Below are 144179 nucleotides of genomic sequence, written 5' to 3' on the forward strand. Positions count from 1 at the left end.
GTCGTGGGTTTTTGTCCCGCGGTGCGGCCCAACCCGGTCTGACCCGGCCCGGCCCAGCTCGGCCCGGCCTTAGCCCGCGCACCCCTGGCGCCCTGCCCCTCCCCATGCGCGCCCCCTCCCCTTGTCTCTCTTTCCCTCATTCAATTCTCCCGCGCACAACTCCCTCTCTCTCCCATCTCTCTCTCTTCCCTGTTGTGCCCTAGGTTTTGGAGACGGTGATCGCCGGATTTGGACCCCGAGGTGAGCTCCCCTTCCCTCTCCCTCCCTCTCCTTCTCTCTCCCTCCCCCTCCCCTTTCTTCTTCCCTACGGCCCCCTGCTGCCCCGTCGCGCCCCCCGCGTCCCTGCACCCGCTCCCCGGTGGCTCGCCCGCGCCTCCAGCGACCCTGCGGCCAGGCGGCTCGCCCACGTCCCAGCGGCCACGCGACCCCGGTGGCCGTGCCCGCGCCCCCAGCGGCTCACGCCTCGGTGGTCGTGCCCTCTCCCCCGGCGTGGCTCGCGTGCCCCCGGCGCGCGCCGCGCATTCCCGCGCGCGTGACCGTAGCTGCGTGATGTTTAACTTTGGTTTATTCAATTTTAAATTTGGTTTAGTCGATGTATTGCATCGTGCGCTTCGCCGCGCGACGATTCATTTTAAATTCACCTTTACTCATGTGCTGTGTCGAACGCTTTGTCGCGTGACGATCCATTTTAATTTCGGATTATTTAATGTGTGGCATCGCGCGTCCAGTCGCGCGACGTTTCGTTTTAAATTCAGTTTGGATGACATATGCTGTCGTGCGCTTTGTCGCGCGACGGTTGATGTTATTTTCATAATTAGTTCAAGTGTCTCGTGGCGCGCTCCATCACGCGACGAGTCGATTTATTCTTAATTCAGTCTAAATGTTGTGTCGCGCGTTTCGTCGCGCGACAATCCTTTTAAAATTTACTTTGATTTGTTTATAATGATTAAACATGGAACATGATTTTACGCTATGCATAACGCGATGGCCAAATTAATACTATTCCGTTTAGACGAGTACTTTGATTTATAATCGCGTAACGTGATCGCTTCTCGACTGTAGCCCCGACCATTACTTTCTATTTGTCGCTTAGTCGTAGGTGGGAGTCCTGCGCCGAGCGTCTGTTTATTTATGATATTTTATTGGATGGTGTACTGTTCTTTTATATTAAATTTGTGGAATGTATGTTTGGACTCGTATAGATAACGGTCAATTGGTGGAGACCGAAGGAGTTGCAGGTGAAGACCCTGAGCAGCAGTCGGTTGGTGAAGGCAAGTGTCCCTTGACCCATCTATATCCTACTCATTCTTATAATTCACTCCCCACATTTACACAGTTATACCTAAGGATTGACTAGCTTTTGTTTATCTTGTCCTTGTTTACCTATTTTGGTTGGGTTATTCTGGTTTAGCTATATGCTAGTGCTTCACATTAATCAATGAACATGATGAGATTATCTATGATACGTTGTTTTCCCTTTTGATTATGATGATGGTACTGTGACATTTAAGGGGACTTGAGCTATTTCTCGAGTGCCTCTCCGTAAGGACTGGTTCGTTGGATGACCGCCTAGGAAAACAGTGCAACCATAAGGGTGGAATGGGACGCCCTTAGTTGAATAATTAGAGGAACTGAGGTGTAGTTCGCTTCGCCGTCGTGCCATCAATGGGGCTCGGTGTATGCGGCTCGCTCTGCCAAGGGTGGTTTGCCCCTTGGGGAGGAGTGCGGTACATTTAGGAAACCTAACAGGCGGCTACATCCTTAGGGAATCTTTGTAAAGGCTACATAGTGAAACCCTGCCTATTCACCTCGGTAGTGTTTAAGGGTTTGATCAACCCGAGGCAAGAGGGAATCACGGCTTGTGGGTAAAGTGTGCAACCTCTGCACAGTGTTATGAAACTGATATATCAGTCGTGCTCACGGTTATGAGCGGCCAAGGGAGCTCCATTGATTAGAGATACTTTGATTAGAGATACTTTGATCAGAGATGTTTGGTTTACAGGTGGTGATGAGGATGTTGGTTATGATTATGTTTATGGTAATGGTAAGTGGTATTCTTTCCGTTTGGAAAGGGTACTTTGGCTTAATAACTTGGGTTAATGCTAAAACCTGGCTTTTTACTAGTAATAATAACCTGACCAACTAAAAGCAACTGCTTGACTTAACCCCTGTCACACCCGGTTTTTAGAAGGCAAACCGAATGCGAACCATGTACGTGCCAGGATCAGTTATTCACGTACACAGCAGTTACATAACATGGACATCATCACACAGTGCTCAAAATGGTATTAAAAAGGGAAATAATAGTCGATTACATCATACGTCTGAGACGTCCATATAGTCCTTACAATAAATCAAAGTGCGGAAAAGAAACGTAGATAAACGCGGCCTTCATAGGCAACCGACTGGGGGTTGCCGCTAACCCACGCCTAGAACTCGTCGTAGTCTTGGAACTCCTGGAAGTCTCCTTCCACGGCTTCATCTTCTCCTGAGCAGTGGTTGCAATGCTGACAACCTGGGGAGGGGGGGTTTGGTGTGTAGAGCAAGGGTGAGTACACATCAACATACTCAGCAAGTATCCTATTTGGCTGTAGTGGACTAGCTTTATGTGGGGATAAGTCAAGCAGTTGCTTTTAGTTGGTCAGATTATTATTTACTAATAGAAAGCCAGGTTTTAGCATTAACCCAAGTTATTAGCCCGATGTACCCTTTCCAAATGGAAAGAATACCACTTACCAGTACCATAGTCATAACCAAAACCATCGATCTCATAACCATCTGTACCATAATGTCTCTGATCAAGTACCACTAATCACTGGAGCTCCCTTGGCCGCTCATAACCGCGAGCACGGCTGATATATCAGTTTTCAAACACTCTGCAGAGGTTGTGCACTTTACCAACAAGCCGTGATTCCCTTTCTGCCCGGAGATCATGACTCTCCATTGATCACTACCAAGGTGACCCAGCAGGGCATCACTACGTAGCCTTTACAAAGATTCCCCGGGGCTGTAGCCACCCGTTAGGTTTCCTAAATGCACCGCACTCCTCCCCAAGGGGCGAACCCAAACTTGGCAGAGCGAGCCGCATACACCGAGCCCCATTGACGGCACGACGGCTAAGTGATCTACACCCCGGATCCTCTAATTATTCAGCTAAGGGCATCCCATTCCACCCTCATGGTTGCACCGTTTTCCCGGGCGGTCATCCATAGAACAGGTCCTTACGGAGAGGCACTCGAGAAACCGCTCGAGCCCCCTTAAAGGCCACAAGTACAACATCATAATAAGAGAAGGAAAAACAGTGTATCATAGATAATCTCATCATGTTCATTGATTAGAGTTTGAGAAATAGCATAAAGCTAAACAATAATAATCCAACCCAAATAGGTAAACAAGGATATGGATAACAAAAACTAGTCAATCCTTAGGCATAAAAGTGTAATGCGGGAGGTGAATTAGAGAATGTATAGGATAGAGATAGGTCAAGGGACACTTGCCTCCACCAACCGACTGCTGCTCAGGGGCTTCTCCTGCGAGTTCCTCGGGCTCTTCAACCGGATCGTTCTCTATGCGATTGCAAGCATACATACATTCATCCATTCAAATTAGGAAATAAACAGTACACCATACAAGGGAACAAATAAAGTGAACCCGCATAGAATATCACATACGATAATGAACTCACCATGGTTAGAAAGAAATGGGAAAAGGTCTCGCGAGAGTTAAAGCTTATGCCCGAGACGCACTACGGGTAAACGAATAACTAAACGCTACGTGCTCTAGTTCCAATTGGTTCTAACAAAAGAATTAGCTACATGCACTAATGTAAACGTGACCACTTTTAGTAGATTAACATTGAATGAGATAGATGATTAGTTATATAAATTAACCAACGTAACCAATTTCCAAATTGAGACTCCTATCTTATTAATATAAACATGTGATTAGCGCGCATAGGACACGGGGGGGGGGGGGTAGATGGGGACACGACGGGTCGTGCCAAGGCACTGCGCACTACGCGAGCACGCGCGCAAGGCCGCACGCACATGCCACGAACTAGCTGTGCGCACGTCGGGGCCGAGCGCTAGCCGAGCTCAAAGCCGCGCGACATAGGCACGCTGGGCCGAGCTCGAGGCCATGCCGGGGCCGTCACGACGCGAGCAAGGCACGGCGGGGCGAGCGGGCAAGCACGCCGGGGCGAAGACACGGTCGACCACCACGCCGGGGCGAGGACGGCGCGGCTGAGTCGGGCACGGGGCGGCCGGGGCGAGGCCGGGGCGCGGCCGGCGCGAGGCCGGGGCGGCGAGCTCGAGGCGGCGAGGCCGGGCGCGACCGGGCGCGGGACGGGGGCGGGGGCTCGTCGGAGCGACCGAGGCGGGGCGGGCGCGGGGAGGGGCGAGGCGGGCGCGGCCGGGCTCGGCCGGGCGCGGGCGGCCGAAGGGCGGCGCGCCAAGGCCGGGCGGGGAACGCCGCGCCGGGGAGCGGCACCGGTGGGCGGGGGAGGGGGGAAGGGAGGAGAGGGGGGCTCACCGGAGGGGGCGGCGCGGCGGCGGCGGCGCCGGGGGAAGGGGCGGCGGCGGCTAGGGTTAGGGGAGAGAGAGAGTTGGGGGAGGGGGAGGGGATGACGGGCGGGGCCCGCGGGGAGGGAATTTTGGAAAAAGAAAAAAGGGGGGAAGGGGTGGTTGGGCCGACTGGGCCCAAAAGGGGGGAAAGGGGGTGGGCCAGCCGGAACGGCCCACGGCGGGGGGGGGGGGGGGAGGGGACGGATGGGCCGCCGCGGGGCCCACGCGGGAAGGGGGAAAGGGGGGGCGGCTGGGCCGCCAACTGGGCCGGCGCGAAGGGGAAGGGGGCGGCTGGGCCAAAAGAGAGAAAAAGGGGGGAGAGAAAAAGAAAAGGCTTTTCTTTTTCTAATTTCCCTAATCCCTTATATGCCTAACTCTTCAATTCACTCAACCACAAACAAAAGAGTGCATAATCCGGCATGATGCAACAACCAAAAATAGTTCTAGGTTTTGGTTACACAAGACGTCGAGCTAATTCTCACTATAACTTTTAGAAAAGATCAAGGCTTAGCGAGAAGAAAAGGGAAAAAGGAAAGAGTAACACCTGAATTTGGTGAGAGAAAAGAAGAAAAAAATTCTACCCCCAAATTCAGGGCGTTACAACCCCACATAAAGCTAGTCCACTACAGCCAAATGGGACATATTGCTGAGTATGTTGATGTGTACTCACCCTTGCTTTACACACCAAACCCCCCCAGGTTGTCCTCGTTGCAACCACTGCTCAGGAGAAGATGAAGTCGTGGAGGAAGACTTCCAGGAGTTCCAAGAGTACGACGAGTTTTAGGCGTGGGTAAGCGGAAAACCCCCAGTCGGCTGTCTGTGTAGGCCATGTGTATCTACATTTCTTTTCTGCACTTTGATAATTGTTAAATACTATGTGGATGTCTCGGACATCATGATGTAATCGACTATTATACCTTCTTTTATGTTATTATTTGAGCACTGTGTGATGATGTCCAGTTATGTAACTGCTATATATGTACGTGAATTGCTGATCCTGGCACGTACATGGTTCGCATTCGGTTTGCCTTCTAAAACCGGGTGTGACACCAATGAAGGAGAAAGATCTCAAGAGATGTTTGATAGATTGATGGTGCTAATTGACAAGATTTGAGGCTTAGGTGGTGATGATTTGGATGGACATCATGTAGTGAAGATCATGCTGTGAGCATTTTCTCCAAGAAATCTAGCACTTGCAACACTTATTAGAGAGAAGATTTGAAAAATTGACCCCTACTAGTAATGTCTTTGGAAGGATACTTACTCTTGAGCTCATGGATGTTGTCATCATGGTGTGACACTAGGGTACGTGAGTACCCAAAAGATGAGGGGTCGTATATCAAAAAGAGTGGGGGCATAGGACACTATGTGTTGAACCTTGATGCAACCGAGTATTAGCATGAGGGCAATTTGGAAGGGTTTGGGTCGCAATGTGTGTAATACCCTATGCCTCTTGTGTGTGATAGATTGATAAACACAAAGATAAAAAAAGATTACAAGCTCAAGTATCAATTGAGTGCCATGACCTCCTAGTTCTCCCTTCCCACTTGGTTCTAGTGTGAGTTCTAGCCAAACGATCCTTTCTTCACCTTTATGCATGCCTTAGGATATTGTGGGTCTAACTCGTTTTAGTCTCCAATTGTTCTAGGTAATGCCTCACAATTATTGGAATCCTCCCCTTATATGCTTCTCTACATCCCCATCTTATAGGCCAAGTGGGGGGAGAGGCTTACATTTTAGATGCATGTGAGCCTTCATCGGATGTGGCCCAACAACTCCCATCATGTTATGGTCAGGGAGTCATACGTAAGACCATGTCTTTGGTCATGGCACAACATCAAGGATGTCCTACTGTAGTGGTAGACATACCTTCCATAGGGATATATATGTTATGTCATTTTAACGAACACCACAGTCTATGTTGTTGGGTACGGCATAGTTAGTAAATGGTGTAGCAATCTATACCTTATAATACTTCTTGGTACATTGTCATGTCCATGTGTGGATACATGGTCACTACACGTATCAAAAAGTGGTCTTAAGTATGCGTACTGCCTAAGTCCTAGAAATAGTGTATCGATTAGACTATAATATCAAAACATCACATTTTATGTGATGTCTAGGAACCCTTTAAAAGTGCTAGTTCTATGTGACTTCTAGGAGTAGACCCCAAATATAGCATCGTGCCATCAAAGTCTGCCATGCCCTTAGTGGAGGCCTGCTACATTCTTTTGACTTATGAGTGTCTTTATACTTAGCCATTGTAGGAGTCTCTTTGTCCCCTTAGGATGTTCCAAGCACTAGGGGGCTTGACAGACCAAGGCTTAACATCTTAAATTATCTGAGGCTAGGACCTTACATGTTCGGGGAGTGATAAAGGGCCCAGAATGACTAATAGAATGTATAAGTATTCTACTATCAGGAGTGTCCCAAAATATTTGGGGGCCCTATGTCTTAGATCATTCTTGTAAAAAGTGGTGGATACAACTTAAGTGGGAGCATCTCAAAGTCTAAAGCACCCTAGGGCCCTTGGGGTCTGGGGTCTTACATCATTCCATCGAGACCTATTGGCAAGAATATTTCATTCCTTTGTCCCACAAAATCAAGCACTTTGGAATGGTGAGCCCTAGCTTTGCTATAGAAAGGCAGCACCTCTAGGCATGGAGCCCCGAGAGCGAGGGTTTGATAGTAGCCGAGGATTCTGATATGTCATTAGGATCCTTAAAGGCACTTGGTAGCATCTAGGGGTATGTCCTTCCCCAAGCGCTATCCGAGGTAGAAATTCAACAAAGGAGAACATTTGAAGAGCTAGAGACTGAGTTTGCTAGAGAACATGAAGATCAAAGATGTAGCTCTCAAGGCCAACAAGTCAAAAAAGCTACTACCTCAAGCAAATCATCAAAATCAAGGTCAAGGTCAAGTGAATTGATTGAGGAATCTTCATCAAGTGAGGATGGGGATGATGAAGGTGAATACATTTCATTAAATAAGGAAGGCTACAAGTTTCCAAGAAGAAGATTTCCAAACAAGCAAAAGAGAGTGCGACAATTGTGGTAGCATAGAGCACTTCATTGTCGAATGTCCTTTTGAGAATAAATAGGACAATAAAGGCAAGAAGAAGAATCCCCATAAGAAGGATAATAGTACCCCAATACAAGAATAAGAAATATTTGGGTCAAGCGCACATTGGTCATGAATGAGATTCTAATGCTATAAGATCAAGTGGAGAAGAATATAAGGTTGCCATTATTGCTATCAAGAAGCACTCTTCTCTACCAAGGATCTTCACTAACATGACCGAGATTAATGGAGCACCACTCTCTTTTGTATTATGGGAAAAGGAGAAAAGGAAAACCCAAGGCTTGAACCAAACTCATCCTACACCTAAAGAAGAAATAAGTGAAGAATCTAGTAATGAATCAAGCATACACACTAGTGAAGATGGTTCTAGTGATAAAAAACTTGGTAATTGAAATTATCAACTTGCATACATGAACTAGTATCTCTTTCTCCAACTTCTCCACTGTCTCTTTCCTTATTTCCTTAGCACAAAGTAGTCTATAGAAATAACTTAGCTCAGCTAGAGCATTCCAAACATCATCATGAAGGTATTCATGAAATATTATAGGAAGGAGTCTTTCCTTGATTATGTGGTAATCATGACTCTTCAAGATAGTTAGCATCCTATTCTCTGAATCCAACACCATAACCATTGGTGAATTTCAACTGTTTCATCGATATCATCACTTCTTTCTTCTGTCTCTAGGCTTTAGGAAAAATGGAGCACATGTCTTCCTATCGTATTCCTTGAGCTCAAGTGTTGGTTGATGCAAAAGCAGTGTTAAGTCTCATCTAGCCTTTAGATTGCCCTTCATACTATCTTGGAAATCTATACATGTGCTTATGATGCTTTCAATAGTGTTATGTTCTTAATGCATTATATCAATATTGTGTATAAAAAGAAACTCCTTTGCATAAAGGAGCTCCCATAGTCCACATATGTGAGTCCAATTATGCTCCACTCCAAAACCTTTGAACTGTTTTCCATCTGTAATTGGGACCAGTTTACTCACCACGACAACAATTTATAGTCTGCTTGAACGCTTTGTTGGCCCCTTTGTGACAATAGTGTCCTTCCTAAATGTGCTCCTTTTCCTCCTAAAGATGTGATTGTTGGGTAGGAAACATCTATGGTAGTCAAAATAACAAATTTTCCCACCAAATTCTAACAAAAAATAATTTGTTTCCTTACCACAAATCGAACATGTTAAAGTGTTGCGGTAGCTCCATCCAGAAAAGACATCGTATGCCATAAAACCATGCATCAACCACAAACAAACAACACGGAGGATGAATTTCTCCTTGTAACTACCATATGCTTCGACTCCATCCCATAAGTTCTTTAGCTCTTTGATTAATGGTTGCATCATCACATGGATATTCTTTCTAGGATGTTCTGGGGCAGGTATGATGAGACATACAAACATGAATACATATTTCATACAAAAATAAGGTGGAAGATTGTATGGAATAGCAAATACATGTAAACATGAGTACAAAATTGTAGTTACATTAAAAGTCATGAAACCATATGCCACCAATCGAATGCGAATATTTCATGGGTCAGTGGGGAAGTTTGGGTCAAAGTTGTCCATAGCTTTCCATGCATCACCATCGGATGGGTTCACCAACATTGCCCTTCTCTCGAACACCTTCTTTGTGTCTCTCATATGCTTGGTCGTATAACTGGAGACAAGAAACTATTTAATATGATATTCAAGGGACATCATTCAAAGTACCTTAAGTAGAACCTTGGTCATCACATTATCAACATACCTTGATTTTCCACACACATGTTACACTTCTCCTCTTCTCATTATCTTCTTAGAAATCATGCAACCATCTTTACACACAGCAACCTTCTCATAAGGCATGTTGAGACCTTTTAGAAACTTCTTTGAATGGTGCACGTCTTTAGGCATCTAGTGATTTTCTAGAAGGACATCACTAATCAAATCTATAAGCTCCTTGTAATATTTACTTGAGAATGTAAACTTGGACTTGATGTTCATAAGTCAGGTCACAAAAATGAGGGTGGACACTGTTGTGTGTTCATGTAGTGGCTCTTCCAAAGCTCTAAGGACCTCTTAGAACCTTTTAACCTCCTATGGCATTGAATCCTCCGAAATTGGGTCATACTCTAGTTGTATAGTATTAAACATCTGGTATGTCCCATCATCATCAGCCATATCATCCTCTACCACTTCTATTGCCACTTGTGTTATCGATTGTTCCTTATGTTAACATGTGACTCGTCGTGGTGTGACTACACCTTGTAGAAACCATAGGTACAAAGGTGAAGTGTCGTCATTCTTTTGTCCATGTATTTGTAGTTGTGATAATTTGTACATGGGCATAACACATCGTTACTCGTTGTGGTGTTGTAAAGGCGTGGTCAACAAATTTCTGAGTCTTCACCATCCACTCATGAGAGTAAGCCCCACTCTTATTTCGACCACATCAACCATCATCACTCATAATCATGTTATAGTCATAAGCAAGAGTTATTCATGTATAACCTCCATCAGTCCTCATGCATAAACTATGTTGGATGACTGATAGGTATTAAACATCTATATGCACGTAGGGTGTGTTTGGTTTGAGGAATCACTCCATCCAAAATGTGGTGGTGCATCATGGGTCCATTCCTCAAATTTGGTGGGATGACTTAATTCCTCATATTAGTACTAACTAAATAACTATAAGGAATGAGGTGATGATAGATCAACTCAATCCATTCTACAAACCAAACAAAAAAAGTGAGGAGTGAGAAGATGATGGACTAACTTATTCCTCAAACCAAACAGCTTAGTAATGTAGGAGTGGAGAGCATGTGCTACCTTATTAGTAGAATGAGTTACTTTAGGTTTTTTATAACGAGAGGCTAGATAATTTAACTATAAATATAAGGTATTACTCTAGGTTATTTTCATAACATAAGAGGTCGATAATGTTTGAAAAATGAAAGGGATATAATGTCTATTATTTTTCTCTAATAATTCGATGCTATTGGTTTAATGGATGCATATCGGATTCTTGCGATATTTTCTAAGATTTGTTTAGTATCATGCGAGGATGGACTTGTAGAGGATTCGAAAGTAGTTTTAAATTAGTTATAGTAAAGTATATATGGATATTGTGTTATAAAATAAAAAGAACAATGATAGATGATCTAATTTAGAGGATTTCTTCTAAAATAGAAGCTTCCTAATGTTGATCTACTAGTTAAGCTCAAACTTGTGTCATCCCTCAATATTTTGAGCAATTGCAATGGGAATTTAAGGAAAAGTAACTCTTGTTGACATGTTTATATCACTAGATGACCGGAACATGTTGTACAATGGTCGAATATGTTAACAAGTTTGTACAAATGAACTTATCATTGCACAAAAACACCGATGAACCCCGATATGAAATTAATCACAAAGAAAAGAACTTATCATTGCAAACATAACATCTCAGTATCTTATTCCTTTATGAAGATGATGAATAAGTAATTGTAACCTTACAATAACGAAGATGGCGAAGTTCAAATAAAATTACAAACATAAGATCTGGTTGATCATATGTACTAGCATTCATCTACATCAGAAAATGTCCACAAGCTCATAACTTCATTACCAATGACCACCACCAATGCCACCGCCACCACCGAACCCGCCGCCGCCGCCGAAGCCAGCACCACCTCCTGCACCACCACCAAACCCTCCTCCTACACCACCTCCACTGCCCAAGCCAGCACCACCACCGCCGCCAAACCCACCACCGCTACCTCCACCAAGACCTCCGCCGAAACCTTTGCCTCCTCCGAAGCCACCACCTATTCCAGAACCGCTGCCACCTCCAAGACCACCACCCAAACCACCGCCGCCACCGGCACCTCCGCCAAGACCACCTCCAACTCCACCACCTGTACCGCCACCGAGGCCACCTCCGGCACCACCACCACCTCCAAACCCTCCTCCTGCGCCACCAAGACCTTCACCAGCACCACCGCCGAGACCACCGCCAAGCCCACCTCCAGCGCCACTGCCTAGTCCACCACCTGCTCCTCCACCTAGGCCGCCTCCATCACCAAAACCTCCGCCACCTCCAAGGCCACCGCCATTCCCAAGGCCACCACCGAGCCCACCTCCTGCTCCACCACCCGCGCCAAACCCGCCCCCTCCACCAAGACCACTGCCCGCACCGAGACCTCCACCTTTTCCACCTCCAAACCCGCCACCAAGACCTCCACCATGCCCGAGCCCACCAAGCCCAGCACCACCACCGAAGCCAGCGCCTCCGCCGAAACCGCCACCGCCACCCAAGTTCTGCGTCTCAAGGAACCGCGCCTCAACGGACACTCCGAGAGCCAGCACCAAGGCCAATGCCGCGAGCTCCAAGGCCCTCCCACCCCTCGCCGCCCTCCCCATGGCCATGAGACAGTGGAGTAAATTGAGCTGTGTTGCTGCGGCTGTGATGCTTGCGGCGAAGAAGAACGCTGCATGCTTATATAGCGGAGCCAGGCTAGCCCGGCCGATGGATCAATTGGAACGAGTGGGCAGTGTGGAAAAGCCAGCAGGCTGCATGTGTACGTGGAGTTAATGCAGGTAGTTGCAGACCAGGCTAGCTATCAAAAGTCACGTTTCAACTGTCAGCGCCTCAAAGGCAAGCCGCGCGCCAGATACAGCCTACAGCCAGCGAGGAGACACGCTGAGCGGGATGGAAGAAACCTGCCGTGCCGCTGCCGTCGTCGATTCGGGGCAGCGAGGCGAGGAACTGATGCAGCAGAGCATGACACGGGCGAGCAGAGACGGGCCCGGCTGTCTCGCGGTAGTATTTGCCAAGGGATATACTACCCCCAGGCCTCGGCACGGAGACTGTGTGCAATCTGTGTCGACGATGATACCAGAGAGGAAGCGGAGCAACCATGCATGGGCGTTCGCAGTCGGTTGGTGAGCCGTGACTCTCTGGGCAGACGAGGCGCGCGGAGACGCCGGTGCATTTATTGTTGACGCGCTTGACCGGGTGGACCGCGGCCGCTCAACCAACCGGCCGGCGAGCCAGAGCGCGCGCCGGCCGGCGCAAAGACTCGGACGGCGCATGCGGCATGCTACCCTGTTGGACAAACAAACGGGCATGGTTACGGATGCACCCATGCCACCGTGACACACGGTGCCGCGGCGCTTTTCGTTTCCTACCGCCGGCTGCGGTCGCACCGGTACGGTCGTATACACGGACGGCTGCAGTTCGTGGTCGTATTTTTACCTGGCAGCTGTACGTGCGCGCGGCTGGCCGGCACGCGGGACGTGCTGCTTGTGCTGACGCCTGAGGCTGAGCCGCCGGTACGGTGTGAGACTTGCCGCGTGACTCTGGGGGCAAAATTTACTTTCTCGTAGTGTCATTATGTACCGCCGGCAGTATAGATAGCCGGTGACACCAAATAATTATGCAACAACATCGCATAAAAACATATATATATTTACCAACATGACATACACTCACAAATATATATAGTATATATATATATATATTATAAGACGTGGACTTGTAATAATTAGAGGAAGCTCGGTGTCATCTAGTTCAGCCACACCAAGTTCGGGCGGCTATAAAAACACCATAGGGACGGCGACGGTTCTCTCGAGCGTGAGTGGTGGCGATCCCGGGGCCAGCGGCAGCGCCGCCCCGAGACGAGCGACCGACGGCGGAGCTCTCCTAGGATTGAGCGACGACGACGCTCCCGAGGCGGCTACACAAGCGGCGACGGCGCTCCCGAAGCCGACGAGCGGCGGCGGTGCATCTCAGGCTCGGTGGCGATGGCGGTTGCGTGATAGGCTTCGGAAGCGACAATGGTGGCCATGTGAGAAGCGGGTCGCTCTGGCGGTCGCGCGAGGCGCGGTCGTCTCCGGCGATGACGGCCACGCGAGGTGGGTGGCTATGGCATCCTTCGATGTCCAACTCCTAGGATCTAGTGGCTTCCGCGGCTTCCTTTGATCTAGCAGCCTCAGGATCATTCTTCGGCGACAAACTATCCGATCTATGTTTTTGTCATCGATGATTATATTTTATGCCTTCTATTTACACTATTTATGCATTCGAGTGATGATTTTTATGACGATGAATACGATTTTTACGTCTGCCATAAAATTGTGCCTAATTCCTGCGGGGGCTGTTAGTTGGACCGATATTAGGTTTTTTTATCATATATGCTACATGGTGTATGTATTATACGACTTTGTATAAGAATTTATGCTCTGCGTGAATCATGTCATCCTATTTTTTTGCATGCGTGCAGTAGAAACAAAAATATCATCCAAAATTTACACGCATGCAATGTAAACTCCCACGATCTGCCATAATTTTTGGATCTGCATAAAAATATAAACCGCATGCATTCGACTCCCATAATTTTTGGGTCTATCATAAAAATAGGATTGTGAATACAACGCACTAGAGTTATCAACCTCTCTCACATGACTCGGTATTTACGTACATAACTGAGGGGTTTTACACTCAAAACTTAAGGTTTTTACGCTCGAATCTGGAGATGTGTCTACCAGAGTACCACATACATCGTTCCGTATTGCATGAATACCAAGACCGTGTAGCATAATTAGTATCAGTATATATCATAAATTGGTTATAACGAGCCTAACTGCATGGCTGTTAGAGCGATCCTATATTTATGCAGGAAATGCAACATTTAAATAAGATTTTATTGTTTTCATGCATGCCAATCAATTTCTATTTATCGCACGTTCCTATCATCCTAAATTTATGATCATGTAGTGAAAAAAACATTTTTACGAGTGTACCGAATTGCATAAATATCTACACCATGTAGCACAATTAGTATAAGCAAATATCATAAACTGATTCTAATGATCCTAGTTGCATGGCTGTTGGAGTGATCCTATATTTATGGTGCCATCCAATTTTTGCGTCCATGCAATGAAAACCAAAATGTGATCCAAAATTTGCGTACATGCAATGAAAACTCCCACGATCTTTCATAATTATCGGATCTACCATAAAAATAGGGTTTGCATTTATACACTGTGCATGTGCACGTGGTCCAGTGGCTGGGCGAAGTTTTTATGCTATCTTTGTGAACTATTTATGCTATTTCTGTGGACTATTTATACTATTCGCGTAAAAAATAGAACCACAATTTATTGCTTGCGTCCCACGCGGGAGATTGGTTGTTGGACCGGAAGTTTGACTGACGGACGTGGGAGGTTGACCTAGTGCATGGACGGGGGACGCACCTGATAGTCTGGCGTGGGGTGTAGGGGCGCGCGCTGGTGCGGTCCAGCCAAGTGGGGTGGTCGGTCATAGCTTTCTCTAACATTTGGAGCCCAGGCTCCCAATGTACCAATATATATAAAGAGAGATATCATCCATATCATCCACGTCACACAATTCATCTATATTATCATATTTATGAATTCATTAGAAATCTTAAGTATCACCAGTTGTTTGAGTCTAAACCATTTGAAACAATATAACAAAAGCTAATATTCATATCGCCAATCAGTTTGAACTCGGATTCATTCGTCGAATGGTTAGATTTCTCACCTCTACATTGTAGTTGAAAGTGGTTAACGGACGAGTTCGATAGAGTTCAACTAAATTGGTTAATTTTGCTAGAATTTGAGCTATATTTACTAAATTATGCTACAATGACTAAGTTTCGCTATAGTTGAATTAGATTGACTAACTTTTCCTATAATTGAGCCAAGACGACTATTTTTGCTAAATTAACTAAGTTTAGATAAATTAAGACAAGTTATTTGATTTTTTTAGAATTAATCTTAGTTAGCTAATTTTTATTACAATTGAGCTAAGTTGGCTAAAGGTGTGATTAACTGAGGTCGAAGCACTAATGAAGAAACGGTTTGGACTTGAGTAGGTTGAAAAAAGACATCCAACCTTGGCAAGAACGACGTTCAGCAGAATATATGACCCATGCTCCTTTAGGCTCTTTAAATTCCATGGGTGGCGTAGCTACCAAGATCAATGCTGTTAATTATGTCTCCCCTAGAAGTTGGTTAGCGACCTCCCATTTTGTTCTAGGATTCTTTTTTGTGGGCCATTTGTGGCATGCAGGAAGAGCCCGAGCTGCTGCAACAGACTTTGAAAAGGGAATTGATCGCGATTTGGAAACTGTTCTTTGCATGACCCCTCTTAACTAAGATTTTTATTTTATATCTGTTCTAGTTTTTTTCTGTTCTGGCTCGGTTATTCCATCTAGCCGAACCTTCTCCCACTCCGGATTTGTGTATTCCCTCCGGAAAATGGGGTAGGCTACTTTTGAGTGAGATGCGGTTTTCTCAAAAGCAATCCATCGTTTCGAGGGTGCTGGGCTATGGTTCAGTTCGAGTCTAGTTTCCTGAAAATATTCTGTGGTTTTAGCCCAAGGAAAAGAGTAGTGACGGAGTTCATTCATTAGAAAGGATTGGACCCATTCCAGCTTAGAACTTACCACTAGACTCTTGGAATAGGAAATTGGCTTTCCCTTAATTATAGGGGTGGCTATGGTTGTAACATCTAGAACGCGAGAAAAGTGATATTTGTCCTTATCTACTACAACACTATCTCTTGAATCTTAAACAACTCCTCTTGTGATTTGCTTTGAAGACGGCTAACTCCAAAGCTTTGTGACAAGAACGCTCCCTTCTAAGCTCTCACTTGTTTAGGCTTAGGGTGTGTTTGGTTTGGCTTTTGGCTTTGACTTTTGCCCCCCCTAAAAGCCAAAAGCCAACCGAAGGACTGGATCCAGGAAGCAGCTTTTTCTAAAAGCCGACTTTCTCGCAGTACAAAACTGAAAGCACCCCTGGACCTGCTTTTAGTGGCTTTCGGATGGAACTGTGAAAACATATATCGAAGAACTTTTAACGACTATTAGTGGTTTACACGAAACGATTTTAGCTTTTTAAAAGCTCACAACCTACATCAGCTTTTTCTACAGCTCATAGCCCACAACAACTTTTTTCGCAGCCACAGCCCAACCAAACAGACCCTTAATCACTCTATTAAACACAGAGTACCTACCATAAATATTACGAGCTGAGTTAAGTTTTGTATTAGTGAAAGGGAAATGTGTCCTTGGGCCATTTCTAAGTATTTTGGTGATTAAGTGTCCAACACAAATGGTTATGTGTTAAACTATGCCAAATGGTGGACAAAGTGCAAATCAATACAAAGGTATGATTCTAGACTTAGTACATTGGTTTTTGTGTACTAACATACTTGTCTAAGTGCTAGAATCAGAGAAAAGACAAATGGAAAAGACTTGGCTCGAGCAGCCAAGACTCTGCTCAGTCTGAGTGCACCAGAATGTCCGGTGGTGCACCGAACAGTGTCCGGTGCGCCAGACTGGCGTCTGGTGAACTGCCTGCTCTCGGGTCTCGACGACGGCGTACGGATATAAATCAACGGACTGTCCGGTGAGTAGGCTGCGCCGAAGTCGCTGCTCTCGGGAATCAAGTCAACAGCGTACGGCTAAAATTCACCGGACTGTCTGGTGGTGCACCGGACTGTCCGGTGAGCCAACGGTCGGCCGAGTCAACGGTCGGCCGCGCAATCCGCGCATGACGCGTGGCCAGGCCAACGGTCTGATGGGGGCACCGGACTGTCCGGTGTGCACCGGACTGTCCGGTGTGCACCGGACAGTGTCCGGTGCGCCAACAGCTCCAAATCGTCAACGGTCGGCTGCGCCAGAACAGGAAAGAAATCTGCACCGGACAGTGTCCGGTGGTGCACCGGACTGTCCGGTGCACCAGTCGACAGAAGGCAAGAATTGCCTTCCTGGATTGCTCTCAACGACTCCTAGCTGCCTTGGGGCTATAAAAGGGACCCCTAGGCGCATGAAGGAGTACACCAAGCATTCTTTGATCATCTCTTAGCACCAAGACATCTCTCTAGCGCATTTGATTCGTTGTGATAGCAATTTGAGCTCCTCTTGAATTGAGAACTCCGTGTGTAATCCTAGAGCTCAAGTTGTGACTTGTGTGCGTGTTTGTGCTCGTGCTTTGAGGCTTGTGTGTGTTGCTCTTCCCACTCTTACATCTGTGCTTCTTTGTGATCATCTCATTGTAAGGGCGAGAGGCTCCAAGTTGTGGAGATTCCTCGCAAATGGGAAAGAGTAAAGGAAAAAGAACACCGTGGTATTCAAGTTGATCAATGGATCACTTGAAAGGAGTTGAGTGCAACTCTAGTCCATTGGGACGCCACAACGTGGACTAGGCAAGTGTTGTACTTGGCCGAACCACGGGATAAATCTCTGTGTCTCTTGTGCTTGTTTTCACTGTGTCAATTGTGGTTCACAAGAGCTCTCCTTAGTCACTTGATTTCATTGTGCTAACACTTAATCAAGTTTGTGGCTTTAAGTTTCAAGTTTTTACAGGATCACCTATTCACCCCCCCCCTCTAGGTGCTCTCAATTGGTATCAGAGTTGTTCTCTTCAAGAAAGGGACTAATCGCCCGAAGAGATGGATCCTAAGGGAAAGGGGATGGTGGTCAACGACAATGAGAAGGAGTCCATCTTCAACGAGCCAAGGGACGACAAAACCAATGACTCCGGCTCGAGTCAAAAGAAGAAGGATGGAAAGAAGAAGAGGCGCATCAAGAAGATTGTCTACTACGACAGCGACGAATCTTCCTCTTCTCAAAAGGACGATGAGTACGAGGAGAAAAAGAAAACGGTTAACTCGAACTTTTCTTTCGATTATTTTCGTATCCCGCATAATTCCAATGCTCATTTGCTTTCCATTCCACTTGGTGAATCTCCCCACTTTGATGGAGAGGACTACGGATTTTGGAGTCACAAAATGTGTAGCCACTTGTTTTCTCTTCATCCAAGTATATGGGAGATAGTAGAAAATGGGATGCGATTTGATAGTTCGGATAACTCCATGTTTATCAATGAACAAATCCATAAAAATGCACAAGCTACTACTGTTCTTTTAGCATCCTTGTGCAGGGAAGAGTACAATAAGGTGAGCGGCTTGGACAACGCCAAGCAGATTTGGGACACCCTCAAGATCTCGCATGAGGGGAACGACGTCACCATGCTCACCAAGATGGAGTCGGTGGAAGGCGAACTAGGAAGGTTCGCAATGATCAGGGGAGAGGAGCCAACTCAAACGTATAATAGGCTCAAGACCCTGGTCAACAAGATAAGAAGCTATGGAAGCACGAGATGGACGGACCACGACGTCGTCCGACTTATGCTAAGGTCCTTCACTATCCTTGATCCTCATCTTGTAAACTCTATTCGTGAGAATCCTAGGTACATCAAGATGACGCCCGAGGAAATACTCGGGAAGTTTGTAAGCGGGCGAATGATGATCAAGGAGGCTAGATACGTTGATGAGGCGTTGAATGGCCCAATCTACGAGCCTCAAATCGTTGCTCTCAAAGCAACAAGTAGCAGGGAGGCGCTACCTAGCAAGGTGGCGCAAGTTGAGGCGGCCGGGCTAAATGAAGATGAAATGGCCCTCATCATCAAGCGCTTCAAGACTTCGCTCAAAGGTCGCAAGGGGCATCCCAACAAGAGCAAGACGAAGGGGAAGCGCTCCTGCTTCAAGTGTGGTAAGGTTGGTCACTTTATTGCTAATTGTCCTGATAATGATAGTGACTAGGATCAAGAAAAGAAGAGGGAAAAGAAGAAGACTTACAAGAAAGCGAAGGGCGAGGCACACCTTGGCAAAGAGTGGGACTCGGATTGCTCTTCATCCGACGACGAAGGACTTGCCGCCTCGGCCTTCAACAAATCATCCATTTTCCCCAACGAGCATCACACCTGCCTCATGGCAAAGGAAAAGAAGGTATGCACTAGGAATACTATTACATATGCTTCTTCAAGTGATGATGAATCTAGCGATGATGAAATAGACTATGTGAAAGTCGCCTAGAGGGGGGGTGAATAGGGCGAAACTGAAATTCTCAAAAATAATCACAACTACAAGCTGTGTTAGCGTTAGAAATATAATAGAGTCCACGAGAGAGGGTGCAAAACAAATCGCAAGCGAATAATGAAGTGAGACACGCGGATTTGTTTTACCGAGGTTCGGTTCTCTCAAACCTACTCCCCGTTGAGGAGGCCACAAAGGCCGGGTCTCTTTCAACCCTTACCCTCTCTCAAACGGTCCCTCGGACCGAGTGAGCTTTCTCTTCTCAATCACTTGGAACACAAAGTTCCCACAAGGACCACCACAAGTTTGGTGTCTCTTGCCTCAATTACAAGTGAGTTTGATTGCAATGAAAGAATCAAGAAAGAAGAAAGCAATCCAAGCGCAAGAGCTCGAAAGAACACAAGCAAATCTCTCTCTCTAATCACTAGGGCGTTGTGTGGAATTTGGAGAGGATTTGATCTCTTTGGTGTGTCTAGAATTGAATGCTAGAGCTCTTGTAAGTAGTTGGGAAGTGGAAAACTTGGATACTTGAATGTGGGGTGGTTGGGGGTATTTATAGCCCCAACCACCAAACTAGCCGTTTGGAGAGGCTGTCTGTTCGATGGCGCACCGGACAGTCCGGTGCGACAGCCACGTCACCAAAGCCGTTGGGTTCCGACCGTTGGAGCTCTGACCTCTGGGCCCGCCTGGATGTCCGGTGGCGCACCGGACATGCACTGTAGATTGTCTGGTGCGCCAGTATGGGCGTGCCTGACCTCTGCGCGCACAGCGCGCGCATTTAATGCGTCGCAGGTAGCCGTTGGCGCCGAAATAGCCGTTGCCCCGCTGTTACACCGGACAGTCCGGTGTACACCGGACAGTCCGGTGAATTATAGCGGAGCAGCTGAAGTGAATTCCCGAGGCTGACGAGTTCCGGAGGCCACCCTTCCTTGGAGCACCGGACAGTCCGGTGAATTATAGCGGAGTCGCCTCTGGAATTTCCCGAAGGTGACGAGTTTGGAGTCGGAGTCCTCTGGTGCACCGGACATGTCCGGTGGCACACCGGACAGTCCGGTGCGCCAGACCAGAGGTGCCTTCGGTTGACCCTTGCTCCTTTATTTGAACCCAATACTTGGTCTTTTTATTGGCTAAGTGTGAACCTTTGGCACCTGTATAACTTATGCACTAGAGCAAACTAGTTAGTCCAATATTTGTGTTGGGCAATTCAACCACCAAAATTAATTCGGGACTAGGTGTAAGCCTAATTCCCTTTCAATCTCCCCCTTTTTGGTGATTGATGCCAACACAAACCAAAGCAAATATAAATGTGCATAAATGAACTAGTTTGCATAATGTAAGTGCAAAGGTTACTTAGAGTTGAGCCAATATAAATACTTACATGATATGCATGGATTGTTTCTTTATTTTTAATATATCGGACCACGCTTGCACCACAAGTTTTGTTTTTGCAAACTCTTTTGTAAATTCTTTTCAAAGTCCTTTTGCAAGATAGTCAAAGGTAAATGAATAAGATTCTTGCAAAGCATTTTCAAGAAATGAAATTTGTCCCCTTGTTCAAATGCTTTTCCTTTGACTGAACAAAACTCCCCCTCAAATAAATTCTCCTCTTAGTGTTCAAGAGGGTTTTAAGATATCGAGTTTTGAAAATACTAGTTGCTCCCCCTTTAGAACACAAAGAGATACTAATTTGAAGTATTCAATTGAAAACCATTTAATTTTAAAATTAGGGTGGTGGTGCGGTCCTTTTGCTTTGGGCTCATACTTTCTCCCCCTTTGGCATGAATCGCCAAAAACGGATACTTTGAGTGAGATATAAGCCCTTTCCTAACTATTTTCTCCCCTTTGGCAAATAAAACATATGAGTGAGGATCATACCAAAGATGGAGAGTGATGCGGAGCGACGGCGAAGGATGAGTAGTAGAGTGGAGTGGAAGCCTTTGTCTTCGCCGAAGACTCCAATTCCCTTTCAATATACCTATGACTTGGTTTGAAATACACTTGAAAACACATTAGTCATAGCATATATCAAAGAGACATGATCAAAGGTATATTTATAAGCTATGTGTGCAAGTTTTAGCAAAAGAAATTCCTAGAATCAAGAATATTGAGCTCATGCCTAAGTTTGGTAAAAGTTTGTTCATCAAGAGGCTTGGTAAAGATATCGGCTAATTGATCTTTAGTGTTAATGTATGAAATCTCGATATCCCCCTTTTGTTGGTGATCCCGAAGAAAATGATACCGAATGGCTATGTGTTTAGTGCGGCTATGCTCAACGGGATTATCCGCCATGCGGATTGCACTCTCATTATCACATAGAAGAGGAACTTTGGTTAGTTTGTAACCGTAGTCCCGCAGGGTTTGCCTCATCCAAAGCAATTGCGCGCAACAATGGCCTGCGGCAATATACTCGGCTTCGGCGGTAGAAAGAGCGACCGAATTTTGCTTCTTTGAAGCCCAAGACACCAAGGATCTTCCCAAGAACTGGCAAGTCCCTGATGTGCTCTTCCTATTAATCTTACACCCCGTCCAATCGGCATCCGAATAACCAATCAAATCAAATGTGGATCCCTGAGGGTACCAAAGCCCAAACTTAGGAGTATAAGCCAAATATCTCAAGATTCGTTTTACGGCCGTAAGGTGGGATTCCTTAGGGTCGGATTGGAATCTTGCACACATGCAAACGGAAAGCATAATGTCCGGTAGATATGCACATAAATAAAGCAATGATCCAATCATCGACCGGTATACCTTTTGATCCACGGACTTACCTCCCGTGTCAAGGTCGAGATGCCCATTTGTTCCCATGGGAGTCTTGATGGGCTTGGCATCCTTCATTCCAAACTTGCTTAGAATGTCTTGAGTATACTTCGTTTGGCTAATGAAGGTGCCCTCTTGGAGTTTTTGGCCAAACTTGGAATCCTAGAAAATACTTCAACTCCCCCATCATAGACATCTCGAATTTTTGTGTCATGATCCTACTAAATTCTTCACAAGTAGATTCGTTAGTAGACCCAAATATGATATCATCAACATAAATTTGGCATACAAACAAATCATTGTCAAGAGTTTTAGTGAATAAAGTAGGATCGGCCTTGCCGACTTTGAAGCCATTAGCAATAAGGAAATCTCTAAGGCATTCATACCATGCTCTTGGGGCTTGCTTGAGCCCATAAAGCGCCTTAGAGAGTCTATAGACATGGTTAGGGTACTCACTATCTTCAAAGCCGGGAGGTTGCTCAACATAGACCTCCTCCTTGATTGGTCCGTTGAGGAAGGCACTCTTCACGTCCATTTGGTAAAGCTTGAAGCCATGGTAAGTAGCATAGGCCAATAATATACGAATTGACTCAAGCCTAGCTACGGGTGCATAGGTTTCACCAAAATCCAAACCTTCGACTTGTGAATACCCCTTGGCCATGAGTCGAGCTTTGTTCCTTGTCACCACACCATGCTCGTCTTGCTTGTTGCGGAAGACCCACTTGGTTCCTACAACATTTTGACTAGGACGTGGAACTAAATGCCATACCTCGTTCCTCGTGAAGTTGTTGAGCTCCTCTTGCATCGCCATCACCCAATCCGAATCTTGTAGTGCTTCCTCTACCCTGTGTGGCTCAATAGAGGAAACAAAAGAGTAATGCTCACAAAAATGTGCAACACGAGATCGAGTAGTTACCCCCTTATGAATGTCGCCGAGGATGGTGTCGACGGGGTGATCTCGTTGGATTGCTTGGTGGACTCTTGGGTGTGGCGGCCTTGGTTCTTCATCCTCCTTGTCTTCATCATTTGCATCTCCCCCTTGATCATTGCCGTCATCTTGAGGTGGCTTATCTCTTGGATTTTCTCCTTCATCAACTTGAGCCTCGTCCTCATTTTGGGTTGGTGGAGATGTTTGCGTGGAGGAGGATGGTTGATCTTGTGCATGTGGAGGCTCTTTGGATTCCTTAGGACACACATCCCCAATGGACATGTTCCTTAGCGCTATGCATGGAGCCTGTTCTTCACCTATCTCATCAAGATCAACTTGCTCTACTTGAGAGCCGTTAGTCTCATCAAACACAACGTCACAAGAAACTTCAACAAGTCCTGAGGACTTGTTAAAGACTCTATATGCCCTTGTGTTTGAGTCATATCCTAGTAAAAAGCCTTCTACAGTTTTAGGAGCAAATTTAGATTTTCTACCTCTTTTGACAAGAATAAAACATTTGGTACCAAAAACTCTAAAATATGAAATGTTTGGCTTTTTACCGATTAGGAGTTCATAGGATGTCTTCTTGAGGATTCGGTGGAGATATAACCGGTTGATGGCGTAGCAGGCGGTGTTGACCGCCTCGGCCCAAAACCGATCCGGTGTCTTGTATTCATCAAGCATGGTTCTTGCCATGTCCAAGAGAGTTCGATTCTTCCTCTCCACTACACCATTTTGTTGTGGAGTGTAGGGAGAAGAGAACTCATGCTTGATGCCCTCTTCCTCAAGAAAGCCTTCAATTTGAGAGTTCTTGAACTCCGTCCCGTTGTCGCTTCTAATTTTCTTGATCCTTAAGCCGAACTCATTTTGAGCCCGTCTCAAGAATCCCTTTAAGGTCTCTTGGGTATGAGATTTTTCCTGCAAAAAGAACACCCAAGTGAAGCGAGAATAATCATCCACAATAACTAGACAGTACTTACTCCCGCCGATGCTTATGTAAGCGATCGGGCCGAATAGGTCCATGTGTAGGAGTTCCAGTGGCCTGTCACTAGTCATGATGTTCTTGTGTGGATGATGAGTGCCAACCTGCTTCCCGGCTTGACATGCGCTACAAACCCTGTCTTTCTCAAAATGAACATTGGTTAATCCTAAAATGTGCTCTCCCTTTAGAAGCTTATGAAGATTCTTCATCCCAACGTGGGCTAGTCGGCGATGCCAGAGCCAACCCATGTTAGTCTTAGCAATTAAGCATGTGTTGAGTTCAGCTCTATCAAAATCTACCAAGTATAGCTGACCCTCTAACACACCCTTAAATGCTATTGAATCATCACTTCTTCTAAAGACAGTGACACCTACATCAGTAAAGAGACAGTTGTAGCCTATTTGACATAATTGAGATACAGAAAGCAAATTGTAATCTAAAGAATCTACAAGAAAAACATTGGAAATAGTATGGTCAGGTGATATAGCAATTTTACCCAATCCTTTGACCAAACCTTGATTTCCATCCCCGAATGTGATAGCTCGTTGGGGATCTTGGTTTTTCTCATATAAGGAGAACATCTTATTCTCTCCTGTCATGTGGTTTGTGCACCCGCTGTCGAGTATCCAACTTGAGCCCCCGGATGCATAAACCTACAAAACAATTTTAGTTCTTGACTTTAGGTACCCAAATGGTTTTGGGTCCTTTGGCATTAGAAACAAGAACTTTGGGTACCCAAACACAAGTCTTGGAACCCTTGTGTTTGCCCCCAACAAACTTGGCAACTACCTTGCCGGATTTGTTAGTAAGCACATAAGATGCATCAAAAGTTTTAAATGAAATGCTATGATCATTTGATGCAATAAGAGTTTTCTTTTTAGGCAACTTGGCACGGGTTGGTTGCCTAGAGCTAGATGTCTCACCCTTATACATAAAAGCATGGTTAGGGCCAGAGTGAGACTTCCTAGAATGAATTTTCTTAATTTTGCTCTCGGGATAGCCGGCAGGGTACAAAATGTAACCCTCGTTATCCTGAGGCATAGGAGCCTTGCCCTTAACAAAGTTAGACAAGTTTTTAGGAGGGGCATCAAGTTTGACATTGTCTCTCCTTTGGAAGCCAATGCCATCCTTGATGTCAGGGCGTCTCCCATTATAGAGCATACTTCTAGCAAATTTAAACTTTTCATTTTCTAAGTTATGCTCGGCAATTTTAGCATCTAATAACGCTATATGATCATTTTGTTGTTTAATTAAAGCCATGTGATCATGAATAGCATTGATATCAACATCTCTACATCTATCACAAAAAGACACATGCTCATTAGTAGATGTAGAGGGTTTGCAAGAATTAAGTTCAACAATCTTAGCATGCAAAATATCATTGTTATCTCTAAGATTGGAAATTGTAACATTGCAAACATCTAATTCTTTAGCCTTAGCAATTAATTTCTCATTCTCATTTCTAAGGCTAGCAATAGAGACATTCAATTCATCAATCCTAGCAAGTAAATCAACATTATCATTTCTAGGATTGGAAGTTGAATCAATACAAACATGAGAATCAACCTTAGCAATTAATTTAGCATTTTCATTTCTAAGGTTGTTAATGGTCTCATGGCAAGTGCTTAGCTCACTAGACAATTTTTCACATTTTTCTACCTCTAGAGCATAAGCATTCTTAACCTTAACATGTTTCTTATTTTCTTTAATTAGAAAATCCTCTTGGGAATCCAAAAGGTCATCTTTTTCATGAATGGCACTAATCAATTCATTCAACTTTTCTTTTTGTTCCATGTTAAGGTTGGCAAAAAGGGTACGCAAATTATTTTCCTCATCACTAGCATTATCATCACTAGAGGACTCATATTTAGTGGAGGATTTAGATTTAACCTTCTTCCTTTTGCCGTCCTTTGCCATGAGGCACTTGTGGCCGACGTTGGGGAAGAGGAGTCCCTTGGTGACGGCGATGTTGGCGGCGTCCTCGTCGGAGGAGGAGGAGTCGGTGGAGCTCTCGTCGGAGTTCCACTCGCGGCACACGTGGGCATCGCCGCCCCTCTTCTTGTGGTACCTCTTTTTTTCTCTCCTCTTGCCCTTCTTGTCGTTATCCCTGTCACTATCACTTGATAATGGACATTTAGCAATAAAGTGACCGGGCTTACCACACTTGTAGCAAACCTTCTTGGAACGGGATTTGTAGTCCTTCCCCTTCTGTTGCTTGAGGATTTGGCGAAAGCTTTTGATGATTAAAGCCATCTCCTCATTGTCGAGCTTCGAGGCGTCAATTGGTTGTCTACTCGGTGTAGACTCCTCCTTCTCCTCCGTCGCCTTAAATGCCACCGGTTGTGCTTCGGACGTGGAGGGTTTGTCAAGCTCGTTGATCTTCTTTGATCCTTTAATCATACATTCAAAGCTCACAAAATTCCCGATTACTTCCTCGGGAGTCATTAGTGTATATCTTGGGTTACCACGAATTAATTGAACTTGAGTGGGGTTAAGGAAAATAAGTGATCTCAAAATAACCTTAACCACCTCGTGGTCATCCCATTTCTTGCTCCCGAGGTTGCGCACTTGGTTCACCAAGGTTTTGAGCCAGTTGTACATATCTTGTGGCTCCTCCCCTTGGCGAAGATGGAAGCGACCGAGCTCCCCCTCGATCGTTTCCCGCTTGGTGATCTTGGTGAGTTCATCACCCTCGTGCGCGGTCTTGAGTAGGTCTCAAATCTCCTTTGCATTCTTCAACCCTTGCACCTTGTTGTACTCCTCCTTGCTTAGAGAGGCGAGGAGTATGGTTGTAGCTTGAGAGTTGAAGTGCTCGATTTGGGCCACTTCGTCCGTATCGTAGTCTTCATCCCCTACGGATGGTATCTGTGCTCCAAACTCAACAACATTCCATATACTTTTGTGGAGTGAGGTTAGATGAAATTTCATTAAATCACTCCACCTAGCATAATCTTCGCCATCAAAAGTTGGCGGTTTGCCTAATGGAACGGAAAGTAATGGAGTATGTCTAGATGTACGAGGATAGTGTAAGGGGATCTTACTAAACTTCTTGCGCTCTTGGCGCTTAGAAGTTACGGACGGCGCATCGGAGTCAGAGGTCGATGTTGATGAAGTGTCGGTCTCGTAGTAGACCACCTTCCTCATCCTCTTGTGCTTGTCGCCTTTCCGATGCGACTTGTGGGAAGAAGATTTTTCCTTCTTCTCTTTGTGGTGTGAGGAAGAAGATCTTTTCTCCTTCCGTTTGGAGGAATCCTTCTTCTTCTCCTTCCTCTTGGTGCGGGACTCTTCCGATGAAGTGCTCCCTTGGCTCGTAGTGGGCTTGTCGCCGGTCTCCATCTCCCTCTTGGTGTGATCTCCCGACATCACTTCGAGCGGTTAGGCTCTAATGAAGCACCGGGCTCTGATACCAATTGAAAGTCGCCTAGAGGGGGGTGAATAGGGCAAAACTGAAATTCTCAAAAATAATCACAACTACAAGCCGTGTTAGCGTTAGAAATATAATAGAGTCCACGAGAGAGGGTGCAAAACAAATCGCAAGCGAATAATGAAGTGAGACACGCGGATTTGTTTTACCGAGGTTCGGTTCTCTCAAACCTACTCCCCGTTGAGGAGGCCACAAAGGCCGGGTCTCTTTCAACCCTTACCCTCTCTCAAACGGTCCCTCGGACCGAGTGAGCTTTCTCTTCTCAATCACTTGGAACACAAAGTTCCCACAAGGACCACCACAAGTTTGGTGTCTCTTGCCTCAATTACAAGTGAGTTTGATTGCAGTGAAAGAATCAAGAAAGAAGAAAGCAATCCAAGCGCAAGAGCTCGAAAGAACACAAGCAAATCTCTCTCTCTAATCACTAGGGCGTTGTGTGGAATTTGGAGAGGATTTGATCTCTTTGGTGTGTCTAGAATTGAATGCTAGAGCTCTTGTAAGTAGTTGGGAAGTGGAAAACTTGGATACTTGAATGTGGGGTGGTTGGGTGTATTTATAGCCCCAACCACCAAACTAGCCGTTTGGAGAGGCTGTCTGTTCGATGGCGCACCGGACAGTCCGGTGCACACCGGACATGTCCGGTGCGACAGCCACGTCACCAAAGCCGTTGGGTTCTGACCGTTGGAGCTCTGACCTCTGGGCCCGCCTGGATGTCCGGTGGCGCACCGGACATGCACTGTAGATTGTCTGGTGCGCCAGTATGGGCGTGCCTGACCTCTGCGCGCGCAGCGCGCGCATTTAATGCGTCGCAGGTAGCCGTTGGCGCCGAAATAGTCGTTGCCCCGCTGTTACACTGGACAGTCCGGTGTACACCGGACAGTCCGGTGAATTATAGCGGAGCAGCTGAAGTGAATTCTCGAGGCTGACGAGTTCCGGAGGCCACCCTTCCTTGGAGCACCGGACAGTCCGGTGAATTATAGCGGGGTCGCCTCTGGAATTTCCCGAAGCTGACGAGTTTGGAGTCAGAGTCCTCTGGTGCACCGGACATGTCCGGTGGCACACCGGACAGTCCGGTGCGCCAGACCAGAGGTGCCTTCGGTTGACCCTTGCTCCTTTATTTGAACCCAATACTTGGTCTTTTTATTGGCTAAGTGTGAACCTTTGGCACCTGTATAACTTATGCACTAGAGCAAACTAGTTAGTCCAATATTTGTGTTGGGCAATTCAACCACCAAAATTAATTAGGGACTAGGTGTAAGCCTAATTCCCTTTCACTATGCAAGTTTATTCAAAGGTTTAGATAGAACTAAAATTGATAAAATCAATGAATTAATTGACGTTTTGAATGACAAGAATAGATTGTTAGAAAAGCAAAAGGATCTTTTGTATGAAGAGCATGATAAATTTGTTGTGAATTAAAAGGAATGAAATGCTTTCTTGTGAATTATCTACTTGCCATGAGACTATTTCTAGTTTAAAAAGTGTTAATGATGATTTAAATGCTAAGCTAGAAGTAGCAAATAGATCTAGTTCTTGTGTAGAAAATTTAGTGATTTGCAATAGGTGTAAGGACTTTAATGTTGATGCATGTGTTGAGCACCTTACTTCTATTGCAAAACTAAATGATGAAGTGGCTAGTCTTAATGCCCAACTTAAGACTAGCAAAAATGAATTTGATAAACTAAAATTTGCAAGGGATGCCTACACTGTTGGTAGACACCCCTCGATTAAGGATGGGCTTGGCTTTAAGAGGGAAGCCAAGAACTTAACAAGTCATAAGGCTCCCATCTCCACCAAGGAGAAAGGGAAGGCCCCTATGGCTAATAGTGTTCAAAAGAATCATGCTTTCATTTATAGTGATAGAAAATTCTCTAGAAATGCTTATAGGAATTATTCTTATGATTCATATGCTATGCCTGCTTCTAGTTCTTCTATTGCGCATGATATGCCTAGAAAAAAATGTTATTCATCATATGCCTAGGAGAAATGTTGTTCATGTACCTAGGAAAGCAAGTAATGAACCTTCTACAATTTATCATGCTTGCAATGCTTCCTTTGCAATTTGTAGAAAGGATAAGAAGGTGATTGCTAAGAAATTAGGGGCAAAATGCAAGGGAGATAAAACTTGCATTTGGGTCCCTAAGACCATTGTTACTAACCTTGTAGGACCCAACAAGAGTTGGGTACCTAAGACCCAAGCCTAAATTCGCCTTGCAGGTTTATGCATCCGGGGGCTCAAGCTGGATTATCGACAGCGGATGCACAAACCACATGATGGGGGAGAAGAAGATGTTCACCTCCAACGTCAAGAACAAGGATTCCCAAGATTCAATCATATTCGGTGATGGGAACCAAGGCAAGGTTAAAGGACTAGGAAAAATAGCAATTTCATCCGAGCATTCCCTTTCTAATGTGTTTTTAGTAGAATCGCTCGGATATAACTTGTTGTCCGTTAGTCAATTATGTAATATGGGGTATAATTGCTTATTTACAAATGTAGATGTGTATGTCTTTAGAAGGAGTGATGGTTCATTAGCTTTTAAGGGTGTACTAGACGACAAACTCTGTTTAGTTGATTTTGCAAAGGAGGAGGTCGGTCTAGATGCATGTTTAATTGCTAAGACTAGCATGGGATGGCTGTGGCATCGCCGTCTAGCACATGTGGGGATGAAGAACCCACAAACTTCTAAAGGGAGAACATGTGTTAGGACTAACAAATGTGACTTTCGAAAAAGATAGACCATGTGCAGCTTGTCAAGCAGGTAAACAGGTGGGAAGTGCTCATCAGCAAGAATGTAATGACCACATCAAGACCTCTGGAGTTACTTCATATGGACCTCTTCGGACCCGTCGCCTACCTAAGCATAGGAGGAAGTAAGTATGGTATTGTTATAGTTGATGATTTTTCCCGCTTCACTTGGGTATTCTTTTTGCAGGATAAAACAGAAACCCAAGGGACCCTCAAGCGCTTCCTAAGGAGAGCTCAAAATGAGTTTGAGCTCAAGGTGAAGAAGATAAGGAGCGACAACGGGTCCGAGTTCAAGAACCTTCAAGTGGAGGAGTACCTTGAGGAGGAAGGAATCAAGCATGAGTTCTCCGCTCCCTGCACACCACAGCAAAATGGTGTGGTAGAGAGGAAGAACAGGACGCTCATTGACATGGCGAGGACGATGCTTGGAGAGTTCAAGACCCCCGAGCGCTTTTGGTCGGAAGCCGTGAACACGGCTTGCCACGCCATAAACCGGGTCTACCTTCATCGCCTCCTCAAGAAGACGTCGTACGAACTCCTAACCGGTAACAAACCCAATGTGTCATACTTTCGTGTTTTTGGGAGCAAATGTTATATTCTAGTGAAGAAAGGTAGAAATTCTAAGTTTGCTCCCAAAGCTGTAGAAGGGTTTTTGTTAGGTTATGACTCAAATACAAAGTCGTATAGGGTCTTCAACAAATCATCAGGTTTGGTTGAAGTCTCTAGCGACGTTGTATTTGATGAGACTAATGGCTCTCCAAGAGAGCAAGTTGTTGATCTTGATGATGTAGATGAAGAAGACGTTCCAACGACCGCAATACGCACCATGGCAATTGGAGATGTGCGGCCACAGGAACAAAAGGAGCAAGATCAACCTTCTTCCTCAACAATGGTGCAACCCCCAACTCAAGACGATGAACAGGTTCATCAAGAAGAGGCGTGTGATCAAGGGGGAGCACAAGATGATCATGTTATGGAGGAAGAAGCACATCATGCCCCTCCAACTCAAGTTCGAGCGACGATTCAAAGGAATCATCCCATCGACCAGATATTGGGTGATATCAGCAAGGGAGTAACTACTCGCTCTAGATTAGTTAATTTTTGTGAGCATTACTCTTTTGTCTCTTCTATTGAGCCTTTCAGGGTAGAAGAGGCCTTGCTAGATCCGGACTGGGTGTTGGCCATGCAGGAGGAGCTCAACAATTTCAAGAGAAATGAAGTTTGGACACTGGTGCGATGTCCCAAGCAAAACGTTGTGGGAACCAAGTGGGTGTTTCGCAACAAACAGGACGAGCACGGGGTGGTGACAAGGAACAAGGCACGACTTGTGGCAAAAGGTTATGCCCAAGTCGCAGGTTTGGACTTTGAGGAGACTTTTGCTCCTATGGCTAGGCTAGAATCAATTCGCATATTGTTAGCCTATGCCGCTCACCATTCTTTCAGGTTGTTCCAAATGGATGTGAAGAGCGCTTTCCTCAACGGGCCAATCAAGGAGAAGGTGTACGTAGAGCAACCCCCTGGCTTTGAGGATGAACGGTAGCCCGACCACGTGTGTAAGCTTTCTAAGGCGCTCTATGGACTTAAGCAAGCCACAAGAGCATGGTATGAATGCCTTAGAGACTTTTTAATTGCTAATGCTTTCAAGGTTGGGAAAGCCGATCCAACTTTATTCACTAAGACGTGTGATGGTGACTTATTTGTGTGCCAAATTTATGCCGATGACATAATATTTGGTTCTACTAACCAAAAGTCTTGTGAAGAGTTTAGCAGGGTGATGACTCAAAAGTTTGAAATGACAATGATGGGTGAGTTGAACTACTTCCTTGGGTTCCAAGTGAAGCAACTCAAGGACGACACTTTCATCTCCCAAACGAAGTACACGCAAGACTTGATCAAGTGGTTTGGGATGAAGGATGCCAAGCCCACAAAGACTGCAATGGGAACTGACGGACACGTCGACCTCAACAAAGGAGGTAAGTCCGTTGATCAAAAAGCATACCGGTCGATGATAGGTTCCTTGCTTTACTTATGTGCTAGTAGACCGGATCTTATGCTTAGTGTATGCATGTGTGCTAGATTTCAATCCGATCTAAGGGAGTGTCACTTAGTGGCCGTGAAGCGAATTCTTAGATATTTAGTCGCTACGCCTTGCTTCGGGATCTGGTATCCAAAGGGGTCTACCTTTGACTTAATTGGATATTCAGACTCCGATTATGCTAGATGTAAGGTTGATAGGAAGAGTACATCAGGGACGTGCCAATTCTTAGGAAGGTCCCTGGTGTCCTAGAGTTCTAAGAAACAAACTTCTGTTGCCCTATCCACCGCCGAGGCCGAGTATGTTGCCACAGGACAGTGTTGCGCGCAACTACTTTGGATGAGGCAAACCCTCCGGGACTTTGTCTACAATCTGAGTAAAGTCCCACTCCTATGTGATAATGAGAGTGCTATCCGCATGGCGGATAATCCTGTTGAACACAGCCGCACAAAGCACATAGACATCCGGCACCACTTTTTTAGAGACCACCAGCAAAAGGGAGATATCGAAGTGTTTTATGTTAGCACCGAGAACCAGCTAGCCGATATCTTTACCAATCCTCTAGATGAGTCAACCTTTTGCAGGTTGCGTAGTGAGCTAAATGTCTTAGATTCGCGGAACTTGGATTGATCTATAGCATACATGTGTCTTATGCCTTTGATCATGTTCCTTTATGCATATTGTTGTTATTTATGGTGTTCAAGTTGTACAAGCACTCCCCGGACCTCAAAAGTCCATGTGTGAGTGATGCACATATTTAGGGGGAGATGTGCTACAACTTGACCCTTTGAGACTAACCGTGTGCTTGAGTTTACTTGATTGAGTCTCAAAGGTGGATTGAAAGGAAAATGTGAACTTGGACCATGAAAGACTTCCACTGCACTCCGATGAGAGGGTAACTTACTCCAAGTTCATATCCATACTCTTATTGCCTTTTACTCTTATTTGAAGATTTTGGTGAGGCAATGTGGTTTAAGGGCCAAATATGATCCCGTTTTGGTGCTTGATGCCAAAGGGGGAGAAGTTAAGGCCAAAGCAAGAAATGGATCAGCTACCACTTGAGAATTTTGAAAATATTAGAGTTAGAGTTTTTGTTTTGTCAAAATACTCTTATGGTCTCTTATTGTCAAAAATTGGTCTCTTGTGGGGAGAATGTTTGATTATGGGAAAAGGGGGAGTTTTTGAATCTTTGATCAATTTCTCTTGGAATACCTTTCTCTATGCCTCAACAAGTGAATTTGACTTAGAGATAGGAAATTGAGTTTGATTTGCAAAAACAAACCAAGTGGTGGCAAAGAATGATCCAAATATGCCAAATTTGAATCAAAACAAATTCTTGTTCTCACTTGCATTGATGTTGCACTTCTATATGTTGCTTTTTGTTGTGTTGGCATAAATCACCAAAAAGGGGGAGATTGAAAGGGAAATGTGCCCTTGGGCCATTTCTAAGTATTTTGGTGATTAAGTGTCCAACACAAATGGTTATGTGTTAAACTATGCCAAATGGTGGACAAAGTGCAAATCAATACAAAGGTATGATTCTAGACTTAGTACATTGGTTTTTGTGTACTAACATACTTGTCTAAGTGCTAGAATCAGAGAAAAGACAAATGGAAAAGACTTGGCTCGAGCAGCCAAGACTCTGCTCAGTCTGAGTGCACCGGATTGTCCGGTGGTGCACCAGACAGTGTCCGGTGCGCCAGACTGGCGTCTGGTGAACTGCCTGCTCTCGGTTCTCGACGGCGGCGTATGGATATAAATCACCGGACTGTCCGGTGGTGCACCAGACTGTCCGGTGAGTCGGCTGCGGCGAAGTCGCCGCTCTCGGGAATCAAGTCAACAGCGTACGGCTAAAATTCACTGGACTGTCCGGTGAGCCAACGTCGTCCGAGCCAACGGTCGGCCGCGCAATCCGTGCGTGACGTGTGGCCAGGACAACAGTCTGATGGGGGCACCGGACTGTCTGATGTGCACCGGACTGTCCGGTGTGCACCGGATAGTGTCCGGTGCGCCAACGACTCCAAATCGTCAACGGTCGGCTACACCAGAACAGGAAAGAAATCTGCACCGGACAGTGTCCGGTGGTGCACCGGACCGTCCGGTGCACCAGTCGACAGAAGGCAAGAATTGCCTTCCTGGATTGCTCTCAACGACTCCTAGCTGCCTTGGGGCTATAAAAGGGACCCCTAGGCGCATGAAGGAGTACACCAAACATTATTTGATCATCTCTTAGCACCAAGACATCTCTCTAGCGCATTTGATTCGTTGTGATAGCACTTTGAGCTCCTCTTGAGTTGAGAACTCTGTGTGTAATCCTAGAGCTCAAGTTGTGACTTGTGTGCATGTTTGTGCTCGTGCTTTGAGGCTTGTGTGTGTTGCTCTTCCCACTCTTACATCTGTGCTTCTTTGTGGTCATCTCATTGTAAGGGCGAGAGGCTCCAAGTTGTGGAGATTCCTCGCAAACGGGAAAGAGTAAAGGAAAAAGAACACTGTGGTATTCAAGTTGATCAATGGAACACTTGAAAGGAGTTGAGTGCAACTCTCGTCCATTGGGATGCCACAACGTGGACTAGGCAAATGTTGTACTTGGCCGAACCACGGGATAAATCTCTGTGTCTCTTGTGCTTGTTTTCACTGTGTCAATTGTGGTTCACAAGAGCTCTCCTTAGTCACTTGATTTCATTGTGCTAACACTTAATCAAGTTTGTGGCTTTAAGTTTCAAGTTTTTACAGGATCACCTATTCACCCCCCCCTCTAGGTGCTCTCAATTAGTTTTCACAAAAAATTGTGAGATATTGAGGTCAATAATAATATATGTATTGTTCGTTTCATGTAAACGTTGTGCCTTATTATTTTATCGAATATTTATGTGTTGTCGAAACATACAAACATTGTACTAGTAGAAATCAAATAACCTCTATCAATGTGCCTTTTATGGATTAAACTAAGAGCCAACAAAAATTGTTTTAGTCTATGAAACTTTACCATTTTGTCGTTATGTACCCACAGATATGTGAACCCATTAGGATTTCACAATCATGAAACTAGGACCCGCTACAGGTTGAGCTACACCTTAGATTGCAGGATTCACATGCTCATGACTTCGCAATGATAGATCCACAAATTGCTAGTCTTGTGTAAATAATTTTCGCCTATAAACGTCGTTGATACTAGGTCGTCTAAAATTATGCCTCTGGATGGAATATTACAGTCATGCTCTTGTGTCCTCTAGTAAGTTTATTAGAGATTACCCAAATCTCATAGACTGCGACCTCACAGTCAAAATAACATAGATGTATTTTTACAAATGTACCATGCATGACTTTACAGACCTCAGAGTGCATTAAGACAAAAAATCAGCCTCCATTGCACTACCGAGAGTACATATCTTTTAGCAGAAAACGAGTAAAATAATGTATTCTCCTATATACAAAACAAATTGTTCTTCCCAAAGTCTAATTCATAGAATCTCCAATCATATAGATTGGGTTACCACTGTATGATAACATCACATGGGCTTTAATCCTATTTCTTTTGATGCTTCATCCATCACATCACGTGTTAATCCCTTGATAGAAGGGTCTGCCAAGTTTCGAGTAGTATTAATATACTCTAAGGCAGTCTCTCTAGTGTTTTTCAAATGTCTTACTGATTTAATTCACTATTCATATGTCTTGAGAACTTTGCATTGCCTATAATAGTGATCATGCTATGATTATCACAATGCAAAAAGAATGGTCGGTATCAGTTTAGCAACCATTGGTAGGTCCATCAAGGGCTCTTTCAGTCACTCTGCCTCAGTAGTGGTTGACTTAAATACTACAAGTTTCACCTTCATATTAAACTTTGTTAAGATAGTCTATTTACAAGACCTTCAAGAAATTGCAGCCCCATCAATGGTGAATATATATCTACTTGTGGTATTGATCTTAGTTGCATTTAAGATCTAACTAGAATAACTATATCATTTGAGTACAATAGGGTACCCAGTATAGTGAAGTATATTAGAAGTACCTTTTAAGTATCTCATTACATATTCTAGTGCACATCAGTGGTCACTTCCTAGGTTAGAAGTGAATCTACTCAATTTGCTCACAGTAAATGAGATATCAGGCCTAATTATACCAGCAAGAAATATGACGGAACCAATAATTTGGGGGTACCTCAAATGATTAATTCCTTGTCCTTTGTTCTTGTGAAGCTTTAGACTAGGATCAAATGTCATTCGAGAAGATTTAGAGTTAGAAAACTCAAAGTGATTCAGAATGTTCTCCACATAATGAGATTGTTTTAGTGTAATTTTATTCTCACCCTTAAACAGTTTTATGCTTAGTATAACAACTATCTCTCCCAAATCCTTCATATCGAATTTTTGATACAAAAATGATTTCACATCATTTATCATCCTAAACCCTAAACCCTAAAAATCAGTATGTCATCCACATACAACCACAATGTTATTTCCCTTACCACCAACAAATCGTTAGTTCACACAAAGTTGTCTTCGTTTACCACAAAGCTTACTGAAGTCAAAGTTCTATCGAACTTCTCATGTCATTGCTTTGGCGACTGCTTGAGGACATATAGGGATTTTCTTAATCTACACACAAGCACAACATGACATCTTCTTGGCGTCTGCTTTGGTCTTGATGTGTCAATTTATCAAAGGGTGAAACATAGAAAGTTAAAGAATAAGAAAGCCGAAAACAAATTGGAGAATGTTATTACATTCTCTAGCTTGGTCAAAGACATCGGGTCTGATCCTATCCTAACTTATTTACACCCAGATCGGGGGGTGCAACCCTATCCTTGTTTGTGGCCAATGGTCATAGGCGCTATAACAACTTGGCATGGGCCAACATGAAAGCCAACACTTCTCGCTATGCTAACCCTAGTCGTCATAGTTCCTAAGGACATGATCTCCTTTCTAGCGTCGAGTGACCGAAATCGCCCAATCCCATGGCACCGATAGACCCTAACACCCTTATCGCGTCGACCATCGATGCACCGCCTCGGTTGCCTAACCCGCAAGGAGAAGAATCAGAAGGAGGTCAGGACGTCGGCGCACCAACATACAACACCATGACAACTTCTAGCGCCACCATCCACCTTGGCCCTGAAGATATGAACATCTGTTCATCTCCTTCTCTCATCCTCACTACAGTATTAGATCACACGCGAATACATCTATAGGACTATAGCTAAGATTTTGGATGGTAAGAAAGAAAAGGGCAGCTAGATCCTAGAAAAAATAGACCTAAACAACCATCATACCTCGTAGCCACCGATAATGAGGACCAAGACATGAGAGACGGGGATGATCATACCGTTAGTTCCCATGCCCACCGACGAGGATTGGCGGGACGTGAGAAGATTTGCCACCGTGGACAATGACTCAATGAACAGGGCAATACTAGATTAAATATCCCCCTACCTCCCTTCTATGCTCTCGCTCAGGATCATACGCCTTCCTTCACATAATCTTACATGTGGGGTCCACAGAGGTAGAACTAGAGGGTAATCTAGGTAGACCTCCGACTACCTTCAAATTTGACCTAGAAACAAACTACTTCTCAGTGTTTAGGTTCAAAAACAATAAATCTATACAACTTGCAATCTAATTTGATGAATTAAATACATTATCGGATATTTTGATTGTTTTTTGCTCATGTACTAAATTGATAGAAATTATATATGTGTGATCCCAAATTATACATGGTATTATATACTAATTTTTTTGTCCTCGGCTACCCTAAATTAAAATCTTAGGTCCGCCACTTGGGGGTCAATCGCAACTATGCACAGCCAGGAGACCGCGCCTTTGGCTGCCTGCAAATTGCACAAAGTCACGAGACCTGTTCAAACAGCACGGGTTCCACAACACGTTGAACACCGATTTTTCTTTCTTTAGGTTTAGGGTGCAGTCGATCTGGAAATGCCTGCAAAATAACAACCGTGCGAGTTGAAACAACTCCTTATGCGGAGTACATAACATATTATCTCTACTAACTATTAAGGGCTAAATGTAGACCGCCCCCGCTCGCCAACCCGCCCTACCTCTCCGCGCCGCTGCAAACCGTCCGCCATCCCCGCTTGCCCGACCGCCGGATTCACCGCCAGCAAACAACCGCCGCCAGCTCGCGTGGATGGCGGACGCACAACCGCCCGCAACCGGCGCCAGCTCGCGTGGCTCCCGCACGCACAACCGCCCGCTCTCCCCTCACTCCCGTGGCTCCCGCGCGCACAACCGCCGAGGATCTCGCAGCCGCAAACAACAGCCGCCAGCCCGCCCCCGCTCCCGCGCGCACAACCGCCGAGGATCCCGCAGCCGCAAACAACCGCCGCCCGCTCGCCCGCCCGCCCGCCCAACGCCGCGATTCGCGGGTGCCATCCGCGAGTCCTCGTCGCCCGCCAACCATACGCCGCCGAGGATCTCGCGCGCGCGCGCGAGCCACGATTCCCCGCCCAACGCGCGCGAGTCACGCGCACGTCGCGCACATCGCGCACGCCAGGCCGTCCGCCGGGATTCCCCTCAAATGCCGCTCTCTACGCGCGCGCGTGCCGCTCCCTACGCGCACGCCCGTCGAGCACGGCCCCGAGCTATCCGCCAACCAACGCCACGGATCCTTCATCAATTAAATTCCCCTGCTCAAACCCCTTTTCAGTCCCCTGCTCAATCCCGCACCTCTTCATTCCCCCGCCCTGCCCCCTAAGATTCCCCGCCTCCCCACCTTCATTCCAACGTCAGTGTGCCGCTGGAGAGGAATGAAGTGTTCCGCTGGAGAGGAAGGCCGAATCTGAATGTGGCAGAACCTCCCAAGTTATTGGGCCCACATGCACCTGTCCTTGTCTCAAAGACCTCAGACAGCTATGCATGTGCACCAGATAATTTAACAGGATCCGTCCGATTGCCCAAGGACATCGGATAAACCACTTACAACCAGAACCGCGGGATTAAGTAACACAAATCACACACACAACATTTTTGCAGCGGAAATCTTATTACCAAATTTTACAGGTTATATAAAAAAATTTACATTATTTTATCGGAGTGATTACAAAAGTATAAGTTTGAAATATATGCTAGCTCAAGTGACCATCCTCAATAAGAAGTATAGAAGAAGTACTTAGACTTATAAGAAGGCCGAGCCCACCGGCACTTAACACCATCAACAACAGCACAAAGTTAGAACCTGAAAAACAACAGGGAATAAAACCCTGAGTATGGAATTACTCAGCAAGTCTTACCCGACTAAGGAAAAGACTCTCAAGGGTATGCTGGATAAATAGGAGTCAAGGAGAGGCTTTAGCAAAAATCAACTTATACTTTTGCAGAAGTAGCTTACTAAAGTGAGTCCTTACTTTCAATCTTTTAACGCCATATTAAGTATTAATAGACTCTATTTGCATCTAGTCTAATTTCAACATCTCATCAATACAACATCATTTTTATCCATAGTGTTCACATCCTGACTTTAGGTTGTAGAAAAGTGACCAAGTCTTCATAACCGCGAAGGTACGGCGATCCGAATCGATTATACTCAGCTGAGGATCTCCAATCACACGACATATGTAGCACTTAACCCTTGCATATGTCAACCCGCCACCGGGGTTCTTAAGACCAGATCAGGTTCACGCAAACCGAGAGCACAGATACACCACCGTCCAGCCTCTTGCCACGGAGGGTACACGCTACTCTCGCCACCGCTCCACGCCCATTTCGTGTTATCTTATTCTGGCCTTAGTCTGCCCGAGGCAAGGCTTACCCATGACGAGGCATGTGACCAGTTAAAGGGTCCTCGGTCAGCACGCCTACATACGCATTAATCCTTAACCAACCTGGGTAGAACATCACCTGTTCCTAACCCAAGTCTCAATTTAAGTATTTCCATCCTTAGGATTGTGTCTGTTCCTTAGGATGAAAGAGCATCACAGGGAACTTTGCAGTAAGATCCCACTATTGCTCCAAATGAAAATATTCTTGCAGGTAGAAGCCATCCTCTCCCGGGTTAGACTGAGGACAACCTCTATCCACAAGATCTAAGCAAGGCTAAGCATTTTTGTAAATCATATTTTGATACTTCACAGAAGTATCTAAAAAGGTATGGATATCAAGGAAAGCAATGCATCAAAGGGTTTCAAGCAATTCCTATGAACCTAATGCACATTTCACTAGACTTAAAGTGTGCGAAAAGTATTTAAAAACACAAGGAAAGGGGTTGCATGCACCGGGGCTTGCCTGGGTAACACTAGGTTAGTGTTTGTTAGACGATGTCCACTTGACGATCATCCTTGTCCTAGCACTTGATCAGGCAGGTTCGTTCATCAGCATCACCATGCGGAGTAGCCCACTCTTGGGGTCGACTTGAGTCATCTTCCACATCACGCGACTAATTAACGTACCTGAATGGAATGCATTATGCACATGAATGCATATCGACAAGAATATTACACACCTAAATAGTGCTACGCGATAGCGAATTAAACACCTAGTGACGAGGCGTTGTACAAGTTCATACGGACGCACTAGTTATCGACGTACGACTAAGCGCAATAATTACGCTTCTCGAACCTAACATAAACATCACGAACAATAAACTATACACACGAAATACAATTAGCCTAATCATAATTTATCAGTTAATTAATTTAATTCTGAACTAATCCCTTACCTTATAAATTATACTACATCTTTATAAGTGATTAAATTATTTCATCAACACACATGCCTACTAAAATTCTACCCGATCCACTAATTCAGCTAAGTGACCGGAATAGCGAAATAATTCGCTATACCTGAATCTGGCTCGATAATCGCAAGAACTGCGAAGTCGACGAGAGTTTCGTGACTCACGCAATTTATCGAGCACCTTAATAAGCCTCGCACTAACACATTAATTTATTCAACGATCGAACTATCCTGAATAATTTATCAGCTTACCGTTTCCACAGCTGACACGAATCCGCGAGATCGGTAGCGATTTTCCGATCCAAGCAATTTGTCGAGCGCTTGGGGAAATATCGCGTTGTTAACTTCGTCTTCACCTGACGCTTGGGATTTCTTGACGACACACGAAAACGACGACAAGATCGTGTTTGGAGTGAGCTGGTGAGGTGGGGTCGAACAGGGGATGACAGCTTTGACGACGATATAGGAGAGTGGCATATATAGAGCTGCACACACGACACGACGAACTAAGTCACGAGGTCGGCCGACAAGGGATTTCAAGGAACACGACGGTCGGTCGGCGAGCTGGTAAGTTCGGATAGGGACGGCCAAAATACGATTGGTGAGTTGAGCAACTCCGATGATTTGACGACATTTAAAAATATGGCGAGCCCAGCAAACTCCATAGTGAGCTGGGAACAGCGCCCGATGACCTGGTGGGACAGAATTTTATCGTGACCAGAGGAAAACAAGGATGGTGGGGCTAATCGACGAGATCCAAATACCACGCGAGCAGTATTAGAGACAAGCGCGCGCGGCAGCGAACATGGTTGATTAGCCTAACGACACAGGACCAAGCGACAACGTATTTAGCGAGGTCGACGACGAATGACGCGACGACGAGCTGGAATACCAGGGAGACCCGACTGAGCTGGGGCCGACGAGGAAAAGCTCCGTGAGCTGTGCGCGAGCGAGCAGAGAGAGACGCGCAGGGGAGTCACTCGGCGGAGCGCCATGGAGAGAAGAGGCCGAGAAGGGGCGCGGCCAGCTTCCACGGTAAGCACACAGGGAGACGTACGCTCACAGGAACGCAGAGAAAAAGCAAGCGGGCAGGTCAACGAAGGAAGAGAAAGTGGAAGACGAACGGCCAGCTGCCTGAACACGGTGACCGGATCCAAACGTCATGGGGCGGAGCTTCAGTTGGTTGCCGGAAAGGAACCGAACCGAGCAGGACGCTGGACAGGGCGCAAGGAGGTGCTGACGAACTGCAGCAGGAAGCCAAGGCAAGGTCGGGGAGCGCGACCATCGTCGCCTGCGAGCTCCTAGCCGGCGCGCGCGCGATGGTCAGTAGCTGGGCGACGGCGCAGTGGAGCAGGCAACCATGGGAGATGGGAGCTCGGCTGCAAGGGCGCTGGGGTGGGACGACCGAGCAGAGGAGCGCAGCAGGGAAGAAGCGCGTGAGAAACTCCATGGCAAGACGCGGCGGTCATGGGAGATGACGGCTGGAGAGGAGGAAATGAAGTTGGGCACACCAGAGGCTACGGCCAGCGACCAAAGAAGCGAGCTCCAGGGCGCAATTGGATAGGGCCGATGGCCTACAGCCATGACGGGATGAGGCTGGAAAAATCAGGCTAAGAAAAGATCAAGGTGTCCACGCATGAAGATAAGGGAAGGAGAGAGCCTGACGCGTAGCAGTGAGCTGGAACCAAGTGACGTGTGGGAGATATGAAAATTGGTTGCTCTATCTCTCTTCTGTTCACTTGGGCTGAGCACACAAAAAAAAGATCGTTTCCAGGGACTCAGTGTTTCTAGATGAGGAGAATATACGTACATGCACGAGACAAAGTTAAGCATGTCAAATGAATAGAGAGGGCAGTGCGGAAGAAATATCTAGATATAAGAACTATGTCGGATGAATTTGTACCGTTAATTCACTTTTTAAAGATTTAGATTGAGGTGAGAAGCAACGGACCGAATTAAACGGATTTCGGCTTCGATAATTTACTCCGCGTGATTGACTAAAATTAGCCGAAACCAGATCCGCTAAAGTATACGCGATTTTGTCGTCAAAACAGCGTGTGGACGGAGACATTAGATCCTAACCTCGCGCACGATTTCTGTTAGACAACACGCGATACAAATTATTGCCCCGAACATTTTAGTTGTCGAGTTCAAATTAATTTGTCCGGAATAAAACCATCCGAGTGAGTCGGGCTTCCGAATTCGTATTCACGCGAGCGATGAATTTTAAATAATCACCGGACGCACCGATTTTCGAAACAGCTATGTTCCGAACATCACGAAAATTTAGGAAGAGCCCGGATAGATAAAAACAATGTCGAACTCACGACCGCCGAAGCAGATGCGATATTAAAATCACGATAGGCGAAGATGTTTAAAATTTAGCATCTGTGTTATCCACTGATATTACGTGCTTAAATCCATACTCGTTGTCGAGCAGAATATAAACACCAGGGGTGTTACAGCCCTCCCCCCTTAAAAGAATCTCGTCCCGAGATTCGGAGCGAAAGAGTTCTAAGGGTAGAGAAGCATGTAAACCATATCTATATCAGCGATAACCCTAAGACAGTCCGGAGCGAAGGCGAGTGCCTCAGGATGTCGTTTCTCTAGTGGACATAGCATGTATCGCTACAAGCTAATTTAAAGATGTCCATTGATAGAGACGATGTCTGCCAGAGAAACACATAAGGTTTCATGTGTGCAGTTTGCTTTTTCTGATGACACTGCACTATCTGAGTCTGTTGAGCGAGCGGCAAATACGGGATCTTACCCAAATAGAATCAGATGCACCATCTTGGATAAAACACACAGAAAGAGGTTTACCAACAAGCGGTCACGGTAAGTTCATAGCACACGAGATGGGTGTGAATGTCGAATACATCACAGTTAACTCGTGTTAGCTAGAAAATCCAAGTCCAAGAAAATGATAGACTCGAAAAAATCACCAGCGAAGGGATCTGTAGATGCTGCCTTCATAACCAATCCATTTTATCCATCACTAGGCATGGCTCGACTTGATCACACATGCTGGAAAAGCACACGTGAGGCGATCAAGGCACGACTAGAGCGATAATTAGGTGGTTATCAGTCGATTTAACTTAATTTTTTTAAGTTCTTTCTAAGGATGGGTTGAACCAAAGTGAGTTTAGGCAAATCGATAAAACGATCTCTAAACTCAACCTTCGTTCATTGAGCAGTTACAAGTTAGTAAAACCAACTTGTTGAACTACTTTTGACATTGAGCAAGTTCTCTCAGTACCATCGGTAAGCCAAGGGTTGAGAGTTCACATTTGCTAGCAAAAGATCATGTATTTAGGTAGAATTCCATTTGGTCATGTTGTTCATCCTTTTCTGCATGCGAGATGAATTATCCACTTGATTAGAGAATATAAGAGAGCGAATGAACAAACTCCTGCATCTCAACAGCAGGGAAAACAGATCTCCATATTGAGAGCTAATCGGTTGTCTCTTGACACTAAAAAGCTCCAAGGCTTCACCTCTACACAAAGGATGTAAAGGGAACTTGTATGAGTAGTCACTACCAAGATCAAAATAAAAGAGACCACACATAAAAGTGGTATGTCCTTTTGATCTGACAAAGTTGATAGTTGTTGCTTGATAACTTGACAAACAACATAGAAATTATTCCAAGGGAGGAGTCCACAGAAGATCACACATCAGTGTAGTTCCACAATGGATCATGACCAGAGACCTTGGTACCAGCATGCGCCAAGCAGCAAAATCCTGTGTGCGCATTCACAGGAGGCCCTCAGTTTCGCCGCGGTACCATAAGTCCTTAACCATGACGCCATTACAAAACTAGCACCAATAATGAATCTCACGTGGTACAAACAATTCGTGCAAAGATAACATATTGATATAATCTCATAATGGATTATGACTACCAACTGTGATAGTAGCGTGTACCGAGCAGCACAACCGTGTGTGCGCACACACGGAAGGCCCCCGGTTTCGTCGCGGTATCATCAATTTTAGTCATAACGCCAATACCAGACGTAATCAATAAGAAATCTCACACGACACCAATAGACTGGACAAGGATGGCAATATACGAAAAAACTCTACCTGTCAAAACGGTTACAAGTAGAGAGTCAAATAGATCATGGCCCGATGAAATAAACACAATATGGCCAAAACCTAAACTTGATAAAAGGAGTACGATGGGAGACTGTTAATTCAGCCCCAAGCATATTTCTATGCCCATCAAATGGATTACAAGTCAAGGATTAGTATCTGACTAGATACGTAGGGAAAACAATCACAAGGTTAAGTGGGTATGCCTTCGAGAGACATGAGGTAACCAAAGGCATCACACTTTAAGAAAATGGTCGGACATGTCTTTCCTAAGTTAGGTTGATAAAACAACGGTAGGATCCTCAAGAAGAAGCAAACTGAAATTAGGGGTATCAGCTTGCACCAACTGATTAAGGATATGGTTTAGGATGGGGACATGACTCGAGATTCTTGGTTTAAGCCTAGATACAATTTATGTCCAACAAGTAAGTTATCTAGGCATTTATTTTTATGTGTTTGGTCATGGAGGGATAATGGTAAATTCAAATTTGGGTCTCGGTTCACCAACTAAGAACATGGCCTAATTCTAGATTTAGGCAAACAGGTCACTAACCTTCTATCGACACATCAAGCACAAGGGCAAGCACATAAAGCACCCTAAGAGGTCACCTAAAGAATGGAGGACACCTATTTCATCGAAGTTCATAATTCAGCATTTCACCACATTATCTACAATCAATGGTTACTGGAATAAAGATAAGAGAAGCATTTTGGATGTCTAGGTGACAAACATGATGCAACAATAAGGATGCATGCTCGTCCTACACGTCCTCACTGATTTTGCCAACATAATATGGCAATAACGTTCTATACCGGTGGCATACGTATGATTCTCACGGTATTTTGCTAGTCGTCAGCTACACATACGTTTTCGAGGTTAGTGTACCTGCAGAAAATCCATCACAGCCCAATTCCCAATGATGCAGTTCACACATGGCAGTTTATCACAGTTTATACTCCATATATTTCTATATGGAGGCCAGCTCATCATTAAGCGCCGAGCCACGCATAGGCGCCGTTGCCACACTTTAACCATAGGGCAACTCATTATGGTAACTCACCTTCTTACCTGAGCGTAGGTGCGTCGTTACGAGTACATTACACTTCTCAGTATTCCCACATCTGTATACCCATACATCCATGGGGTACTGAATTCCCAGAAAAGTAAATACTCCACATCGCAGCCTTCATATATACATATGTAAAATATGTATATAATCAAGCGCTTTTTATACTCTCCCCTAGACCGACGTTTGTTCGGTCATGCTCTCACATCTCACCTTACCTTGAGCGTCGATCCATTCAGAACTGAATGGCCTTAAAAATAACAATACACATGTATGCAATACCCACCCGGTTATGGGTTATGGTTTTCAACTAAGCCACCTGATAGTCCTTAACTTAGGGCTTAATAGAGGATGTCGCTAGCATTATAGTTTTTCAAAACTATTTTTCAAAGCCAAACAATGTGTTTAGTTGAAAATAGGTTTTCTGAAACCAAAATTTTGTTTTGAAAATATGTATGTGACCGTATATACTTAATCCTGCTCCGATACCAGCTGTGGCAGAACCTCCCAAGTTATTGGGCCCACATGCACCTGTCCTTGTCTCAAAGACCTCAGACAGCTATGCATGTGCACCAGATAACTTAACAGGATCCGTCCGATTGCCCAAGAACATCGGATAAACCACTTACAACCAGAACCGCGGGATTAAGTAACACAAATCACACACACAACATTTTTGCAGCGGAAATCTTATTACCAAATTTTACAGGTTATATAAAAAAAAATTTACATTATTTTATCGGAGTGATTACAAAAGTATAAGTTTGAAATATATGCTAGCTCAAGTGACCATCCTCAATAAGAAGTATAGAAGAAGTACTTAGACTTATAAGAAGGCCGAGCCCATCGGCACTTAACACCATCAACAACAGCACAAAGTTAGAACCTGAAAAACAACAGGGAATAAAACCCTGAGTATGGAATTACTCAGCAAGTCTTACCCGACTAAGGAAAAGACTCTCAAGGGTATGCTGGATAAATAGGAGTCAAGGAGAGGCTTTAGCAAAAATCAACTTATACTTTTGCAGAAGTAGCTTACTAAAGTGAGTCCTTACTTTCAATCTTTTAACGCCATATTAAGTATTAATAGACTCTATTTGCATCTAGTCTAATTTCAACATCTCATCAATACAACATCATTTTTATCCATAGTGTTCACATCCTGACTTTAGGTTGTAGAAAAGTGACCAAGTCTTCATAACCGCGAAGGTACGGCGATCCGAATCGATTATACTCAGCTGAGGATCTCCAATCACACGACATATGTAGCACTTAACCCTTGCATATGTCAACCCGCCACCGGGGTTCTTAAGACCAGATCAGGTTCACGCAAACCGAGAGCACAGATACACCACCGTCCAGCCTCTTGCCACGGAGGGTACACGCTACTCTCGCCACCGCTCCACGCCCATTTCGTGTTATCTTATTCTGGCCTTAGTCTGCCCGAGGCAAGGCTTACCCATGACGAGGCATGTGACCAGTTAAAGGGTCCTCGGTCAGCACGCCTACATACGCATTAATCCTTAACCAACCTGGGTAGAACATCACCTGTTCCTAACCCAAGTCTCAATTTAAGTATTTCCATCCTTAGGATTGTGTCTGTTCCTTAGGATGAAAGAGCATCACAGGGAACTTTGCAGTAAGATCCCACTATTGCTCCAAATGAAAATATTCTTGCAGGTAGAAGCCATCCTCTCCCGGGTTAGACTGAGGACAACCTCTATCCACAAGATCTAAGCAAGGCTAAGCATTTTTGTAAATCATATTTTGATACTTCACAGAAGTATCTAAAAAGGTATGGATATCAAGGAAAGCAATGCATCAAAGGGTTTCAAGCAATTCCTATGAACCTAATGCACATTTCACTAGACTTAAAGTGTGCGAAAAGTATTTAAAAACACAAGGAAAGGGGTTGCATGCACCGGGGCTTGCCTGGGTAACACTAGGTTAGTGTTTGTTAGACGATGTCCACTTGACGATCATCCTTGTCCTAGCACTTGATCAAGCAGGTTCGTTCATCAGCATCACCATGCGGAGTAGCCCACGCTTGGGGTCGACTTGAGTCATCTTCCACATCACGCGACTAATTAACGTACCTGAATGGAATGCATTATGCACATGAATGCATATCGACAAGAATATTACACACCTAAATAGTGCTACGCGATAGCGAATTAAACACCTAGTGACGAGGCGTTGTACAAGTTCATACGGACGCACTAGTTATCGACGTACGACTAAGCGCAATAATTACGCTTCTCGAACCTAACATAAACATCACGAACAATAAACTATACACACGAAATACAATTAGCCTAATCATAACTTATCAGTTAATTAATTTAATTCTGAACTAATCCCTTACCTTATAAATTATACTACATCTTTATAAGTGATTAAATTATTTCATCAACACACATGCCTACTAAAATTCTACTCGATCCACTAATTCAGCTAAGTGACCGGAATAGCGAAATAATTCGCTATACCTGAATCTGGCTCGATAATCGCAAGAACTGCGAAGTCGACGAGAGTTTCGTGACTCATGCAATTTATCGAGCACCTTAATAAGCCTCGCACTAACACATTAATTTATTCAACGATCGAACTATCCTGAATAATTTATCAGCTTACCGTTTCCACAGCTGACACGAATCCGCGAGATAGGTAGCGATTTTCCGATCCAAGCAATTTGTCGAGCGCTTGGGGAAATATCGCGTTGTTAACTTTGTCTTCACCTGACGCTTGGGATTTCTTGACGACACACGAAAACGACGACAAGATCGTGTTTGGAGTGAGCTGGTGAGGTGGGGTCGAACAGGGGATGACAGCTTTGACGACGATATAGGAGAGTGGCATATATAGAGCTGCACACACGACACGACGAACTAAGTCACAAGGTCGGCCGACAAGGGATTTCAAGGAACACGACGGTCGGTCGGCGAGCTGGTAAGTTCGGATAGGGACGGCCAAAATACGATTGGTGAGTTGAGCAACTCCGATGATTTGACGACATTTAAAAATATGACGAGCCCAGCAAACTCCATAGTGAGCTGGGAACAGCGCCCGATGACCTGGTGGGACAGGATTTTATTGTGACCAGAGGAAAACAAGGATGGTGGGGCTAATCGACGAGATCCAAATACCACGCGAGCAGTATTAGAGACAAGCGCGCGCGGCAGCGAACATGGTTGATTAGCCTAACGACACAGGACCAAGCGACAACGTATTTAGCGAGGTCGACGACGAATGACGCGACGACGAGCTGGAATACCAGGGAGACCCGACTGAGCTGGGGCCGACGAGGAAAAGCTCCGTGAGCTGTGCGCGAGCGAGCAGAGAGAGACGCGCAGGGGAGCCACTCGGCGGAGCGCCATGGAGAGAAGAGGCCGAGAAGGGGCGCGGCCAGCTTCCACGGTAAGCACACAGGGAGACGTACGCTCACAGGAACGCAGAGAAAAAGCAAGCGGGCAGGTCAACGAAGGAAGAGAAAGTGGAAGACGAACGGCCAGCTGCCTGAACACGGTGACCGGATCCAAACGTCATGGGGCGGAGCTTCAGTTGGTTGCCGGAAAGGAACCGAACCGAGCAGGACGCTGGACAGGGCGCAAGGAGGTGCTGACGAACTGCAGCAGGAAGCCAAGGCAAGGTCGGGGAGCGCGACCATCGTCGCCTGCGAGCTCCTAGCCGGCGCGCGCGCGATGGTCAGTAGCTGGGCGACGGCGCAGTGGAGCAGGCAACCATGGGAGATGGGAGCTCGGCTGCAAGGGCGCTGGGGTGGGACGACCGAGCAGAGGAGCGCAGCAGGGAAGAAGCGCGTGAGAAACTCCATGGCAAGACGCGGCGGTCATGGGAGATGACGGCTGGAGAGGAGGAAATGAAGTTGGGCACACCAGAGGCTACGGCCAGCGACCAAAGAAGCGAGCTCCAGGGCGCAATTGGATAGGGCCGATGGCCTACAGCCATGACGGGATGAGGCTGGAAAAATCAGGCTAAGAAAAGATCAAGGTGTCCACGCATGAAGATAAGGGAAGGAGAGAGCCTGACGCGTAGCAGTGAGCTGGAACCAAGTGACGTGTGGGAGATATGAAAATTGGTTGCTCTATCTCTCTTCTGTTCACTTGGGCTGAGCACACAAAAAAAAGATCGTTTCCAGGGACTCAGTGTTTCTAGATGAGGAGAATATACGTACATGCACGAGACAAAGTTAAGCATGTCAAATGAATAGAGAGGGCAGTGCGGAAGAAATATCTAGATATAAGAACTATGTCGGATGAATTTGTACCGTTAATTCACTTTTTAAAGATTTAGATTGAGGTGAGAAGCAACGGACCGAATTAAACGGATTTCGGCTTCGATAATTTACTCCGCGTGATTGACTAAAATTAGCCGAAACCAGATCCGCTAAAGTATACGCGATTTTGTCGTCAAAACAGCGTGTGGACGGAGACATTAGATCCTAACCTCGCGCACGATTTCTGTTAGACAACACGCGATACAAATTATTGCCCCGAACATTTTAGTTGTCGAGTTCAAATTAATTTGTCCGGAATAAAATCATCCGAGTGAGTCGGGCTTCCGAATTCGTATTCACGCGAGCGATGAATTTTAAATAATCACCGGACGCACCGATTTTCGAAACAGCTATGTTCCGAACATCACGAAAATTTAGGAAGAGCCCGGATAGATAAAAACAATGTCGAACTCACGACCGCCGAAGCAGATGCGATATTAAAATCACGATAGGCGAAGATGTTTAAAATTTAGCATCTGTGTTATCCACTGATATTACGTGCTTAAATCCATACTCGTTGTCGAGCAGAATATAAACACCAGGGGTGTTACACTGAAGGAGCTTGCCCCAACACCCGATACGAACGACGTTTGCTACTGCTCAACCGCGCAGGCCTCGACCAAGGTATGCCATTATGATCGACTCTCCAATGAAGTATGGTATTATATGTTTGTTCATACTCAGTTTGCTAGGAGCCATATTTGAAGTGTAGACCATTTATTGTTTTGTTTGATTCTGAGTACTTAAGTCTCCTGTCAAATAAGTACAACCACCAGAGGGTTAATGCCACAATCTTCTAATGCATACTGCCCCATCCATGCACAAATTATTAACAAGTTGCTGCAGACACACCTTTTACTACTTGAATTTACCTGCTCATAAGACTGTTTGGTGAATTTACCAAGTTTCGGATAATACCTGCTGCATCATCTGAAGACTGTAAATAAATGTGCAAATTATGATCAACCCATGGTTGTTTGTCACGATACAATCATAAGTTGTTAAAATACAAGTGAACAAATCCCAACATCTTAATAATGTTATCCGACATGATTAATAATAATCTTACAATGAAAATGTGCAGTATACTAACTTCTCCATAAATGGGCCATTTAGAGAGAAGAGGGTAATCACTATCAATTCTAACTGGAGCATACCCAGTAGGAGCAATAGCCTTGAAATCAGTGTGTTGTCATCATTCCTTGTCCAAACTGGTAATACAATCCAGCTAGCAGTTCTACGATCAATAGATTCGTCGCTTCAAACAGTCCTGTTATTTGAAATAGGACAATACATGGAAATAAGGTAACACACAGGTAACAAATACCATTATTTGAAATGGAAGACACTGTGAAACAATCAAGAACATTATTAATCATCTCTGTTTTTTTCTCTGGCATGGAAGACAATCAAGAACATTAGAGAGGAATAAATGGTATTTGGGTACTGCTGCAGTGAGCGAGTCAAATACCATCAAGACCATTATAGAAGAAATTTGTCTTATTCTTTGGGACAGAGGGAGTACTACAGCGTTGTGTTAAAGAAAATTGGGAAGCAACTGTATCAACCGCAGCTCATTCACGGAGTATGGTTCGACGAACGCGAGAGCAAGTAGAAATTCCGGCTATTCATATGTTGCAACGGAATCTAACAGGATACACAGACGACCATAAAACTTAATTTACTTGTCCACAACCTCCCTTTTTTCCCCTTCATATAAAGATGAAACAGCCCAAATCTCTAATGGATGCTGGACCCTACAAGCTTCTGTAGTCAAGGACATTAACTTCCTCATCAGGGGCATTGAGGTCGTAATAACTGCGAAAAAGCCACGTAAGAGTTGCATGGCATTACTAAAAATCTCCAAACAATACACTGTCATTTCTAAGTTCATCAACAAAAGAAATAATACGCCTTCAGCACTTCACACCAACATAATACCAAGATGAATATCAAAAGCAAGCAAACATGAGGAAGAAGAGATTCTGGAATTGGGGGATAAACATTCTAAGAAGGCGATGGTCATGGCGGAAATTCGGAGGCATAGCTATAATCGGTGCTGAACCACCCATCATTGACTCGACCATTCCTATGCCGCCATGTGGTGCGCCATTTGGTTCAAACGGAGGAGGTTGCCCTTGCTCTCTCAGCATATGCATCGCTATCTTTGGAGGTACAGGAACAAATGGCCCCAGGGGACTGAAAACAATGGCAACCACAATAGTTAGCACTTAGCAGTCAATGATTGCAATCGGAATATGATGAAATGCATGGACTTTCACTTACCCAGCACCAGGTAAGGGCATCAATATCGGTTGTATGGTATTTAAAAGTGACATTATTGGATGAAAGTACTGTACAGCTCACTCAACCTTTGAGAAGTACTGTACAGCTTCTTATGGGCATTGGGATCTTTCTTCTTCTTTGACTTCGTTTTTTAGAACCTTCATCTGGCCCACTCTTCTGCTTCTTTGCTCGGGGAATCTTAGGGGGCAGGGCGGGGGAATGAAGTGGTGCAAAGTCATGAATATCGGTTGTATCATGATGTTTGCAGCAGAAATTAATACCATCTGAAATTGGACTGTCGTTGCAAAGTTATTTTCAATGAATTATTCAAGTGACAAATTTCTGCGATTTCTGGTACATTTCAGATTGTGCGGATTTCGTAAAGGGAGACAAGGACAAGCATTTGCGGGTTAAGGTGTGTCTGTCAGGATCCCTACTAAGGTCCTCTTGTGGTGAAGGTATCAAGCTGTCTACTGTTTGGCTTTATTTAATTTTATTACTGATTGCGTTTTTAGTGTTTCATTAATAGGAATACGTATTACATTGATATGTTCACTATTCACTACTTTATACATGTGTTAAGCATTAAGGTGCTCGCAGTTCACACAATATTATGCTATTGTTAATTTTATTTTGGATTCCATTTGTCTTAAAAAGATTTTTCTTACTACTATAACATGTAAAACTACTGTATCTATCCTGCACCATGGGAGGTGATTTTTGTTATTTACGTTATTATCTACTCCTTGTGTTCCTAATTATCTACTCCCTGTGTTCCTAAATTTTCTTAACAAGATTTTTGTTATTTACGTTATTATCTACTCCTGTGTAAATACTTGTCTGTATTTTGGGTATTTATTGGGGTAGTCTAAAGTTTATATGCATACTTCCTGTATATAGAGGTTGATGCTATTTATCTAATGATAGTGGTAAGGCTTAGCTAATAGTATGATTTGTGTATGGTGAGTTGCATCCGTTCACAATTCTCTTTCTCACATGCTTCTCTTCCTTGTTTTTTGGATCTGCCATTAAATACAATGTTGATCCTGTTGTTTCTGAAATTGATCAATCATCTTTTCAAGAACTCCAAAAACATTGTTGACAGCCATTTGAGTCGAGTCATCAAACCCAGTTAATGCATCTAATGCCTGGGTCACAGTAATGGGGGATGGTTTTGATTCTTCTATTTTAGAGACTTGCGTGCTTTGATCATTCACATTATGAGCAGTCTTATCTTCCCCTATGTGACTTGTGTCACCTTCCTTTTCTGTTGTGTTAGATTGTAGATTCTGGTCTGTTGTAGCATCTATTGATTGCTCCCTTTCTTTATAAGGCCCATTAGAGCTGACCACTGACTCATCATCAGAAACTTGCTTTGGAGTCATTTCATTGTCCCGTTCTGTTAGATGCTGCCCTTCACTGCTATCATTGGTTCCATAGTTAGCTTTATCTGATTTATAAGGCTGCTCAGTTCCAATTTATGTCGCAGTTCCAACAGGTTCAGAAGTTTGAGAAGGCTTTCCCTGTGATGATTCGATGCTTTCTCCAGGTTTATCATCATTTGTCATATTAATGTCTTTCATATCCCCCTCAAAAGCAGTTGCAGAAATCCTGTTATGATCAACCATTTTGGCATCCTTAAGCCCGCTTTCATGATCTGAATCTTTGAGCTTTTCCTGGGACAATGTCTTGGTAGTGGTTGGTCTTACATTGTTCCAGCCAACTCGATTCAATGCACCTAAACTGAAAGTTTCTCGTTTGGAATGTAAAATTTCAGTTACATAAGCTGTAAGTTTTCCACGCACATCTTCAGGTACAGCTTCTTCTAGAGCCTTCACAAGAGTCTCCCCTTGCTCCACAACTACCAGAACCTTATAACAAGAAACAAAAATATAACTTGTAAGCAGCTTGATATACATGTTCTATATTACCCAAAGTTCCTGACTTCAGCAATATAGCACCAAAAGGTTTTGGTACACTTTAATAGCACCCAAAAGTTTCCAATGTTTAGATTTCTAACACACCTAGCTTTTTCCATCGACTGCAGTTATCCATGATGAAAATACCACAAGGCTAATTCCAACAAGGCATTGCTTGTTATCAACACCTCTCTGCCTCATGCCCGATTGAACAGTATACATACTGCAAGAGCTTGTAGCCATCGTCATCGACAAACCAATCAGACAATTGCTCTGTGGACCATAGGACCTGCTGCATGACAGGGAGGGAGGAGGGCGACAGAGGCAGTGTGACTTGCTCTGCAGGCCACACTACCTGCTGGGCACTTGTGCAGGCAGTGCCACCCCAACAGAAGGCCACCAGGGACCCACCAACAAGAAAGCAAGCCACTGGGTCACCGACATGAGGTCGACACATTTGGGCCTGGGCGCCTGGCACGTAAGAGCTGCTAAGTCACCTTTGTCTCATTATCTGTGAGCAGACATGAGCAGAGCGAGAAATAAGAAAAATAGCAGTAGCCAAAAAGGATCATGGGTACTTCTGGTACTTCTCATTGTGAAAAACGTTCTTATCTGTCTGAAAATTTCTAGAAAGATATTTATTTTCGGACATAGGAAGTATATTGGTATTAGGCTTACCTCACTTCTGGAAGAGGTGTCCATCATAACAGATGGTCTAACATGGGGTGGAGGATCAGGAAGAACTTGAAGTATCATCCAATGAGGACGGACATATTTGGGATTCAGGCCCAACAGAAGACAGTCCTCATCACTTATACGCTTAAGAACATTAAGGCCCTGGTCAAACAAGCCATGTAATAAACCAAATACAAGAAATAACATACCTTGTTGAACTGATTAGAGATTATGGAAATACCCTCTAATCTGAGAGAATTTGCTTGCGTTCCACCGGCTCAGGGAGTTGATCCTGATCATCAGTTTTCTTCTTTGGAGCTTTAAACTCAGCAACCATCTTCATGCCATCGACTGTAATATTTAGCGTCTGAGCACCACAACCACCTCTTTTATTAATAGGCTCATCAGTATCATGTTCCTGAACATCAAGCTCATCGCCACCTTCATAGACTTTTTTGCTCTTTCAAGTATCATATATCCTCTTCAATCTATTCTTTGGATTCCTTATTTTTAAAGCCTGCTTAAATTTGGTTTCATCCTGCAAGACAAAATAGATAAATGGTGATTAACAAGTAAATAGAATTTGGTTTTGCAACACAAATGCTAAACATTGTAAGCATCTAATGAAGTGGTCAAATGTGTAAACACTTGAACCTGAACTCATGAAAAAGACTCAAAACTTAGTGTTTGGTTACGCCCTAATTACTATAGGAATAGTGCAATGGATACAAAATATAACCTGACCATTGCTGATGACACAAGCCAAAGCAAATAGGTGGTTGCAGAGGTAGTATGTCGGTTCGTTAGGATCCACAGGCTATTCTAAGTCAATAGGTTGCAGTGGCAGTGGCACTGGCTGCTCCGTGGGTACCTTGGCCTTGAAACAAGAGTCGGGTTGGTGTGTTACACTAATAAAAACACTGCTGCACTGAAACTTATCTAGATGCAAAACATACTTCTTCCGACCCCCTCTACCTTTTCACCAGATCGTCCACTCTTCGGAGTAGCATCAGCAGTTGTCGCTCCAGCATTCACGGTTGTAGTGGCAGTAGTAGCAACAGCAGTCCCTGTAATAACAGCTGTAGCTGCCTCTTGTTTTGGTAATTACAACGCATGGCATACATGTAAACAATAATTTCTTTCCAAACGAGCAATCAGTTAGGTGTGTTAGTCAAAATGAGAACAGCAATAACACGACTCAGAAACAACTACAGGGTAGTTCCATACCTTGTCGGATTTCTTCAAGCTTACTCATACACTTCAGAAAGCTGCCTTACAAGGCTATAGTCATAACCACAATAGTCTTTATCACCAACATTGTATTAACTAAAGTCGATCTGCACAATGGTTTTGAAATTAACTACCTGCATGGACAAAACTAAGTGGATATGATAATAGGAAGCTTCGTTCTGTGCGTGCCGGAGATTGCGGGCTTTTTCGCTGCGTTTCTTGGCACTGATCCTGCAAGTAGCTGATGTTCCTTTTTTTTCTTTCTGTCATACTTCCAGCTGCATATATACTGTGGTTTGTCAAAATGTTTGTTCATAAACTGAGACTAAAATGTAGTGCTAGGATAATGAGGCCTCCCCGTTGGAATGACAAAAAAGAAAAAGAAATAGAAAACACCTGAAACATAGTATTGCGAACTGGTGGAGCCTCGATCTGCTACCGCAACAAGAATCACAATTTAGTTTAAAATATTTTCAAATGATAATAGGTTTTGATGGAGCCAGCCGTATTGAACCGTGAAAGAGTTGCATTGGACAAGAAAAACAGGATGCCTGTATAAGTTATATTATAAACAATAGTTAACACAAGATTTCGCTATCAAATTTATGAATGTTATTTAGTCGCATGTTTAATATAGCTTCAGGTTGTTCGACGACTATAGCGATGACGATTTTTATGGGGCACAACGGAAGTATAGTATTGTCGCTCGAGTTGAAGTTAAATTCCCGATTGAACCACGTTATCGTGACAGGCAACATTACATTTTGTCTGACATCAATGTAAGACATCCTCTCTTTAGGTTTCATTTACATAACTATATATAATGTTCGTACCACAATCTATTTTGTGCTGAAATCAAATTAGGGAGCCAAGATCGAGGCCATTGCTACTCGGTATGAGATAGTCAAATACTTCAACAGTTTGCTCCATGAAAAGCATGTCTACAAGATACACAACGTATGGTTTGGTCTTAATCCGGGTGCATTTAATTTTCGACATCTAAATGGTACCATGGAGTTGTATTTCACCCAACAAACTGTCGTAGAGCCATACACTGTCCCAGTTCAAATGCCGCCATTTCCAAAACATATATTCTTGAACCTTGATGATATTGCCGAGCTGCCAAACAGGACTTTAGTTGGTAAGAATATATCGATCTACTAACCCTATTAAAAATTCCTTTTACACAAAATAGAGTATTAATCCATATTTAATTGTGCTTTTTGTAGACATTATGGCTATTGTAGTCCACTTGGATACAATCCATCGCACAATGTGGGGTACATTCAGGAAGATTGTTATAATGGATGCTAGGTACATTCCATTAATGTATTACCGATATGATGTTAAATCTATTAGTACTAATCTATTCTTCACAAAATCAATGTCACAAGGTGGTCTTTACATACCATTAAAGTTTGGGGTGATTTACTAAACAAAAATGCACTCCGCTGGGCGTTGGCTAATGAGAATTATAGCATCATAATTGGGACCATGTTTCGGCGGTTCAGAAAACAAAGTACAACATATGTTTACGCCTTGCAAACACATTATTCACTGATTTTTCTTTTATAATGATTCATATTGAATATTTAAATATGCTATTCTAGAGTGTCTCGAATCAACTGACCATACAACAATACACTTCAAACCGTTTCATCACAACACCCATTATTTTGAACGTAAGTATTTTATAAGATTACCTACATCCAAATTATGTACTTGTTTTCATTATATTGTGAACTGAGTATACATGTGATTAAATGTTGCACTCATTGCAGCAATTCAAAAGGCTTTGGTGGCGCGGAACGATCGTCAGTTTGCCGTTAGATATCTTGACGACCAAAGGCGTAGATAGAGTCTGTAACTTTTGCAAATCTGAATTTTATGATGGAATACATGTACTGTTATTGATGCAACTTACATGTGTCAAAATTTGTAAAACATTTTGTTCTCCTGGGACATATCAATGAATAAGTGGAACATCAAATCGTTTAGCCCGTACGTTTTCCATTTAGAACACTATATTGGTTTAATGTTGTGTCATGTTTCACATCACAATCGTACCTTTGCGCGTGAAATTACGTCAAATATACAGATCCAATTCGGAACAAATTTAATGTACATTCGGTATACCGAAGCCCATCTATAGAAGCTAGGCGTGCTCTAGGAAGATATTCCACATCACCAGATTTATGAAAACAATTACTTAGCGTGTCACCCATATCCATCTATGCAGTTCAAACTTGGAATATAATAAAATATCTTATACGGACACCAAAATCGTTCTCCTATCACCTCTCTCTAGGTCTTATCTCTTTACTCTCGGTTATGATGCATGTTTCTATAACCTCTATTACCAAGGGCATCTTTTTTGATATTCTATTCGCTTGGTTTATTCAAGTCGTGTCATTTCACCCTTGGTTCTTGCAGTATTATTTTTATGCTCATGTTTTCTCGGGTACTGTTCTTGTTATAGATCAGATGGGACATAATGTCGGTCGCAAACCATTCACAGACATCTCTAACAATATCATTAGAGGTAAAGGTCAATACAAAAACTGACCATACATCGTCGAAACGTAATAAGTAGGGAACACTAATACACAAACTTACATTATAGGTGATCAAAATGAATTGCTCGGACCAATGGTCGATGCTAAGGAGCGTAAGAGGAAAAGGGATAGGGAAAGATATGCAGCGATGTCCATTGAACAAAAAAACGAGAAGAATAGGAAGCGTCGTGAAGCACGTCAACGAAACAAGGAACACAATGTGATGCCCAATGTGTCAGGAGGTGATGATAAACGTCCATTTTAATTACTAAATCTGCGCATAAACCTACAATTGGAAAATAATTGTGTTCATATTTTATAGGTGACCAAAATGAACAGCTTAGGTTGTATAATCAGACACCAAGGCGGAAAGAGGGAAAGTTAGAGTACATAAGAAAACGTAGAGCACTGCAAGCTAGCACTTTGAATCAGGGGTCCATTGCCATGGAGGTCCCAACATATACCTCTGAGGTTGTACACCCTACAGCATATGTATCGGAACCTGATTCATCCTCTGATAACTCATGCGACTGGGTTATCCCTGAATACACCAGTACACCTTTCATGCCAGCTTCAACACAAACTGAGGATGTCGGTTCACCCGATATGTCTACTGAGCCACTAAGACGTAAACATCATGTTCTGCGTGGTGAAAGACAAGCTATCTTAGCCCGTCAAAACAAGAAATTTGAAGCAAACATTGCACGTAACGTGGCTACTTTGACTGAAGATACTATCAGTGACGTCGGACAAATGGATGATTCGACACAACCCGGTTCAACTATAGAGATCAACAACACTGGTAATTATACTAACCAGTTTTAAATGGATCTTGCACGGCGACGATAAAATGTAGTCCGACTAAACGTGTGTTTCCATCAATACAATATAGGAATACACGCCAAAGTGCGATCGTGGCAACAAATGGGAGTGCAAACATGGTCGAACAAAGAAGTGGGTTGGAGCAAAGCCAGTCGGTCCCAAGGTTCATTTCCAATGGTAATTGTTAAAAATCTTTATTGAGGTTATATATTTTCTCAACCCTGAATGCCATGTCTTTTACTTGGATTGTATTTTCACGATCCAGTTGATGACGATGATGAGGGTGTCATATTCGGAGAGGATAATGATGAGAACGAGGGATATATATTCGCTGGTAAATGTACTTATGTCAATTTATATTACAATACGAATGCGTATCTAATTTCAAATGTCTTAATCGTTCTTTTCCAAAACAATATCAGATGAGGACACTAACGAGGACTTCGAGATAGATGGTACTCAAGATCAATCTGTTGTCACTGATGTGCCTGACCCGTACGACAAGGTCTACAGTAACATCCCTGAAGAAACACATATGTTGAAGCACGTTCCCGACTGTGGTTATTGCACTGCGAAGAAGTTTGAGTATGAGCCGCCTGGGTTTTGCTGTCGAGGTGGGAAGGTTGAGCTAGCCCCACTAGAGACCCCTCCCCAGCTCAGGAGGTTGTGGGATAGTGCAGACTCTGATGCTAGGCACTTTCGTGATAACATCAGGTTTTTAATGGCCATTTTTCTTTCACTTCCCTGTACTGTTGCCTCGACAGTATGACAACTAATATGAGGGATTCTGGTATATACACATTCCGTGCACAAGGCATGATGTACCATAATATCAAGTCATTCGGTAGTGAATGTGGGGCAGAGCATAAACACCTAGAGCTTTACTTTTACGATGATGATCCCAGTCTCGAGCATCGATTCCGTAAGTGTCGTGAAGATCAGATTCAGAAAGACCAAGAGGTTATTAAACAGATAGTTGGCATACTTCGTGGAAATCCGTACTCTGAGCACCTTAGGAGCATGGGTCATGTTGAGAACCTTGCTGACTATCACATCGCATTGAACCTTGACCAAACGTTGAACCAGAAGACTTATAACACACCTCTCACTTCGGAGGTGGCCGCTGTCTGGATCGAGGGGAGCGAACGGCGAGGCCAGTTCAGCAAGAGTGTTATGCTACATGGGAAGGATAGGTCAAGCCATGGCATCCGCTCATACCATGGATGCTACGATGCGCTATCATATCCACTGTTCTTCCCTAGAGGTGAACTTGGATGGCATGCAAATATCCCAAAGGTTGGTGTATCCATGGACGAAGTGGATGCATACCGGGCGACGCATAGGGCAAATAATGCAAATGATGAAGATGCGGGTTAGTTGTTTCTTTGTAATTTCTAAGTTGTTCACATTAATAAATATGTTTTCGACATCACTAAATAATCGATTCTTGCGTATGCAGAACCTCCTACCCATCTATGTGTGTCCGTGCGTGATTACTACTGCTACAAATTCCAGATACGTCCAGGGGTATTCAATCCAATACTTCATGGTAAACGGCATTTCCAGTAGTTCGCGGTCGACACATACATTAAGATTGAGAGCTCCCGTTTAGATTTCATACGTAAGAACCAGGATCGGTTAAGGGCAGATCTATACCAGGGCTTGGTGGATAGCATGTTAGATGGAGATGTTAGAGGAGAGAAGGTTGGAAAGCGAACTGTGTTGTCACCGTCGTTTATTGGCGGTCCTCGTGACATGAGACGTCGATATATGGATGCTATGGCTCTGGTGCGGAAGTTTGGTAAACCAGACATCTTTCTTACCATGACATGTAACCCTAACTGGGGTGAGATAAGGAGAGAGCTTCTACCTGGACAGACACCGCAAGATCGTCTGGATCTTGTAGTGCGTGTCTTTCATGCGAAACTACAGGAGCTAAAGTATCGGTTGACTAAACAGGATATTCTCGGTAAAGTTCGAGCCTACGTCTACGTCGTGGAATTTCATAAATGAGGTTTGCCACATGCCCATTTTCTACTCATCATGCAAAGAAAGTACAAGCTCACGTGCCCTGAACAGTATGACCTTTTGATCTCAGCTGAGATCCCATCCAACAAGTACCCTGAACTGCGAAAGATGGTTATCAAGCATATGATGCATGGCCCGTGCGGGTCGCTAAACCCTAACTGCCCATGCACTAAGGGTCGTGCATCGTGCAAGAATCAATACCTCCGGCATTTCCGTGAGGCAACCATGCAAGGGAAGGATTCATATCCTAATTACAGACGTCGTGACGATGGACGTAAGGAAAAGGTTCGAGGATGTGAATTGGACAATAGATGGGTTGTCCCTTACAACCCTTACCTCCTTCGGCTCTTCAACTGTCACATCAATGTTGAGGCGTGTGGGAGCATCAAGGCTGTTAAGTACCTGTTCAAGTACATATACAAAGGCCATGATCGTGCGTCTGTTGTTATGAGAGATGCGAGTAAGGAAAATGGTGATGTAGATGAGATACAACAGTATAGAGATGCAAGGTGGGTGACTCCTCCGGAAGCCTTATGGAGGATATATGGATTTGAGCTTAGTCAAAACTCTCCATCTGTGATGCAGCTACAACTCCATCTTCCAAACATGCACATGGTGACGTTTCACGAGCGACAAATGGTCGAGCGAGTCGTCAACCGTCCAGGTGCTGATAGGTCAATGATTACAGCATATTTTGAGGCGAATAAGCTGTACGAGGAGGCTCGGGGCATCCTGTATCGTGACTTCCCTGAGTGGTACACTTGGAAGCAGGGCAAAGTGTGGCAAAGGAGGAAACAAAATACGGGTGGACAAGTCGGTAGAATCGTCTCTGCTCTACCATCTGAAGGGGAGCGCTTCTATCTTCGGCTCCTCCTAAACCATGTGACTGGTGCTACCTCCTATGTGGATCTAAGGACAGTAGACGGTGACACACTACCATCATTTCGTGAGGCAGCACAAAGAAGGGGATTATTTGAAGCAGACAACACAATAGATGAGTGTCTCAATGAAGCTGCTCTTTACCAAATGCCATCAGCGCTACGAAGGTTGTTTGCAACGATACTGGTTTACTGCGACCCGAATGATGTGGCCGAATTGTGGCAGAGACACCTTGACACAATGTCCGAGGATTATCATCGTATTACTCGGAGCAAAACCCATTTGCAGCAGATGGTCCTGATTGACATTAGAAACATGCTGCAGTCAATGGGTAAAGACATAAAGACATTCCCTCTACCTGCTATCATCGATAGATATGACGATTCACAGGGTATTGATAGAGAGATTTACGAGGAGGAAATTATCGAGGCGACGGCAGAAGATGTTGCTTTGCAAGAAACCCTAAATGAGGAGCAGAAGTCTGCCTATGAAAAGATCTTATCTGTTGTTGACACCAGTAATGGCGGTGTGTTCTTTGTGGATGGGCCTGGTGGTACTGGAAAGACTTATCTGTATAAGGCATTGCTTGTGGTGCTACGTAGTCAGGACAAGATTGCAGTTGCAACGGCTACATCTGGGGTTGCGGCTTCCATAATGCCTGGTGGGAGAACTGCCCATTCACGCTTCAAGATACCACTTACTATTGATGATGGTGCTATATGTACCTTCACGAAACAAAGTGGGACATCAAAGTTGCTACAGAAAGCGTTGCTCATTATTTGGGACGAGGCATCAATGGCTAAGAGACAATCAATTGAAGCGTTGGACAACAGCATGCGTGATATCATGGGACGCCCTGATCTGCCCTTTGGTGGGAAGACTATTGTGTTTGGGGGAGATTTCAGACAAGTACTCCCTGTTGTACGTAAAGGGTCAAGGGCTCAGATAGTTGCTGCCTCTCTACGGAGTTCTTACCTATGGGAATCAATGTGCCACCTAAAGCTTGTTCGCAACATGAGAGCAAAGAGCGACCCATGGTTTGCAGAATATTTGTTGCGTGTCGGTGGTGGAACTGAGGAAGTGACCAACGATGGTGATGTTCGTCTTCCAGATGAGGTATGTGTGCCATATACCGGTGATGACCGCGACCTTGACAGATTGATAGATGACATTTACCCCAGTCTAAACGAAAACATGTCTAATACAAGATACATCACTTCAAGAGCAATATTGACTACTCGGAACGACTGGGTTGATATGATAAATATGAGGATGATCGATCGTTTCCAACGGGAGCAGATGATGTACCATAGCTTTGACACCGCGGTGGACGATCCTAATAACTATTATCCATCGGAATTCCTAAACACGCTGACTCCTAATGGACTACCCCCGCACGTTCTGAAGCTCAAAATTGGTTGCCCAATCATGTTGCTTAGGAATATAGACCCTGCTAACGAACTTTGCAACGGTACACGGTTGGTGGTACGTGGTTTCCAAAAAAATAGTATCGATGCTGAAATTGTCCTTGGTCAGCATGCTGGAATGCGGGTTTTCTTGCCTCGTATACCCCTGTGCCCTTCTGATGACGAGATGTTCCCTTTCCATTTTAAAAGGAAGCAGTTTCCGGTAAGACTAAGTTTCGCCATGACTGTTAACAAGTCTCAGGGACAGACGATTCCTAATGTTGCTGTGTACTTGCCCGAACCAGTATTCTCTCATGGTCAGCTATATGTTGCTCTCTCAAGGGCCACAACTCGATTGAATGTGAAGGTACTTGTAATTCCAGTCCCTGATGATAAAATGAAGAAGAGGGTGGAAAAGAAGTCAACAATAAACGGCGTAACATACACAAAGAATATTGTCTATAAGGAGGTCCTTACGCCGTAGCTGGACTGTGAATTTATTTCTGTTGGTATAATGTCTGTGAACTCGGCCAACACTGTATGTGAACACTATATTTCTAAAGATGTGTGTGCTGGTATCGGATGTCGTGAGCATCTTGTAGAACATGTGCGCGTTCGTGCGAGCGGCGTCATGGCGGCGCCGTCCTCGCCGTCGCGGCGATCCGCGTCCTTGTCCTCCCGGACCCGCGCCTGCGCCCGCTTCTCCGCGTCCTCGTCCTCGGGCAGCAGCGACACCCTGTGTGTACACCTCGTCTGTCGTCCGCCTATACGGAACAAGACAGGTTTCTCTTGTCAGCCAATAGCTCGAGCACATTGCGCTCGCAAACCCCCCCCCCCCCCCCCCCCCCCCCCGCGCACAGCCGCACGAGCTCACGTGGAGGGTCACGTCGACGACGAGGCAGAGCACGTGTGGCGTGAAAAAAGTGCTTTGCTCTACCAACCTGTTTCATCTTCCCATGGGAAGCAATTATTGGAGAACCTTTAAGCGAGTTAATTAGTGGAAGAACAACAACCCAATAATCTACACAAGCACATGTTGCAAAATATCTGTAATTTATCACGATATGAAGATTCAAAAGTTAGCACAATGCTACATAGAACTAAGAATAAGTAGCCAAACATAAATTTCAGGTCATCATGTATTTACACCATTATTTTCTTCCCACTATTATGCACAAGGAAATCAACAAGCTGAGATGACTTCTTTGGTGCTTCACATATCATATACTGCACCAAAACAAGGTTATGATTTTGTAGGGAACAGCTAGAATTCAAGAAAATCAGAACACAGTTATCATAAAAACAAGAAGTATATTGATTTAACCTCCAATCGAAGCCCTAATGGTGTTATGGATGGACCAAGCTCTTGTTGTCCAGCAACTTTGTTTGTGGACTTTGCCTCTGTCTTAACCTCAACCGAATCCAAACTGTTTTCTTGACTTCTGTTTGAAATCTGGGGAAAGAATCTTCTCCTTTTCGAACTCCTTTCCTTTTCAAGATATCTAATATACCGTTCCCCAAGAAGGTTACATAAACACATGATAGCTCCTCTTATCTTTCCGTTTGTTTTCAATAGTAGTGCCATCCTATTGACATTTCCGTTTGTTTGGGGAAAAAATGTTACAACAATAACATTAATAGTATACAGATAGATATCATTGAGAACACAACAGCAATAAGTTAAAAGGGTTAAAAAATCAACGTTAAATTCATAGTTTGGTACTACAAATTTTGGTTCAATGAATCTGGACTCACATTTGACCTTCATACAAGTTGATAAGAAATCGAAAACCTTCAGAAATTATGTATTGATTAAATTCAGTTCACAGTCATAGGTATGTACAGACATCATTTTGACAATTTTGAGTACAAGGGGATAGGTAGAGCCACTCAGCATCATGTCATCTAATACCCAGAAGTAACCAAGGGCAGATTCTAAAAGTTGCTAAATTTTTACTCATGCATTTTATAGACTAGAGAATTAAATAGTTTATTGGGATAATGGGATCCATTTTAAGATATCAGACTTTGAACATTTTCTATGGAAAAAAGTATGACCTAAGATGCCTGCCTTCAAAAGTTAACCTCGATGATCCTGGAAATGGTTGACAGGCTACCAAAGAGAAGTGTAGCAAACCGTTATCTTTAGGAACAAAATGATCACAAAAGAGAAGCATTAAATTCCTCCTGGTACCCTTCAGGATATCCAGATACGGCAGCATCAGTGACGAAAGGGAAACTGTCACCATTTGTAGGAGTATTTGCATAGACAGCTGGAAGGAGAACAATCGGGTCATTTTCTTCATCAGAATCACTAAGAACAATGACATCTGCAGCATTATGTTGTGGCTCTTGTTGCCTATCCTCTGTATTGTATGTTTGACCAAAGTTATGCGCAAAACTATCAAACTCTTGGTTCAATGATATATCAAACTGAATACTACCCCCTTCTTGGTTCACACTTACATCTTCACCATCTCTGCAACTCCCAGTGGGTCTACTGATCATAGGTACTATGTTTTGTATTGAGTACCCCGTGTTGTTTTGGATGTGATTTCTAACCACGGGTTTCTTATCATCTGCAAAACTGCTAACCTGCCATAATCCATTAGGGGTTTTTTTAATTCCAAGTTTCAAAGTTCTATGTCCATCAGAAGTACCCTCTCTCTTGAACTCATTAACACTAACGACACCAGGGTTTGTATCTTCCTTTGAGTCACAAAGAGTACCATCAGGCATATGCCACTAAGATAGATCTCTGGTAGCGGCATCACCCTTCACACGCCATGACCCATCAGGTTTAACATCAAGCTCAGTAACATCTTCACTGCAATTGTGCAACTACATCAAAATGAAAACAGAAATCAACTCACATAACAAATTCTGGCGAAAGGCATAAAATGTGAGATGAAAACCTACCAAAGATGTAATCCGGTTGAAATAAAGATCGATCATCAAGTTCTCGAGATATTGGGCATTGCCACTGCACATATTGGACTACAGTCACAAAGCTGCTTCCCGGTGCCATTGTAAAATGCTCCTTTCAGGTCCGGAAGTAGTACAATCCATCAACAGCCCACCACTCCATTGTTTTCCTGCTAACCACACCAAATCTTAGCATCAAAGGAGACATGAAATCTAAGCAAAACAGAATTAACGTCCTGCGTAGGTTGATTCTGATGCTCGGTAGTTTATCAGGGTCACCCAAAAAAATGGATAATTCCTCAGAACCATGAATGTCAGAGATAAAATTTGTTGCCGCCAACTGAAGAGTCAGGAATCCAACTTGAGCGAGCAAACTACATTCAGATCTCAGAACTGATGAAGCACCGTACACTCCACTACTCCAGTGACTCTCATCCATGACCTTGGCGGTTTCCAAACTGAAATTGCAGATTATGCAGAAGCAGCAGCTCCTAGCTCTCCATCGCGGGGTTCACCGCAGCAGCCATCCCCCCATCCAAGGACGAGATCACCAGACTTTGTGCGTGAGAGCTGCCAGAAGATAGCATAGTTCCAACTGGTACCGTGCAAACAGCCCAAACCACTCGCTCACTGGCTCGTCCGCCTCAGGGCGGATCAACATAGAACCAAATGTTCCAATGAAAAAACATAAAACTCAATGTTTATCTTATGAACTGTTTGTCAAAGAGCTCTCAAAGAAAGCACAGAAAGCAAACAACATCTGGTGGAGGAAGTGAAGACATAAGATATACATGGGCTCCAGCACTATGCATGCACTGATATAAACATATAGATGAAAAAAAGGACTGATATAAACACATGGATACAAGAGAACTTAACATCGATTACAATGTGGCAATAACAAAAGTTACACTAGGATTTTAATAGAACAGAATTTTGAACAACTTGAGATCAATGGGCAAACCTAGATAACCTAAGGTGGTGCAAATGCAACATACATACCATATAACTCACCATCTATACTAACTCAATCTACACATCTAATAGGCAATGTAAGCTATCAGCACTCTTTGCATACAGATAACATGCAAGATGCATACTGCAATCACCAAAGCACATAAAAGGAGAAGATAAGTCTAAGCAGACAGACCTGGAGTATAGGTGGGCGCATCGAGTTGGTACACACTGGGCATTCGAGCAAATCATTCAAGCCACACATCGATGACAATGCAACATTGGCTAGCGATGCCGATGTAGACCACGGTTTACTTGCAGAGTCTACGTCAAGCCTGATACCCCCAATCGACTCAGAAAGCCCATTGTCATCTCCACAGTCCGACTCGGGGACTACAGTCACAATGCTGCTTCCCGGTGCCATTGTAAAAAGCTCCTTTCAGGTCCGGAAGTAGTACAAACCATCAGCAGCCCACCACTCCATTGTTTTCCTGCTAACCACACCAAATCTTAGCATCAAAGGAGACATGAAATCTAAGCAAAACAGAATTAACGTCCTGCGTAGGTTGATTCTGATGCTCGGTAGTTTATCAGGGTCACCCAAAAAAATGGATAATTCCTCAGAACCATGAATGTCAGAGATAAAATCTGTTGCCGCCAACTGAAGAGTCAGGAATCCAACTTGAGCGAGCAAACTACATTCAGATCTCAGAACTGATGAAGCACCGTACACTCCACTACTCCAGTGACTCTCATCCATGACCTTGGCGGTTTCCAAACTGAAATTGCAGATTATGCAGAAGCGGCAGCTCCCAGCTCTCCATCGCGGGGTTCACCGCAGCAGCCATCCCCCCATCCAAGGACGAGATCACCAGACTTTGTGCGTGAGAGCTGCCAGAAGATAGCATAGTTCCAACTGGTACCGGGGCTCTCGGATTCAACAAGCTCCTGGAGTTTATTCTGCAAGTCACCCGACAAAGATGTGGCAACAAGGCCCTCGGATATGGCACCACCTCCTTTCGTTAGATATGCAAAGGCATCTGCTCCAAGCACAGCAGCGCCGAGAGCTCGGTCGTCCTCTGTCCATGTGCCATCAGTTCCTCCGATGGCACCATTGTCCTCGTGCTCCATCTTCATGACCATAATACCTACTAATCGAAAAGGGACAGAGCTGAAGTCACGAGGGAGCTGAGAAAAGCAAACAATGGAATATCAAGTTTTGGGCAAATAAAGACACCGCGGATTTCGCACCCACACCGCCAGCCATGGCGCGAAACGGCAGCCATATGGAACTCAGCGCTCTCAGTGCCTGTCTCGCAGCTGTTGTCTGTTCTTCACAGCAACCACCTCTCCGGCCACTCGGTAGTGCCGCTGGTGATGGGACCTCTCTGATAATTAAAGCTGTGCTGGATAGAGCGACCGAGCTACTGGCGGATGCCCATTCCGCAGCCAACTACATCAGATCAGCACGTTCGCTTTGGCATGCGTCATTTGATGCTTTCTTTGGACTGTTGACGAGGTACTGTGACAGCAAGTATGAAAGTATCATGCAGAGGTTTGCCATGCAGGGATCCAACTCCATGGGAGGACCTGAAACCACCAAAGCAGTCAGCAGGGAGATGCCCGTTGAGCTGTTACGTGCGAGTCTTCCTCATACTAATGAGCAGCATCGTCAGACACTGCTAGATTTTGCTCGGAAATCTACGCATCTGCCTGGTTTCAGTCCTACTGCTAACCGTGGACTTGTCAATTCTGAATCAGTTCCAGGTTAACGCCATTGAAGAGGCCTGATGGTCGTCTGTTTTGATTTATATATGGCACGTAAGGCGTGAGCTTGGAGAAGTTCCATTGGCTCAGTGAAGCTGGCATTCAGGATATGACTGTGTAGGATGTCATTTATTTATATATAGAAAACCAACTTTATGTAGGTCTGTCTTTACATGTCACCCTCATGACGGTTATAATAAATTATGCATGTATGTATCCTGCTGTAACTGTGTAGTGCTGAACATAACATCTGTTGAATTTGGAGGTAAGCTACTTGACTTATTTCCTCCCAAAGAGAACAATAGTGAGTGGATAGCAACAGCTTAAGGCTTGTTTCGGAACAAGGGAATTGGAGAAGATTAAGTGTTGGTTTGGAGGAAATCTCTTTCTATTCAATTTTAAATAACAAGAGATTTTTTTCCTCGTGGACTCCCCTTCAAATCCCGTATCACCAAACCTACTCTGAAGGGCTCAAATCCTCTTGAATATCAAGGGGATTTTAGACCATTCAATCATCTCCAATCATTTTGCTCCCAAACAAGCCAAGGGATGTTTGGTGCAGGAGCTATGTGCTGGAACAATTTAATCAACAGGTTCTTCTGCCACAGTTACGGCATTTTCTGTGCTCATTTATCTATTCTGTCTGTTCTAAATTATAAGACGCTCTGTTATGTCTATATTTGTGGCTTGTATTATGTATCAAACACAACATATATATCTAGGTGTTATAAAAGATACAGATGTAGAAAAGCTAAAATATACGGATGAAGTTATAGGTTGCAAAAAATGATGCTTAGCAGATACAGTTTAGTCTGTGTGCATCAAAGAGAGTTGTGTGGAAACGATTGTTCTGCAGCCCTGTGATAGACATCAAGAAGAACTCCGGTTGCTTCTGCATTCAAATGATTGACTGTAGACTGTCGACGCCTCCCCTCTACAATATGTTTATATCATTTTATTTGCAATATTAATTTTTCATTATTATGTTATCACTAATGCATGTAAAATTGTTTAGCTGGTTATAGTAGAAACATTTGAATCGTGTATCAAATAATACATAGTAACAATGATTATAGGTTTTTGTCTCCTGTGGATGGAATCTAAAGAGGAAAATGTTGCACTTACAATCATCCAAAGAGATAATACATTATCTATAGATGAATCTCTACTAATGTCCTTGTCTCATAACAAGCCAAAAAAATCGGTGACTACTACAATAGTTCCGAAAGGTATGATAACTTCCATACTACCGTATGGATCAATTTGTATTGTTTTTATTGCAAGTGATTCATGTTTGATCTCATGACTGTTTCGTTCGTAGATTATATTTGCACGCAGGGTGATCTTGCACTCATCGATTGGATTAAAGAAATCCCTTGTGAACCAAGGGTAGAAGTCGTGCTTATTGATGATGCTTTTGTGGAAAGGAAGTGGATGGAATGCCTATTTCAACCGGACGCATATCTAGGTGATGAGGTAATTCATGATAATTCAACTAGCTAGGAGCACCACACTTCCAATATACTCACCCTGGTATTTTAAACCATAACTTACATACTTGCAGGTGATAGACTGTTACATAAATTTAATAAAAGCTCAAGAGCATCTAAAATGCCGATCTGGAGGTCGTGTACACATAGAAAATGCTTTTCAGTTCAACTTTCTAAAGCGAGACGGTGATGTTGAAACTAAAACAGATGAGTTATATCCAAGTAAAGACATGGCACAAATATCTAGCGCTGAAAGAAGAGTTTTACTTTATCTAGACCATGACATGGTAAATACGAGATTGCAATCTACACGGTTAGTGTTTACATGTATTATTATGCAATATTTATAATTGACTTGTAGGTGTTTATTCCAATAAATATCCGAGAAATGCACTGGTATCTTGCTGTGATCAATGCAAGAAATATGGAGATACAAGTGCTCGACTCACTTGGTACATCATCCGGTCGCAATGACCTCATTGACACTGTGAGTTTATACAAACTCAACAATTACGAATCCCTTATTAACTTAAAATCTCAACTTCTAATTCTATGTTTTTATAATAATAATAAAGATAAAAGGACTCCAAAGACAAATTGATATGGTATCTCAGCGTAAGGAGTTAAAAGATCATAGGTGGCCAGACCTCCGAGTTGCTTCTTGGCCACTTAGAGAAATAGAAATGGAATATGCAAAGCAAACAGATAGGTACACCATATATTCTTATGTGTTGCTATTAATATTCATTGCTGTTAATCTTGACATTTTATCATCTGGTTGATGTAGCTCCTCGTGTGGCCTCTTTCTACTAAACTATATCGAGTACTGGACAGGGGATGAACTATCTGATAATTTTACCCAGGTATATTATTACTACTATGACATTACATGTGGCTATAACATGAATATCTGTTTGCTGTCTTCTGTTATTATTATGTCAATCCAATTGATACATATAATTGCTAAATAAATTGTTTCTTATTTGCAGGACGACATGTCACACTTTAGGAAAAAATTGGCTGCTATATTACTATCTTCAGATATAAACAAGAGAAAGGGGTGTCCGTTATACAAGTATGACAAAGAAGTCGATGCTGGATGCTCCTCTGATGTTCAGATATTAGATAGTCCCACAAATCCTAAGAAGAGGAAACTACCTTGTGTATCTGAAGAAAACGAAGTATTGATGGAAGATGATGATGGCCCCATCACTCAAGCAGACTTAGAAAGGTGGTTTGTTCATGATTGGGATAAAAGAACTCCTATAAAAATCCCGACCGATGAGTGCACTAATGAGTTTTTACTGAGTGGCCTTTCCACAAAGGACATGCCAGTGACCAAAGCCGATTTAATAGATGTTCTATGTGATTACATCATGACAATCCAAGATGATACGACATTAGAGTAAGTGCTCATTGTTTTATTTATTTTATATGTACCAACTACGTAAAGTTTTGATATATACTTTTGTCATGTTGCATTACAGGATGACATGGGTGCGAAGTTTCAACCCTTTTAAGATAGAAATATCTGTCAAAGACCTGCAAAACGTATTAAGGGTAAATCTAGATATGACTCTAAAATGTTTTGACATGGCTGTTCGATTGTTGGCCATTAAAGAATCACATATGTCGAAAGATGAAATGATAAAGGATAAAAAACATTATATGGACATGCGCTTCTGGGTAAGTTTGTTTCCAATCAATAATGTAGTAATATATTGTATCTATACATATAATCCTCATGTGGACATGCATATATATTTATCTAGAGAATGGTTGGTTTTGGTAAACTTCCAAAGTACCATCAGGATCTGAAAGGGAAATGTGCCCTTGGGCCATTTCTAAGTATTTTGGTGATTGAGTGCAAACACAAGTGCTTAATGTGAAAATATGCCCATTGATGTACAAAGTGCAAATCACAAGTTAAGGTATGTTTCTAAGCCTTAGTACATTGGTTTTGTGTACTAATATATTTGTCTAAGTGTTAGAAACAGATAAAAGAAGAGAAGAGAAGACTTGGCTGTGTACAGCCAAGGGGCTGTTTCGGTCTGGGGCACCGGACTGTCCGGTGGTGCACCGGACAGTGTCCGGTGGTGCACCGGACAGTGTCCGGTGCGCCAGGCTGCCTCGGCCGAAGAGGCCGCTCTCGGGTTTTTCTCCGGCGACTTCGGTTAAAATTCACCGGACTGTCCGGTGTGCACCGGACTGTCCGGTGAGCCAACGGTCGGCCGGGCCAACGGTCGGCCGCGCGATCAGCGCGCGACACGTGGCCGAGCCAACGGTCGGAAGGGAGCACCGGACTGTCCGGTGTGCACCGGACTGTCCGGTGCGCCAGATCTGCAACGGTCGGCAACGGTCGGCTTCGCTTTTTATGGAAACAAATCGGGCACCGGACAGTGTCCGGTGTGCACCGGACTGTCCGGTGCGCCCGACGACAGAAGGCAAGAATAGCCTTCCAGATGTGCTCTCAACGGCTCCTAGCTGCCTTGGGGCTATAAAAGGGACCCCTAGGCGCATGGAGGAAAACACCAAGCATTCCTTGAGCACTCTTGATCACTCACACATCAATCTTGCGCACTTGTTCGACATTCTAGTGATTTGAGCTCCGTTCTAGTGTGCTAGTCTTTTGAGCTCAAGTCTGGGTCTTGTGTGTGCGTATTCGCTGTGATCTTTGTGTCGTGTGTGAGTTGCTAATCCCTCCCTTGCTCTGTGATTCTCTGTGAACATCTTTTGTAAGGGCGAGAGGCTCCAAGTTGTGGAGATTCCTCGCAAACGGGATTGAGAAAAGAAAAGCAAGAACACCGTGGTATTCAAGTTGATCATTGGATCACTTGAGAGGAGTTGAGTGCAACTCTCGTCCGTTGGGACGCCACAACGTGGAGTAGGCAAGTTTTGTACTTGGCCGAACCACGGGATAACCACTGTGTCATCTCTGTGATTGAATTCTTGTGGTTATTGTGTTTTGACTCCTCTCTAGCCACTTGGCATAAACTGTGCTAACGCCTAATCAAGTTTTGGGGCTTAAAGTTTTGAAGTTTTACAGGATCACCTATTCACCCCCCCTCTAGGTGCTCTCAATTGGTATCAGAGCCATTCTCTTCAAGAAAGGGACTAACCGCCCGAAGAGATGGATCCTAAGGGGAAGGGAATTGTGATCAACGACAAGGAGAAGGAGTCCTTCGTCAACGAGCCAAGGGATGACAAGTCCAATGACTCGGGCTCGGGCCACAAGCGAAAAGATGGGAAGAAGAAGAAGACAAGACGCATCAAGGAGATCGTCTACTACGACAGCGATGAGTCCTCTTCTTCCCAAAAGGACGACGACCACGACTATAAAAAGACGGTCAATTCGAACTTTTCATTTGATTATTCTCGTATTCAACATAGTTCGAATTCGCATTTGCTTTCCATTCCTCTTGGCAAACCCCCACACTTTGATGGGGAGGACTACGGATTTTGGAGTCACAAAATGCGTAGTCACTTATTCTCTCTCCATCCAAGCATATGGGAGATTGTGGAGAATGGAATGAAATTTGATAGCTCGGATAGCCCTATGCTTATAAATGAACAAATTCATAGAAATGCACAAGCTACTACTGTTCTCTTAGCATCTTTGTGCAGGGAAGAATACAATAAGGTGAGTGGCTTGGACAATGCCAAGCAGATATGGGACACCCTCAAGATCTCTCACGAGGGGAACGACATCACCATGCTCACCAAGATGGAGTTGGTGGAGGGCGAGCTTGGACGATTCGCCATGATAAGGGGAGAGGAGCCAACTCAAACCTACAACCGGCTCAAGACCCTTATCAACAAAATAAGGAGCTACGGAAGCACGCGTTGGACGGATCACGACGTCGTCCGCCTAATGCTCAGGTCCTTTACCGTTCTTGATCCTCATCTCGTGAACAATATTCGTGAGAATCCCAGGTACACGATGATGATGCCCGAGGAAGTGCTTGGAAAATTCGTGAGCGGGCGGATGATGATCAAGGAGGCAAGATACGTTGACGACGCATTGAACGGTCCACTCCACGAGCCTCAACCCATTGCTCTAAAGGCAACGAGGAGCAAGGAGTCGCTTCCTAGCAAGGTGGCGCAAATTGAGGCGGCCGGTCTTAATGAAGAAGAAATGGCCCTCATTATCAAGAGATTCAAGACGGTGCTAAAGGGTCGCAATGGACAGCCGAGCAAGACTAAGACCAAGGGGAAGCGATCATGCTTCAAATGCGGTAAGCTTGGTCATTTTATTGCTAACTGTCCCGATAATGATAGTGACCAGGAAAAGGGAAACAAGAGGGAAAAGAAGAAGCATTACAAGAAGGCAAAGGGCGAGGCGCATCTAGGCAAGGAGTGGGACTCGGATTGCTCCTCGTCCGACTCCGACAATGAAGGACTCGCCGCCACCGCCTTCAACAAATCGGCTCTCTTCCCCAACGAGCATCACACTTGCCTCATGGCAAGGGAAAAGAAGGTAATCACTCGTAATGCTAATACTTATGATTCTTCTAGTGGTGATGAATCTAGTGAGGATGAAATTGATTACTCTAGTTTATTCAAGGGATTGGATAGAACTAAGATAGCTAAGATTAATGAGTTGATTGATGCCTTAAATGAAAAGGATAGAACCTTAGAGAAACAAGAAGATCTCTTATATGAAGAACATGATAAATTTGTTAGTGCTCAAAATTCACTTGCTCTAGAAGTTAAAAGAAATGGAATACTTTCTTGTGAACTTTCTACTTGTAATGAAACCATTTCTTCTTTAAAAGGTGAAATTAAAGATTTAACTACTAAACTAGAAATAGCAAGTAACTCGTATGTTGAAAATATTACAATTTGCACTAGGTGTAAGGATTTTGATGTTAATGCTTGTAGTGAACACTTAGTTTCCATTTCAAAATTAAGTGATGAAGTGGCTAGTCTTAATGCTCAACTTAAGACTAGCAAAAGTGATTTTGAAAAACTAAAATTTGCTAGGGATGCCTACACGGTTGGTAGACACCCCTCAATTAAGGATGGACTTGGCTTCAAGAGGGAAGCCAAGAACTTAACAAGCCATAAGGCTCCCATTCCCGCCAAGGAGAAAGGGAAGGCCCCTATGGCTACTAGTGCTAAGAGGAACCATGCCTTTTTGTATCATGAAAGAAGACAAACTAGAAATGTAAGTCATGATGCTTTTGATTCATATGTTCATGATTCTCATGCCATGTTTGCTCCTAGTTCCTCTAATGTGTATGATAGAAATGTTACTAGGAGAAATGTTGTTCCTAAAAGAAATGCTATTCATCATGTGCCTAGAAGGAGTGTTGTTCATAATGCTCCTAGGAAAGTAGTAAATGAATTTTCTACAATATATCATGCTTTGAATGCTTCCTTTGCAATTTGTAGAAAGAATAGAAAGATAATTGCTAGGAAGTTAGGGGCTAAATGCAAAGGTGATAAAACTTGCATTTGGGTCCCTAAGAAGATTTGTGCTAACCTTGTAGGACCCAACATAAGTTGGGTACCTAAGACCCAAGCCTAAATTTGCCTTGCAGGTTTATGCATCCGGGGGTTCAAGCTGGATTATCGACAGCGGATGCACAAACCATATGACGGGGGAGAAGAAAATGTTCACCTCCTACGTCAAGAATAAAGATTCCCAAGATTCAATCATATTCGGTGATGGGAATCAAGGCAAGGTAAAAGGGTTAGGTAAAATTGCAATTTCCAATGAGCATTCTATTTCCAATGTGTTTTTAGTAGAGTCTCTTGGTTACAATTTACTATCTGTTAGTCAATTGTGCAGCATGGGGTATAATTGTCTATTCACTAATGTAGATGTGTCTGTCTTTAGAAGAAGTGATGGTTCACTAGCTTTTAAGGGTGTATTAGACGGCAAACTTTATTTAGTAGATTTTGCAAAAGAAGAGGCCGGTCTAGATGCATGCTTAATGGCTAAGACTTGCATGGGCTGGCTGTGGCATCGCCGCTTGGCACATGTGGGGATGAAGAATCTTCACAAACTTCTAAAGGGAGAACACGTGATAGGACTAACTAATGTTCAATTCGAAAAAGATAGACCTTGTGCAGCTTGTCAAGCAGGGAAACAGGTGGGAGGCTCTCATCACACCAAAAATGTGATGACGACATCAAGACCCTTGGAGATGCTGCATATGGACCTTTTTGGACCCGTCGCCTATCTGAGCATAGGAGGAAGTAAGTATGGTTTAGTTATTGTTGATGACTTTTCCCGCTTCACTTGGGTGTTCTTTTTGCAGGAAAAGTCCGAAACCCAAGGGACTCTCAAACGCTTCCTCAGGAGAGCTCAAAATGAGTTTGAGCTCAAAGTGAAGAAGATAAGGAGCGACAACGGATCCGAGTTCAAGAACCTTCAAGTGGAGGAGTTCCTTGAAGAAGAGGGGATCAAGCACGAGTTCTCCGCTCCCTACACACCACAACAAAATGGTGTGGTAGAGAGGAAGAACAGGACGCTCATCGATATGGCAAGGACGATGCTAGGAGAGTTCAAGACCCCCGAATGCTTTTGGACGGAAGCCGTTAACACTGCTTGCCACGCCATCAACAGGGTCTACCTTCATCGCCTCCTCAAGAAGACGTCGTATGAGCTACTAACCGGTAACAAACCCAATGTATCGTACTTTCGTGTATTTGGGAGTAAATGCTACATTCTAGTGAAGAAGGGTAGAAATTCTAAGTTTGCTCCCAAAGCTGTAGAAGGGTTTTTGTTAGGTTATGACTCAAATACAAAGGCATATAGAGTCTTCAACAAATCATCGGGTTTGATTGAAGTCTCTAGCGACGTTGTATTTGATGAGACTAATGGCTCTCCAAGAGAGCAAGTTGTTGATCTTGATGATGTAGATGAAGAAGATGTTCCGACGGCCGCTATACGAACCATGGCGATTGGTGATGTGCGACCACAGGAACAAGAAGAGCAAGATCAACCTTCTTCCTCAACTATGGTGCATCCCCCAACCGAAGATGACGAACAGGTACCTCAAGTGGAGGCACTTGGTCAAGGGGGAGCGCAAGATGAGCAAGTGATGGAGGAAGAAGCGCAACCGGCACCTCCAACCCAAGTTCGAGCGATGATTCAAAGGGATCATCCCGTCGATCAAATTCTGGGTGACATTAGCAAGGGAGTAACTACTCGATCTCGATTAGTTAATTTTTGTGAACATTACTCCTTTGTCTCTTCTATTGAGCCTTTCAGGGTAGAAGAGGCCTTGCTAGATCCGGATTGGGTGTTGGCCATGCAAGAGGAGTTAAACAACTTCAAGCGCAATGAAGTTTGGACACTGGTGCCTCGTCCCAAGCAAAATGTTGTGGGAACCAAGTGGGTGTTCCGCAACAAACAAGACGAGCACGGGGTGGTGACGAGAAACAAGGCTCGACTTGTGGCAAAAGGTTATGCCCAAGTCGCAGGTTTGGATTTCGAGGAGACTTTTGCTCCTGTGGCTAGGCTAGAATCAATTCGTATCTTGCTAGCATATGCCGCTCACCATTCTTTCAGGTTGTTCCAAATGGATGTGAAGAGCGCTTTCCTCAACGGGCCAATCAAGGAGGAGGTGTACGTGGAGCAACCCCCTGGCTTCGAGGATGAACGGTACCCCGACCATGTGTGTAAGCTCTCTAAGGCTCTCTATGGACTTAAGCAAGCCCCAAGAGCATGGTATGAATGCCTTAGAGATTTCTTAATTGCTAATGCTTTCAAGGTTGGGAAAGCCGATCCAACTCTTTTTACCAAGACTTGTGATGGTGATTTGTTTGTGTGCCAAATTTATGTCGATGACATAATATTTGGTTCTACTAACCAAAAGTCTTGTGAAGAGTTTAGCAGGGTGATGACGCAGAAATTCGAGATGTCGATGATGGGCGAGTTGAACTACTTCCTTGGGTTCCAAGTGAAGCAACTCAAGGACGGCACCTTCATCTCCCAAACGAAGTACACGCAAGATCTGCTAAAGCGGTTTGGGATGAAGGACGCCAAGCCCGCAAAGACTCCGATGGGGACCGACGGACACACCGACCTCAACAAAGGAGGTAAGTCTGTTGATCAAAAAGCATACCGGTCAATGATAGGTTCTTTGCTTTACTTATGTGCTAGTAGACCGGATATTATGCTTAGCGTATGCATGTGTGCTAGATTTCAATCCGATCCTAAGGAATGTCACTTAGTGGCGGTGAAGCGAATTCTTAGATATTTGGTTGCTACGCCTTGCTTCGGGCTCTGGTATCCAAAGGGGTCTACCTTTGACTTAGTTGGATACTCAGACTCCGACTATGCTGGATGTAAGGTCGATAGGAAGAGTACATCGGGGACGTGCCAATTCTTAGGAAGGTCCCTTGTGTCATGGAACTCCAAGAAACAGACATCCGTTGCCCTATCCACCGCTGAGGCCGAGTACGTTGCCGCAGGTCAGTGTTGCGCGCAACTACTTTGGATGAGGCAAACCCTCCGGGACTTTGGCTACAATCTGAGCAAAGTCCCACTCCTATGTGATAATGAGAGTGCTATCCGCATGGCGGAAAATCCTGTTGAACACAGCCGCACAAAGCACATAGACATCCGGCATCACTTTTTGAGAGACCACCAGCAAAAGGGGGATATCGAAGTGTTTCATGTTAGCACCGAGAACCAGCTAGCCGATATCTTTACCAAGCCTTTAGATGAGAAGACCTTTTGCAGGCTGCGTAGTGAGCTAAATGTCTTAGATTCGCGAAACTTGGATTGAATTGTAGCATACATGTGTTTATGCCTTTGATCATGTTCATTTTGCATTTTGTTGTTTATTGTGGTGCTCAAGTTGTACAAACACTCCCTGGACCTCACAAGTCCGTTGCAAAGTGATGCACAGTTTTAGGGGGAGATGTGTTACAACTTGACCCTTTGAGACTAACCATATGCTTGAGTTTGTTTGACTTAGTCTCGAAGGAGAATTGAAAGGGAAAAGGTGGACTTGGACCATGAAAGACTTCCACTGCACTCCGATGAGAGGGTAACTAATTCCAAGTTCATCTCATGAACTCTTATTGCCATTTGATCTTAATTGAAGATTTTTGTGAGGCAATGGGGTTAAGGGGCCAAGATTGATCCCGTTTTGGTGCTTGATGCCAAAGGGGGAGAAAATAAAGGCCAAAGTGATAAATGGATCAGCTACCACTTGAGAAATTTTGAAAATAGTAGAATAGAGTTTTTGTTTTGTCAAAAGCTTTTATTGTCTCTTATTGTCTCTATGTTCAAAAGTTGGCTTCTTGTGGGGAGAAGTGTTGATTATGGGGGAGTTTTTGAAATCTTTGATCAATCTCTTTTGGAATGACTCTTTTTATGCTTCAACATGTGTGTTTGACTTAGAGATAGAGATGTGAGTTTGATTTGCAAAAACGAACCAAGCGGTGGCAAAAGATGATCCATATATGCCAAAATTGAATAAAACTCAAAGTCAGTTTTTATTTGAAGTGATTTTGCACTTGTTCTAGTTGCTTTATGTTGTGTTGGCATAAATCACCAAAAAGGGGGAGATTGAAAGGGAAATGTGCCCTTGGGCCATTTCTAAGTATTTTGGTGATTGAGTGCAAACACAAGTGCTTAATGTGAAAATATGCCCATTGATGTACAAAGTGCAAATCACAAGTTAAGGTATGTTTCTAAGCCTTAGTACATTGGTTTTGTGTACTAATATATTTGTCTAAGTGTTAGAAACAGATAAAAGAAGAGAAGAGAAGACTTGGCTGTGTACAGCCAAGGGGCTGTTTCGGTCTGGGGCACCGGACTGTCCGGTGGTGCACCGGACAGTGTCCGGTGGTGCACCGGACAGTGTCCGGTGCGCCAGGCTGCCTCGGCCGAAGAGGCCGCTCTCGGGTTTTTCTCCGGCGACTTCGGTTAAAATTCACCGGACTGTCCGGTGTGCACCGGACTGTCCGGTGAGCCAACGGTCGGCCGGGCCAACGGTCGGCCGCGCGATCAGCGCGCGACACGTGGCCGAGCCAACGGTCGGAAGGGAGCACCGGACTGTCCGGTGTGCACCGGACTGTCCGGTGCGCCAGATCTGCAACGGTCGGCAACGGTCGGCTTCGCTTTTTATGGAAACAAATCGGGCACCGGACAGTGTCCGGTGTGCACCGGACTGTCCGGTGCGCCCGACGACAGAAGGCAAGAATAGCCTTCCAGATGTGCTCTCAACGGCTCCTAGCTGCCTTGGGGCTATAAAAGGGACCCCTAGGCGCATGGAGGAAAACACCAAGCATTCCTTGAGCACTCTTGATCACTCACACATCAATCTTGCGCACTTGTTCGACATTCTAGTGATTTGAGCTCCGTTCTAGTGTGCTAGTCTTTTGAGCTCAAGTCTGGGTCTTGTGTGTGCGTATTCGCTGTGATCTTTGTGTCGTGTGTGAGTTGCTAATCCCTCCCTTGCTCTGTGATTCTCTGTGAACATCTTTTGTAAGGGCGAGAGGCTCCAAGTTGTGGAGATTCCTCGCAAACGGGATTGAGAAAAGAAAAGCAAGAACACCGTGGTATTCAAGTTGATCATTGGATCACTTGAGAGGAGTTGAGTGCAACTCTCGTCCGTTGGGACGCCACAACGTGGAGTAGGCAAGTTTTGTACTTGGCCGAACCACGGGATAACCACTGTGTCATCTCTGTGATTGAATTCTTGTGGTTATTGTGTTTTGACTCCTCTCTAGCCACTTGGCATAAACTGTGCTAACGCCTAATCAAGTTTTGGGGCTTAAAGTTTTGAAGTTTTACAGGATCACCTATTCACCCCCCCCCCCCCTCTAGGTGCTCTCAGGATCCTACAGCAGAAGAGTTAGCCAAAACACTCGACTGTTGGCCCTCATTGAACTATTATATCACTGGTTGTAAATATGTAAGTATGTGTTCATTTCGAATGTATTTATAAAAGGCACTTCGTTGCAATCCTAATGACTGGTATTTTGTAGGTTCTTATGCCATAAAAATTCAACGGATGCTACGCACTTTTCATAATCGATCATGGTAAAAAGCACGTAACTTTTATAGACTTTACACCCACTGAAGATTGGTGTAAACACATGCCATACAAGAGGTTTGCAGAAGCAATTATCATGGCCTCCAAGAAATATAAGATTGCCTACAATAAGAAACGTTCTGGATGGGCAGATGATATTTTTAAGTGGGAACATACAATTCGGTCTGGTCTTCCATTGGACTTAAAAGGGTATTTTCTTAATACCATGTTCTCAACAGTTTAAAATTTTTCTATGATAACCATTGTATATAATATAGTTGGCCAAACATTATTCTGTAGGGTTAATATAAGCTACTTCGTTCTACAAGCTATGGTCATGTGGGGGAGTGGTAGACGAATGAAATTTAATAGGGTGAGTGGAGTACGTTTGGTTCATGTTCAAACATACATTTCAGTTACATAATATAAATTTGACGTACTGTTCTCTTATGTCTTTGTGTGTAGGATACAAAGATTCTTCGAAGAAACTTTGTAATTGATCTATTAAGTTACGAGGAGAATTCATGCCGCTATGCTATCCCTCCAAACATACAACAACGACTTATCAGTATCGCAAAAAAAGATTAGATTAATGTACGATTGTCGACATATTTGACTATTATTAGAAATTGTAAGACAAGTTGATTCGTGCAATACCGATGGTGCATCAACAATATGCGTGTAGAACTACATATTTTCCATGTCTTCTTTTTCTCGTGTATTATTTTCCAAGTCCGAAGAACATCTGCCATGATATACACTTTCTTGTGCAGACCACTTTTTTGTGTGCTTGCAATTGCAACTCTATTGCCTTTTCGTCATGTGGAGAGGTTAGTCCACCTAATGTTATCAGGTCCCAGTGAATGCACAGGCTGTGACTTTGTTTTCTTTCCTAAACATTATAACACATTTGTAACCTTTTTCTATAATATTATAACATATTTGTACATGAGTTATCGTGATATTTTATCTTCCCGTTGCAACGCACGGGCATCCACCTAGTATACATATAAGATGTACTAAGTGAAACTGGTCATCAACCTAAGCTAAGAACCAAATTTGCCGCCTGTGTACATAACTATCTGCCATGAACTCTGATCTTGAAACCACAGCATGGATACCCAAACTTACAGCGGCGCACCGAAAAACAGCCTCCTCATCAACACTCAACCATTGAATTGCCATGGCAGCATTCATTTGTTTCCAGGCTTCTTGTAAATTAGGCACCCTCTTATCAGGGAGCTAAGGGTCTATTTGTTTGGGATTATAATCTGACCAGATTATATAATCTACCTTATTTTGAACTAACACTGATTATATAATTTAGGCAGATTATAATCCCAAACAAACACCACCTAAGTTACCTAATCGACCTAGAAGTTAGGTGGTGTCAGCGCAGATCTTAACATATCAGCTGATTTTCTCTACCAGCTGCTAGACGAGGTTGGGGCAGCTCAAGGACGATGAGGAAGAAACTCCGCTCTGACTCCCTGATGTATTGGACCTCGCCGCCCATCAATTTGAGGATTTTCCTGCATGTGCTTAGTCCTACGCCTTCTTGGGTTGACCATTGGGAATTGCTGAACATATCCTGGACAATGTCAGCGGGGAGGCCCTCACCAGGGCAGGCAAACCTACAGATATAAAAAAAACAAAAGGAAATCACTTAATTGGTACTGCCAAGTCCCAATAGAGGCATTGAGTTTCCGTTTTTTTTCTTTTTTGAGAAATACTGTAGGGGAAGCCCCTACATTGAGTTTTCCGTTGTCATTAACATTTGGAAGCTGATTCTCCAGAATCATCTAATTCCCAAGCAACTCTCATACTATTTATGTTACCATCAAATCCCACAACCAGTACGCTAAGTTAAAGAAATTGAGTCAACACAAGAAAAAGAAAAATACAGCATGATGCAAACAGGAAAATTCTGTCAAAATTATCATGGACGTATATTTGAAAGGTATCACACCACATGTGAACAACCAGCTCAACGTTGAAGTAATTCATGTTACTTGTCTTCTACCAAAATTCAACAACACATATTCCTTGAAGAAACAAAAAAATATTTTAGACAAATTATAATAGAAAAAGAGCAAGCTGCTAACCTGAAGATGAAAAGCTCTGTATCTGTTCCGTCATAATTCTGTTTTACATTTGGTCTGACTTGTATTTCTACCCAGCCATTCTCGGATGGAGCAGACTGTGCCATGCTTAGCAAGAAGTCAGCCAAAACTTGTTGGATTCTAAATTGATCACCATATGCTGATGCATCCTTGATTTCATCAGGGATATCTCGAATAAGTTGTAAATCCCTCTCCCTCAACAATGACATTGTTTGGCTGACAACAGCATTCATAACGTCTCCAAGAGAAAACTCACTTTTCTCAAGCACCAAAGAGCTGTTACATAAAGAGAAACAGATCAACAAATTTTCAATTACCAATTGTGGAAAATACAGCAACATTCAAACTTATGTCTTAGGTTACAAAGAAGTGAAAAATGCTATTATCTACAGTGTAAACACTGAACCAATGAACCTAAATGAAATTAAGTCAAGCAAATAAAGTGACAGTAATACTATAAGATTGTGTAAGTAGCTATACCAGATGAGAATCAAGTATTATGTTGAACAAGCCAAAGTTAGTCACTTTTGTAATTTTCAGTTCGCCCGTGGTGCAAAAAAAAAGTTAGCCATTTTCTGGGGTAAAATCTATGCACAGTCATTATTGATAGATAAGACAGATGGACCTGATCAAGTGTATAAAAATCAACCAGAAAAGATTTGAGTTTCGGTGCAAGCAAATGAAATACAGCATCTCCAAATAATTTATGAAGCTCCTCAAACAAAACTACAGGCAGAGATATGTTAGACAAAGCTGCTTAAACTTTGGTGACATCCTCCTAAAATGTGGTAAGGTTATCAGTTCACAGGGATATTCCTTTAATTCTAACAAAAAATCATGACATAGCATTTGAAGCACAAAGGTTCACAATCCTGGTAGTAATCAGTATGCTAACATTGGTAAGCAGAAAACACCCACTATGCACTGTTTTTTGTTTGTACAGAAGTTGACATTTTTACACAATTTCAACGATTCAGCATATGCAGGCATTATTATATGTACTTGTTTAATATCCACGCTATTAGCTATACTTGAAAAAAATAGAGAAAAAGACACCAGATTCACCAAATTCCACTGGGAACTGTGAAAACCATCAAATTTTGGCTTGGTCCTGGTTTAGTAGCCATATCGTCAACCATTAGACAGTTACAACCATAATGATGTACACAATCAGCCAGACGCACGCCAGTCACTGTACAGTACAATAATATGGTACTTCGTTTCCAATAAAAAGATGGAAACCCATAGGAGTCTTTTAAGCACAGTACTACAGTAGGATAAGCTGAAGCTTCTAAAACACCAATGCATCTTTGAAAGTACAGAAATCTGAACTGCCTTCATATTTGCAACATATAACTAAAATATATGTTGGCAAATGTTGCTGATCTTACACAGTTTCAAATATCGTCCGAGCAAGAGCACAAGTACCATAAGGGGTAATAACAAAAGTGTCTTAAAGGGTAGTACAGAAAACAAGGATCTTCGTCTAATGTAGGCAATAACTTAGGTTCAAGGGGATATTTATTTAAAGAACTGCAAAGACAGTAGAACAAACTGTGACAGTCTAATGACTGATGAACTTTAATTCCTACTTCAATTCTGTATCTACCAGTCAAGATTAGCACCAACTAAAATTTAGATTAAGGCTACTCCAGGCTCAAGTTAAACGAATATGAATGATCAAATGTAAATATTCAATGCAAATATTCGAGAATGGGCGAGCATAAGGGTAAAGCTTAGAATGCTGACCCATCCTCAATACTTTTGAGACTGGCATCCTTAACAATCTTGGACATCTGTTTCTCACAAGCAGAGCTAGTTTCAAGGAACTGCCTCTGGTCATCATTTAAATCAGTCATCTGCAATAGAGAGTTGGTAAACCGGATGCCACTAAGAGGATTCTTTATCTCCTGGCAAATATAGGCCAATTCTTTCATCCTTGCATAACACTTCTTTTCTTGTTGTCTCTGAATCTCAAATGCCTGCTGTATTTCAGCGCTTGCAATCTGCAAGAAACAAAAGGCTCCAATAGATTTACCATCCATTTTGCTCCTTGTGTTGGCCGTCAATAAGGCCTGCACATACTTTCCATTCTTGTCGAAAAATGAAAAAGGGAACTTCTCAGAATCATGTCCTTCTATAGCATTGTGAATGACAACCATGAACTTTGTCAATGCATCTGGGCCCTTGAGTCGGCAACAATTTCCAAACACTTCTCCAATAAGAAACTTACCGACAACTTCCTCTCTAGACCATCCTGTAAGTTTTTCCATGGCTGTGTTCCATTCTGAACAAGAAGTGTTCTCATCTGATGCGAAAATTGGGGGTAGCAGAGGATTAGGATTGTGTACAATAGCTTTGTAGTCCCCTTGTATGTTGATAAATTTATCCATGACCACCTTTTGTCCTGTAACATCTTGTCCAACAAAACAGACACCAACAATATTTTGTGTGTAATCTCTGCTGGAACAAGCATTGACAATAACAAATATTGCACCCTTAGATTGCTCTGACCCAAATGTCTTCAGCTTTATCTCCACATTTTTGTCTTCCTCACCTGTATGGGAAGCAACTTCACAAATTAGCACTCCCCAGTTGAACATCCATCAAAGCTAGCTTAGCTTAGCTACATGCATTGGTAAGTAGGTCAAAATAGTCCTGGGGGATAAACAATGTACTCCTGTGAGTAGCTAACACAACCTCTGGTATAAGTCTCATATGCTTACTTTTCACACATGAGCATTCCTATCTGCTAATTATAAGCACCAGTTTCTAAAAAACACTGTGAAAATGATTGAGTAAATTTGACGGTAGTTGCTAGTTTGTCTCCATTTTCTATATAATTGTGCACAAAAAGAAGTGTGGCTAAGAAACTGGGTATATCTATTTAAAAAAAACTTGACTGACATAGGAGGGCTTTTAAATTAAGAAGATGCATGCACAAATTAGCCTCGACAATGACTTGAACTTGGGGGATGTGGGTCTAGGCGTACATCCACACTATCAACCAACTGACCTAGGCTCAGCTCCTTCAAATATACATTTTCCAGGAGTATATATACCACAAATTTCAATACTTGGTGTAATAAACATGTATACATCGTGTCCATACACTTTTTGTTTATGTCATATACCTTAAGAGATACAACCAAGAACAGATAATATTTTCCTCAACAGCACTTCTCACAAAACATAATATAAAAGCAATAGCATCCATATAAGAAATGAAAATGGAATACCTCTTAAAGCTCGCGAGAGTAGCTTTTCGACTATATCATCACATTCCTTGAAGATAAGATCATTTACCAGAGATTTGCCCATTGCCTCCTCAACTGAAAGGCCTGTCAACTCGGCAATCTTTGCATTCCACCCATTTATGCATCCATCAGTATCTACTGCAAATATGGGTACTGTTGCTGTCTCTATCAATCGAACCATCTCTCTTGCTACAGAGCTAAGCTCATTTATCCCCCGCAATTCTAGCTCCCCAAGTTGACGTTGTCCATTGACAATGGCTTTTGAGTTGCTAGTGCCCTCTGCAGCATCTCTGAAGGAGTCACGCAATATGAGCTGCAAGGAATGTATTGCGTCCATTTCTGCATTCTCCCAGGACAGGCTTCTGCTTTTAACCACTTCAAGAAATGCCTTGAATGATGACCGTGGGTGCATCCTCTGACCATCATCCTTATCCTCAGGGTGATGTTTTGCGCCACCCCATTTGATCTCTTTAGCTGTGTGTGACCTAAACCAAAACAAGTAATCACTTGGTGTTATATAAGCCACCGCCATTCCACACACAGCATCCCCTAATGCAACAGCACCAAGGTAGCCTGCATCAGCAAGGCTATCTGTGCTGAGCCCTGTTGAGTCCCCATGACACACCGTCAACCACTCGATAATATCCTTAATCTGAGACTCGGTGGGAGTGACACCCAATGGGTAGTACTTCCCACGATAATACAGTGCAGCCCCATCGCACTTCACAAGGTCCATGACGCTGGGGCTCTGCGTGATGATGCCAGCTGGTGAATCTCGCAGTAGCATGTCACACAATAGCGTCTGAGTTCGCAAAATGTGCTTCTCTGACAGCTGGTGCGCAAGCTGCAACTCCATGTTGAGCTGCAGCCCAAATGCCTGCATGAGAAACTCGCAAGCATACCTCAATGGAAAAGGGATACACCGTGGTGATGTATGGTGGCACACCACTAACCCCCACAACTTCATTGATGAGGAGATGGCACCCCGACCTGTTCGCTCGTCGTCACCACCACTGCTAATGATGACTGCCATAACAAGCGACGCAATTGACCCCATGTTCGCCATGTACTGTGCATGGCACCCGTGCGGAGCGCGTAGCGTGGAGCCTACCAAACACAGCTGCTGCGACAGCCCAGGATCTTGTATGACTCTCACCGGGATGGCATGGCAGTCTGCGATCATTCGCACGCGGTTCTGCTGGAACAGGAACCGCGACGCCTGGGGGATATCTGTGGCGGGATAATGCAATCCGAGGTAAGGCTCAAGGTTATCGCGCCGGCTCTCTGCGACAACTTCCCCGTGCTCGTCTTCATGGAACTTGTACACCATGACACGGTCGTAACCAGTGAGCTCGCGAACATGCTCCACGACTGTGTCGCATAGGAGCTTGACGTCCCCGCCGGGTAGCGCCTGGAGGCGGGAGATGGCGCGGACCGCGAGTTTCTGGGACTGGACTGCGCCGGCGATGGAGAGAGCGGGGTCCTCGGTGCGTGCGGGCTCGAGGTCGATGACGACGCCGACGTCGATGCGGTGGAGGATGGCGTAGAACGGCTTGGAGGAGGCCCTGGAGTGGATCCATAGCGGGTTGAGCAGCGATATCTCGCGCGCGGCGAAGGCGCGCTCCAGCAGGACCGCGGACGAGGGGGAGAAGTAGAGGCGTGCGTCGGCACCAAGGGAAACAGGGGGCAGCGCCACGGAGTCGAGCGAGGGAACGGAGTGGTGCGGCGACAGGTCGAGCAGGTCGGCGGCGTTCTCAGAGAAGGCGAGGAGGCGGAAGGAGGAGTCGTCGGCGACGGCGAGCGTGCAGCCCAAGGGCTGGATGTGGCCGCCGCGCTGGATGCGTGAGAGGTAGGCGGCGATCTGCTGCTCGGAGGACGGCGTGGGCGGCGCGCGCAGCGACTGGGAGTAGTCGAAGCTGCGGCCCGACGCGCCCGACTGCTCGAACACCGCGTGGAGCCGCGCGTCTAGGTTGTACTGAGCGACGGCCTTGGAGACCGACTCCGTGGCCGCAGCGCCCCCGCCACCTCCTCCCGCGCCTGCGCGGGACGTGCTCCCGCCCGACGACTGCGAGTGGTGGTGGTGCGCGTGACGCGGCGCCACGCGTCGCGCGGAGGGGGAGCGCTTGGGGGGGCGACTGTCCGACGCCATGGCGCTTGGGGGAGCTCTCACTGGATTAGGCGGCCCCGTCCGCCGGTCTTGTGCTCGTCAGTCGGCTCGCTCGCCCCCTATGTGTTCGTCCGATACCTTAGCTTTGCTTCACCGTTCCTCGCTGCGCTCATTGATTCACGAGGATAAAATAAAGAAGAAAAATTTGGATCCATACCATTAAAAGATCACCAATTTAGATCTATACCATTACTATCTCACTTACATGTGGGTCCACATGAGTTAATAACACGTGGGGTCCATGGTATATATCTAAAGTTTGGATCTTTTAATGGTATAGATCCAATTGTTCCAATAAAGAAGTGGGGATGTAAAGTGGGGGGCGTGGAGCCAAGGATATTGCGCGCGAGGCGATGCGCCGATGACGATGGCTGTGATGGGGATGGTACTAGGGGATCGGGGCTCGGCAGGGGTTCAGGTCTGGAATGGATTGCGCTCGCGCTGGGGCCTGAAGTGGATGCGGATACTTTCGCCTTTGTAGGCTTGTAGCTAACCGCTGAAGACGGGGATTGTGCTTCCTTTTTCTTTATTTATTCTTCTTTTTTTTAAAGATCCAATGACCAGTCTTGCGTCGGGTACTCCTCCGTTCCCGTGTATAAATCCATTTACATTTGCTATAAGTTAAATAGTAAAGTGTTTGTAGGTTACTATAGTTTCTACTTATTGCTAGTACGTTGCTATGATTTCTATTTATATTTATGGTGTTGTTTGGAAGCACATAATTTTAAAAAAACTGATTTATAGAAAATAAATTCTCAAGTTCTTAAAAACCAAGAAGCTACTCTCCTCTAACTAAAACTAGCTTGTGTTTGTTTAATTGCATCACGCTCTCATTGATTTCATAGAATTTACATCTATTGACACCACTTATAAAAATAGAGAAAAGATATGTTGATAATTGTGTATAGAAAAAACTAGAAACCGATTTCTTAGAAATTGAGTTTCAAACATCTCCACCAAACTTATTTTCATAAATCAGTTTCTAAAAAACGGGAGACAGAATTTGGTTTTTTTTAAAATCGGTGTGCTTCAAAATATTTTCTAAGTGTCGAATATAAAATACAAAGATATATATGCTTAGTTGGCTAGGTGAATAGGAATATCGGTGTAGAGTTGACAACCATCAGGCCCGTGCACAAGCCGGTGCATCCTGTTTGGCTGAACAGGCCCCCCATTTATTTGGGGCCCTAACTTTCCGTGTATGATCTATTAGTAATTCTAATTAGATTATTAGGAACTAGAATGTAAATCCTGCCGCGTGCAGCCTGCTAGACGGACACAATATATCTTTCTTTAATCATTTCTCCTATCGTTCGACGTGACCTTGTTTCGCCTGCTGCCTGATGGGCGACGATCACAGACATTTGTTTCGCCTGCCACCAGCGCACAGCGTGATTCTACCGTCTACACTACACTCGTTCGTCGTCCAGCGGTAGACAGCCAACGCGGCAACAACGATCTCCCTCCGTCACTTGCTTTGTGTCTTGATATTTAGGAAATAAAGTGTTCAAATCATAAGGTACCTCTAACATCCTACTGTATACATGTATATTTATTTGCTAACTTTGTTAGTAAAATAATTTATTGATTATTCTATTTATCTTGTATATATGTATATTAAATATTGTAGTATTTTAAGATCCAATTATCGATGCCATGTCTTTGACCAATTGGTCTTTGAAAATATGATTCCGGTTACTAAAAGCTTTGAGAGTGGATTGTTGGATAAGATTGAATATGATCATACCATTAAGAATCTATTGCAAGGAACACAAAGAAAATAAAATTGTTCAAGTAAAATTTATATAACCAAGAGTTTAATAGGTATAATTTTCATAAATTCCATTTCTATATAATACATTACAGCATTTATGTTTTTATAAATTTATATTTTAGTGATTTTGTGATAAGAGCCTCTATTCAATAATTTCGTACGGGGCCTCGATTTTTACTGGCACGGCCCTGACAACCATAATTTGGATTCTCATTATACATAATTGTATTATTTTTACTATTTAAATGTAAGAAGCACGACCGTATCCAATCTTGACAACAGATATCCATACCTTTTATATAATTTGGCGTTGCTAATTTTATTATGAAAAGTGCTTTTACAATGTATAAATCTTTTTATATATATTCTTTCAGAAAAAAAATGTTTTAGACAAAATAACTTATGATTAGAACTAGTTTGAAAACTCTATTTTTCAAGAAATTTATATTTTTCCAAAAAGAAATAAATTAATTTCACTTGAAACAATAAAAATAAAAAATGGAGTTTTCAAACTAGCCCTCAGAAAAGGTAGTTAGAAAGTAAATTACGCCCTTACATATGTCCTTCTCTACTAGTATAAAGCACCAACCTCTAACGTTGTTGTCGTGTGTGCAACACTTTTGCAAAAAAAAAAACTTATACGAAAGAGACTGAGACCAAGACAAAGCAAATGTTGTGTACAAATACCGCCACATCGTCGCCACCTCTGCATCGACAAAATTGTTTATTTGAATATCTCTATATTGTCACTCGTAAAAAATACCCCACTGACATTAGCAAAAATAAGACCACAATATGAGTATTCCTTGCTAAATTACAACACCAACACTATTTTCTTCGTGTCCTAATTTATAATTCGTTTACATTTTTGTGCCAAGTTTGATAGGCTCATCTTTTTTAAAAAGAAATAAAAAAATCAAAGTTATACCTAAAATATGTTATATGTTAAATGATGTCATAGTAAAATTAATGATAATTAAGAAAAACTTTGAATTCAGTCAAATTTAGAGTAAAAAAGTTGAAAGAAGTATAAATTGAAATGGATGAAGTATTATTATTTTTTACTTCAAATATAGACACAGTAGCTGTCTTAGCCCTGACGCGTAGCGTTAAGCACGTTCGCTCCGCACACTCCTTGATCACATTGTACTAGTTAGGTATCCGTGCACCGTACATTGGATGCAACTGTTATATATTTTATCTGTACACTTTGTAAATATATCTTATATTTTATAACACAAATTGAGCTTGGGCTGTAGTTGTTGAGACACGAGGCTTCTATCTAGCAGGTGGTGATGATGGGTTCGAAGGCCATTATATAGCAGGTGGTGATGATGGGTTCGAAGGTCATTTCGCGTACGATGGCGAGACGCACGACGATTTTCACAAATATAGTAGAGATAAGATTTGAATTGTAATTGATAACGTATCATGCCTGTTTATTTCGGTTTGTTACGAGCTTTTCGTCTAAATGTGAAGATAATCTGGATATCGTAGAGATAACATGCGGAAAGAAGATAAATTTGTGCATATGGTTTAGGTTTTAAAAAGTGACGGATTCCTTCTATCACGATGACTCAACCAAATATAACCAAATATATGTTAACATTAATTTTGAATGATTTTCACCAATCAATTATTATAGAAATATATTAAAAAGCTGAATGTTTGATAGTCACCAGCAGCTTCTGCCGGCCAGCATCACCAGAAAAGCTGATTCCATGATATATATTATGATTCTCTAAACCTTAAACCCAGCTGTGTTAAACTCCAAACCAGAGCTACTCGGTTTCGCAAACTGGATAGTGGATAGCCATTGCGCATTCATTGGCCTCGTACCCATAGACCACAGCCGCACCGCACTGTTTTGCTTTGGCCTTTGGGGAAAGGGAGTGGAGAAAGCGGGCGGAGCAGGGGCAGGACGGGACGAAAGCGGCCGCCCCCCGCGACGGCGACGCCCCAAGGCCGCGATGCGGCAACCAGCCAACCACCGCCCCCGTGTTTCGGTGTTTGTATGTATGTCCGATCCGTCCTTTTAACGTGACGTGACCGCTCCGCGCCCCGCACCGGGCCCGGCGTTTGCACGCCCACGTGCGGCCGGGCCAATCTCCGCGCCGCGGCCCATGTGGAGCCTTTCGCTGTCGGGCCCTGGGCCCGTACGTGGCGGGGCGTGGCACTGCCGGCTGCCCTTTGCGACGAGAATATACGTCGGTTGAGCCGGCACTGCCTACAGTACATGCATGACAGCATGAGCCGCACAGCCTTTTCAGCCGGGCCGCGCGTCGCGTGGGCTCGTTTTCCCGCGCGGCCGCAGTCTCGGCAGTCGGCACCCGACGGCTGGCGTCAGGTGGTATGTGTTGAGAAACCCTAAAAAGGAGTTTAATGGGCTAATACCGAAACTACCCTTAGGGGTACACAGGTTATATATATGTACCTATACCCCTCATAATAAAGATAGACAGAAAGAGCTTCCATCCACAGTGTCTCTTGTTCCTCTCTGTGTTGGGTTGCTGGGAAGGGAGCGGGCTTCTACAACTTCTCACGTCCCTACTGCTGTTGGGAGGGTTCGGAGTCCGGATCGGGGATCTGCGACAACTACGTTATTCAACACGTCATCAGCACTGCTCTACCTCGACTCGTGGATCCGATCGGCAACGACTCTCCACCACGTCGGCAGGTCCTCCGGCCTTGCCGAACTGTCCTACGCGACAGGCTTCGTTCTCATTCGTCGAACCAGGAATCGTGTATTTAAGTGGTCATGTTTTTAATACAATCACAATGATTTCGTCGAACCATAAAGATAACGTGACCCTAGCATACGATCCGAATTCTTTTATTTCCGTTATGATTGTTGCACTTGGATAAATTTCCAGTGAATTTATTAGTATTGTACAGTGCAGACTTATTTTTATATGCATTATTTATCCTATGTTTTCCTGCTGAAAATAGATAATGCAAGTTTAATTTTTTTTTACATACAACCATTTAAATTTCTGTTATGGATAATTGGCACGCCTAATTAACCTGGAGTTAATTTTGCGTGACAGGCTATGGCTGAAGGCAGCAAGACTGACTTCGCGGAGCTTGCCCTGAATGGCAAGAACTACCTGACCTGGGCTGACGACTGCCAGTTTCATCTGGAGGCGATGCAGCTGGGAAAGGCGATCGTTCGGCTAGGCCCAAACGACATCGGCCTGCAGCTTCATGAGAAGGCAAAAGCTGCGATCTTTCTCAGGCGCCACATCCATCCAGATCTGAAGATGGAGTATCTGGAGGTGAAAGACCCTCTAATACTGTGGACAAAGCTACGAGAGCGCTTCGGTGTGCAGAAGCATGTGATGCTTCCACGGGCGCAACAGGAATGGGCCACACTCCGCTTCCTCGACTTCAAGACTGTGGAGGCTTACAACACTGCCATTCATCGCATTGTCGCTCAGCTACGTTTCTGTGGCCAGATAGTCACAGACCTGGAGATGATTGAGAAAACTCTCCAGACCTTTCACCCCTCCAACATGGTGCTTCAGCAGCAGTACCGAAACAACAAGTACACGAAGTACTGTGAGCTCGTCAACATGTTGCTTGGCGCAGAGGCTCAGAATGAGCTCCTGATGCAAAACTACCAGAAGCGTCCTGTTGGCGCTGCGGCCGTACCAGAAGCACATGCCAACTTCCCGTCTCAGGGGAAGAGAGGCTCCTCCAGAGGAAGGGGTCGTGGGCGCCGCAATAATCAGGGGCCGACGAGGGGAACTTTTAAGAAGCAGTCACAGAATGGCAGCGGCAGTAGCAGCAACAATGGTCGTGGCAGAGGCAGAGGCAAAGGCAAAAGCAACCCCCAGCAGGGCGATGCAAGTGCCTCAAAGCATGCTGGCGAAGGATGTTTCAGGTGCGGGTCTCAGCAGCACTGGTCCCGTACATGCACCACTGAGAAATACCTGATTGACATATATCAGGAATGGAAGAAACGCCAGAACTCAGAGGCTCATTTTATCCAGGCGCCTGTAGACGCCACATCTGGAGAGCACCTTGAGTTGCCTCAACCTGCTGCACATTTCGAGCATGCTGCCATAAATGTTGATGCCACAACTAAGAGCGATACTCCGTTAGGCAAAGTCGACTTCGATTTCGATACTGATGATCTCCTGTAGTTGATCAAGTTATCAGCCATTAGCTCCGCATTTATTTCCATAGCAATTTTATTTCTAGAAGAACATTTATTTGGTTATGATGTAATAAATGCTCCTGCTGAGCCCATACTATTTGGTTGATTGAGATTAATTGCTTTGCAATTTTATTTATTCCTCATTCATGGTTTAATTGTTCTTGCTCTATTATATGTTGTCATCATGAATGATAAACTAAATCAATATTATATATTATTTATATAGAACAAGACTCACTTCCCACGATGGAGGAAAACGATGAACCATGCCTGATTGATAGCGCAGCCACAAATTCGATTCTTAGAGAGACGAAATATTTTCAGACACTCCTGAAGAGGACTGAGAATATCACTACAATTGTCGGCAACAATGGCCGCATTGTAGGCTCCGGTCGAGCCATTGTTGTCCTCCCTAATGGTACTAGGATCTTCATTGAAGAAGCATTCCTATACCCAGGAGCAACTCGTACTCTCCTCACGTTCAAAGATATCCGTCATAGCGGCTATCACGTTACAACTGCATGTGTGGGTGGTGCTGAATACCTCCATATCACATCAACAAACGAATGTGAAACAAAAGTGGTAGAGAAAGCGCAAGGCACCTCCTCTGGGTTGTATTACTCAAGAATTAAACCACCCCCTGAATTTGTTGCGATGTCTACTATATTTAAAAATCCTGAGTCTTTTCGAGTATGGCATGAAAGACTAGGACACCCTGGATTAAGGATGACGCGGAACATCATAACTAGCTCTATTGGCCATGGCATGAAAACCACACAAATTCCTAAAGACTTCCTATGCATCTCTTGTGCTAAAGGAAAACTGATAACTAAGCCCTCTTACCTGAAAGTAAAGGCTGAGTCCCCAAGTTTCCTGCAGAGACTTCAGGGTGATATCTGTGGTCCAATCAACCCCCTATCAGGGCCCTTCAGATATTTTATGGTTCTTATAGATGCTTCTACTAAGTGGAGCCGCGTGTGCCTGTTGTCCACGCGAAACCACGCATTTGCAAAATTTATTGCCCAAATTATCCGTTTGCGTGCGAGCTTCCCGGAGAACCGCATTCAGTCAATCAGGATGGATAATGCCGGAGAGTTTACCTCAAAGGCCTTTAATGACTATTGTCTTGCTTTGGGCATAAATGTAGAGCATTCTGTACCACATGTCCATACACAGAATGGACTTGCTGAGTCCTTAATTAAAAGAATAAAATTCATAGCCAGGCCACTTCTACAAGATAGCAAACTCCCGACCAGTTGTTGGGGACACGCAGTTTTGCACGCTGCGGCCTTAATCCAATATAGACCATCTGCTTACCACTCTGCTTCTCCCCACCAGTTAACGTGTGGTCAACAACCAGTGGTTTCCCATCTGCGAAAATTCGGCTGTGCTGTATACGTGCCGATATCACCACCCCAGCGTACATCTATGGGACCTCATCGGAAGTTGGGGATCTATGTTGGTTATGAATCTCTGTCCATAATCAAATATTTAGAGCCTAGAACCGGGGATCTGTTCACGGCTCGATACGCTGATAGCATCTTCGATGAAGAGCATTTCCCGGCATTAGGGGGAGGATTGTACCTTAATAACAAAGAATGCCGAGAAATAGAATGGAGTGCTAGTAGCATCCAATCGCTTGACCCACGCACTAGAGAAACCGAACTTGAAGTTCAACGAATAATACACCTGCAAAACTTAGCAAATAATCTGCCAGATGCCTTTACTGATATAAGAGGAGTGTCGAAGTCGCATATTCCTGCGGCAAATGCACCGGAGAGAGTGGAGATACCTCTGCAGGGTATGGACTCTACTCGTACTCCCCATCCTAGGAAAAGGGGGAGAAAACCGGATGATTCAGTATCAGCCAAGCGGGGACGCCTGCACCGGCAAGTTACTGAAGAGAATGCAACGTGCTCCCTTTCAGATGTTCCAGCAGTAACACACCTTGAAGGTGAACGTCCTAGTGCAAATGTGCGCACAAATAAAAGCACAAGGACTTCGGAACAACCGGTTTCAAATAACTTGGGAAATCACAAAGAACCGGATGATTCAGTTGAAGAAATTGCCATAAACTATGTTGAGACGGGAGAGTTATATAACCGAAAGACTACAGTTGTCGACACTGATTTCGTCTCTATGATCGCTGTTGTGATTGCTGAGGATCCTGAACCAAAGTCCATGGCAGAGTGCCAGAAGCGCTCAGATTGGGTCAAATGGAAAGAAGCAATAGAGACGGAATTGCTCTCGCTTTCAAAGAGGCAAGTATTTGGGCCTGTCGCCCGCACGCCCCCCAATGTTACCCCAGTCGGGTTCAAATGGGTGTTCGTCCGAAAGAGGGATGCGAACAATGAGGTGGTGAGATACAAAGCGAGACTTGTAGCACAAGGGTTCACGCAGAGATCCGGCATTGATTACGATGAAACTTACTCCCCGGTAATGAGTGGCACAACGTTCCGATATTTGATATCACTGGCAGCAGGTTTAAACTTAAAAATGCAGATGATGGACGTAGTGACCGCATACTTGTATGGGTCATTGGATTCGGAAATCTATATGAAGGTCCCGGATGGGCTGAGAGTTTCGGATGCCAAGTCAAATCGCAACATGTACAACATTAAGTTGCAGAGGGCGCTGTATGGGCTTAAACAATCTGGGCGGATGTGGTACAATCGGCTCAGCGAATTCCTCCTGAAGAAGGGATACGTAAATAATCCAGATTCTCCTTGCGTATTCATTAGAAAATCCCAGAAGGGTTTTTGCATAGTTTCGGTCTATGTTGATGACTTGAATATCATTGGATATGCTGAGGATATTGAGGAGGCCAGCGCCTACCTCAAGACAGAGTTTGAAATGAAAGACTTGGGAGAAACCAAGTTTTGCTTGGGCCTGCAGATCGAGCATCTCCCAGAAGGAATATTTGTACACCAGTCGACCTATTGTAAAAAGGTCCTTGAGAGATTTAATATGATTAAAGCTCACCCTTTAAAGACCCCGATGGTCGTGAGATCCCTTGAAATGGATACCGACCCATTTAGACCAAAGAGTGATGATGAGAAATCGTTGGGACCTGAAGTTCCTTACCTTAGCGCTATTGGAGCACTGATGTACCTTGCGAATTGCACCAGGCCTGATATTGCATTCGCGGTAAATCTACTAGCTAGATACAGTGCAGACCCAACTAGAAGACATTGGGTAGGTGTTAAGACTATACTTAGATACCTCAAAGGCACTCAAGATCTTGGCCTGTTTTTTCCGAAGAATCAGGACCAGACTATGGTGGGCTATGCTGATGCTGGATATCAGTCAGATCCCCATAATGGTATATCTCAGACTGGCTTTGTATTTCTATGTGGTGGCACTGCTGTATCCTGGAGATCGTGCAAACAGACATTAGTAACGACGTCTACTAACCACTCAGAAATAATCTCACTATATGAAGCCGCACGAGAATGTGCTTGGCTACGACGAATGACTAACTACATCCAGAAGTCATGTGGTTATAACACCGCAAATACCCCCACCATTATCTATGAAGATAATGCTGCATGTGTTGCACAAATGGAAACGGGCTATATTAAGAGCAATATGACTAAGCATATCTGTCCTAAGTATTTTTATCCTCATGAACTCCAGAACGAGGGTGAGATAAAAATCCTGCAAGTCAAGTCTTGTGATAATCTGGCTGATTTATTCACTAAATCCTTACCTGCAGTCACATTCAGAAAATGTGTACGAGGTATAGGGATGAGGCATTTGAGAGACCTGCAGGGTTCAGGGGGAGATCACCTCTGAACTTCAGCCCTTATAATTCGACCCAAAGATCGTATATTATACACCTTGAAGGTTATAGTTGTCCTGAAGACATCCGTTGTACTCTTTTTCCCATTGTGAGTTTTCCTGAAGTTTCTCACAGATGGTTTTTAACGAGGCAACAAGTGCAATACATCAAGTGACACTATGCTCTCTTTCTCCATTTTTCCCACTGGGTTTTTTGGAGTTTTGATGAGACATAAGTCGTCATGGTATTCGCCCAAGGGGGAGTGTTGAGAAACCCTAAAAGGAGTTTAATGGGCTAATACCGAAACTACCCTTAGGGGTACACAGGTTATATATATGTACCTATACCCCTCATAATAAAGATAGACAGAAAGAGCTTCCATCCACAGTGTCTCTTGTTCCTCTCTGTGTTGGGTTGCTGGGAAGGGAGCGGGCTTCTACAACTTCTCACGTCCCTACTGCTGTTGGGAGGGTTCGGAGTCCGGATCGGGGATCTGCGACAACTACGTTATTCAACAGTATGTGCCGCGCGGAACGTGGACTGCCCTCGGCCCTCCTGCCTGGCCCGGAGGCGTCAGGCGTGTACCGTGCTTGCGCAAGCACTTCGATCGATCGCGTAACGTCCAGAAGAAACGTGGCTGGCAACTCTACTTTTTCAAAAGATTACTATTTTTTTAAAAAATAAACTAATTTTTCTTGAAAATTTTAAAATATTTTGAAAAAATAAGCTTCTAAAACTAGCCATAAATAAACCAATACTCTCTACAGTTTATAAATTCTTTTCGTTTTAAACATCGCCAGGGGCGGATTTACGATCGGGGCTGCCTGGGCTGCAGCCCCGGTCGCGGCCCAACAACGAGAGGCCCAGCACCTCAGCCGCCACCCGCTAGCCCAGCGCCTCAGCCGCGACCGTGAGCTCCGCGCCTACGCTGCGCCTATCCTAACCAGTAACCAGTCGCTGTCGCGCCAAGAAGACATCCAGAGACGCCGCGCCGCGCCGCCACGTCGGATGGAGGCGTCAGTTGAGTCAACCCGGTCTCCCTCCCGCCCTGCGGCTCCAACCTCCAACAGGAGGGAAGTGGCGGTCTGGTGGAGGGTGTCAACGTGCAGTCCGAGGTGCGCTCGTCACTCTCTCGCCCTCGCATCGCATTTACTAGTCGTTGCACCAACAATGGCAGACACCATTCATTCATTCCATTTGTTCGCTCATTCATTCATTCAATTCAATTCCAGGCTCTAGCTCTCCAGCTCTGAAAAGGGAACACTATAAAAATTTACCAAATTGAACTGGGCTTCTCCTGGGAACACTATCTCAATTTTCTCCATTATTGCAGGCTGAAAAGGAAGCTTTTGAAGAAGCTGAAAAGGAGAGGAAAGCTAGGGAGGATAGGGTAAGAATGAAGCATTATGATTTATGAATTATACATATTCAGTTTGTCGGCGTTTCGAGACCGGGGGGTCCCTGGGCCGACGAGTGAATGTCGCCGCGTGCCCCAGCCCAGATGGGTCGAGCGCGAGGGCGAGCGCGAAGGGGGGAAGAGCGAGGCGGCCGGAGACCGGCGTGAGAGAGGTGGGAATCCCACGGCCTTCGTGTTCGTCCCGCGCCCAGGTCGGGTGCGCTTGCAGTAGGGGGTTACAAGCGTCCACGCGGGAGAGGGAGCGAGCGACCCCAAGCGAGCGCCTGTTCTCGTCCTCGTCCCCGCGCGGCCAACCCTCTCTAAGAGGGCCCTGGTCCTTCCTTTTATAGGCGTAAGGAGAGGATCCAGGTGTACAATGGGGGGTGTAGCAGAGTGCTACGTGTCTAGCGGGGGAGAGCTAGCACCCTAAGTACATGCCGTCGTGGCAGCCGGAGAGATTTTGGCACCCAGCTGCTGTGATGTCGTGGCCGTCGGAGGAGCGATGGAGCCTGGCGGAGGGACAGCTGTCGAAGCGGTTGGGTCCTTGCTGACGTCTTCTTGCTTTCGTAAGGGGGCTGAGAGCCGCCGTCGTCACGGAGCATGCGGGGCGCCATCATTGCCTATCTGGCGGAGCTAGCCAGATGGGACGCCGGTCTGGTTCCCTGTGGCCTGAGTCAGCTCGGGGTAGGGTGATGATGGCGCCTCCTGTTGACGTGGCTGGCCTGCGCTCTAGGTTGGGCGATGCGGAGGCTCCTCCGAAGCCGAGGTCGAGTCTGTCTTCCGTGGCCGAGGTCGAGTCCGAGCCCCTGGGTCGGGCGAGGCGGAGGTCGTCGGCTAAGGCCAGGGCGGAGTCCGAGCCCTGGGGTCGGGCGGAGCGGAGTTCGCCGTCTTCCGGGACTTAGCCCGAGTCCGAGCCCTGGGTCGGGCGGAGCGGAGTTCGCCGTCTTCCGGGACTTAGCCCGAGTCCGAGCCCGGGGTCGGGCGGAGCGGAGTTCGCCGTCTTCCGGGACTTAGCCCGAGTCCGAGCCCTGGGTCGGGCGGAGCGGAGTTCACCGTCTTCCGGGACTTAGCCCGAGTCCGAGCCCTGGGTCGGGCGGAGCGGAGCTTCCTATGGTGCCTCCGGCGGGGCCTGACTGCCTGTCAGCCTCACTCTGTCAAATGGCACCGCAGTCGGAGTGGCGCAGGCGGCGCTGTCCTTCTGTCAGGCCGGTCAGTGGAGCGGCAAAGTGACGGCGGTCACTTCGGCTCTGCCGGGGGGCGCGCGTCAGGATAAAGGTGTCAGGCCACCTTTGCATTAAATGCTCCTGCGACTTGGTCGGTCGGTGTGGCGATTTAGTCAGGGTTGCTTCTTAGCGAAGGCAGGGCCTCGGGCGAGCCGGAAATATGTTCGCCGTTGGAGGGGGGCCTTGGGCGAGACGGAAATCCTCCGGGGTCGGCCGCCCTTGTCCGAGGCTAGGCTCGGGCGAGGCGTGATCGAGTCGCTCGAATGGACTGATCCCTGACTTAGTCGCACCCATCAGGCCTTTGCAGCTTTATGCTGATGGGGGTTACCAGCTGAGAATTAGGAGTCTTGAGGGTACCCCTAATTATGGTCCCCGACAGTAGCCCCCGAGCCTCGAAGGGAGTGTTAGCACTCGCTTGGAGGCTTTCGTCGCACTTTTTTGCAAGGGGACCAGCCTTTCTCGGTTGCGTTTTGTTCCGGTGGGTGCGCGCGAGCGCACCCGCCGGGTGTAGCCCCCGAGGCCTCGGAGGAGTGGTTTCACTCCTCCGAGGTCTTAATGCCTCGCGTAATGCTTCGGCTGGTCTGGTTGTTCCCTCATGCGAGCTGGCCGTAGCCCGGGTGTACGGTCGGGTCCCAAGTTCTCGGGCTGGTATGTTGACGCTGTCAACGGTTCGGCCGGAGCCGGGTTTGCGAGAGCAGCCCCCGAGCCTCTGCACAGGACGAGAGGGCGATCAGGGACAGACTCGGCTTTTTTACATACGCCCCTGCGTCGCCTTTCCGCAAGGAGGAGGGGGGGAAAGCGCCATGTTGCCCTCGACGGGCGCCGAACATGGTGTCTCCGGTGAGCTGCAAGCGGGTAATCCGAGGGGACGTCCGTGCCCCGTTCGTTAGGGGTCGGCTAGGGGCCCAGAGGCACGCCCAAAAGTACCTACGGGTGATCTGCCGGACCCGGTCCCCTGGCGACGGGGTCCGAGGGCTCGATGCCTCCCTCTGATGGGATTCCGTTACAAGATCGCTCCCGCTGGTCTCGGAAATGTCCTAGGGTACCTCGAGAGCGCAGCCCGAGCCTTGGTTATGTATCGAACGTACCCATGGTCATCCCTCGCTCGGCGTCTGAGGCGGTTGTGAACCCTTCGGGGGCCAGCCTTCGAACCCCTGATCAGTAATGGGCATGGAGCCCGAGTAGCCTGAGGCTGCCGTGGAACCCTTCGGGGGGCCGACCTTCGAACCTCTGACCAGTAGTGGGTGTAGGGCCCACGCGATCTGAGGCGGCTGTTGAACCCTTAGGGGGGCAGCCTTCGAACCTCTGATCAGTAGGGAGGCTCGGAGCCTGGTTCCTTCACGGGGAAGGACCCTTTTCGGGGTATCCCCCTTTCCCGGTCCCTGTTGCAAGAGAGAGAGAAAGAGGAAAAAAGGAAAAGGATACGAAATCGAACGACGCGACGTACCTTTACTGGCGCGGTCATTATGGCGAAGGCGAAGCGTCGCCCGCTCCTCCTGCCAGAGGCGCCGCCTGTCCCGCCGCGGAGTTAATGCGACGGGGCGAGTGGTTGGCGGGGCGGCCGTTGTGCATGCGCGAGCCGTTCGAGGAATGGAACACGGGCGCGTTGTCTTTACGCCGTGAGAGAGGGTTCTCTCGCTGCCCGCGGATGGGACGTGAGCTTGGCCGATGATGTGACCGCTGCTCCCGCCCGCCTGCCACCGCCATTACTGCCGGCCCATTTTGGCCGCACTAACCGCCGCGCCAGGCTGGCGCTGCTGGGTCGCCTCGAGTCGCGGTATTGGTTCCGCAGTCGAGGAGGCGCGGTGGTGGCGCAAGTGGCGGGGCAGTTGCATGCACGAAGCAGTCGGCGCGCCGGTTGTATGACGCGTGGGCCTGGGCCTCCAGGCTGGGCGTGTTGGGAGTCGGAGAAGCGCGCCCACTTGGCGCGGTTGCATGCCGCCTGCATGGCCGCCCACCCTTTCGCCCGCTGGTCTAGGCAAAAGTGGAGGGTCGCTTGTAACCGCTGGGCGGTTGTATGCACCGCGCGCGGCGGTTTGGCTTCTTCTGCCCTGAGTTGGCTTGCATGACGTGTGGGACCCAGCCCCCGCGCCGTAGGGGAGGACCTTGGAGTGTGTTAGAGAAGACTCAGCCCGTGACGGCTGGGGACGCGAGTAGGGAGAACCGCCCTTAAAAGGAGGGTGACCCCCTTGGAAGGCGACCATGTCTTCGCGCTCCCTTATGCATCGTGTCTTTCCACCTCCCAAGCCCCCGGATGGGGGAGATCCGCCGTCTTTCCGCCTCGTCATTGGAGGAAAGCAACTCCGTGGGAGTTGGTACCTTTCAGCCATCGTTCGGCTTCAAGGATTTTCATCATGCAGCCCGGTTGCACCCCTCCGCCGGCGGTCGCCCAAGATGGTGACCCCCAGCTTGATGGTGGGGGAAAGCGAGTCGGGCTGCGGCCTCTGCCCCTCCCTCAGCCTCAAGGATTTTCATCACCAGGGCTGGGGAGGGGAGAGTGCCGAGTTGGGGTCGGCCCCTGCGTGGGCGGTGGCCCGCTCCTTCACTCAGTGATCGGAGGGAAGGGCGGTCGTCGTCCGTGGCGCCGGCAGCTGCACCGTGCCTGGCTTTCGGACGCGAGTGGCTTCAGAGCCGCTCGCGGCGCCGGCGTCTGCCACGGCAGCTGGAAGAGGTTCTTCCGCCGACGAGATAGCCAGGGCCGGCCACGGACCGACCTCCAACTCTACGGCCTTCTGCCCATCCTTGCCTCACGAGTTTGGGCATGGGCGGGGGCCTCTTGGCAGCAGCATCCGCCCTGAGGTCAGTGCTGCCGCTGTTCGACCCCCCGGAGCAGAAGTTGTCGTCATCGCTGCCGCTGGAGCGGGCGACGGCGCGCCGTTCGTCGGTCTTCTGTTGCTCTGCAGGCCCTCCCCCATCGAGTGGGGTTGTTCGTACCTGCGGAGGCGGAACCGGAGTTCCGTTTGTAATGGCACCTTGAGTGCCGGTGTTTTTGTTCATTGTGGCTGTCGGGGCCTGAACATGTATGTAGTGGAGCCGTGTTTTTCCTCATTTTCGAGCACTAGGACTCGCCTGTTGGTTGTCTGAACCGCTTCACCAAGCGTGAGTCACCCCGTGTCAAGGTGACGAGTGAGGTATCCGTATCCCGGAGGCGTAGGAGTCCCTCGGCTCGGTCGGCCTTGTTATCTGAGGCTTCTCTAGCTTAGTTAAAGGGACCCCCTGGGCCGCTCTTCGATGAGCCGAGGCCAGGGGTAGCGATATCAGCATGAACAGGGGCGGAGTTGGCTCGAAAATGAAACCTGGTTGGCCGGAGCCCAGCCGGGTCGTCCGTTAGCGGGACCGACGCCGGAGTTGACCAGCCGAAGCCTCGGGTCGGGCTGGCGCCCTTGGAAGATGGTTGGCCGAGGCCCCAGAGTGACCGGCCGAGCCGCCTGCTCGGGCCAGATTTCCGGAGAAGACCCTGGCAGCGATTGCCCGGGTGTGGCGATGACGTCGTCCTTTAGAGCGGAGATCCTTGGACCGCGTCGCCGTCCGAGGCTAGGTCGGACCTCGCCGAAAGTGTCGTCGATGCCGAGGGTGCTGCTATCCCCTTCCAGCGTCAAGACCCGAGCCTGCAGGATCAGATCGTCTTGTAGCGTGTGTCTCCTGCGGCCGCCGAGGCCAGAATACACACCCTCGCTGCGTTGTAAAGCTGCGTCTCTTTTCTTCTTGTTTCGAGTATCTGGACTTTTTTGTTGGCAACAGGGATGTTTGTGCGAGCGAGAGTTGCTTCTCGCGAAAGGTGATGAGTGAGGTATCCGTATCCCGGAGGCGTAGGAGTCCCTCGGCTTGGTCGGCCTTGCCGCTTACGCGCACTTTTACCCGTCCATGAGGCTCTGTTACCGACTCAGTCGAGAAGGCTCGAAGGATCACTTTGGCCGAAGAACATCCGAACGTGAAGACTTGTTCGGTCCACGGAACCACTTATCCGAACGCGAGTTACTTATCGCAGAAGGTGATGAGTGAGGTATCCGTATCTCGGAGGCGTAGGAGTCCCTCGGCTCGGTCAGCCTTGGCTGCTTACGTGTACTCCGTCGTTTTCAGGATCCACTTTTCGAAGTAGTCAAAAAGCACGAAAGACATTCTGGCAGAAGGGATCTCTTTTTTTCGAGGAAAAAATTCGACGCAGAGGGGGTTCCCCCCCTTTTAGCCCCGAGGGAGGGTCGGGTTTTGCCGAGGCGAGGCCGACCCTTCCTTGATGACTAAACTTTGTGTGGGTGCGAGGTATATGAACAACTTGAAAACATCTTAAGGGTAGAAGCGACGTAGCTGTTGGATGTTCCAAGCGTTGCCATAGACTTCGCCTTGACTGTTGGCCAGCTTGTACGTTCCGGGCTTCAGAACTTTGGCGATGACGAAAGGCCCCTCCCAGGGGGGCGTGAGCTTGTGCCTCCCTCGGGCGTCTTGTCGCAGCCGAAGCACCATGTCGCCCATCTGGAGGTCTCGGGATCGGACCCCTCGGGCGTGGTAGCGTCGCAGGGACTGCTGGTACCGCGCCGAGTGTAGTAAGGCCTTGTCCCGAGCCTCTTCCAGCTGGTCCAGCGAGTCTTCTCGGCTAGCTTGGTTGCTTTGGTCGGTGTAGGCCCTCGTCCTCGGGGAGCCGTATTCCAGGTCTGTGGGCAAGACAGCCTCGGCCCCGTAGACTAGGAAGAACGGCGTGAAACCCGTGGCTCGGTTCGGCGTCGTCCTCAGGCTCCAGACCACCGAGGGGAGTTCCTTCATCCATCGCTTGCCGAACTTGTTGAGGTCGTTGTAGATCCGAGGCTTGAGCCCTTGTAGAATCATGCCGTTGGCACGCTCCACCTGCCCATTCGTCATGGGATGAGCCACGACGGCCCAGTCCACCCGGATGTGGTGATCCTCGCAGAAGTCTAGGAACTTTCTGCCGGTGAACTGGGTGCCGTTGTCGGTGATGATGGAGTTCGGGACCCCGAAGCGATGGATGATGTTGGTGAAGAACGCCACCGCCTACTTGGACCTGATGCTGTTCAGGGGTCGGACCTCGATCCACTTGGAGAATTTGTCGATTGCGACCAACAGGTGCGTGTAGCCCCCGGGTGCCTTCTGCAAGGGGCCGACGAGGTCCAGACCCCACACCGCAAAAGGCCAGGTGATGGGTATCGTCTGCAGAGCCTGAGCGGGCAGGTGAGTCTGCCTCGCGTAGAATTGACACCCTTCGCAGGTGCGGACAATTCTTGTGGCGTCGGCCACCGTCGTCGGCCAGTAGAAGCCCTGTCGGAAGGCATTCCCGACAAGGGCTCGAGGCGCTGCGTGATGGCCGCAAGCCCCCGAGTGTATCTCTCGCAGGAGTTCCTGGCCTTCGGCGATGGAGATGCATCGCTGGAGGATGCCTGAGGGGCTGCGGTGGTAGAGCTCCTTCTCATCGCCCAGCAAGACGAACGACTTGGCGCGCCGCTCCACCCGCCGAGCCTCGGCTCGGTCGAGGGGTAGCTCTCCTCGATGGAGATATTGCAGGTACGGGGTCTACCAGTTTCGATCAGGCGCGACCCCGCTTTGCTCCTCCTCGACGCGCAGTGCCTCACCCTCGGGGGCCGAGGGTACCTCGGACTGAACCGAGGGCGCCTCGGGCCGAGCCGAGGGTGCCTCGGGATGAGCCGAGGGTGCCTCGGACTGAGCCGAGGGCGCCTCAGGTTGAGCTGTGGGCGCCTCGGACTGGGCCGAGGGTACCTCGGGCTCGGGCGTGTCGTCGATCTTGACGGAGGGTTGACGCAGATCCCGGGAGAAGACGTCTGGGGGAACTGTTGTTCGCCCCGAGGCTATTTTAGCCAGCTCGTCCGCAGTCTCGTTGTAGCGCCGAGCGATGTGGTTAAGCTCGAGCCCGTAGAACTTGTCTTCCAGGCGCCGAACCTCATCGCAGTAGGCCTCCATCTTCGGGTCGCGGCAGTGGGAGTTCTTCATGACTTGGTCGATGACGAGCTGCGAGTCACCGCGAGCGTCCAGGCGCCGGACCCCTAGCTCGATGGCGATCCGCAACCCGTTGACCAGAGCCTCGTACTCAGCCACATGGTTGGACGCCGGGAAGTGGAGGCATAGCACATAGCGTAGGTGTTTCCCGAGGGGCGAGATGAAGAGTAGGCCTGCGCCGGCTCCTGTCTTCATCAATGACCCATCGAAAAACATGGTCCAGAGCTCCGGTTGGATCGGAGTAGTCGGCAGCTGGGTGTCGACCCATTCGGCCACGAAGTCCGCCAATACCTGGGACTTAATGGCTTTCCGGGGAGCGAACGAGATCGTCTCGCCCATGATCTCCACTGCCCACTTTGCAATCCTACCCGAGGCCTCTCGGCACTGGATGATCTCTCCCAGGGGGAAGGATGACACCACAGTTACCGGATGAGACTCGAAGTAGTGTCGCAACTTCCGCCGGGTCAGGATCACTGCATATAGGAGCTTCTGAACTTGTGGGTAGCGGATCTTGGTTTCGGACAGTACCTCGCTGACGAAGTAAACCGGCCTCTAAACGGGCAATGCATGCCCCTCTTCTTGCCTCTCGACCACAATCGCGGCGCTAACCACCTGAGTGGTCGCGGCGACATAGACCAGGAGGGCTTCTCCGGCAGCTGGGGGTACCAAGATAGGTGCCTTTGTGAGGAGCGCCTTCAGGTTCCCGAGGGCTTCCTCGGCCTCAGGGGTCCAAGTGAAGCACTCGGCCTTCCTTAAGAGGCGGTACAGAGGTAGACCTCTTTCGCCGAGGCGTGAGATGAAACGGCTCAGAGCCGCGAGGCATCCCATGACCCTCTGTACGCCTTTCAAGTCCTTGATGGGCCCCATGCTGGTGATGGCTGCGATCTTCTCCGGGTTGGCTTTGATGCCCCGCTCGGAGACGATGAACCCCAAGAGCATGCCTCGGGGCACCCCGAAGACACACTTTTCGAGATTGAGCTTGACGCCTTTCGCCTTGAGACATTGGAATGTCGTTTTAAGGTCAGAAAGGAGGTCGGAGGCCTTCCTTGTCTTGACTACGATGTCATCGACGTAGGCCTCGACCGTGCGGCCAATGTGTTCGCCGAACACATGGTTCATGCACCGCTGGTACGTCGCGCCCGCATTCCTCAAACCGAACGACATGGTGACATAGCAGTACATGCCGAAGGGTGTGATGAAAGAAGTCGCGAGCTGGTTGGACTCTTTCATCTTGATTTGATGATACCCTGAGTAGGCATCGAGGAAAGACAGGGTTTCGCACCCAGCAGTGGAATCCACAATTTGGTCGATGCGAGGCAGAGGGTAGGGAACCTTCGGACATGCTTTGTTGAGACCAATGTAGTCTACACACATCCGCCATTTCCCCCCTTTCTTTCTCACAAGCACAGGGTTGGCAAGCCATTCGGGATGGAATACCTCTTTGATGAACCCTGCCGCCATTAGCTTGTGAACCTCCTCGCCTATCGCTCAGCGCTTCTCCTCGTCGAATCGGCGCAGAGGCTGCTTGACGGGTCGGGCTCCGGCCCGAATATCCAGCGAGTGCTCGGCGACATCCCTCGGTATGCCGGGCATGTCCGAGGGACTCCACACGAAGACGTCGGCGTTCGCGCGGAGGAATTCGACGAGTGTTGGAAACGGGTGACGCCTAAGAGGGGGGGTGAATTAGGACTTCTAAAACTTTCGCTAAACTAGGCCACAATTAAATCCCTAGAGCAAAACCTATGCAAATAGTCAAACTAGAATGTGCAAACTAGGTTTTGTCTAAGTGTTGCTATCTCTACTGCAAAGGCTAAGTTTCAATCTACACTAGATATGTATGAATACAAGATTGAAACTTAAATGCTTAATATAAATGCGGAAACTTAAAGAGCAAAGTAGAGAAGCAAACTGATAGTCGCCTAGAGGGGGGGTGAATAGGGCGAAACTGAAATTCTCAAAAATAATCACAACTACAAGCCGGGTTAGCGTTAGAAATATAAACGAGTCCGCGAGAGAGAGGGAGCAAAACAAATCGCAAGCAAATGAAGAGTGTGACACAAGGATTTGTTTTACCGAGGTTCGGTTCTTGCAAACCTACTCCCCGTTGAGGAGGCCACAAAAGGCCGGGTCTCTTTCAACCCTTCCCTCTCTCAAACGGTGCCTCGGACCGAGTGAGCTTCTCTTCTCAAATCACTTGGGAATCAAACTTCCCACAAGGGCCACCACACAATTGGTACCTCTTGCCTCAATTACAAGTGAGTGTTTTGATCACAAGAAAGAATCAAGAAAGAAGGAAGCAATCCAAGCGCAAGAGCTCGAAAGAACACAAGCAAATCTCTCTCTCTAGTCACTAGGGCGTTGTGTGGAATATGGAGAGGATTTGATCTCTTTGGTGTGTCTAGAATTGAATGCTAGAGCTCTTGTAGTAGTTGGGAAGTGGGAAACTTGGATGCAATGAATGGTGGGGTGGTTGGGGTATTTATAGCCCCAACCACCAAAAGTGGCCGTTGGGAGGCTGTCTGTTCGATGGCGCACCGGACAGTCCGGTGCACACCGGACATGTCCGGTGCCCCCGCCACGTCATCACTGCCGTTGGATTCTGACCGTTGGAGTTCTGACTTCTGGGCCCGCCTCGATGTCCGGTGGCGCACCAGACATGCACTGTTCACTGTCCGGTGCGCCAGCATGGGCGTGCCTGACGCCTGCGCGCTCTGGCGCGCATTTATTGCTGTTGCAGGCGACCGTTGGCGCGAAGTAGCCGTTGCTCCGTGGATGCACCGGACAGTCCGGTGCACACCGGACATGTCCGGTGAATTATAGCGGAGCAGCCTTCTGGAATTCCCGAGGTTGGCGAGTTCCGGAGCCGCGACCCGTTGGAGCACCGGACACTGTCCGGTGTACACCGGACAGTCCGGTGAATTATAGCGCGCCGGCTCTGGATTTTCTCGAAGGTGACGAGTTGGAGCCTGAGTCCCCCTGGTGCACCGGACACTGTCCGGTGACACACCGGACAGTCCGGTGCGCCAGACCAGAGGGGCCTTCGGTTGCCTCTTTGCCCTTTTGTTGAACCCAACACTTGGTCTTTTTATTGACTATGTGTGAACCTTTAACACCTGTATAACTTATACACTGGAGCAGACTAGTTAGTCCAATTATTTGTATTGGGCAATTCAACCACCAAAATTAATTAGGGACTAGGTGTAAGCCTAATTCCCTTTCAATCTCCCCCTTTTTGGTGATTGATGCCAACACAAACCAAAGCAAATATGGAAGTGCATAATTGAACTAGTTTGCATAATGTAAGTGTAAAGGTTGCTTGGAATTGAGCCAATATAAATACTTACAAGATATGCATGGATTGTTTCTTTCATTTTTAACATTTTGGACCACGCTTGCACCACATGTTTTGTTTTTGCAAACTCTTTTGCAAATAGTCAAGGGTAAATGAGTAAGATTTTGCAAAGCATTTTCAAGATTTGAAATTTTCTCCCCCTGTTTCAAATGCTTTTCCTTTGACTAAACAAAATTCCCCTGAATGAGATCCTCCTCTTAGTGTTCAAGAGGGTTTTGATATATCATTTTTGAAATACTACTTTCTCCCCCTTTTGAACACAATGGGATACCAATTGAAAAATTATTCTTTGAAAAACTAAGTTTTTGAATTGGTGGTGGTGCGGTCCTTTTGCTTTGGGTTTGAAAAACTAAGTTTTTGAATTGGTGGTGGTGCGGTCCTTTTGCTTTGGGCTCATACTCTCTCCCCCTTTGGCATGAATCGCCAAAAAACGGAATCATTAGAGCCCTCGAAGTAATTTCTTCCCCTTTGGTCATAAACAAATGAGTTAAGATTATACCAAAGATGAAGTCCTTTTGCTCTCTCCTCCAAAGATGGAGAGTGGCTTAGAGCGACGGCGAAGGATGAGTTACGGAGTGGAAGCCTTTGTCTTCGCCGAAGACTCCAATTCCCTTTCAATATACCTATGACTTGATTTGAGATAGACTTGAAAATACATTAGTCATAGCATATAAAAGAGATATGATCGAAAGTATATAAATGAGCTATGTGTGCAATCTAACAAAAGAAGTTGCGGGAATCAAGAATATTGAGCTCATGCCTAAGTTTGGTAAAAGTTTGTTCATCAAGAGGCTTGGTAAAGATATCGGCTAATTGATCTTTAGTGTTAATGTAAGAAATCTCGATATCCCCCTTTTGTTGGTGATCCCTAAGAAAATGATACCGGATGGCTATGTGTTTAGTGCGGCTATGCTCGACAGGATTGTCGGCCATCTTGATTGCACTCTCATTATCACATAGCAAAGGGACTTTGGTTAATTTGTAACCGTAGTCCCGCAGGGTTTGCCTCATCCAAAGTAGTTGCGCGCAACAATGACCTGCAGCAATGTACTCGGCTTCGGCGGTGGAAAGAGCGACCGAATTTTGCTTCTTTGAAGCCCAAGACACCAAGGATCTCCCCAAGAACTGGCAAGTCCCCGATGTGCTCTTCCTATTAATTTTACACCCCGCCCAATCGGCATCCGAATAACCAATCAAATCAAATGTGGATCCCCGAGGGTACCAAAGTCCAAACTTAGGAGTATAAGCCAAATATCTCAAGATTCGTTTTACGGCCGTAAGGTGGGACTCCTTAGGGTCGGATTGGAATCTTGCACACATGCAAACGGAAAGCATAATGTCCGGTCGAGATGCACATAAATAGAGCAATGAACCAATCATCGACCGGTATACCTTTTGATCCACGGACTTACCTCCCGTGTCGAGGTCGAGATGCCCATTGGTTCCCATGGGTGTCTTGATGGGCTTGGCATCCTTCATCCCAAACTTGGTTAGAATGTCTTGAGTGTACTTTGTTTGGCTAATGAAGGTGCCCTCTTGGAGTTGTTTGACTTGAAATCCTAGGAAATACTTTAACTCCCCCATCATAGACATCTCGAACTTTTGTGTCATGATCCTACTAAATTCCTCATATGTAGATTCGTTAGTAGACCCAAATATAATATCATCAACATAAATTTGGCATACAAACAAATCATTTCTAAGAGTTTTAGTGAACAAAGTAGGATCGGCCTTTCCGACTTTGAAGCTATTTGCAATAAGGAAATCCCTAAGGCATTCATACCATGCTCTTGGGGCTTGCTTGAGCCCATAAAGCGCCTTAGAGAGCTTATAGACATGGTTAGGATACTCACTGTCTTCAAAGCCGGGAGGTTGCTCAACGTAGACCTCTTCCTTGATTGGTCCATTGAGGAAGGCACTTTTCACGTCCATTTGATAAAGCTTGAAGCCATGGTAAGTAGCATAGGCCAATAATATACGAATTGACTTAAGCCTAGCTACGGGTGCATAGGTTTCACCGAAATCCAAACCTTCGACTTGGGAGTATCCCTTGGCCACAAGTCGAGCTTTGTTCCTTGTCACCACACCATGCTCGTCTTGCTTGTTGAGGAAGACCCATTTGGTTCCTACAACATTTTGGTTAGGACGTGGAACTAAATGCCATACCTCATTCCTAGTGAAGTTGTTGAGCTCCTCTTGCATCGCCACCACCCAATCCGAATCTTGAAGTGCTTCCTCTACCCTGTGTGGCTCAATAGAGGAAACAAAAGAGTAATGCTCACAGAAATGTGCAACACGAGATCTAGTGGTTACCCCCTTATGAATGTCGCCGAGGATGGTGTCGACGGGGTGATCTCGTTGTATTGCTTGGTGGACTCTTGGGTGTGGCGGCCTTTGTTCTTCATCCTCCTTGTCTTGATCATTTGCATCTCCCCCTTGATCTATGCCGTCATCTTGAGGTGGCTCATTTGATTGATCTTCTACTTCATCAATTTGAGCTTCATCCTCACTTTGAGTTGGCGGAGATGCTTGCGTGGAGGAGGATGGTTGATCTTGTGCATTAGGAGGCTCTTTGGATTCCTTAGGACACACATCCCCGATGGTCATGTTCCTTAGCGCGATGCACGGAGCCTCTTCATCACCTATCTCATCAAGATCAACTTGCTCTACTTGAGAGCCGTTAGTCTCATCAAACACAACGTCACATGAGACTTCAACTAGTCCAGTGGACTTGTTAAAGACTCTATATGCCCTTGTGTTTGAGTCATAACCAAGTAAAAAGCCTTCTACAGTCTTAGGAGCAAATTTAGATTTTCTACCTCTTTTAACAAGAATAAAACATTTGCTACCAAAGACTCTAAAATAAGAAATGTTGGGCTTTTTACCTGTTAGGAGTTCATATGATGTCTTCTTGAGGATTCGGTGAAGATATAACCGGTTGATGGCGTAGCAAGCGGTGTTGACCGCCTCGGCCCAAAACCGATCCGAAGTTTTGTACTCATCAAGCATGGTCCTTGCCATGTCCAATAGAGTTCGATTTTTCCTCTCCACTACACCATTTTGTTGAGGGGTGTAGGGAGAAGAGAACTCATGCTTGATGCCCTCCTCCTCAAGAAAACTTTCGATTTGAGAGTTCTTGAACTCCGTTCCGTTGTCGCTTCTTATTTTCTTGATCCTTAAGCCGAACTCATTTTGAGCCCGTCTCAAGAATCCTTTTAAGGTCTCTTGGGTTTGAGATTTTTCCTGTAAAAAGAATACCCAAGTGAAGCGAGAATAATCATCCACAATAACTAGGCAGTACTTACTCCCGCCGATGCTTATGTAAGCAATCGGGCCGAATAAATCCATGTGTAGGAGCTCCAGTGGCCTGTCACTAGCCATGATGTTCTTGTGTGGATGATGAGTGCCAACTTGCTTCCCGGCCTGGCATGCGCTACAAATCCTGTCTTTCTCGAAATGAACATTTGTTAGTCCTAAAATGTGCTCTCCCTTTAGAAGCTTATGAAGATTCTTCATTCCAACATGGGCTAGTCGGCGGTGCCAGAGCCAACCCAGGTTAGTCTTAGCAATTAAGCAAGTGTCGAGTTCAGCTCTATCAAAATCTACCAAGTATAGCTGACCCTCTAACACTCCCTTAAATGCTATTGAATCATCACTTCTTCTAAAGACAGTGACACCTATATCAGTGAATAGACAGTTGTAGCCCATTTGACATAATTGTGAAACGGAAAGCAAATTGTAATCTAAAGAATCTACAAGAAAAACATTGGAAATAGAATGGTCAGGAGATATAGCAATTTTACCAAGACCTTTGACCAAACCTTGATTTCCATCCCCAAATGTGATAGCTCGTTGGGAATCTTGGTTTTTCTCGTATGAGGAGAACATCTTCTTCTCCCCTGTCATGTGGTTTGTGCACCCGCTGTCGAGTATCCAACTTGAGCCCCCGGATGCATAAACCTACAAAACAAGTTTAGTTCTTGACTTTAGGTACCCAAACGGTTTTGGGTCCTTTGGCATTAGATACAAGAACTTTGGGTACCCAAACACAAGTCTTGGAGCCCTTGTGTTTGCCCCCAACAAACTTGGCAACTATCTTGCCGGATTTGTTAGTCAGAACATAAGATGCATCAAAAGTTTTAAAAGAAATATTATGATCATTTGATGCAATAGGAATTTTCTTCTTAGGCAACTTAGCACGGGTTGGTTGCCTAGAACTAGATGTTTCACTCTTATACATAAAAGCATGGTTAGAACCAGAGTGAGACCTCCTAGAATGAATTTTCCTAATTTTGTCCTCGGGATAACCGGCAGGGTATAAAATGTAACCCTCGTTATCCTGAGGCATGGGAGCCTTGCCCTTAACAAAATTTGACAATCTTTTAGGAGGGGCACTAATTTTGACATTGTCTCCCCTTTGGAAACCAATGCCATCCTTAATGCCAGGGCGTCTCCCATTATAAAGCATGCTACGAGCAAATTTAAATTTCTCATTTTCTAAGTTGTGCTCGGCAATTTTAGCATCTAGTTTAGCTATATGATCATTTTGTTGTTTAATTAAAGCCATGTGATCATGAATAGCATCAATGTTAACATCTCTACATCTAGTACAAATAGATACATGCTCAACAATAGATGTAGAGGGTTTGCAAGAATTTAATTCTACAACCTTAGCATGCAATATTTCATTTTTACTCTTAAGGTCGGAAATAGTAGCATTGCAAACATCTAGTTCTTTAACCTTAGCAATTAACTTTTCATTTTCTACTCTAAGGCTAGCAAGAGAAATGTTTAATTCTTCAATCCGAGCAAGCAATTCATCATTGTTATTTCTAGGATTGGGAATTGAAACATTACAAACATGAGAATCAACCTTAGCTAATAAATTAGCATTTTCATTTCTAAGGTTGTCTATTGTCTCATGGCAAGTGCTTAGCTCACTAGATAATTTTTCACATTTCTCAATTTCTAGAGCATAGGCATTTTTAACCTTAACATGCTTTTTATTTTCCTTGATTAGGAAGTCCTCTTGGGAGTCCAAGAGATCATCCTTCTCATGGATGGCACTAATTAATTCATTTAATTTTTCCTTTTGTTGCATGTTAAGGTTGGCAAAAAGAGAGCGCAAGTTATCTTCCTCATCACTAGCATTATCATCACTAGAGGATTCATATTTAGTGGAGGATTTAGATTTAACCTTCTTTTTGCCGTCCTTTGCCATGAGGCACTTGTGGCCGACGTTGGGGAAGAGAAGTCCCTTGGTGACGGCGATGTTGGCGGCGTCCTCGTCGTCGGAGGAGTCGCTTGAGCTTTCGTCGGAGTCCCACTCCCGACAAACATGGGCATCGCCGCCCTTCTTCTTGTAGTACCTCTTCTTCTCCTTTCTTCTCCCCTTCTTGTCGTCGCCCCTGTCACTGTCACTTGATAATGGACATTTAGCAATAAAGTGACCGGGCTTACCACACTTGTAGCAAACCTTCTTGGAGCGGGACTTGTAGTCTTTCCCTCTTCTTTGCTTGAGGATTTGGCGGAAGCTCTTGATGACGAGCGCCATTTCCTCATTGTCGAGCTTGGAGGCGTCTATTGGTTGTCAACTTGGTGTAGCCTCCTCCTTCTTCTCCTCCGTCGCCTTGAATGCGACGGGTTGAGCTTCGGATGTGGATGGATCGTCAAGCTCGTTGATCTTCCTCGAGCCTTCGATCATGCACTCAAAACTTACAAAATTCCCGATAACTTCCTCGGGGGTCATTTTAGTATATCTAGGATTACCACGAATTAATTGAACTTGAGTGGGGTTAAGGAAAATGAGAGATCTTAGAATAACCTTAACCATTTCGTGGTCGTCCCACTTCGTGCTCCCGAGGTTGCGCACTTGGTTCACCAAAGTCTTGAGCCGGTTGTACATGTGTTGTGGCTCCTCCCCTTTGCGAAGTCGGAATCGTCCGAGCTCCCCCTCGATCGTTTCCCGCTTGGTGATCTTGGTGAGCTCATCTCCTTCATGCGCGGTTTTGAGCACATCCCAAACTTCCTTGGCGCTCTTCAACCCTTGAACTTTGTTATACTCCTCTCTACTTAAAGAGGCGAGGAGTATTGTTGTCGCTTGAGAGTTGAAGTGCTCGATTTGGGCCACCTCATCTTCATCATAGTCTTTATCCCCTACGGACGGTACCTGTGCACCAAACTCAACAACATCCCATATACTTTTGTGGAGCGAGGTTAGATGAAATCGCATTAAATCACTCCACCTAGCGTAATCTTCACCATCAAAAGTTGGTGATTTGCCTAATGGAACGGAAAGCAATGGAGTATGTCTAGATGTACGAGGATAGTGTAAGGGGATCTTACTAAACTTCTTACGCTCTTGGCGTTTAGAAGTTACGGAGGGTGCGTCGGAGCCGGAGGTCGATGTTGATGAAGTGTCGGTCTCGTAGTAGACCACTTTCCTCATCCTCTTGTGCTTGTCCCCACTCCGATGCGGCTTGTGAGAGGAAGATCTCTCCTTCTTCTCTTCGTGGTGAGAAGAAGATTTCTTCTCCTTCCCTTTGATGGAGGAGCTCTTCTTCTTCTCCTTCCTCTTGGTGCGGGACTCTTCCGATGAAGTGCTCCCGTGGCTTGTAGTGGGCTTTTCGCCGGTCTCCATCTCCTTCTTGGCGTGATCTCCCGACATCACTTCGAGCGGTTAGGCTCTAATGAAGCACCGGGCTTTGATACCAATTGATAGTCGCCTAGAGGGGGGTGAATAGGGCGAAACTGAAATTCTCAAAAATAATCACAACTACAAGCCGGGTTAGCGTTAGAAATATAAACGAGTCCGCGAGAGAGAGGGAGCAAAACAAATCGCAAGCAAATGAAGAGTGTGACACACGGATTTGTTTTACCGAGGTTCGGTTCTTGCAAACCTACTCCCCGTTGAGGAGGCCACAAAAGGCCGGGTCTCTTTCAACCCTTCCCTCTCTCAAACGGTCCCTCGGACCGAGTGAGCTTCTCTTCTCAAATCACTTGGGAATCAAACTTCCCACAAGGGCCACCACACAATTGGTGCCTCTTGCCTCAATTACAAGTGAGTGTTTTGATCACAAGAAAGAATCAAGAAAGAAGGAAGCAATCCAAGCGCAAGAGCTCGAAAGAACACAAGCAAATCTCTCTCTCTAGTCACTAGGGCGTTGTGTGGAATATGGAGAGGATTTGATCTCTTTGGTGTGTCTAGAATTGAATGCTAGAGCTCTTGTAGTAGTTGGGAAGTGGGAAACTTGGATGCAATGAATGGTGGGGTGGTTGGGGTATTTATAGCCCCAACCACCAAAAGTGGCCGTTGGGAGGCTGTCTGTTCGATGGCGCACCGGACAGTCCGGTGCACACCGGACATGTCCGGTGCCCCCGCCACGTCATCACTGCCGTTGGATTCTGACCGTTGGAGTTCTGACTTCTGGGCCCGCCTCGATGTCCGGTGGCGCACCGGACATGCACTGTTCACTGTCCGGTGCGCCAGCATGGGTGTGCCTGACGCCTGCGCGCTCTGGCGCGCATTTATTGCTGTTGCAGGCGACCATTGGCGCGAAGTAGCCGTTGCTCCGTGGATGCACCGGACAGTCCGGTGCACACCGGACATGTCCGGTGAATTATAGCGGAGCAGCCTTCTGGAATTCCCGAGGTTGGCGAGTTCCGGAGCCGCGACCCGTTGGAGCACCGGACACTGTCCGGTGTACACCGGACAGTCCGGTGAATTATAGCGCGCCGGCTCTGGATTTTCCCGAAGGTGACGAGTTGGAGCCTGAGTCCCCCTGGTGCACCGGACACTGTCCGGTGACACACCGGACAGTCCGGTGCGCCAGACCAGAGGGGCCTTCGGTTGCCTCTTTGCCCTTTTGTTGAACCCAACACTTGGTCTTTTTATTGACTATGTGTGAACCTTTAACACCTGTATAACTTATACACTGGAGCAGACTAGTTAGTCCAATTATTTGTGTTGGGCAATTCAACCACCAAAATTAATTAGGGACTAGGTGTAAGCCTAATTCCCTTTCACAAACTCTCGTAGATGACGCCGGTATTTTTACCGAGGTATCCGGAACCGTGCAAGGTCCCGACTAATCCTCGTTGGTGCCCCTACGCGAAGGGATGCCCACGCGAGGGCCAAGCACATCGGTCGAGTAACTCCGTAGAGAGCCGCGGGCCTTCTCCACACGCAAGTGGTGCTCCGCTTCCGGCTCCTCTCGGACGCTCCCCGCCGTCTCCACTATCGAGCTTCCGGCCGAAACGCCGCGGGCCTCGTTCCCTCCGGTACATGGTGGCGGCCGTGACACAAACGCGGTTGTCACGGTCTCACAAGACTCTCGCCCCACTCGGTACAATTACAACGACTCACGCAAGAGCCGAGGGGTTGTGAGGTTTATCTAAACTCACTCAACAATCTAGGATTCACCTAGAGCAAGCGCTAAAGCGGTCTAACTAACTTAAGCACTTCGCAAAGCACCTACGCTAATCACCGAGTGATTCTATTAAGCACTTGGGTGTTTGAGCTCTTGGAAATGTGCACTATATGCCTTGGTATGTTGCTTGGGCTCTCACCCTTGAGAATGGCCGGTTGGGTGGTATTTATAGCCCCCACACCCCCAACTAGCCGTTGGACAGAAAGCAGCAGCTTTCTGTCGTCGGGTGCACCGGACAGTCCGGTGCACCACCGGACACTGAACAGTAGATGTCCGGTGCACGCCACGTCAGCCGACCGTTGGCGCCTGTAGCAGTCGACCGTTGAATCCGACCGTTGTTGTCTGCCCGTTGGCACACCGGACAGTCCGGTGCACACCGGACTGTCCGGTGCTACAGCCAGAGAGCGCCTATCTGCGGCCTCTCTGTGGAGACTGTCTGGTGCCTCACCGGACAGTCCGGTGCACACCGGACACCAATGTCCGGTGCGCCACCAGGCGCTGGCTGACAACCCTTATCTTGGATTTCTTCGCTGATTTCTTCGGGCTTCTTTGTTCTTGAGTATTGGACTCCTATGCATCTTTTTATGTCTTCTTTTGAGGTGTTGCATCCTCATTGCCTTGGTCCAATTCTCTTCGCATCCTGTGAACTTCAAACACAAACACTAGAAAACTTATTAGTTCACGGATTGTGTAGTTCATCAAACACCAAAACTCAATTAGCCAAATGGCCCGGGGTCCATTTTCCTTACAATCTCCCCCTTTTTGGTGATTGATGACAACACAACCAAAGCAAGCAAATTATACAAGTATTTGAATGAAAATATGCAATCTACTTGCTAAGATGCATGATTGTCCCCACAATGTGATATTATGGACTTAAGCCTCCCCCTAACTCCATAATTCACTTACTTCCTATTTTTGGACCAAGTAGCCAAAACCACTTAAAGAAAAAAAAACAATTGTAGATATAAAATTTTAAATTGGTGGTGTTTGGTTTTTGATATAGTTTTCATTGCTTTGGTCCCTAAACTTCTCCCCCTTTGGCATCAACCACCGAAAAGGAAGACATTAAAAGCATGAAGGAAGTAAATAAAAGCTTGCCCTTAACAAGAATTATATCACTAGAAGAATATTAAATTAAGCCATGAATGATACCACTTGAAAGAATCCTCAAAAGATTACTCCCCCTAAATGAGTGTTCTCTTTAGAAAGAAGTTTCTCCCCCTTTTTAGAGATGAAGAGATACTCCCCCTGACAGAGATCCTCTACTTAGGAAAAAGCAGGTGAAAATTAGAGGTGCAAGACATGATTTGAAAAGACTAACTTCCCTTATGCATAGGTAACAGAATATGAGTTAACTACTTATGCATTTTTAGCAACATGGAAGCATATGATATGAAATATAGTCTAATCAAATATTGGAGAAGACATGTAAATGATACTGAATGTAGTCTCAAAAGATACCAATTGAAAGTCAATGGCGAGCTTGAGAGACATGAGAGTTCTTGGAGATTTTGCAGTGGAAGATTGTTGTCTTTCTCCGGGGACTTCATTTTCCTTACAATGAGACTATCACATGAAATAGACTTGAAAAGGTGTTAGTCTCAAAGTATTAGATTATAGAGTAACCTCCCCCTAAAGGTGTGCATACAAGTTTTGAATACTTGTAGGAGACATGCACTATGATTTGATATCAAGAGGGGCAAATTATCCATAATCCAAACTTTGGCACATATAAGTTAAATGATACACTTTGTAGAAATCAAAATTTTCAATTTATGCATCATTTACTATGGAGTGATATAAAAGCTATGTGCCATGCTTTAACTAAACCTTTTAAACCATGTAGGTTTGCTTAAGTATATGAATTGAAAGCAAGCAATCCTACCATATGATTTACCTAGTATGCAAGATTTTAAACAAAAGTATATAACAAATGTAATACTAGGCAAGGAAGGTAAACTAGATAAAAGATAAATAGATACGCATATCTAAAAACGAGAAATACAATAAAACTACTTTCCTTAGACATGGGTGGGAAATTTGGGTCCGAAATTTTCACTAATTCACTTGGCAATAAACTTGATCCAATATGATGTATCCCATGATATATATCCCAACTTTGCAAGTCTCCAAATTTCCCGATGACCTTCGGTCCACTCACTTCCCTTTCGGGATCCAAACCTTCTTGGTGCTTTTCATAGTTGAAATTATCTCCTTTGGCACCCAGATGCGTTTGGCCCCCTTTCCTTTGTTGGCTTGCTTGTTGGCCTTGATTGCTGTCAACTTTCCGTTCTTTTTCTTCTTGATCAAATATGGTGTAGCATCCTTTTTGTTCACCTTTTTGATGTAGGTGTTGGAGATTTTGCTTGATGGCTTTTGCTTGAGCTTTTGCCTTTGTTTATCCCCGGTCATCGCCTTGCATTGGAAAGACTTGTGGCCTTCCATGTGACATAGCCGACAAATCACAATTTCTCCCTCCATAGGCTTGTTCACTCCCGCAATGGTGTTATCCTGTGGAGGTCGGATTTGTTTGGCTTTGCCTTTCTTGTCATACAAAGCCTTGCCAAGGCGAGCCACTTCTTGATTTAATTGTTCATTTTCCTTTGCAACCTCATCCGAACATGTCTCTACAACAATATTCTCAACAACGACTTGGTTGCAGGGGTTAGAATCATCAATTAAATCAAAGCAGGAAGTAGAAGCATCTTTCTTAATTATTTCAGGTATTTCAACTAAAGATGCTGCTGGGGTGCTACCAATGTTTTCTAGCTCAGTAGTTAGCTCATTATTGTGTATGCTAAGAATTTCCATTTTCTCTAGCAAATTTTCAATAGCTTCTTGGGAGCTAGCTAACTTAGCCTTAAGTTTTTCATTCTTTTTAATAAGGCTATCATCGGTAGCAGTGGATGGAGCACTAGATTCTAATAGCTCAATTTTAGTTGATAGCTCACTATTTAGGTTTGCAAAAGTTTTAAATTTTTCTAGTAAACCTTTGTAATCATTTTGAGAGCTAACCAACTTATTTTTCAAGGTTTTAAGTTGAGCTTTTTGCTTAGTGCAAACATCCTGGAAAAATTCTACGGCTTCCGCAAGCTCATCTACAGAGGGCTTTCCCTCACCTTCATCATCACTACTACTTTCATCACTAGAGGATGGAATGCTTTTGTTACCTCTTGCCATAAGGCATTTGTGTGATGACCGTGATGAGCGTGATGAGGACCGGTGGCTGCGCGTCCTTGGAGGTTCATCTTCACTTGAAGAATCATCCCAAGTTCTAACACTTGTTAGTGCCTTGCCTTTGCTCCTCTCCTTTTTGGGCTTGGCCATATTTGGACAGTTGTCCCTGAAGTGGCCCTTCTCCCCACATGTGAAGCATCCTCTCTTCCTTTGCTTTTTCCTGTCAATGTTAAAGAGAAGATCCTCGACCTGCAGGGGCACACCCATTAGATTAATCTTGCGGATGATCCCCATTACCTTTCCGACGCGTCGGATTGTTTCTTCGTCCTCGGAGGATGATGTGCATGGTTGATTATCTTCATCATCATCACTCTCTTCTTCTTCCTCTTCTTCACTTGAGGAACTTGGAGTGGGAGCCTTCTTTTTGCCCTTCCTTTCATCACATGCAAAAGCATATGGTCTTGAGGAAGTTGACTCCTCTCCCCGACTCATTTTACGCGACATCTCAAAGGCCGCGATTTTCCCAATCACAATGGTCGGGGTCATGTTGCTCAAGTCCTCCATGTTGTGAAGGATGGTGATGATGCTCCCATATCTTTGTTGTGGTAGCAGGGAGATAATCTTCCTCACAATGTCCGCATCACCTAGCTTATTAATGCCAATAGAATTGAGCTCATTGATTATTAGATTCAAACGAGAATACATGTCTCTAACAAGCTCATCATCCTTCATAGCAAAAGAATTATACTCATTTAAGACTAGGCAATGTTTTTGCTCACGGACATTGGATGTGCCGTCATGGAGCTCATGCAATTTTAGCCAAATCTCATTAGCAGTTTTCAGGGTAAATACTTGATTGAAAATATCCATGCTAAGAGATTCATACAAGCAATTTTTGGCTCTAGCATTTAAATGGATTTCTTTTTCCTCACTCATGGTGGGTTTCTCGGGATTCTTGAGGGGTTTCATCCCGTCACGAGTGACTCTCCAAACACCTAGATCAACGACCTCTAGGTAACAAGCCATTCTAGCACTATAATAAGGAAAGTTAGTGCCGTCAAAGTGTGGTGGCCTATGGGTATCCATCCCTTCCTCTAAAAAGCGTCGGCTCTTTTAGCGGTGAGGCTAAAACGTTTCAAATGAGCCAAACCGGGCTTTGATACCACTTGTTGGAAACGGGTGACACCTAAGAGGGGGGGTGAATTAGGACTTCTAAAACTTTCGCTAAACTAGGCCACAATTAAATCCCTAGAGCAAAACCTATGCAAATAGTCAAACTAGAATGTGCAAACTAGGTTTTGTCTAAGTGTTGCTATCTCTACCGCAAAGGCTAAGTTTCAATCTACACTAGATATGTATGAATACAAGATTGAAACTTAAATGCTTAATATAAATGCGGAAACTTAAAGAGCAAAGTAGAGAAGCAAACTCTCGTAGATGACGCCGGTATTTTTACCGAGGTATCCGGAACCGTGCAAGGTCCCGACTAATCCTCGTTGGTGCCCCTACGCGAAGGGATGCCCACGCGAGGGCCAAGCACCTCGGTCGAGTAACTCCGTAGAGAGCCGCGGGCCTTCTCCACACGCAAGTGGTGCTCCGCTTACGGCTACTCTCGGACGCTCCCCACCGTCTCCACTATCGAGCTTCCGGCCGAAACGCCGCGGGCCTCGTTCCCTCCGGTACACGGTGGCGGCCGTGACACAAACGCGGTTGTCACGGTCTCGCAAGACTCTCGCCCCACTCGGTACAATTACAACGACTCACGCAAGAGCCGAGGGGTTGTGAGGTTTATCTAAACTCACTCAACAATCTAGGATTCACCTAGAGCAAGCGCTAAAGCGGTCTAACTAACTTAAGCACTTCGCAAAGCACCTACGCTAATCACCGAGTGATTCTATTAAGCACTTGGGTGTTTGAGCTCTTGGAAATGTGCACTATATGCCTTGGTATGTTGCTTGGGCTCTCACCCTTGAGAATGGCCGGTTGGGGTGGTATTTATAGCCCCCACACCCCCAACTAGCCGTTGGACAGAAAGCAGCAGCTTTCTGTCGTCGGGTGCACCGGACAGTCCGGTGCACCACCGGACACTGAACAGTAGATGTCCGGTGCACGCCACGTTAGCCGACCGTTGGCGCCTGTAGCAGTCGACCGTTGGATCCGACTGTTGCTGTCTGCCCGTTGGCACACCGGACAGTCCGGTGCACACCGGACAGTCTGGTGCTACAGCCAGAGAGCGCCTATCTGCGGCCTCTCTGTGCAGACTGTCCGGTGCACACCGGAGACCAATGTCCGGTGCGCCACCAGGCGCTGGCTGACAGCCCTTATCTTGGATTTCTTCGCTGATTTCTTCGGGCTTCTTTGTTCTTGAGTATTGGACTCCTATGCATCTTTTTATGTCTTCTTTTGAGGTGTTGCATCCTCATTGCCTTGGTCCAATTCTCTTCGCATCCTGTGAACTACAAACACAAACACTAGAAAACTTATTAGTTCACGGATTGTGTTGTTCATCAAACACCAAAACTCAATTAGCCAAATGGCACGGGGTCCATTTTCCTTACAACGAGCACTGCTTCCTATTTGGGATCGAGCCCGGAGCCGATCCGGATCTGCTTGGAGGCGTCGCCGCTGGGGTCGAGGGGGACGGCCTTAACCGTCTCCACTGGCTCGAAGTTGTCGGCATGACGTTTCACGTCTGGCACCTCCTTGGAGAGGCTCTCCAGGTCGGCGATGAGGGCCTCGGACTCGGCGAGGGCCTCGGCGTACTCCACGCACTCCACGTCGCATTCGAACGCGTGCTTGTACGTAGGGCCGACGGTGATGACCCCGTTGGGGCCCGACATCTTGAGCTTCAGGTAGGTGTAGTTGGGGACGACCATGAACTTCGTGTAGCATGGCCTCCCCAGTACCACGTGGTAGGTTCCTCGGAACCCGACCACCTCGAACGTCAGGGTCTCTCTTCGGAAGTTGGAGGGTGTTCCGAAGCAGACGGGAAGGTCGAGCTGTCCGAGGGGTTGGACGCGCTTCCCGGGGATGATCCCATGGAAGGGCGCAGCGCCTGCCCGGACAGAGGACAGATCAACACGCAGGAGCCCGAGGGTCTCGGCATAGATGATGTTGAGGCTGCTGCCTCCGTCCATGAGGACCTTGGTGAGCCTGACGTCGCCGATGACGGGGTCGACGACGAGCGGGTATTTCCCCGGGCTCGGCACGTGGTCGGGGTGGTCAGCTTGGTCGAAAGTGATGGGCTTGTCGGACTAGTCTAGGTAGACTGGCGCCGCCACCTTCATCGAGCAGACCTCCCGGCGCTCTTGCTTGCGGTGCCGAGCCGAGGCATTCGCCGCTTGTCCACCGTAGATCATAAAGCAGTCGCGGACCTCGGGGAACTCTCCTGCTTGGTGATCTTCCTTCTTGTCATCGTCGCGGGCCCTGCCACCCTCCGCGGGTGGCCCGGCCCTGTGGAAGTGGCGCCGAAGCATGACGCACTCCTCAAGGGTGTGCTTGACGGGCCCCTGGTGATAGGGGCACGACTCCTTGAGCATCTTGTCGAAGAGGTTGGCACCTCCGGGGGGTTTCCGAGGGTTCTTGTACTCGGCGGCGGCGACAAGGTCCGCGTCGGCGGCGTCGTGTTTCGCTTGCGACTTCTTCTTGCCTTTCTTCTTGGCGTCGCGCTGAGTTGACGCCTCGGGAGCATCTTCTGACGGGCGGCCCTGGGGCTGCTTGTCCTTTCGGAAGATGGCCTCGACCGCCTCCTAGCCGGAGGCGAACTTGGTGGCGATGTCCATCAGCTCGCTCGCCCTGGTGGGGGTCTTGCGACCCAACTTGCTCACCAGGTCGCGGCAAGTGGTGCCGGCGAGGAACGCGCCAATGACATCCGAGTCGGTGATGTTGGGCAGCTCGGTGCGCTGCTTCAAGAATCGTCGGATGTAGTCCCGGAGGGACTCTCCCGGCAGCTGCCGGCAGCTTCAGAGATCCCAGGAATTCCCGGGGCGCACGTACGTGCCCTGGAAATTGCCGGCGAAAGCTTGGACTAGGTCGTCCCATTTGGAGATCTGCCCCGGGGGCAGGTGCTCCAACCAGGCGCGAGCGTAATCGGAGAGGAACAGGGGGAGGTTGCGGATGATGAGGTTGTCATCGTCCGTTCCACCCAGTTGGCAGGCCAGACGGTAGTCCGCGAGCCACAGTTTCGGTCTCGTCTCCCCCGAGTACTTTGTGATAGTAGTCGGGGGTCGGAACCGGGTCGGGAACGGCGCCCGTCGGATGGCCCGGCTGAAGGCCTGCGGACCGGGCGGTTCGGGCGAGGGACTCCGATCCTCCCCGCTGTCGTAGCGTCCCCCACGCCTGGAGTGGTAGCCTCGGCGCACCCTCTCGTCGAGGTGGGCCCGACGGTCGCGATGATGGTGCTCGTTGCCGAGGCGGCCCGGGGCCGCAGGCGCGGTGTTGCGCGTGCGTCCGGTGTAGACCGAGGCTTCCCGCATGAATCAGGAAGTCGCGGCATGAGGTTCCGAGGGGTATCCCTGCCTTCGGGAGGCAGAGCTCTCGGCCCGTCGGACCGCGGCGCCTTCCAGGAGATTCTTGAGCTCCCCCTGGATTCGCTGGCCCTTGGTGGTTGATGGCTCCGGCATCGCGCAGAGAAGCATCGCTGCGGCAGCCAGGTTCTGGCCGACGCCACTAGATGCGGGTGGCGGCCTGACCCTGGCGTCATCGGCGACGCGGTGCTGGAAACCCTAGGGCAGATGACGTATTTCTCCGGCCGGGGGTTGGCCCGCCCATGCCTGCCCGACGTCCCGGCGGATCGGCTCAAGCGCCCCTGCTTCCTCGTCGAACCTGGCCTGCGCCCCGCGGATTTGCTCGAGCTGTGGGTCATGGCCCCCCGCCTGAGCGGGGACCACAGCTAGCTCCCGTGGGATGTTGACGCGGGGCACTGGCCTAGGGAGATCACCGTCCTCCGGCATGCCGAGATGATTGCCTTCGGAGGGACCCCCTAGATCGACGTGGAAACATTCGCGGCTTGGGCCACAGTCCTCGTCGCCGAGGCTGCGGCTACCGTCGGAACAGTCGAAAAGGCAGTAGTCACATGCGGTCATGAAGTCCCGCATGGCACTGGGGTTGCCAAGTCCAGAGAAATCCCAACAGATGTTGGGCCCGTCGTCTTCCTCGGACCCAAAGGGCCCGTAGGTCGAGACGTCCGTCAGCCGGTCCCAAGGCGACCGCATGCGAAACCCCAGAGGGTTTGGACTCGCCTTTACGAGAGCATCCGCCAAAGCGAGGTCGCTAGGCGGGTTGAGGCTGAATCCAAATGACGTAGGATGGGAATCGGTCGGTACCCTTTGGTTGACGAGCGGCGATGAAGTCACGTCGGGGACTGACTGCACCGTCGTCTCAGGTGCGAGGGTGACGTCCAGCAAGCTCTCTGCGAGCGCGCTGGTGTCGTCCGCTTGCTCGGGATTGGCGTGTCGCGGGGAGACGGCGCTCGCCTTCGTCTCAAACGCGAGGTCGACGCCCGTTGCGCCCCCCGTTGGGGTGCCGGGGCCGTTGGCTTGCTCGATAGTCGACGAGGCGCTGTCTCCTGCTTGGCCTTGGTTGCCCCGCCTCCTCCTCCGCCGGCGGGGGAGGGGACGGGGTGAGCTCGAAGGTTGCTCTCCCACCATGCGGGGAAGACGTCGCCGATTCTGCCACCGGCGGGCGGGCTGCCAGCCACCATTGTCGTCGTCACGCGGCGGTGGAAGGAGTATCATGTCGTAGCTGCCGTCGAGGGACATGAACTCAAGACTCCCGAAACGGAGCACCGTCCCGGGTTGGAGAGGTTGCTAGAGACTGCCCATCTGGAGCTTGACGGGAAGCTATTCGTCAACACGCAGCAGGCCCCTACCTGGCGCGCCAACTGTCGGCGTTTCGAGACCGGGGGGTCCCTGGGCCGACGAGTGAATGTCGTCGCGTGCCCCAGCCCAGATGGGTCGAGCGCGAGGGCGAGCGCGAAGGGGGGAAGAGCGAGGCGGTCGGAGACCGGCGTGAGAGAGGTGGGAATCCCGCAGCCTTCGTGTTCGTCCCGCGCCCAGGTCGGGTGCGCTTGCAGTAGGGGGTTACAAGCGTCCACGCGGGAGAGGGAGCGAGCGGCCCAAGCGAGCGCCTGTTCTCGTCCTCGTCCCCGCGCGGCCAACCCTCTCTAAGAGGGCCCTGGTCCTTCCTTTTATAGGCGTAAGGAGAGGATCCAGGTGTACAATGGGGGGTGTAGCAGAGTGCTACGTGTCTAGCGGGGGAGAGCTAGCGCCCTAAGTACATGCCGTCGTGGCAGCCGAAGAGATTTTGGCACCCAACTGGTGTGATGTCGTGGCCGTCGGAGGAGCGATGGAGCCTGGCGGAGGGACAGCTGTCGGAGCGGTTGGGTCCTTGCTGACGTCTTCTTGCTTCCGTAAGGGGGCTGAGAGCCGCTGTCGTCACGGAGCATGCGGGGCGCCATCATTGCCTATCTGGCGGAGCTAGCCAGATGGGACGCCGGTCTGGTTCCCTGTGGCCCGAGTCAGCTTGGGGTAGGGTGATGATGGCGCCTCCTGTTGACGTGGCTGGCCTGCGCTCTAGGTTGGGCGATGCGGAGGCTCCTCTGAAGCCGAGGTCGAGTCTATCTTCCGTGGTCGAGGCCGAGTCCGAGCCCCTGGGTCGGGCGAGGCGGAGGTCGTCGGCTGAGGCCAGGGCGGAGTCCGAGCCCTAGGGTCGGGCGAAGCGGAGTTCGTCGTCTTCTGGGACTTAGCCCGAGTCCGAGCCCGGGGTCCGGCGGAGCGGAGTTCGCCGTCTTCCGGGACTTAGCCCGAGTCCGAGCCCTGGGTCGGGCGGAGCGGAGTTCGCCGTCTTTCGGGACTTAGCCCGAGTCCGAGCCCGGGGTCGGGCGTAGCGGAGTTCGCCGTCTTCTGGGACTTAGCCCGAGTCCGAGCCCTGGGTCGGGCGGAGCGGAGTTCGCCGTCTTCCGGGACTTAGCCCGAGTCCGAGCCCTGGGTCGGGCGGAGCGGAGTTCGCCGTCTTCCGGGACTTAGCCCGAGTCCGAGCCTTGGGTCGGGCGGAGCGGAGCTTCCTATGGTGCCTCCGGCGGGGCCTGACTGCCTGTCAGCCTCACTCTGTCAAATGGCACCGCAGTCGGAGTGGCGCAGGCGGCGCTGTCCTTCTGTCAGGCCGGTCAGTGGAGCGGTGAAGTGACGGCGGTCACTTCGGCTCTGCCGAGGGGCGCGCGTCAGGATAAAGGTGTCAGGCCACCTTTGCATTAAATGCTCCTGCGACTTGGTCGGTCGGTGTGGCGATTTAGTCAGGGTTGCTTCTTAGCGAAGGCAGGGTCTCGGGCGAGCCGGAAATATGTTCGCCGTTGGAGGGGGGCCTTGGGCGAGACGGAAATCCTCCGGGGTCGGCCGCCCTTGTCCGAGGCTAGGCTCGGGCGAGGCGTGATCGAGTCGCTCGAATGGACTGATCCCTGACTTTTAGTCGCACCCATCAGGCCTTTGCAGCTTTATGCTGATGGGGGTTACCAGCTGAGAATTAGGAGTCTTGAGGGTACCCCTAATTATGGTCCCCGACAAGTTGGATCTAGTTATTTCTATGTTGATCATCATTTATGATTCTTGAGTCAAAAGAATAACCAAAAGCTGTTAAAGAGGCTAATGATAATTGCTTTGATTTGAAGTTTTGATTTGATTATTTGTTTGGTAGTAGTCCCATGTTTATAGCCCCCCTCTTGGATCGATCCTGGATCCGCCACTAGATATCGCTACACATATGAAAGAGTGAGTAATGAGGTTTATAGTTTCCGGTCCTGCTCATATTAAAGCTCCGTTTGGGAGGGCTCCCAGACGGCTCCGGCTCCAACTCCTTGCCGGAGCCCTCCCAAACACAGCGCCCAAAATGGCTATGGAGAAAGAGCAGGAGCCAGAACAGTGTTGGGAGCTAGAGCCCAAAATTTTTGGCTCTGCACGACTCCGCTCCGCGTACGGGCGCGAGATTGCGCAGTTTGGGTCGTCTGTCGTCGTGCTTCTCTGGCCTACGAGTCTTCGTTTCTCTTCCACGAGTCCGTAGTTTGGTTTCAGTTTGGCAATAGTTTGACACCCTGAAAAAAGCCTAAATGAAGCAGAAAAAAATATCCGGCTACTTAACCTGCTAAGTAGCAGTTTTATGAAGGTTGCAGTTTGGTTGCATTATTTTCATTTCACCACTTAGCTGAAGCTGTCTTTTTGTTTGATGAATCCTGCAATAGTTTGACGCCCTCACTCTGCAAAAGTTTGGTGCTGCAATAGTTTGACGTTGTCACTACTGTCTCAGTTTCAGTTTGGCTCAGTTCCTATTTCAGTTTTAGTTTAGCTTTAGGACAACCCAAACCATTGATCTATACTTTTCTGATTGGCCTCAAAAGGTTCAAATTGATACACCAAATCAAAAAATACACGAGAAGCCGTTTTGCCAAACGATTTGTAAAAGATATTGGCTCCTACGGAAGAGCTACTACTTTAAAGGAGTTGGAGCCGTTTTCACAAGAGCCAGAGCCCTCGCAAACAAGACCTAAATAAAGTTCAATATCATCATTACACAACTCTCTCCTAGACATCACAACTAGCTATTGGCGCTACTCCGTGAGACTTTAGGTCCTTGGTTCCATTTTTTGGTGCTTTATTTTTTACAATGGTTACACTCGTTTTTTTTCATGGTATGGCGTGCGCTCGTTGCATGGCGTGTGTCCCTCCCGTTTTTATTTTTGGTTTTTGCATGGCGCACTCGGCTATTTGGTTGTAGCACTTTTTTTTCGTTTTTGCATTGCGTGGGCGTGGGCAGTTCGTCTACTCGCACAACACGCTCGCCTGTTTAAGCTGCGCTAGATGAGAAAGAGTTGTACTAGACAAGAAATATGTGCTAGTAGATGAGTGATGCGTCTATTTTATTATGACCGTGTGGACTTCCGAGACATATTTGGTTCGCTGCCTAACTTGTCACACTTTGCCTAACTTTTATATCTAAGGTTAGTTCTTCAATTCGCACGACTAACCTTAGTTAAAGTGTGACAAAGTTAGCTACGAACCAAACAGATCTTTAGATTCTTAGTTCAATTTTTGATGCTTTATTTTTTACAATAGTTGCACTCGTTTTTTTTTTGCGCTCGTTGCATGGCGTGCGCTCGTTGCATGGCGTGTGTCCCTCCCGCTTTTATTTTTGGTTTTTGCATGGCGCACTCGGCTATTTGGCTGTAGCACCTTTTTTTCGTTTTTGCATTGTGGGCGTGGGCAGTTCGTCTACTCCCACAACACGCTCGCCTATCTAAAAGAGTTGTGCTAGACGAGAAATATGTGCTAGTAGATGAGTGATGCGTCTATTTTATTATGACCGTGTGGACTTCTTGTTACTGAGAGACGGGCCCCGATCTCCGATTCCCCGCGGGGAATTCCTCCATTAGGGGATGGGGATGGGGAAGATTCTCCCCCGCGGGGATGTAAACGGGGAAAATTCCTTCCCCGATGGGTAAACGGGGACGGGGATGGGAAACATTCCCTATCCCCGTTCCCCGCTGGGACCCGTTAAACTTATATATGGTGATGTTTTCATGTAATATATAATGATAAAAATAAATAATTACATTGTTAAGAGATAACTCATTGTACAAATATGTTATTTTAATGTACACATAATAAGTTCTAACATCTGACAATGTATATAAGTGACAATGTTTTGTATTAATAACAAAGAAAGTATGTCATAATTGTAATTTAAGCGGGGACGGGGATCCCCGATGGGGATTTATCCCCGCGGGGAATGGGGATGGGGAAGAAATGCCCCCCACAAGAGTTCGTGGGGATCCCCGCGGGGAAATTTTTTTGTCGCGGGGACGGGTACGGGGAGCCAAAACCCGACGGGGATTTCCCCGTTGCCATCCCTAAGTATAGGCTTGTTTCGGCTTCGGTGCCGGACTGCCGGGTAAACGAAGACATTCATAAACCTGGAAACCGAACCGTGTGGACTTCTCGTCACTGAGAGTATAGGCTTGCTTCGGCTTCGGTGCTGGGTAGTCGGACGAGCGGGCGGGAAACGAAGGCATTCATAAATCTAGAAACCGAACACAACAGTAAAACGACATAGTTCCGACGGCTACGTTATATCTGATTGTCACATAGACGACTGTCGAAGATAACGTTATATCTGACGACCAAGTCAACCGTCGGACATAAAGGATTTTAACTTCGTCATCGCCCGCCTGCGCCGTTTCAGTTCCATTCTTCAACAAAACGGCGCCCCGCGCCGCCGCCCAACGTCTTCTCAATCGCAGCCGCCGCCCACCCCCGACACCGCCCGAGCCCGTGGCCGCCTCCGTAACCGTCCCCGACGTCGCCGGAGCCGCCCCGACGCAGCCCGTGCCCGCCCCCGACGCCGCCGGCCCCCACCCCGACCCCGCTGACGCTCGCTTCACCGGCTTTACATCCAGCTAAGTGAGTAATTTTGTGACTTTTAGTATAATTTTGTATATGCATATAGATTGTTTGCTAATAGTTATGTTTAGTTTGTTATGTCCGACGGCCTGAGTTTATTATGTAATTAAATTAGCTTGTTTTAGTTTATTTAGTGGTGCCTATATAATTTAAACTTTTAATTTTCGAGGGTAATTATTATGCCCTCGGAAATAAGATCATTTTATATGATTTAGGGTCCCGTGAAATGATTTTTCAATATAATATTGTATTAGTGTGGTTTATTAGTAATCATAACTAATTAAGTTAACGTCTCGTATCTAGTATGGAGGAGGATCGTCAATGGATGTATGAAGGTTTGAAGAAAAGATGTGTTTTATCAAGTGAGTGGGTTGCCAGGACTGACGTGTTTCTCGACCATGCTTTTGCTCGGTCAGAGACTGAATCGATGTTAGGTGCCCTTGTAGCAAGTGTCAGAATATTTATTTCCTTGACAGGATGACTATGTCGATAGATCTTTGTAAGAACGATTATATGCCAGACTATGAGGTGTGGGTGCACCACGGTGAGGACCCACCTCCTCGTATTGTATCGGATGTTCAGTCACATGAAGAGGGGGACTACGATAGGATGGAAGAGATGCTTGACGATGTACGCCATGAGCTTCTACCCGTTGATTCGGAGAACCCCGGTCAACCCTACGATTATGAGGATCCTTCTACGCCTGAGGTTCAGAAGCTTTTCGAGCTCCTTAAAGCTGCCAAAGAGCCATTGCACGAGCACACGAAAGTGATCGTCCTTGTGTTCGTGACTCGACTTGTGGCTATTAAGTCTAAGTTTTGAAAGGGAAATGTGCCCTTGGGCCATTTCTAAGTATTTTGGTGATTTAGTGTCCAACACAAGTGCTTAAGTAATAAACTATGCCAAATGATGGATAAGGTGCAAATCAATACAAAGGTAAGATTCTAGACTTAGTATATTAGTTTTTGTGTACTAACATGTTTGTCTAAGTGTTAGAATCAGAGAAAATACAATTGGAAAAGCGTGGCTCGGAGCAGCCAAGAGTCTGCTCAGTCTGGGTGCACCGGACAGTGTCCGGTGCGCCAGGCTGGCATCTGCGAACTTGCTGCTCTCGGGACTTCGTCGGCGGCGTACGGCTAAAATTCACCGGACTGTCCGGTGGTGCACCGGACTGTCCGGTGAGCCAACAGTCGGCCGCAGAATCCGCGCGCGACGCGTGGCAAGTGCCAACGGTCGGAAGGGGCACCGGACTGTCCGGTGTGCACCGGACAGTGTCCGGTGCGCCAACGGCTCCAAGACTGCAATGGTCGGCTTCGCCAAATAAGGAAAGAGATCCGCACCGGACAGTGTCCGGTGGTGCACCGGACTGTCCGGTGGTGCACCGGACTGTCCGGTGCGCCAAGCGACAGAAGGCAAGAATTGCCTTCCTGGAATGCACTCAACGGCTCCTAGCTGCCATGGGGCTATAAAAGGGACCCCTAGGCACATGGAGGAGTACACCAAGCATTCTCTAAGCATTCCTAAGCACCAAGACTTCGATTCCGCGCATTTGATTCTTTGTGAGAGCAACTAGAGCTCCATTTGAGTTGTGAACTCGTCGAGTTGTGTTGTGAGCTCTTGTTGCGACTTGTGTGCGTGTTGGTACTCTGATTTCGTGTCTTGTGTGCGTTGCTCATCCCTCCCTTACTCCGTGTTTCTTTGTGAACATCAAAGTGTAAGGGCGAGAGGCTCCAAGTTGTGGAGATTCCTCGCGAGTGGGATATAGTAAAGTGAAAGCAAAACACCGTGGTATTCAAGTGGGTCTTTGGACCGCTTGAAAGGGGTTGATTGCAACCCTCGTCCGTTGGGACGCCACAACGTGGAGTAGGCAAGTGTTGGACTTGGCCGAACCACGGGATAAACCACTGTGCCATCTCTGTGTTGATCTCCTTGTGGTTATTGTGTTGTGCAAGTTCTCCTCTCTAGCCACTTGGCTTAATTGTGCTAACTCCTAATCAAGTTTTGTGGATTAAGTTTCAAGTGTTTTACAGGATCACCTATTCACCCCCTCCCCCTCTAGGTGCTCTCAATTGGTATCAGAGCCATTCTCTTCAAGAAAGGGACTTATCGCCCGAAGAGATGGATCCTAAGGGCAAGGGGATTGTGATCAATGATAAGGAGAAGGAGTCCTTCGTCAACGAGCCTAAAGATGACAAGCCTACCGACTCGGGCTCGAGCCACAAACGAAAAGAAGGGAAGAAGAAGAAGACGAGGCGCATCAAGGAGATCGTCTACTACGACGACAGCGACGAGTCCTCTTCTTCCCAAAAGGACGACGACAACATCTACGAGAATAAGAAGACGGTCAATTCAAACTTCTCTTTTGATTATTCTCGTATTCCTCAAAGTACAAATGCTCATTTACTCTCCATTCCACTTGGTAAACCTCCTCATTTTGATGGAGAGGACTACGGATTTTGGAGTCACAAAATGCGTAGTCACTTGTTCTCTCTCCATCCTAGTATATGGGAAATAGTAGAAAGTGGAATGAAATTTGATAGCTCGGACAGTCCTTTGTTTATCAATGAACAGATTCATAAAAATGCACAAGCTACTATTGTGTTGTTAGCCTCATTGTGCAGGGACGAGTACCATAAGGTGAGCGGCTTGGACAATGCTAAGCAGATCTGGGACACCCTCAAGATCTCACATGAGGGGAACGATGTCACCATGCTCACGAAGATGGAGTTGGTGGAGGGCGAACTCGGGAGATTTGCAATGATAAGGGGGAGGAGCCAACCCAAACGTACAACAGGCTCAAGACCCTTGTCAACAAAATAAGGAGCTATGGAAGCACGCGATGGACGGACCACGACATCGTCCGCCTAATGCTAAGGTCCTTTACTGTACTTGATCCACATCTGGTAAACAATATTCGTGAAAATCCTAGGTACACCAAGATGTCGCCCGAAGAAATTCTTGGGAAATTTGTAAGCGGGCGGATGATGATCAAGGAGGCGAGATACGTGGATGATGCATTGAATGGCCCAATCCACGAGCCTCAAACTGTTGCTCTCAAAGCGTCAAGGAGCAAGGAGGCACTACCTAGCAAGGTGGCGCAAGTTGAGGCGGCCGGGCTTAATGAGGAAGAAATGGCCCTTATCATCAAGCGGTTCAAGACGGCGCTAAAGGGTCGCAAGGAGCACCCCAACAAGAACAAGACGAAGGGGAAGCGCTCCTGCTTCAAATGTGGTACGATTGGTCATTTTATCGCTAATTGTCCCGATAATGATAGTGACCAGGAAAAGAAGAGTGGAAAGTGGGAAAAGAAGAAGAACTACAAGAAGGCAAAGGGCGAGGCACATCTTGGAAAGGAGTGGGATTCGGATTGCTCCTCGTCCGACTCCGACAACGAAGGACTCGCCGCCACCGCCTTCAACAAGTCATCCCTCTTCCCAAACGAGAATCACACATGCCTCATGGCAAAGGAAAGAAGGTATGTACTCGAAACAACTCTACTTATGCTTCTTCGAGCAAGGATGAGTCTAGTGATGATGATGAAATAGACTATTCATGCTTATTCAAGGGATTAGATAGAACTAAGATTGATAAGATTAATGAATTGATTGATGCTTTGAATGATAAGAATAGATTACTAGAAAAACAAGAGGACCTTTTATATGAAGAGCATGATAAATTTGTTAGTGCACAAAATTCTCTTGCTCTAGAAGTTAAAAGGAATGAAATGCTTTCTTGTGAACTATCTACTTGTCATGAAACCATTTCTACTTTAAAAGGTGTTAATGATGATTTAAATGCTAAATTAGAAGTAGCAAATAAATCTAACTCTTGTGTAGAACATGTTATGATCTGCAATAGGTGCAAAGATTTTAATGTTGATGCTTGTAGTGAACACCTAGTTTGCATTTCTAAATTAAATGATGAAGTGGCTAGTCTTAATGCCCAACTTAAGACTAGCAAGAGTGAATTTGACAAGCTAAAATTTGCAAGGGATGCCTACACGATTGGTAGACACCCCTCAATTAAGGATGGTCTTGGCTTCAAAAGGGAAGTCAAGAACTTAACAAGCCATAAGGCTTCCATCTCCGCCAAGGAGAAAGGGAAGGCCCCTATGGCTAGTAGTGCTCAAAAGAACCATGCCTTCATGTATCATGATAGGAGACATTCGAGAAATAGCTATAGAAGTTATGATGCTTTTGATTCTCATGTCATGGTTGCTTCTAGTTCTTCTATTATGCATGATAGAAATTTAGCTAGGAGAAATGTTATTAATCACATGCCTAGAAGAAATGTTGTTCATGTTTCTAGGAAAATAATAAATGAACCTTCTACAATTTATCATGCTTGCAATGCTTCATTTGCAATTTGTAGAAAGGATAGGAAAGTGATTGCTAGGAAACTAGGGGCAAAATGCAAGGGAGATAAAACTTGCATTTGGGTCCCTAAGGATATTGTCACTAACCTTGTAGGACCCAACAAGAGTTGGGTACCTAAGACCCAAGCCTAAATTTGCCTTGCAGGTTTATGCATCCGGGGGATCAAGCTGGATTATCGACAGCGGATGCACAAACCACATGACGGGGGAGAAGAAGATGTTCACCTCCTACGTCAAGAATAAAGATTCCCAAGATTCAATCATATTCGGTGACGGGAATCAAGGCAAGGTTAAAGGCTTAGGCAAGATTGCAATCTCGAATGAGCACTCTATTTCTAATGTATTCTTAGTTGAGTCGCTTGGATATAATTTGTTATCCGTAAGTCAATTATGTAATATGGGATATAATTGTCTATTCACAAATGTAGATGTGTCTGTCTTTAGAAGAAGTGATGGTTCACTAGCTTTTAAGGGTGTATTAGACGACAAACTCTATTTAGTTGATTTTGCAAAAGAGGAGGCCGGTCTAGATGCATGCTTAATTGCTAAGACTAGCATGGGCTGGTTGTGGCATCGCCGTTTGGCACATGTGGGGATGAAGAACCTTCATAAGCTTCTAAAGGGAGAACACGTAATAGGTCTAACTAATGTTACTTTCGAAAAAGATAGACCTTGTGCAGCTTGTCAAGCAGGGAAACAGGTGGGAAGCTCTCATCACGCCAAAAATGTGATGACAACATCAAGACCCCTGGAGTTACTTCATATGGACCTTTTCGGACACGTCGTCTATCTAAGCATAGGAGGAAGTAAGTATGGTCTTGTTATAGTTGGTGATTTTTCCCGCTTCACTTGGGTATTCTTTTTGCAGGATAAATCTGAAACCCAAGGGTCCCTCAAGTGCTTCCTAAGGAGAGCTCAAAACGAGTTTGAGCTTAAGGTGAAGAAGATAAGGAGTGACAATGGGTCCGAATTCAAGAACCTTCAAGTGGAGGAGTATCTTGAGGAGGAAGGAATCAAGCACGAGTTCTCCGCTTCCTACACACCACAGCAAAATGGTGTGGTAGAGAGGAAGAACAGGACGCTTATAGACATGGCGAGGACGATGCTTGGAGAGTTCAAGACCCCCGAGCGCTTTTGGTCGGAAGCTGTGAACACGGCTTGCCACGCCATCAACCGGGTCTACCTTCATCGCCTCCTCAAGAAGACTTTGTATGAGCTACTAACCGGTAACAAACCCAATGTTTCGTATTTCCGAGTTTTTGGGAGTAAATGCAACATTCTAGTGAAGAAGGGTAGGAATTCCAAATTTGCTCCCAAAGCTGTAGAAGGGTTTTTATTAGGTTATGACTCAAATACAAAGGTGTATAGGGTCTTCAACAAATCATCGGGTTTGGTTGAAGTCTCTAGCGACGTTGTATTTGATGAGACTAATGGCTCTCCAAGAGAGCAAGTTGTTGATCTTGATGATGTAGATGAAGAAGACGTTCCAACAGCCGCAATGCGCACCATGGCGATTGGAGATGTGAGGCCAATGGAACAAAAGGAGCAAGATCAACCTTCTTCCTCAACAATGGTGCATCCCCCAACTCAAGACGATGAACAGGTTCATCAAGAGGAGGCGTATGATCAAGGGGGAGCACAAGATGATCAAGTAATGGAGGAAGAAGCACAACCGACACCTCCAACTCAAGTCCGAGCGATGATTCAAAGGGATCATCCCGTCGACCAAATTTTGGGTGACATTAGCAAGGGAGTAACTACTCGATCTCGATTAGTTAATTTTTGTGAGCATTACTCCTTTGTCTCTTCTATTGAGCCTTTCAGGGTAGAGGAGGCCTTGCTAGATCCGGACTGGGTGTTGGCCATGCAAGAGGAGCTCAATAACTTCAAGAGAAATGAAGTTTGGACACTGGTGCCTCATCCCAAGCAAAATGTTGTGGAACCAAGTGGGTGTTCCACAACAAACAAGACGAGCACGAGGTGGTGACAAGGAACAAGGCACGACTTGTGGCAAAAGGTTATGCCCAAGTCGTAGGTTTGGACTTTGAGGAGACTTTTGCTCCTGTGGCTAGGCTAGAGTCCATTCGTATTTTGCTAGCATATGCCGCTCACTATTCTTTCAGGTTGTTCCAAGTGGATGTGAAGAGCGCTTTCCTCAACGGGCCAATCAAGGAGGAGGTGTACGTGGAGCAACCCCCTGGCTTCGAGGATGAACGGTACCCCGACCACGTGTGTAAGCTCTCTAAGGCGCTCTATGGACTTAAGCAAGCCCCAAGAGCATGGTATGAATGCCTTAGAGACTTTTTAATTGCTAATGCTTTTAAGGTTGGGAAAGTCGATCCAACTCTATTTACTAAGACTTGTGATGGTGATCTTTTTGTATGCCAAATTTATGTCGATGACATAATATTTGGTTCTACTAACCAAAAGTCTTGTGAAGAGTTTATTAGCAGGGTGATGACTCAAAAGTTTGAGATGTCGATGATGGGCGAGTTAAGCTATTTCCTTGGGTTCTAAGTGAGACAACTCAAGGATGGGACCTTCATCTCCCAAACGAAGTATACACAAGACTTGATCAAGCGGTTCGGGATGAAGGACGCCAAGCCCGCAAAGACTCCAATGGGAACCGACGGACACACCGACCTCAACAAAGGAGGTAAGTCCATTGATCAAAAGGCATACCGGTCCATGATAGGGTCTTTACTTTATTTATGTGCTAGTAGACCGGATATTATGCTTAGCGTATGCATGTGTGCTAGATTTCAATCTGATCCAAGGGAATGTCATTTAGTGGCAGTGAAGCGAATTCTTAGATATTTAGTCGCTATGCCCTGCTTCGGGATCTGGTATCCAAAGGGGTCTACCTTTGACTTGATTGGATATTCAGACTCCGACTATGCTGGATGTAAGGTCGATAGGAAGAGTACATCGGGGACGTGCCAATTCTTAGGAAGGTCCCTGGTGTGATGGAGTTCTAAGAAACAAACTTTCGTTGCCCTATCCACCGTTGAGGCCGAGTATGTTGCCGCAGGTCAGTGTTGCGCGCAACTACTTTGGATGAGGCAAACCCTCAGGGACTTTGGCTACAATTTGAGCAAAGTCCCACTCCTATGTGATAATGAGAGTGCTATCCGCATGGCGGATAATCCTGTTGAACACAGCCGCACAAAGCACATAGACATCTGGCATCACTTTTTGAGAGACCACCAGCAAAAGGGGGATATCGAAGTGCTTCATGTTAGCACCGAGAACTAGCTAGCCGATATCTTTACCAAGCCTCTAGATGAGAAGACCTTTTGCAGGCTGCGTAGTGAGCTAAATGTCTTAGATTCGCGGAACTTGGATTGACTTATAGCATACATGTGGTTATGCCTTTGATCATATTCCTTAATACATTTTGTTGTTTATTTATGGTGCTCAAGTTATACAAGCACTCCCCGGATCTCACAAGTCCTTTGCAAGTGATGCACACATCTAGGGGGAGATGTGCTACAACTTGACCCTTTGAGACTAACTGTTTACTTGAGTCTACTCAATTTAGTCTCAAAGGAGGTGTGAAAGGGAAAAGGTGGACTTGGACCATGCAAGACTTCCACTGCACTCCGATGAAAGAGTAACTAATTCCAAGTTCATCTTTGTACTCTTGTTGCCTTTTTACTCTTAGTTGAAGATTTTGGTGAGGCAATGGGGTTAAAGAGCCAAGATTGATCTCGTTTTGGTGCTTGATGCCAAAGGGGGAGAAAATAAGGCCAAAGCAATAAATGGATCAGCTACCACTTGAGAATTTTGAAAATAGTAGAATAGAAGCTTTTGGTTTGTCAAAACTCTCTTATTGTCTCTTTTGTTAAAAGTTGGTCTCTTGTGGGGAGAATGGATGATTATGGGAAAAGGGGGAGTTTTTGAATCTTTGATCAATTTCTCTTGGAATACCTCTCTGTATGTCTCTACAAGTGAATTTGACTTAGAGATAGGAAATTGAGTTCGATTTGCAAAAACAAACCAAGTGGTGGCAAAGAATGATCCATATATGCCAAATTTGATTCAAAACAAATTTGTGTTCTCATTTGAATTGATGTTGCACTTCTTTTAGTTGATTTATGTTGTGTTGGCATAAATCACCAAAAAGGGGGAGATTGAAAGGGAAATGTGCCCTTGGGCCATTTCTAAGTATTTTGGTGATTTAGTGTCCAACACAAGTGCTTAAGTGATAAACTATGCCAAATGATGGATAAGGTGCAAATCAATACAAAGGTAAGATTCTAGACTTAGTATATTAGTTTTTGTGTACTAACATGTTTGTCTAAGTGTTAGAATCAGAGAAAATACAATTGGAAAAGCGTGGCTCGAAGCAGCCAAGAGTCTGCTCAGTCTGGGTGCACCGGACTGTCCGGTGGTGCACCGGACAGTGTCCGGTGCGCCAGGCTGGCATCTGCGAACTTGCTGCTCTCGGGACTTCGTCGGCGGCGTACGGCTAAAATTCACTGGACTGTCCGGTGGTGCACCGGACTGTCCGGTGAGCCAACAGTCGGCCAGGCCAACGGTCGGCCGCAGAATCCGCGCGCGACGCGTGGCAAGTGCCAACGGTCGGAAGGGGCACCGGACTGTCCGGTGTGCACCGGACAGTGTCCGGTGCACCAACGGCTCCAAGACTGCAATGGTCGGCTTCGCCAAATAAGGAAAGAGATCCGCACCGGACTGTCCGGTGTGCCAAGCGACAGAAGGCAAGAATTGCCTTCCTGGAATGCACTCAACGGCTCCTAGCTGCCTTAGGGCTATAAAAGGGACCCCTAGGCGCATGGAGGAGTACACCAAGCATTCTCTAAGCATTCCTAAGCACCAAGACTTCGATTCTGCGCATTTGATTCTTTGTGAGAGCAACTAGAGCTCCATTTGAGTTGTGAACTCACCGAGTTGTGTTGTGAGCTCTTGTTGCGACTTGTATGCGTGTTGGTACTCTGATTTCGTGTCTTGTGTGCGTTGCTCATCCCTCCCTTACTCCGTGCTTCTTTGTGAACATCAAAGTGTAAGGGCGAGAGGCTCCAAGTTGTCGAGATTCCTCGCGAGTGGGATATAGTAAAGTGAAAGCAAAACATCGTGGTATTCAAGTGGGTCTTTGGATCGCTTGAAAGGGGTTGATTGCAACCCTCGTCCGTTGGGACGCCACAACGTGGAGTAGGCAAGTGTTGGACTTGGCCGAACCATGGGATAAACCACTGTGCCATCTCTGTGTTCATCTCCTTGTGGTTATTGTGTTGTGCAAGTTCTCCTCTCTAGCCACTTGGCTTAATTGTGCTAACTCCTAATCAATTTTTGTGGATTAATTTTCAAGTGTTTTACAGGATCACCTATTCACCCCCACCCCCTCTAGGTGCTCTCAAGTTTGCATTCTCAAACAACTACTACAAGGAGCTTCTGAACTTGATCAGTGATGTACTTCCGGATAATCACAAGATGTCAAAGGACATATATCAGTCCAAGAAGTTGCTCTCTGGCCTCGGTATGGACTACGAAAAAATCGATGTCTGTGACAATAATTGTATGCTTTTCTAGAAGAAGACCGCGAGTGAGAAAAAGTGTACAGTATGTGGTGAGCGTAGATTCGTAGAGGTTGAAAATGACAATGGTTTGACTATGACGACCGAGATAGCACGTAAGCAGCTTCGTTACATGCCTCTTATACCTCGGTTGAAACGTTCGTTCGTATAGCCAGACACATGAGGTGGCACAAAGAAGGGGTACATGAGAATCCAGATGTCATGGTGCACCTAGCTGATACAGATACATGGAAGGCACTAGATGCCTTTGATTCTAGCTTTGCTGATGAAGTGTGGAATGTCCGCTTCAGTTTGGCAATAGATGGTTTCTCGCCTTTCAATCTAACTGCACCATCCTACTCATGCTGGCCTGTATTTGCTGTTCCATACAACCTTCCGCCAAATCTTTGCATGAAATATGAATTTATATTCTTGTGTCTTGTAATACCTGGTCCGGATCATCCTAGAACAAAGATTGATGTGATGATGAGACCCCTGATTGAAGAATTGAAAATTTTGTGGGAAGAAGTCGAGGCGTAC

The 144179-nt window shown here is 46.2% G+C and overlaps 3 protein-coding genes and 2 long non-coding RNA genes across 5 annotated transcripts; 3 read left to right on the forward strand and 2 right to left on the reverse strand.

Moving 5' to 3' along the window:
* Positions 1 to 57690: 57690 nt before the first annotated feature.
* Positions 57691 to 58108, forward strand: LOC103646291 (uncharacterized). The gene is made up of 3 exons (XR_562119.2): positions 57691 to 57795; positions 57884 to 57968; positions 58049 to 58108. It is a non-coding gene; the product is annotated as an uncharacterized lncRNA (long non-coding RNA).
* Positions 58109 to 66930: 8822 nt separating this feature from the next.
* Positions 66931 to 67867, reverse strand: LOC103639217 (uncharacterized). Its single transcript, XR_559318.3, has 2 exons — positions 67264 to 67867; positions 66931 to 67185 (listed from the first exon to the last, which is right to left on the reverse strand). It is a non-coding gene; the product is annotated as an uncharacterized lncRNA (long non-coding RNA).
* Positions 67868 to 69488: 1621 nt separating this feature from the next.
* Positions 69489 to 70092, forward strand: LOC109942640 (protein PAT1 homolog 1-like). Its single transcript, XM_020544757.2, has one exon. The coding sequence runs from the start codon at positions 69489 to 69491 to the stop codon at positions 69993 to 69995; it is 507 nt and encodes a 168-aa protein (XP_020400346.1). The 3' UTR covers positions 69996 to 70092.
* An 829-nt stretch (positions 70093 to 70921) lies between these two features.
* Positions 70922 to 71733, forward strand: LOC118473471 (uncharacterized). Its single transcript, XM_035962851.1, has 4 exons — positions 70922 to 71219; positions 71312 to 71466; positions 71555 to 71671; positions 71728 to 71733. Exons 1-4 carry the CDS (start codon positions 71057 to 71059, stop codon positions 71731 to 71733), a joined length of 441 nt encoding a protein of 146 aa, XP_035818744.1. The 5' UTR covers positions 70922 to 71056.
* A 12152-nt stretch (positions 71734 to 83885) lies between these two features.
* On the reverse strand, positions 83886 to 90012 carry LOC100381811 (phytochromeB2). The gene is made up of 4 exons (NM_001174606.1): positions 87846 to 90012; positions 86356 to 87163; positions 84589 to 84882; positions 83886 to 84117 (listed from the first exon to the last, which is right to left on the reverse strand). The coding sequence occupies exons 1-4, from the start codon at positions 90010 to 90012 to the stop codon at positions 83886 to 83888; spliced, it is 3501 nt and encodes a 1166-aa protein (NP_001168077.1).
* Positions 90013 to 144179: the final 54167 nt, after the last annotated feature.

This window comes from Zea mays, chromosome 9 (genome assembly GCF_902167145.1).
Source record: "Zea mays cultivar B73 chromosome 9, Zm-B73-REFERENCE-NAM-5.0, whole genome shotgun sequence".
Taxonomy (NCBI): domain Eukaryota; kingdom Viridiplantae; phylum Streptophyta; class Magnoliopsida; order Poales; family Poaceae; genus Zea; species Zea mays.

Excerpts from the sequence above, each read along its gene's own strand:
- LOC109942640 (XM_020544757.2), top strand. The coding sequence starts at position 69,489 with ATGGCGCGAAACGGCAGCCATATGGAACTCAGCGCTCTCAGTGCCTGT.
- LOC118473471 (XM_035962851.1), top strand. The coding sequence starts at position 71,057 with ATGATTATAGGTTTTTGTCTCCTGTGGATGGAATCTAAAGAGGAAAAT. Across the intron at positions 71,220-71,311 it reads TACTACAATAGTTCCGAAAG|ATTATATTTGCACGCAGGGT; the intron begins GTATGATAACTT and ends TTTCGTTCGTAG. Across the intron at positions 71,467-71,554 it reads ACGCATATCTAGGTGATGAG|GTGATAGACTGTTACATAAA; the intron begins GTAATTCATGAT and ends ACATACTTGCAG.
- LOC100381811 (NM_001174606.1), bottom strand. The coding sequence starts at position 90,012 with ATGGCGTCGGACAGTCGCCCCCCCAAGCGCTCCCCCTCCGCGCGACGC. Across the intron at positions 87,164-87,845 it reads ACTCTCGCGAGCTTTAAGAG|GTGAGGAAGACAAAAATGTG; the intron begins GTATTCCATTTT and ends CTTCCCATACAG. Across the intron at positions 84,883-86,355 it reads CTCAAAAGTATTGAGGATGG|CTCTTTGGTGCTTGAGAAAA; the intron begins GTCAGCATTCTA and ends TTTATGTAACAG.